Genomic DNA, 144179 nt, shown 5'->3' with positions numbered 1-144179 from the left:
ATTCATAACTTTGCTAGACACTAAAAATCGTGGTCTTAATAAAGACACTGGATTGATGGCTTATTACAACAATCTGTAAACCATTAACCCCCTTTTTTTGTCCTGTGACTGCAGAGGTGTTAACGGGCCACTTCACCTCGAATGGTCCCTTAGAAAATGTGATAATTAGTTATGCTAAATAAACTGGCACACCTTGTATTTAGCCAGGACATTCCGAGTACCTTTCTCAGACCTGAAGAAGAGCTCTGTGTAGCTTGAAAGCTTGTCTCTTTCACCAACAGAAGTTGGTCCAATAAAAGATATTACTACACCTGCCTTCTCTCTCTAATAGCCTTGGACTAACACAAGTACAACACAGCAAACATATATTTCTTTATGTAATTCAGCAGTGGAAGAAGCTAGTAGTATGTATGTATGCATGCATGAAATATGTAGAGGATTCTCTGTTTACAGAAGTCAGGATATATGTAACCTCATACTTCGAGTGTCTATAGGCATATATAAATGGGATTCTTTCAAGGAGGATGTTAAAGTAGTTCAGGTATTTACAATATCACAAACCAAAAGACAGAGGCATGTATACAAGAACAGGCCAAAAGCCCAATTAGTCTGGGATTCTGTGATTATGGACTACATTGAATGATTTAAAGGGATACTGTAAATTCAGATGAACTATTTTAAATAATGTGTGATTAGAATCTGTCCCTTGAGCAGTCTGTCGATATATTGGTCTGGATTCTCTAGTCTGCCTAATTCATTTTGCACCACTCATCTGGCACAAAGTCAATTTAAAGAGGCTGGAGGTTACCCCTGGAAAATTCAAACTGCGTAGGTGGAATCTTTACTGGCATAAAGCTGGCAGAGGCAGTTCCATCACTTCCTACAACAGAACCCCATTTCCTGGCATAAGGGGAAGCAGGGGACATGCCAGGGGAAGGGAGGGAGCATGCCAGAACAAGACTATACTACACCCAATTCTGCAATGGGGTTAGGACTTGGAGAGACCTGACAGAAGCATCAGTATAAATTAAGAGGCCCTACTGCAGTTTAAATTTATGCTGAGGCTGGACAGCTGAGAGTTAGGGAGCAGTGACATACTCTGTGACATCATCTCTGCTCAGACACAGTGGATCATCAAGCCCACTATTTGAATTTTGCTTTTATATATCAAAATTAAAAAAAAAAAAAGAGAGAGAGCGCTCTCCAGGCCTGGGCTGCTGTCACACGCAGGGATTTCCTCAGTACAACAAGAGGAAATGCTTATGGTGGGAAAAGAAGACCTTCTACCTTCAAGCAACCTACCCCCTTGCATGGTATGTTCTCAGCACAGCTCAGTCATGCTTCTACTCGGCTATTTATACTCATGATTAGGGCTCCATGTCTGTCATGGAAGTCACGGATTCGGTGACCTCCATGACTTGTGGCTGACCCCAGGACCGCCCAAACAGCTGAGCAGCTGGCCCCGGAATCAAGTGGCCCTGGGGACAGCCACAACGGCTGCTGCTGAAGTGGCTCTGCAGCCAGCCACTCGGGCGGCCCTGCAGCCAGCCGCACCAACCACTGCTGGAGTGGCAATGGGGCCAGCCGCACTGGCTGCTGCTTGGGAGGTGCAGCTGGCCCCAGGGACCGCCCAAGCAGCAGTCCCTGGGGCAGCCAGAGCCCTAATCATGAGTATAAATAGCCGAGTAGAGGCATGATTGAGCTGTGCTGAGAACATACCCATCGGTTTCCGGCAGGTTTGTACTCAGCACAATTCAGCCGTGCCTCCACTGCCACTACCCACGCTACTGCAGCTATACTGCTATTTATACTCATGCTACCATCTGTATACAAACAGGGGAATCACAGCCCCAGCTCACAGTGTGGACATAGCCTAAGTGACTTGCCCAAGGTCATGCATAAAGTCTGGTGTAGAACAGAGAATTGAACCCAGACCTCTGGAGTCCCAAACTAATGCCCTAACCACTGGGCTATCCTTTCTATCAATTGTTTTTTGCACAGTCTTTGTCTTTAGGCTTTGCTTACGCTAGAAAGAAGCCATACACATGTAACAGAATTACTGTACTGGTGGAATGAGTGGGTGTTTCTTGGCGCGCACACACAGACAGCCCCTATAGGGTATGGTTACTCCAGTGTCTCAGGAAGTAACTCCCATGTTTCAGAGGGGTCTATTCATCCTACCTGTAGTAGGAAGGGAAAAGTTTTGATAACAGCAGGAGGGGACCTGCCTCTGTGTCCTTTTCCAGTAATAAAAAGAAATGTTTATTTGATTTACTCATCTTGTACCAGTGTCATTATTCCAGGGCTTACACACGCAAGGTCACTTAACACCATTGCAGAACACATGCCTTGTTTTTTTAACTGAAACTAGTGAAATGAATTTGATGGCTTCGGCCAAGCACCTGCTGGGTTTATCACATCACAGGACTACTGAACAGTTTGCCAAAGATTGCCGGCCTTTGTTCAGAAAATCCAAGATTAGAACAGCAGGGTAGAAATGAGATTCCCATTGGATCGCCAACAAAGTATTGCGCAATGTTAGACCACACAATACTTACACTTAGCTACTGCTACCAGTCTTTCATTGTCATGAGCATTAAGATTCAAACACTTACAATACATGTATGGCATACCACCTACAAGAAAACACAAAGAAGTGCACCTTCAAACAGTTCTGACTCAGCACTGTGGAGAACAGGAGGAGATTTTTAAAACAGGTCAGAGATATGCATGCCTTTTAAAAAAAATTCCAAAATTATGTCAGTCACAAAACATTCATTTTACCTTCTTTCAAAGAAGATGAAATATTTTTCAGGGAAGGCTTATCTTTAGATACTGTGACATTGGTAACAACAACATGAACATCCAGATGACTTCTAAAGTAGAAAAGATAAACATTTATATTAAATATATGGACAAGGCCTCGGACTGTGGCAGAGTACATCTATTTAAAAAAAAAAAAAAAGAGACAGACAGGATGTAAACTATGAATCCATCTCCTTTAGAGTTTGAGGGAAAATATAAAGAGCATGTGACACTGCTGAGACCATAATGCATGACAGTAGGCACGGGACTGCCAGTTGTGGGGAGAGGGAGGACAACATTTTCTCAGGCCCTAGAAAGTAGGAGGTCCATGAATAAACAAAGAGAGGGAGATGGAAATTTCCAGTCCTTCTGGAGGAAAAAAAACAAACAGTCTCTCTCACCTCTCCCATGCAAAACAATGGCAAGGGGCAGATGTTACGCAAATTGTGTGCGTTATGCATCCTCTGTTGTCTAGATGGGTCCTAGCAGATGAACCAGTGGACACTGGGTATAGTAAAACTTTGCTCAGGTTTCTTTGCATTACAGAGCAGTTGTGCAAAAGAAGGGTTAGCACCAGGCCCACCAACACTAGTCCATGTGATCTATGGCCAGTGACTTGGAGCTAAGTGTCATAGAGACACAGAACATAAAGCATAAGGAACCACCAGATCATCTAAATGGTTTCTCAGGAGAGTAGGGCACAGGCAGGAGAAAGGAACAGTGTGTGCAAAAAGAAAGGAGGCAGAGATCTGCTTCTTGGCCATCAGGGCATGACTCAGTGGTGCTTCAGCTGGGGTTTCTGCAAATGAAAGTGTAACCTGCTCTCCAAGGTAAACAGGCCTTGTGTATATTTTGTAAATAAATTACATTGGAACTTATCCTAGGTCCGTCTCATCAATATTTCTTTCCCAGATGGAAAATGACCCGCTGCAAAGCCTTTTCTTTTGTAATCTGACTCTCCAGGAGTGAGGGGCTCCGTACTTTATTCAAAGTAGTGCAAAGCCTATCATGCTGACTAATGGCTCATTGTTTCCTTGTACTCCCTATCAGCCTGTTTATATCCAGCTGTTGTTTCTAGTCTTAAACTTAGACTGTAAACTCCTTGGGGTAGCTACTGCCTTTTTGTGGGGTCTCAATCCATGACTTGGGTACCATAGCATCCGAAGAAGTGGGTTGTAGCCCACGAAAGGTTATGCTCAAATAAATTTGTTAGTCTCTAAGGAGCCACAAGTACTCCTGTTCTTTTTACCATAGGAAACACACCTAATAAGGGAATGATCAGTGACCACAGTGCTCCAGCTATTCTATGCTGACAGAGAACTCTTGCAGTAAAGTATAAATTACAGAAGCCCCAGGGCCTACTATAAATTACACTGGAGGCTGTTTTCATCCCCAGAATACGGAGATATAAAAATGATGTAAAGTCTCTTTATGTTTCCTATTCCCCCATTCTTGATCTAAGGTCCTGTCCTTCACCACTTCGGCCTAAAATGAAAGTGTCCCAGATTCTCTGCTGTCTCAAGAAATTCCTATCTCTCTCTCTAGCGGGACTGCACTTGGTGTTCTCTCTTCAGACCACATCTAAAATAAGCACATTGCATCAATTTTGACATTTTTTATATTGAAAGTCAAAATAAATATGAGTGCATTTCAGAAAACACTTTAAGGAACTATGGCTCTTCAATTATTTATGAAAATATTATATATCCAGATTTGCTTTAATATAAATAGTATCAAGCAGGAACAGATGAGAATAAAATATTCAAACTTACTTTTAATAATCCTACCCCTCCCCAAACTCCACATGTCCTGTGGCAAATTGCCGGCACTATTATGAGGGGTCCCGCACTTTCTCCTCTTGTGGGGGTTCAGAGTGCCGTTTCTCACCCGTGAACTGGGGTATCAACTGTCCCACTAGTGTCCCAGAAAAGGGGAGTGGAGAGGGAGGGACCCGGGCCCACCCTCTACTCCGGGTCCCAGCCCAGGGGCCCTAAGGATAGCAGCGAACCACTTGGACTAGTGATTCCTTCCCCTGGGCTACTTCCCTCTCCGGCCCTTCAGCTTGTGGGGCTTCCTGCCCTCTCTCCGCTTGGGCCAATCCCTTGTGCCTGTAGAGTCCCTCTGCTCTGCACAAGCCGGGTTTCCCTTTACCTAGGGTCTTGGTCTTCTGGCCTACCACAGCACATCTCCAAACTGCTCTCTGCTCCAACACCAAACCACTCTGCTTCAACTCCTCCAACTGTCTGATTGAAGCAGGGGGGTTTTATCAGGTGACTGGCTTCAGGTGCTCTAATTGGCTTAATTGGTTTCAGGTGCTCTAATTAATCTGTAGCAGCCTGTCTTCCCTCTACAGGGAATAAGGCTCTCCTCATCCTGGGGCTTACATATCTCCCATCTATCACTCTCCTGCTGCCCTCTGGCCATGCTATAATCACACTCCCCCTTAAAGATGTATTCATTCCATTCATGGAATACTTCAATCTACAGTGATAGATCCTAGAAAAAACCCTACCTTGCATAGATTCAAGTTGGCAAAGCCAATTTAGAAAAATTATCTGGAGTAAAACATCCACTAGTTGTCTCATTTAATTGAACCTCTTATTCAGAACCTTTTCTTATATTATCTGTTTAATTTAGCTAGGAACAAGGAGCTCTGTCACAGGGTGGCACTGGGCCTTTAAGAGACAGTAGGGCCAGTATATCTGTGTCTGGTCACAACCAATTGGCTATAAGAAAAGGCCCCCTGGGCTCTAGAGGGGAGAAGCCTGGGTGAACCACATCTGAGAGTTAGGTTTCAGAGTAGCAGCCGTGTTAGTCTGTATCCGCAAAAAGAACAGGAGTACTTGTGGCACCTTAGAGACTAACAAATTTATTAGAGCATAAGCTTTCGTGGGCTACAACCCACTTCTTCGGATGCATATAGAGTGAAACATTGAGGAGATATATCTGAGAGTTAGTTGGGAAAGAGGCAGAGAAAGCAGACTTGGGGTTCTCAGTGTTGGCTTCCTGGGAATAGGGAAACAGGCCAAAAGCAGGAAATTCCCTGAGAGTGACTGCCAGAGTCCTCTGGGAGGGGAGACAGTGGGAACCAGCTGGAGGAAAAAAGGACCCCCAGGGAGAAAAGCCCTGTTGGCAGTGCTCAGTGAACAGAGCATGGAAGGACTGAAAGATAAAGATGAAAAAACCCTGGAAGCTGAAACCCAGGATGGGCAGAAAAACTGTTTTGTTGTGTATGCCTATGTTTGGAGAAATAAAACTGCCTGGAAAGAGATTCTGGGTGTGGCAGTGAGTCCTCTGTGAGCTGGGGAGAAGGCCAGCTTGTTACAGGCTCCACACATTATTCAAATGATCAATTATCCCACTGAGAACTGGAGTTAATTGCAGCAGGTCACTGACAGGATCTTAGGGCACCAAGAGTGCAACCAAGTTACTCTTTCAGTCTCACCTCTGGTGCTAATGATGCACTTCCACGGTACCCAAAACTCCCATTGAATTGTGAATAATTCAGGATGCATGGTATTGTATGGTCAGACATTTAAGCGACTGGTGGTTTTGGTCTTTAATAAGTGACTGGTGAACACCAGAGTCTGATTAACATACGAAAAGCTGTACCTGCCTGTCTGTATTACAAACAGAAGAAGTCAAAGGAAAAACAAAGACTTCATTCCATTTTCAATGCACTTAAACCTCCCTCCCACTTAGGGTAGTATGTATTTGGATAAATGATATAAAATAAGACCATACAATTTTGGAAAGAACTTACTGAGATGTCTGTTTATTTTTAAATGAGGTCTGGTGACACACATATGTAAGAGTCTCTAGATAAAGCCCATTTAGTTTGAAGTTTATGAGAAAACATATGATTTCTCTACAGACACATTTCTCAGATGTCCTGCTTCTTTTGATCCAGTCCTACCTCCATGGAGATAAATAACAAAACTCCCATTAACTTCAATTGGAGTAGGATTGGGTTCTTTATTTAGTGTAGTTTGGATTTTTCAGCACCAGGAAAGAAGCAGTAGATTTATGTTAGATAACTTAGAAGATTTTCAGAGGCACAAAAAGGAGTTCGTGCCTACCTCCCCTTTGTGCCTTACAAAATCTCTCCCTTACTTAAAAATATAGTAGATTATTGTTAACAATATCGTACAAATGATTTTAGGTAATGAGCAATTTCCCAAATACAGTCATGACACCTAATAATGGCTGTGAAATATACACAAGATCCAATCCTGAAAAAGCATGCATGTGTGATTTTACTTACATGAGTAATCCCACTGAAGTCCATGGGAGTACTCATAAGAGTAAAGTTACACACATGCTTCCGTGCTTGTGGAATTGGGCCCATTCTTTGTAAATCTTTGTAAAATATATTTGAATTGGCCAGCATTCATGGAGGGATGGGGGCCTTCTCCTGCAGCTGTACTCTTTGTGAATTTCCAATTAAAGTTACTAGGATTTCTACACGCAGAGCGTCTATGAGATCAGATCCTTTGTGCTGATACAAGAAAAACAACGGTAAACAAATGATATATGTATTTTGATGAATAACTGACAAGAAAAATATAGCTCTCCCAGTTCAGCTCATTGTTCGTCCCTCCTTCCCTACCACATAGCAAAATATCCAACCGAAAGAGGCATTAAAATACTCCATCCTCCCCGAGCCTACCAACCCTCACCCATATCCCTTTTCTTCCCAAGAAGCTTGATAAAATATAGGCTTTGCAGGATGTCTACAAGGTCAACAACTTCAGGCTGTTTCAGACTGGGCAGGATTGAGTTTCAGGGCTCTCACAGGATACCCTGAGAGAGCCTCCTTTTCATTTAAGCAGCAAGTCAAGCATCTCTGCTGATTGCAATTGCAGCAATATCATGTATGTAAAATAATTAGTGGAGAAAATACAATACCCATGGCCAATCCACTCCAAGAGCCCTCGGAGTCCTGCATGGGTCAATCCTATAAGCTTTCCTCTTCAGCATCTAAATGAGGCCTTTGAGGGTATGTCCGCACTGCAGTCAGGAGGTGTGCTTGCAGTACATAGAGAGACCCCTGAGCTTGCTTGCTTGAGCTAGTTCACTAAAATTCGCAGTGACACTGAAGCCACAGCAACACAGATAGCAGAGGCTACCTGCCAAGAGTACAAGTCCATCTGAGAACCTGGGTACATACTTAGGTACCTAGCCTGTGCTGCTGCTGCTGAGGTTTTACTGCTGTTTTTAGTGCACTAGCTTGATCAAAGCTAGTTCGGATATGCCTAATGTGCTGTAATCATCTCCCAACAGTAGAGTAGACATACCCTAAGGCACATTGTGTGGTGCAACTACTGTCCTGGGTGCTAATAGCACATGGACAACGTTCACCTTTGCATCACCTTCTTAATCAGTGTGGACAATGTGATTCCTCTAATGACAGAACATCTGAGTATAGTAGGGTCTGGATGAAATGCCATCTGGCTCAACCCATTATCTTTTGTGAACAACAGAAGAGTACAGTTTGTGAATGAAAGGGGGAAACAAAAGGTATCATACACTTGACACATCAGAATAACTTTGTAGCTTTCATATTAGACAAAAGTGACACTGGCTGGGAGACAAACAGCACTGAAGAATGAGATGAAAATTTGACTTCACCATTCATAGAAGATTTCTCCTCCCACCAGTGGTGAGAGTTTTTACAGTGCTCCTGGATAATTAGGGAGATGTGTTGACCTACTAGAAATGATTTCTATTGCTTCTCAACCCAGCAACACCAATTCATATACTTTTCACCTCCAGACTAGACTACTACAATTCACTATCCTTGGGACTGACACATGGGCCAGAGCTGCTTATTCTGTATTGGCTACCATTCAAATTCTGGATCCATTTCAAAATCTTAAGCCATGTCTTCAAAGCCTCAGAAGGACTAAGGACTAATTATCTCCATGACATTCTCTTCTCCCTACCAGTGCACTCAGTAGGGACAGAAACAAGGTTTCATTATAACCAAAGTCAGAGTACACACCTATGGAACAAATCCTCCAGGATATCAGACTGAACTCATCTCTTCACCAATAGAAGGAACTGCAGAAACAAATACTCCTTTCTAGACTGCATTGATGACATTATCCATCAACACCCTTCCAAGGTCAGAGACCACTTTCAAAAGAAGACAGAAGAGTTGTATCAAGAGGTAAATGAAGTACTTTTAATACTGAGCATCACAAACACTAAGGTAATGAGCCCCACAGAAATGTCAATTAACTCGGACAGCTATGTAGTGTCGAGATTTTTTTTATTTTAAGAAAATTAAAGTTGGTGCCAGTGGATACAGTCTTTAAAAGAATAAATTTGAAGTTACTTCTGGTACAATTTCCTTTATCTCCGCTCTTACCTATATTTCCATTATCTCTTGTGAACAAAAGAAGAGTACACTTTGTGAATGAAAGGGGGGAACAAAAGGTATCATATACCAGACATCAGAATAACCTTGTAGCTTTCATATTATGCAACAACATGGAACAAAATACAGAAAGAACCCTTATCTTTTCCTCACAGATAAAGAAAAGAAAATACCTTTTTAATTAGTCAAATTGGTTTTACAATTTTCTTTGAAAAATATAAAATCAAATGGGAAATGTTTCTCAAAGAAGTTATTTTATGCATCAAAATGCTTTCCTGATGATAGTCAGGATTTACAAGTTCTCCACTAAATTAATGAGTTTTTCATTCACAGGTAGCCTTCAAAAGCTTGTTTTCATAGTTTCAGAGAACTTAAGAAAGTGGCTGTATTAAAAAAGTGGAAAATAAAGTTCTTCTCTTTCTAAATTAAGAGAGATCAGGAAAGCATTTTCCAGAAAGCACATTCTTGTGCCCAGGGTCCTCTCTGCTTACATTTCAGCCTGTGATGTTTTTGTTCCCTGTGGTTTCTTTTCTGGGGTTCTGGATCCAAGATGTCTCCCATACTCCTCTGTTTCACATCCCCCCAACTACCTGTTTTTTCTGTTGACTTTCACATGTAAATGTTTGGCAAAACCAGCTTGCCAAACCTGCCTGGGACACAGTTCCTAAACACATTTCCAGAACAAACACACAACTTCTTAAATATCACCTGTACATCTATCATGCAATAATTAGGAGGATTGGTATGACTTAAACTTTCTCACACGACCCTTTAGGGTAAATATTATGAAAGCAGTGTGTTTGTGCAATTATGACTTTGTCAGGCCTGATAGGAGTTGCTGTTGCAGAACAGTGACCTTTTGCCAGTTGGCATTTAGCGGTTCTTAGGGTCACAGTCACCCATCCTGTTCATCATATGCATGGGCTCTTAGGGGAGTTACTGACAAGGTGCAGGTCAGAGCATCTTCATTATGCTAGTGATCTAAAACTTCATATTTCCATCTTTTTAACTCTGCTAGTCTGGTGAAAAAAAAGTTGTCCAATGCCTTTTGAGTTCTCTCTTATTGTTAGTATTTGAATTACAGTACTGCTATTGGGGCCCTATTGGGGGAGACACTGTACAAACATTAAGAGACAGTCTATGCCCCAAAGAGACTGCTATCTAAATGGACCACAGAGAAAGGGGTGGGAAGAGAAATGAGACAGAGCAGAGCAATATTTGCCCAAAGTCATAAAGCAAGGCCCAGAACTAGAACCCAGATCGCTCTTATCTCATCAGTAAAAAAAAAAAACATCAATCACTTACAGTTTACATGAGTTCAGTTGCAAACCTCATAGGACATCTCCAAGGAACTAAAGTCTTCCTCCAGATTGAACTACTGCCTGAGTTTCTCAATAGCATTGTTGACAGAAGACACTAATTTTCCTGATCTAGGAGAGGCTATAGAGTACACAATGTTGAGGTAAATCAATGAAGCAACTAAGGGATACATGATTCCATTGGCTCTGCACACAAATTTTACATATAACTGCACTGGAATTGAGATTAAATTTCTCTTATTGAACTACATGGTCAAATTACATCAATGAGAGTATGGTGGTTTTAGTCCAGTGGTAGGCAACCTATGGCATGTGTGCCGAAGGTGGCACGCAAGCTGATTTTCAGTGGCACTCACACTGCCCGGGTCCTGGCCACTGGCCGGGGGGGCTCTGCATTTTAATTTAATTTTAAATGAAGCTTCTTAAACATTTTAAAAACCTTATTTACTTTACATAAAACAATAGTTTAGTTATATATTATAGACTTATAGAAAGAGACCTTCTAAAAAGGTTAAAATGTATTACTGGCACGCGAAACCTTAAATTAGAGTGATTAAATGAAGACTCGGCACACCACTTCTGAAAGGTTGCCGACCCCAGTTTTAGTCCTTCCCTTACTTTGAATTTTGAGAGGGGAGGGGGGGGGGGAAATCAGCACTTATATTTGACAATTTTATAATTTTAAATGAAAGTTCCCACATCTAGCATTAAAAAACCTGCATGACAGATTAAGACTTTGCATGCCAAGTCTGTGCCCAGAATAGTGTAAGAGAGCCAAGTCTGAACATGCATAAACCAGAGTTGATCATGGAAATATTAGCACAGCTTTAGCTATAGCACCATGGACAGCACACTGTGATATTTAAAATGTGGACGTTCACAAGTGTTACCTTTTATTCCTCTTCATGAGCTATCCATATCATGGATCACAATGCTGTAGAAAAAGCAGTATCGTGTGCTGTCTACTCCTGGCCTCCCAAGCAGTTGAGCAAGAAGTGGATAAAGCCTTGACTGCACTGCATATGTAGGTGAGCAGGTTGGAGGCGGAAATCTGTGCCAGATGTGGTTTATTCTAGCCCCTGTCTCAGCCCCTTCCTAATCCCAGAACAAATGGGGGAGCAGAGACCATACTGTTGTCTGAGTCATGGTCTAGTTCCTAACCTGTTCATGGGAAAGCACAGCAACATGCTGCCCCCACTCAGGGCTTGTGACAAAGTCACAGCCTAGCCCTAAATTAGCATCTTTGGGTCAATAAAGCAGAAGAGTACTTTTTCATAACGATTCACTAAAACACAGTTGAAAACCTAGACTGTTTTATTTTTAGAAATACCAAAGTACCTGGCCAATTTGCAGTAATCACAGACTGGCAGACCCATTGCCAAGTACTGAATTTGTGACTCAGTGCCTAGCTCTGTCATCCTCACTCAGGTTGATTACTCTGAAAGGAATGCACCACACTTCATATAATGGGGGCAGACTGCACACCTCACTGGCTAAGCAGGATACATCATAAGTGTACTTTGCTCAACTTAGTTTAGTTTGAATAATAGTTTACCAGTAAATGTAATGTAGTATATTTTGTTACAATAATGGGATTTTAGTAACACAGGACCTCATTAGAGCATGTTCTATTAAATCTTTGAGAAGTGGGGATAGGCCACTAGCCCTTCTGTGCATGCTATGAAGTGTTCAGATGTAGCAAAGTGGAAATTAGTGAGATTATACTGTAATTCCTGTTAATACATTGTATTTTCTGTATCTCTTCACCCAATTTTGTATGAATATGGACACTCATGAAACTAAATCTTAGTTTCAGAAGAGTTGATTTGACTGACACTTAGCTGAAGTCATTATCCTCTGCTTATAACTACACTGTTAATTGTTGTTATTATGAGGTAATTATTAGGTTGCATACAGATGAAGAGTATGACTTCAGGTGAGGAGTGAAAAGATGAATTCCTAAAAAACAAAGATAGTTTGTATAAAAGTATCCCTACGAAGGACAGATTGAGCTCCCCCCACTCATGTTGAGTAATAATTTACTCCATATGTAGCCCTATTGAAAAAAATATGACTTTTCGATCAATGTATTACTCAAAATAAATAAGGCATCCAGAATTTGACCCTTAATCAGCAGCAATGCCCCTTCTCTTCACCACAAGAAAATATATGGAAAGAGGGTCCTAAATAAAGTGTTTTACAAAGTTATTTCAACTGGCATAGTCCATTTTTTTCAAGCATTTCATCTGTTCATGAAGAAATTGATCTAAAAGAGGAGCTAAGCAGATCAAGGTAGTCTGATCAAGCAAAAAGGAGGCAATAAACACATTTCAACTTCTAATTAATCTATCAAAGCGCCATATGCCTTTTGAGATAAAAGAAAAAATGAGCTTTTTTTCAAATGAGAGTTAAATGACTGTTGTCCTTTTCCCTCTAACATTGATTTTTCACCTTTTCTTAAGATATAGATTTTGTTTAACCTTTATCTAAGGAACATTTATTAAACTCCCTTTTCTCAGTGTAAGGTTAGCACATGTAAACGGGTAATTCACAGACTATTCAAGCCACACTGAAAAATGATAGAAAATGGTATTGAACCACAGAACAAATGAACAGATCTGAAAACATATTGCATTTGACAACCAAAAATTGATGGATAGGGGATAAACTGCTTAGCCAATAACTTTCCTTTCAGTTTCTTTCATACTGTAAGTGCCCTTTTTTCCTTCTAATGCAATAGAACATACACTGCAGTACATTTCCCTTTGGAGAAATTATACAAGGTATGAATTTTAAAAAATTAAACCAAAGACATTCTAGTTCTGGTGTTGGCTTCCTTAGAAGGATAAAAGTATTTCCATTCAAAGCAAAATATGTTTCTCCCACAAACTGCATCAGAAGCCCAGGTTGTCACTTTCATAGTTTGTACAATACCTGCATTGCATAGCCTTCCAATTGTGAAAGGTTTTAAAGGCCAATTGGAAAGTCTGCTAATCTCCTCACAGAAATTGACAAGCATTTTAAAATATAATTTGTGGAATTGATTGGTCCCTGAGGAAAGAATAGAACATTTTTTATTGTCAACAACCACCACCCTTTAAAAAAAATGATATTTTTAACAAGACAATTCTTTCTATATATTTAAATCAATCCCTGCATACTCAATATCTCAAATAAGATAGATTCCATCCACAAAAACTAGCATGAACATACCTTTGAGTGTGCATGTGTGGACACACCTACACAAGTGGCCACACTGACTTCTTCTACTCCTGCTTTAGGTCATAATTCAGCAAGGTATTGGCCCAATTTTAGTCATATGATTAGTCCCATTGTTGTCAGTTGGAGTTACAAACTTAAAAATGTGCACTGAAGTACTTTGCTGCAGAAGAACCTGAATGAGATAGATGATCTAGGTGCTCCAGCATTAAGGATCAGACCACACGGCCACTCTCCTTCTGGTTCTGTTGCCTGAATATGGTTGTGGTGAAAACATCTTCAGTACAAAGGAATATTATCACTATTATCACCATAAGTTGAATACTTCTAGATTCTCTCAAATACAGACTGCTGAACAAAAGAAAAGGGCAGGGTGAGTGTTGGTACTGGGTTCCCCAACATTTTTTCCACTGAAAATGCTTAAATTATCAAGGCTGGGAAGGAAAGGGAACAAATATGAGAAAAAGAATCATCTTGTGGCTAAAGCACTGCATTACGACTCAGGAGATCTAGATTCAATCATCAGCTCTGCTGCAGAACTCCTATGAGACATTGGGCAAGTTACTTAGGGCTTGTGTACACTGCCCCATAGGTCAGACTATAGGGGTGTGAATAGCAGTGTACCCTAAAGTGTTGTGCTGTAACTTCCCTGTGTAGGCATGAACTAAAAGGTTCCTACTGTGCATCCATGTAATCCCCTTCAAATAGGACCATGTTAATGTGAACTAGTCTAAGACCCTTTTAGTTCACATCTGTAGTGTCCTCAAGGGGGTTACAGTGCAGCCCTTTGGTGCACACTATTCGCACACCTGTAGTGCGAACAGTGGGGCAGGATAGACATAGCCTAAGTCTCTGTGTCTCAGTTCCTCAAATATAAAAACAGATATACTTCCTTTGTCTGTCTTGTCTATTTGTAAAAGAACAAGAACTGTCTGTTACTGTGCATATGCATGGCACCTATCACTGTTGCCTTAGAACTACTGCAGTACAATTACATAACACTGAGACATTGGGAGTATGTTGCTCTATCTGTAGCAGCCAGTCAGCTGTATCAAGTGCTGTTCACAAATGAGAAGGAAGGAGCTTCCAAAGCAGTGCCTCAGTGTCCTGATGTCACAGTGCTGGGGTACGTGACCCAGGCAGTATCAGGATGCCAGCTGAACTACCCCTCTATTTTCAGAAATTAGGAACAACAAAAATGATCATAAAATTGCATAAATGGAACAAACCTGAAACCTGTTCCCAACTCAGATTTAACTCTGTTAACAGGCAAGCCAAGATTTTTTTTTTTTAAAGGTAAGTAATTATTTAGAGCTTAATCCTGCAGCTCCCAAAATTCTCAGCCTCTCATAGAACATGGCCTGTTTTTAAATCAGGATTGGATGTTTTCCTGAAAGCTATGCTCTAGAAATTATTTTGGGCAAGTTCTATGGCCTTTGTTATATGGGAAGTCAAACTAGATGATCACAGTGGTCCCTTCTGGCCTTGGGATTTATGAAAATGATCTTTGTTGCAGCACGTTGAATGGATATAAATAGTATAAAAATGAACTATTTGCCAAGATCAAAGAGGAGGAGGTTGCAGTAATTGAGATACAAGATGAGTAGACACGGACAAAAGATTTAGCTGTGTAGATGGGGAAGAAAGGCAAGTCTTAGAAATGTTACACAGAAAATAGCAGCAAGATATAGACATAGCCTGGATGTGAGAATCTAGAGAGAAAACTGAGTCAAGAGAGATATCCAGGTTGTGAGCCTACTGAAAGCGAGGATGGTGGTGTTGTCAACAGTGACTGACAAAGTAGGGAGTGTGGAAATATTAAGATTCTGTTCTGGCCATGTCTAGCTTACCTGACGGCTGGACATCCATGAGGAGATGTTGAGAAGGCAAGCTGATATTTTAGTTTGAGCAGAAGGAGACGTGTCCAGAGGTAAATCTCAAGGGAGATAAATCTGCAAGTCATTAGCATGAAGATGATAGTTCAAGTTCTATTTATGAATGAGGTCTCCCAGAGACAGGGCGTAGAGCCAGAAGGGAGGAGGGTGTTGAAGATGCAGTTCTTTAGATGCTTTCCTGAATTGGGACCTCAATCTACTACATTTCTAAAACACTCATTGACATGTTATGGAGTGTGAATTCTACTTTAACAAAATTATGTAACACCATTAAAAAAAAGAAATTACCACACTGTGTGTGTAAGCCCTTGAGCAGATTTCTAAAAAACCCATTTCCAAAGACTATGAACAACTGATAAAGAATTTTTACAAATTGCAAACTACATCTGTGCTAACGAAATGCTGGTATAAACAGCTTTGTTCCATTGTTCTCTAAATGTATTCACTATTTTTGATAATCTTCCACATTTTGTTGCAAAGGGAATTTCACATTCATTAGCAAGCTCTCGCAATGTAGAAAGGCATGTGATGATTTAGTTAATATCTTGCTTATTAATGTGGAAGCACAGAACAGAAGGCAGCACTTCATGATTGCATTTTAATAAACAACTATGAATAGTTTATTTTTAGTAAGTAGCTGGCAAGAACGAAGAGACCAATTTTTCTTTGTGGAATGATTCAGTTGATGGAATCCACAACTTCCTTTGTTATTGCAGAAAGAATGAAATGATAAAGGCCTTTTTTGTCCTCTTCCTGGCAAGGTAAATCTGCCAGCTTTGTCAGTACAAGAATCTTGCATAGAAGAGGCAGTGTGGCTCTGGTAGACTGGACACAAAGACTGAGATCCAAGCTGTCATGAATATAGGGGGAAGGGTAGCAACTTTTATGTATGCTTTGCAGCTGTACTGGATTGCCATACCTATAAAGGATTAAGCAGTTCAAATAACCCAGTTGGCACCTGCCCAGAAGGACCAATGAGGAAAGAAGATACTTTTCAAATCTGTTATGGGAGGATTTGTTTGGTTGTTCTGTGGGTTGTTCCCTCTGTGGATGGAGGGAGAAGCCAAGCAGGTACAATATTTCCTGAAACATATACCATCTAAAACCACAGAAACTGTGAGTAGGGCAAGGAAATGCATTAGGTTATCTTTTGTTTTGGCTGTCAATTTTCCCTATGCTACAGAGGTAGTTTCATTCCTGTTTTGTAATTGGAAAGCTGAGCCCAGAGGGGAATCCTCTGTGTTTTAAATCTTTTTATTACCCTGTAAAAGTTACCTTCCATCCTGATTTTGCAGGTGTGATGCTTTTAATTTTTTCTTTATAAATAAAGTTCTTCTTTTAAGAACCTGATTGTCTTCAGGACACTGAAATCAAAGGGTCTGGTCTGTGCTTACATTGCTAAGGCAACTGGTTGGTATATTATTCTCAATCCTCCCCAGGAAAGGGGGTGAAGGGGCTTAGGAGAATATTTGGGGGGGATAGGGATTCCAAGTGACCCTTCCCTGAATTTTTGTGTAAATCACTTGGTGGTGGCAGCAATATACCGTCCAAGGACAAGGAAAGGAATTTGTGCCTTGGAGAAGTTTTAACCTAAATTGGTAGAATATAAGCTTAGGGGGTCTTTCATGAGGGTCCCCACATCTGTACCCCAGAGTTCAGAGTGGGGGAGGGAACCCTGACACAAGCACTCCCAAAAAATAACGCCTGCCTCTGCTACTGGCTCATTCTCTACCTTGGACAAAACATCTAGTCCTCACAACATCCCTCTACAGGTGTGGAAAGTTAGATTCATTCATATTTGTATGGCATTTTGAAGATGTAATACCTGACATAAGTGTAATCCTTCTGCAAGGGGATGCTGGCAACAACAGGAGCCAGGTCTTGCTTTAAAATTAAAACAAATGGTTTAAGACCCACCCAGAGCCTCTGAGATGGCCAAATATTTCCCCTAAATTTGACATACCATGGTACAATCCAGACTAGTGGGGGGGCTGTGTCATCGCTGCCCTGCAACCTTGGATGCCTTACGAAGTAGCTCCCACCTGGGCCACTCACAAACAGACTTCCAGCATGCAAGCCGCACTCTGAGTGTCTGTGTATAACTGCAGCCTGCCAGTCACATCCTAGCTCTCACCAGAGTTGATTATACTGCAGGGAGACCCCAACACAACTCCAGTCCCAGATTTTCCTCCAAAAAGATATGTCCTGTACTGACGAGCCCTCTCCAGGACAGTGCAAATATATTAAGTCCATTATTTCTTTAAGGGAATAATATGCCAGATTATTTTAAATGGAGTTACCTAGACAGTTCAACTTGAACACACTGGATTAGATAAAACAATAAAACAAGTTTATTAACTACAAAGAGATAGATGTTAATTGAGTATAAGTAATGAGACACAAAAGTCAGAAATGGTTACAACAAAAATAAAGGTGAAACACTTACTAGTGCCTATCACATTTTTCCAGTAAAGCTACTGACCAAACATCTTCAGGTCAGAACCTTTCCACAAAAAATGGTTGTTTTCCTTTGTCTTCTTAGGTGCAAAGCCAGAGACAGACTGGGGGGCAGAGGGTTTCCTGGGATGTTTCCCTTTCTTTTCATCGTTTCAGCCCCCCTCTTTAAAAAACATTTCCAGCTGGGAACTAGGAGACAAAGAGTCTATGTGGAAGGATATTCCCTTCCGACCTGTTTGAGATTCCATTGTTTTCCTTTCCTGCTTGATGACTCTGTTAAATGCAAATTAAGGCAAACATACACTCCTTTGTTCAAGACAAGCCTGTTTGATCAGTTTGATGCTACGCGAGTTTTGAACATGCAATCAACATCATACAACATCTTATAACTTGATTTACAGTGGTACCACACATTTTATCAGGACAATACTGACTAGCAAATTATGAGTTTTCAAATGATACCTTACAAGGCATATCTTGTACAAAGATTATTACAATAGTGTGTAGGGTGTGAATACAGGAGTATATTCCATCACACTCTGAAATAATGCTTGCAAGTGGTGAAATATTGTCTGTGTATGAATTTTTAAGTGCTTTCAATTTTTGAAGTACTTATATACAAATGTAAGAAGTCTAAATAATAAGATAGGTGAACTTGAGTGCCTTGTAATAAATAAGGATATTGATATAATAGGCATCACAGAAACTTGGTGGAATGAGGATAATAAAATGGGACACAGTAATACCAGGGTACAATATATATCAGAAGGACAGAACAGGTCGTGTTGGTGCGGGAGTGGTACTATATGTGAAAAAAAGCATAGAGAGAAATGAAGTAAAAAATCTTAAATGAACCAAACTGTACCATGGATAGAAATTCCATGCTTGAATAATAAGTATATAGCAGTAGGGATATACTACCAACCACCTGACCAGAATCGTGATAGTGACTGTGAAATGCTTAGGGAGATTAAAGAGGCTATAAAAATAAAAAACTCTAACAATGAGGGATTTCAACTATCCCCATATTGACTGGGTACATGTCACCTCATGACAGGATACAGAGAAAGTTTCTTGACACCTTAAATGACTGCTTCTTGGAGCAGCTAGTCCTAGAACCCACAAGAGGAGATGCAATTCTTGATTTAGTCCTAAATGGAGCACAGGAACACTTGGTAATAGTGACCATAACATAATAAAATATAGTATCCTGTTGGGACAGGGGGACACCACAGCAGCCCACAGTAGCATTTAATTTCAGGAAGGGGACCCTACACAAAAACAGAAATTAAAAGGTACAGTGCCAAAAGTGAAATTCCTGCAAACTGCATGGAAACTTTTTAAAGACACCATAATAGAGGCTCAACTTAAATGTATATCCCAAATTTAAAAAAAATAGTAAGAGAACCAAAAATGTGCCATTGTGGCTAAACAACAGAGTAAAAGAAGCAGTGAGAGGCAAAAAGGCATCCATTAAAAAGTGGAAGTTAAATCCTATTGAGGAAAATAGAAGGGAGCATAAACTCTGGCAGGTGGTGCCACACACCCAAACTAAGCTACCTGAGTGCTGCCTAAACCACTCAAAGACAGACAGCCAATTTCCCAGTTCTTGAGGCTCGCATCCCCCACTGGAGTATAAACCCAAAATTATACCATCTTACAGTGCACAGGATCTGACAAGGTAAGCTCATTAATAAAGTTCACCTTCCCCTTGATGTGGGAAGGATATGCAGCAAGCCTGTGTTAACCAAGCTGAGATTTTGCCCCACACACTTCATTCAAAGGCAAAGTGGTTTAGATAAAGCAAAACAACAAGTTTATTAACTATAGAAAGATAGATTTTAAGTGATTATAATTGATAGCAAACAAATTAGAGCAGATTACCTACTAAACAAAAATGTAAACTAAGCCTAACATATTAGATAGATTGGATATGAATTAGCAATTTCTCACCCTGGCTGATGGTACAAGCAGTTCACCAGGTTTCCATACACAGGCTATCAATCCTTTTAGCCTGGAACCAGCACTTCCCCAGTTCAGTCTTTGTTCCTCAGGTGTTTCCAGGAATGTCCTTGTGTGGGGAGTGAGGCCACTAGATGATGTCACCCCACCTTATGTAGCTTTACCATATGGCGGGAACCCTTTGTTCCAAACTCAGTTCCCAGACTAGTTTTTGGAAAAACGCAGGTATCCAAATGGAGTTCGATATCATGTTGTGTGGTCACATGCCCTGCTGAGTCATAGCAGCCATTACTTACAGGCTGGCTGGAGCGTTCTCAGGAAGGCTAAACTCTTCCATGGTCCATTGTCTTTGCTGATGGGCCATCAGCAGCGTCTAGCTTCTTCATTGTTGTACCTGAAAGGCTAGCTGAGAGTTTTCCAGAGTAAGCACATTTGAAATACAGATACACAGTCAATATTCATACCTTCAGATACAAAAATGATACATGCATACAAATAGGATTAACATATTCTGGGAAAGTTATGACTTGCTATGACACCTTACATCACCCATTTTGTACAAAATGCATCATAATTATGCCATAATCATATCATAATATCATTATGACAAATATGGGGTGTAGTGTCACAAGTACATCAGAAGCAGAAAACCTGCTAAACAACCAGCAGCTAAAGGAGCACTCAAGGAGAATAAGGCCATTGCAGAGAAACTAAATGAATTCTTTGCATCAGTCTTCACAACTGAGGATGAGGGAGATTCCCAAACCTGAGCCATTAGGTGACAAATCTGAGGAACTGTCCCAGATTAAGGTGTCATTAGAGGAGGTTTTGGAACAAATTGATAAACTAAACAGTAATAAGTCATTCACCCAAGAGTTCTGAAGGAACTCAAATGTGAAATTGTGGAACTACTAACTACTAAATCAGCTTCCATACCAGATGACTGGAGGATAGCTAATGTGACCCCAATTTTTTAAAAAGGCTCCAGAGGCAAGCCCAGCAATTACAGGCCTAACTTCAATACCAGAAAAATTGGTTGAAACTATAGTAAAGACCAGAATTATCAAACACATAGATGAAAACGATTTGTTGGAGAAGAGTCAGCATGGTTTTTGTAAAAGGAAATCATGCCTCACCAAACTACTAGATTTCTCTGAAAGGGTCAACAAGAATGTGGACACAGATGATCCAGTGAATACAGTGTACTTAGATTTTCAGGAAGCCTTTGACAAGGTCCCTCAACAAAGGCTCTTAAGCAAAGTGAGCTGTTATGGGATAAGAGGGAAGGTCCTCTCATGGATCAGTAACTGGTTAAAAGATAGGAAACAAAGGGTAGGAATAAATGGTCAGTTCTCAGAATGGAGAGCAGTAAACAGTGGTGTCACCCATGGATCTGTACTGGGACCAGTACTGTTCAACATATTCATAAATTATCTGGAAAAGGGGGTAACAGTGAGGTGGCAAAATTTGCAGATAATACAAAACTACTCAAGATAGTTACGTCCAAAGCAGACTGAGAGGCGTTACAAAGAGATCTCACAAAACTGGATGACAAAATGACAGATGAAATTCAATGTTGATAACTACAAAATAATGCACATTAGAAAACAATCCCAACTATACATATAAAATGATGGGGTCTAAATTAGGTGTTACCACTGAAGAAAGAGATCTTGGAGTCATGGATAGTTGTACAGCAGCAGTCAAAAAAGGAATCATTAGGAAAGGGATAGATAATACAACAGAGAATATCATCTTGCCTCTCTATACATCCCTGGTACACCCACATCTTGAATACTGTGTGTAGAGCTGGTTGCTCCATCTCAAAAAAGATGTATTGGAATTGGAGAAGGTACTGAAAAGGGCAACAAAAATTATTAGGGGTATGGAACAGCTTCTGTATGAGGAGAGATTAATAAGATTGAGACTTCTCAGCTTGGAAAAGAGACGACTAAGGGGGGATATGATAGAGGTCTATAAAATCATGACTGGTGTGGAGAAAGTAAATAAGGACGTGTTATTTATTCCTTCCCATCACATAAGAACTAGGGATCACCAAACGAAATTAATAAGCAGCAGGTTTAAAACAAACAAAAGGAAGTATTTCTTCACACAACACAGTCAACCTGTGGAACTCTTTGCCAGAGGATATTGTGAAGGCCAAGACTATAACAGGGTTAAAAAAAGAACTAGATAAATTCATGGAGGTTAGGTCCATCAATGGCTATTAGCCAGGGTGGGCAGGGGATGGTGTCCCTAGCTTCTGTTTGCCAGAAGCTGGGAATGGGCGACAGGGGATGGATCATTTGATGATTACTCATTCCATTCATTCCCTCTGGGGTACCTGGCATTGGCCGCTGTCAGAAGACAGGATACTGGGCTAGATGGACCTTTGGTCTGACCCAGTATGGCTGTTCTTATGAACATTTTATTACAGGGAAATTGAACACAGCAACAATATATGTATTTAAATGACAAATAAATCATTTCCCACAGTGACTTTGGCAGTAGTCCATTAACTCTGTTTCCAATGTCCAATACACAACTGTCCCTCTCCCACTTCTCTTCTTCCTTTGCCATGCACTAAACCCAACTCACGTCAGTGGGTAGTGTATTCCTAGAGTCCTGAGGTGCACTTGGGGAGGTCTGGTTCCAGTCCTTTGGGGAGTGCTGCCTGGTCCTGTCCTCAATCTGCACCACCTTGGCCAGCCATGGTGATTTCAGCTTTATTTAGCAGCTGGATAGAAGGACCCTCACCAGAGAGTTTGCTCAGCTCTGCTGCTGTCCTCTATGGCTTCAGCAAAAAGCCCTGCCAGTGGTGCAGGTTCTTCAGTGGAGGGGAACTAATAGCCTATAGGATCCTGAACAGAGTCCTTGCCAATGGGGATGCACTCTTTGCTATCAGATGGGAGCCCTTTTTCTTCTTTCAGTTCAGGTTCTACTACCCAACCAATTCTGAGATTGTATTTAATTATCATGTCTCCCAAAGTGTCACTGGAGGAATTCGAGAAGAAAGCTTACACAAATGAAGCTCTCTTTGTAGGCGTAGTTCCCCTTGCAGAGCATAGTGATTGTCTAGTTTCGTCCACATCATTGTTATTGGGGCATCTGGTGCAATGGATGAGGTACATCACATGTTGCGACAGGCATGTGTAAGATCCTTGGAAAGGTGTGTTGGATGGGATATTGATCATTGTAGCAGTGGAAATATGTCTACAGGTTTGGCATCTGTTATTTTGGCAGGATCTGGTGCCACTTTGCGTTCGTGTGTCCTGGTCTGTGGGGAGCTTGCTTCTGAGGATGAGCTTGGTGAGACTGGGGGGAGAGTGGGTTGTCTGAAGGCCAGAAGAACAAACAAACACTCTTGAATGAACTCACACAGAACAATGATATTAAAAAACTACTTTTCATGGGATGATCACTCTATATCTGACCTATCAGTCCTTGTTCTCAAAGAAAACCTGCACAACACCTTCAAAAGACAAGGCTGGGAGCTTACATTCATAACTCTGCTGGACAGTAACATCTATGAACTTAACAGAGACACTGGTTTTATGGCCAATTCCAACAACCTGTAACAGACCCTGCTGCCTACTAATCCTCCATTGTCCCACCACTATAGGGCTGTTTATTGCCCACTTCAACATGTGTGAACTCCTTCTGCTTAACAATCTGTCCCACCCTGTATTTAGCTTTCCGGTTTCCTTCTCCAGACCTATAGTGCTTCAGCGTACACACTTACTCCAGCAACAAGAAGGGCTCTCCTGTCACTGTAGGTATCCACCTCCCGGAGAGACTGTAGCTAGAAGAATTCTTCTATCAATTTAGTGCTAGCTACACCTGGGATTAGGTCAGCTTAACTACATCACTCATGGATATGGATTTTTCACGCTCCTGAAAAATATAACTATGCCAGGCTAACTTTTCAGTGTAGACCAGCTCTTAAGCTTTCACCACTTAGATTTTAGAATTCTGTCTCTTTTCCTTGCATCTCAACAGGATGATAGACACAATTGCTCACTTTTGGTTCTTCCCTTCTCCAGGAGGGAAAAGCTTCTTAGATAGCTAAAGGTGTTTAGAAAGGAATTGAAGAGAGGCACCAGACAGACCAGGACAGAAAACTGGATGTAGGGAGATTATGTTTTCTATGCTCAACCAAATAAAAATAACCAAAAATCTCCATGAAATGCCTTATTCAAAGCCCATTGAAGTCAAGGGAAAGACAATTGACTATTGATTTTTAACTTTGGATAAGGGCCTAAAAATTCAGAGTAAATCCAAATGTCTTCTGAAATCTGAAACCCCACATTAATTTAGACCCACATTTAAATTTCGTTTTAAAATATTTATAAAGTTTATCAAGAGATGTTTTTATTGCATTCCTTAATTTTATTTTCAAGATGCCAGCAATGTTAAGATTTAATTATTCCCTCCACAGCATGTGCTGCCCAAACACTGCAGGACTGTGCTAATGCTTGAGAACAAGAAAGTAAAAGCAATTGAGCAGTTTTCATTGTCCAAACTAAGCAAAATGGTAAACAAACAGTATATGTAAATAATAAAATATGAAATAACTTTTAGTATCATATTGACTGTTTTTACAACATCATTGGGAAAATAACAGGTATGTCTTTAAATATGATTCAACCTCAGAGAGAATTCGACATGTCCTACTTGCAGTCAGGAATGAAAGCAGAGTACAAAAAAACCCATAAGAAATCTAATCACAGTAATCTAAACACATGTAACACCAAGAGATAGATGGACCAAAGAGATGCAGATAAGCCTGACAAGCCTTTAGAGAACCAGCTGACAAAATTTCAACTGGGCCAAGAAAGTTCCTTGGCAGTACTAACCCTGTCTACAGATAAAAATCAATTGTTAGGATAGTTGTAGCAGTCAGAAGGTACTCTATTCATATCATAATGCATGTAAGGGACCTTTAGCCAATTAGATTACATCCAAAAATGTGCTCGCTCTCTCTCTCACCCACCCATATACAGACAGAATTGTGTGCCAAGGACCTTTCCAAAGAATGGACTACAATATCAAAATTAGTCAGGGGGGGTTCACCTACTACTTCTTCCTGGGCCATCAGTTTCCCCAAACAAAACACCTTGCCATATCTACTTTGGCAGGGCCAGTCTAGTCACCACATGGCTGACAGTTCTGCTATTCCCAGATCAACTACAGCGGGTGCTTGCAGTGATGGGGAACAGTCTGTTCTACCCTCCATAATTCTGGTTGCTCTCGGCCTGTGTGGCCGTTTGAAACACTGACATTGCCTTCTCAAGGTTGTGATTATTAAGCCCTCTCTCCAGAGGATGGGTCAGAAATTAAATCAGTATATTAGAGCAGAATCAGCAGAAGGAAGCTACAAGCTAGCTCCCCAAAAGACCGATGATTCATACACTTCATAACACTGTATCTTTCCCTATGTGTTTTCTATCATTTTCAAATAGCATTATTGTTGTAAGCATTGTTGTGTGTAAGTGCAGCATTTATCTAAACTGAGGCTTTTACATTTCTGAACATCCCCAGGTCTAACCTCTGTCATGATGGAGTTACAGTAGCAATGCATTTTACAGCCAATGCAACTTTTTTTTTTTTTTTAATCTTAAGAAGGCCAAAGAAAGGAACGCATTTAAAGAGGGAATTTTCATTGTCATTTGAAGCTATACCTGTGTAGCAGATGGCTGAATTCTTCCACTCCTTGACTCTGGTTGCAATAGTCCCACAGAAATCCAGAAGTACGGACCAAGATTTTCAAAAAGCAACAGTGATTTTGAGTGCCTCCATTTTTGGTTGCCCAAACTGAGACACTACCCACTCTGATTTTCAGGTGCCCAGCTTTTCTCTCTCTCTTTCTTAACAGCTCCCTTTAGGGTTTTTGATTTCGGCACTGCAAAAAATGGGGGCACCCAAAATCTTTGTTTTTGTCTTTGTTTTGTCTCAGTCACTTTTGAAAATATTGGTCTTAGTAAACTAATTGGAAAGGGGGGAATCATTTTCATTAACTAAAAGATTATATTTGACTTAGATCATGGGAAGTACCGGGTTTCAAAGGAAAAATCCTGTGCCATCCCAGCTGAAGGTAAAGAGGATACTCTTCTTAGCTGTTCCACACATGGCGAATGGACTATAAAGAATCAAGAAACAATACTGGTAACCCCGAAAGCTTAAAATAAAAGCTAAAGCACTGACCTTTTTTTGTATATGGCAAAGCCTGGGAAATCTCTTTTCTAAGCTAATTGTTCCATGGCACTAAATCTTCAATAGCTTCCCAGACACAGAATGTACTTTCCCTTGCTCTGTATGTTTTTCTGTGGTTTTCATTATCCGTTCATTAATGTGACAAGCCATTTATCTTGGTTGATGTCTTCATGATGTGTATAGCTCTCCTCTTGACCCATTGGGAATTTCACAGATAAATCACTGACTACATTAGGAATATAGCAGGATGCTAAACAAAATGGAATACATCTTCATGGCTTCTCTAAAATTCAACTTCCCAATACTTTTTTCCATTTGTTCACAAAAGCTTTGAGACGAATTATTAGCCTGTCAGGTCAGTACACATGCAAAAGGGGCATTGTTAGACTTTTTAGGCCTTAAGGTTTACTTCGCTGCACTCGGGGGCTTAAAATGGAAAATATTGACATTATATTCAAACTCTCAAATGTCATGTGTTTGATCCAAACAGAAAGTCTGTTAGGACCAGCACAATTAATATCGAAGAAAAACCATGTCATTATTAACCAGCACTATGCCATGTGTGCCAGCTGCCCCCAAAACCTATATAAAATTACACAAAAGTAATAAAACAGGTCTCTGTACTGAAGACAGCAGAAAAGGGTAAAAATAGGCACAACCCATTTTCATTTTCTCAGTCCGTTTTTCTAAAACTGTTATTTTACAGTCACTTTCAAACTCTGCTGACCTGAACTTTCTAAAAAAGTTCTACAGAAGCATAGGAATTACCAATCAATCAGACCCGTAGCCCATTATCTTTTAGAGTCAGGTCCCTGCCTTCCTATGTCTTTGTGTACCACAATGGGATCCTAAACCTAACAGGAATCTACCAGGCGCTATCATAAAACTCAAGTCATAATAGTAATTGTCACAAACCTACCTTTTATTTTTAATGTCTCAAGTTGTAATTTACATGAGCCATGTTCCATCATTCTAGATAGGAGAAGCTATTGATGTAATTTGCTATCCACACTGCTTGGCCTTCCAGAAACAATTCAAATTTGCTATTCCTTTGTTCCCATCAAACAAACAAAGACAATCATTCTCCTCCTGCCCTTTAAATCTGGATAGCTTGTGATTGAAATTCCTGAACACCTCTCAAGGTGGGAGAAAATGATAGGTTGTGACACAAAAGTTCCTTAGCAAAGGGTCTGCTGTTCTTTGCAAACAACTCTTATCTCAGACCTGACAAACTCACTACACCAAACTCATCTTAGAGGATATTTATCCATAAAGAGTAACATGTAAGTGTAACCCTTCTGCCAGGTGGAGCCAGCAGCAACAAGGGCTGGGTTCAGTATCTAGGGCTTCCTTTTCAACAATACAACACAAAACCAGTTTGAACTCCCACCCAGTGACCTGGGACAATTACACACCATCCCCATGGCACCTCTGAGAGGCAATACTTCCCCTCTCGCAAGCACAGAGTCTGAGTGTAGCAAAAACTTTTAATAAAAGGAGGGAAGTAACTCAGCATTAATTTGGGAAAACACTGCAACTAGGGTTCATAAACACAAACATGAGCAAAAGACCCACACCCAAGTAAGTTGGGCAGTGTCCTTTTCCCCTCAGGGTCTTAAAAGTCTAGCAACCCAAAAGTCCCTATAATGTGCCCATCCCTTGTCTGTACCCCACTCACAGTTGCTGTCCTTGGCCAGTGCAGCCCCAGAGTTCAGAGGTTCATCCGCAGAATTCACCTTCCACCATGTGTGGAAGGTGGGGAGGGTAAGGAGGCACCTTACACACTGCACTGCTCAGGCACTCAATCATTGCCCCAACAGCCAATTACCACACCTCTGCAGGGCTCTGCTCTGGCCCTTTCCACCAGCTTCTCTGCTAGCCGCTTGCCACACCTCTCCACTTGCTGACCACTTGCTGCACCTCTCCACAAGCCATCCTGCTAGCCTCTTGCCATGCCTCTCCACCAGCTGTCTACTCACCAAAATGTCTTCAGGGCCTCCACACACACTTAACACAGCTCTCAGTGATTTCAGCTGTTAGTGGGAGAGTCTTACTGCTAGTGCACATTCTCTTACAGTAGAGACACTATCCCAAAGTAGGTCTAATACTTAGACCAAAGTATCAGTGATTGCAGCTCCATAGCATGTAACAAGACTCTTAACTGAGTCTAAATTAACTTTTTTTTTTTTTCTTTTTTTTTTTTTAAGACCATGAAGATAGGAAGAGTCAAATAATGCCTAGCACAAATACCTATCCCCATCCTCTCTCCACTCATTGGGATTTGGAACCCATGTCCCCTGCCTAGTGAGTGCCGTTCAGTTGAGGGCGAATACCTCTATTGGAGTATGACAGGTACAGTTCTGCTGGCCTCGGTTCACACAACAAGGATAACAATCCTTTATTACTCCTGCCCCAATAACAAGGAGACTGGGGATCCAACCCCAGCCACAAATGATCATTTGGGCAAGCAATCCCATCATGCTGAGCACCTAGGCAGGGTGGGTGTGTCCATGCAAACAAGATCAGCCTCTGAAGTCTTTTTCCACAGCTCACCATTAGATGTCAGGGGAGAACTCATTCAGACTCTGCTTACATCAGGTATCTATGGGAAGCTCACAACTTGTCAAGATGCATAATCATTGTAAGATGCATGTATGGGTAGCATTTAAGGAATAATGTGTTTATATTGAAAGTATGTTTTATGGATGTGGAGTAAAGATTAGTCACCAGGGGATAATGTGTCTCGGTAATAGCTCATTGAGGCAGGAACAAGTTGTCATCTCACCCTGTTTAGCAACTGATACAATGCAGGGCTCAATTGTTTAGCCTTGCACAATACTAAGATTTCCAGTGAAAAACCATCAGAGGCAACTGCAAACAAATGAATCCACTTCAAGGGAAGAAAGAAACATAGACAGGTTTCTTCTCTATATAAATAGGCACAAAAGACTGTTTCAGTATAACACAGAGAAGGGGTCCTCTGAATCCATTCACTGAGGAATCCCTTGTGGAGCAGAGATCTTTTCATAAAGATTTGGATACTGTTTTTTGTGAAACCAGCCAACCTTGCAACAGACTGAACTGGGGGGGGGAACCTACTTTATTAGATAGGAAAGGCAATTATTCATAAGCAGAGACCCAGGTTTGTGTTTTGTAATTTTGGTTTGTATTGTAACTCTTTATTTCCACCAGTTTATCTCATTTCTAGTTATACCTTTAACTTTTCTTAAATGAATCTATTTTTGTTTTATTATAAGTGCTCACAGGTGCTGTGTGATTTACAGGTGTGGTGATTTAACGTAAAACTGGTAAACTGGGTCACACTGCTTCTTTGGGAGCAGAGGATCTGGGATTTCTGAGAAGCCAGTGTCAGGGGCTGGGCTGGCATAGCCCAGAGGAGAGTACTTGAGTGGCTGAAAGGCTGGTGGTGTTAGGGAGTTGACACCCTCCAGGCACAGGCAAGACTACCTCATATTGGAGGCAGGTGGTAACAAGGTGTCTCACGGTTCTGGGAACCCTGAGAGCCATCACCTAGGCCTGTAAGGCTGCCACTACACTGACATACTCCGGGAAATCTCCCACCATTGCATTACCACTTATACAGCTCCACTAGCAGCAGCAAGAGCAGGCGCATTAGTGTGGACAGGAGTCAGATGATATTACTGTATTGTCTAACCCTAATCAAAGCCAGACTCATAGATCCAGTGGCAAGAATGCCCAAACCCTATCTACACTAGTGTTCCCAACATTCTAATCACCAGGGTAGCTGCACTGATATAGGGCAACAATGGGAGATTTCACCAAAATGGTCAATGTATACACAGCCCAAGACTTGGAGTCAGATCACAAAGGAAATAAAAATGTGGTGATAAAGCTTGTTCCTGGTTGTTGTTTTTTTAATAAAGGCAGGCAAGAGAGCTTCAAACCACTTTGTAGGTCACACACACAAATACAAAAGGATGAAACAAAACACAACATTTAAAACTAAAATCTGAAGCTCTCAACTTGCCATGAATTTAATTGCAAAACACAGGCCTTGGAAATGTATGACCAAGCAAAGGAAACAGGCAGAAGGATCAGAGAAGGATCTTGCTGTGATGTTGAGATCATTTCTTTCTAGCTTATCTTTCATGATGTGGCATTTTCTGAGGTGCAAATATTACATAAATAAAAATGGAATGACAACAGGATGCAACAATACATAGAATATTATTGTGATGTTTCACTCCATATGCTTTATGAAAATATGCTTATGAATGTGAATATGATGTAACTGGAATATGCTTTATGCAAAAGGTCTCTTGTAAGGTATCATTACAAAGCTTATAATCTACTGAGTGTGTTCATCCTATTGGTTTGCATGTATTATTTCTATGTCTGGTGTTAGGAGAATAAGATATAAACTTGTATCTCTGATGTAAACATATTAAGTGGAGGCTATTAAGGGTGCTCCAGAAACAATCAGTTGTAAATGGCCTTAGTTACTTGAAAGCCTTCCTGTGTACATGTGGGCCAGCCCATGGGGAATGGAGACTGGGGGTCTTACAGTGACATGTGACCATGTCACCTGATAATGAAATCCATCTTAAATCTGGTACTTTTCCATTTAGAAGGAGGGGTGGAGACCCAGAGAGACAAAAGATTCCCGCCTTGTGCCAAAGCTATAAAAGGGGGGGGAAGCAGGACCAAAGGGGCTGCCAGTCATGAGAAAACCCCTGCTTACCAGCTGAGATGTCTGCTGAGACTAACAAGGACTGTACCAGAAGAAAGGATTGGGCCCAGACTAGGAAGGAGTCTAGTCTGTGAAAGCTTATTGGAACATCTCTGAGGGTGAGATATTACCTGTAATCAGTTTCTTAATGTATTAGGCTTATTTCTACTGCAAGTTTTGTTTTATTTTGCTTGGTGACTTACTTTGTTCTGTCTGTTATTACTTGAAACCACTTAAATCCTACTTTTTATACTTAATAAAATCACTTGTTTATTAATAAACCCAGAGTAAGTGATTAATACCTGGGGGAGCAAACAACTGTGCATATCTCTCTATCAGTGTTATAGAGGGCAAGCAATTTCTGAATTTACCCTATATAAGTTTTATACAGAGTAAAATGAATTTATTAGGGATTCTGGCTTCCAGAAAGGCTGAACGCTGAGCGCTGGGAAAGTCCCTGTTAACTGAGAAGCCCCTGGGCTGAGTGAATTTCAGTTTCAGTGAACTGCAGAGAGGTGTGGCCCAACCTCTGGGTCTATGCTGGAGCTGACTGGAGTGTCTAACTCAGCAAGACAGGAGTGGAGGGGCACCTGTTCTGGCAGGAGGGGTGTTCTCAGTGGTATCCCAGCTCATTGAGTGACAGCATTGAGGGGAGTCTCTGTGACCAAACCCATCACAATTATATTATGCAAATGTGGGTCTAAAATAAAACCTTTTTCTTGCAGTAAAGATGTCTGAGAGCACGTAGATAAACTCTCACAAATACAACTCCCCTTTCTTGTAGCTAAACTAAACTCTGACCCTGAATAACTTCCTTTTGCAAAACCATGCATGTACAAAATGATTTCCCAGGGACGCAAGTGTGTAAGCCAAGTTCTGCAAACAAGACAAGTTCTTTTCACTTCTTAGGAGTCACCATAGCATCTGGGGAAAGCACTTAACATGTGGTATTAAACACTTTAGAATTATGTGGAAGTGAAAAGCAAAGCTACTGCCCGCAGGACTTAAAAAAACAGAGGTAAAGTGGGCATTAAATATCTGGTTGCTCACTCTCTGTTTTGAGTGGCAGTTCTTATTCATTATGGCACTTTACAGAACAATTCTGTCAATTCCCATCTTTCAAATCAATTTCTTCCTGTCTTATGTATCTTGTTCTTATAAATGAGTATTTATGGATTTAAATTTAGCAGCACATCTTTGAGTATGACTGCATTGTTTGGGATTATCTTTTTGTTCAGCGTTTGCAGATACTGGAAGCTGGAAATCGGTGCCTACAGTTCCATCAAAAGAGAAAATGTTTACTGTGCCTCCATGGTATGGAAGTTTGTTAAAAACTTGTTGGTTTTGTGCCAAAGATACCACTTTGGCACCATCCCATTTTCCCACACATTTTAATGGCAAACCATTCTACTACAAGAAAGAGACAATGTCAACCCACTGTGTTCTTCTGGCCAACCTTTTAAATCTCTCTGTAATAGATCATCTCACAGTCTCAGATGAGCTGGTGGCATCTACAGATCATTAGGCTGTTCATCTTTAAATATACTAAGTCATAGAACTAAAATTCCCAGTTAAACACATACAGGATCAAAAAGGGGCATGTGTTTAGATTAAAAGTGAGGTACCCAATAAGGCTATTTTCCCTACATGAGTCTAATGGTTATGATCTTAATGTGCAACTATATTCAGCACAATTGCAGTAGCATTAAAGGAGACACTAATGCCTTAGGAGCTGAGTCCTCTCTCATGAAAATGTATATAGAGGCTGGATCTTTAATCGCTCTCTGACCTTATGACAAAACACATGGGACAAGATTAGTTTATGCAGCAATACAATTGTATTTACATTTGTTTTAGTCACCTCTGTGGTGCCCTGAATATAGTATCCAAGTGAAGTTTATTGTTTGAATTGTTACTGTCCTATTACCATCCAGTCAAATCTTGACACATGCAATACCATCCGAACATCAAAACTCCCAAACATACTAACACACTTTACAGCTCCAAAACAAACACACTGTCACTTCTGAAGTAGAACAGTTTCCAAATATGTGCATTTCTTTTTTATCACACTAAGACACATTTCCTTATGGCTGAGAACCTGAAGTACCAAAATATTGGACATCACCCTCGTATACATATTTTCAGCCCAACTAAAGCAAGGAAGTATTTGAAAGAAACCTGATCATGTGAGATTTCCAGACCAAAGAGACATATACATTTGGATAAGTAGCCAAATCTTTGGATGCTGAAACAGACAGAACCTCCAAGCCTTCTGAGGTTCGCCCCTCACTCCCAAAAGCCAGTAAGAATGTGACATAGGAAGGTATAAAACTGGTCTTCACTGCAAAGTTAACAAGTTATAATTCAAGTGTTGCCACTAAGTCAACTCCCATCCAAACACAAAATCCCTTAACTCAAGTGCACTAGTGCTTTTAGCTAAAGTTGACTAGCCCGTCAGGGGGCATAGGCTAAAACTTTAACGAGCACAACTTGTTGCTCGTTAGCTGCTAAACTAGCTGCTAACGTGACCATTCTGTAGTATGGATGCAGGCTAGCACCATTAAAGTGCTGCTAGTACTTTCATCCCTTCCCACAACTTCCTCCACCCCTGCCCAATAGAAGTTCTTCCACAATACACAGCAAGAGAATTCGTAGAGTAGCTCAGTTTCTGCAGAATATGCCTCCAGAAGTCTTAGCAATGCACAAACGACTGAAAACAGAGCCAGAGTGGACACACCAACAAGTGTTGTTTCACAGTGTGGCTGTGGCTGCTCTGTGCTCTCACTCATGCTAGGCTAACTCAAGAAGAGTAACCTGAGTGTAGATAACTAGAGTTAAGTCTACAGTAAAGACATATCCATATGCTGGATCTTTCAAGGAGAGAGAAAAACAAATATATGGCATCTTGATGACTTTAAGGAAGATGAAGAGTCAATGTGCTATCAGTATAGCAAAAGAAGAAGAAGAAGAAAGGCCAATAACCACCATAGAATAGAAACCAATGGTGATTAACAAATCTTATTGTGTTTGTTACTAAAGCAAAGAGACGAAGCTGGGTGTCTTGACAGGACATCTGTGACTGTGTTTAGTCCAAGAGAATGATGCTAACAGTGCTGTTGTGTAACTTTCATCTTGCTGGGGCTAAAAGGATGAAGATGAGATACGACAGACTACATTGACTTGTATTTTTTATGGCACGCTATTGGTGTTTCATTTCTGAGCATAGATTCTTGTTAGTAGTTTTTGTGAGATAATTCAAAAGTGAAAGAATTTTTCTGAAATGGAAGGGGGCTTGTACTTGGGAAATCGTGACTGTAAGGCCTTGCCTACACTACATAGTTTTGTCAACAAAAGTCAGGTTTCATCGACAAACCAGTGGAAGTGTACACACAACAATGCTCCTCCTGCCATTTTAACACTCCTGCTCAGCCAACATAATAAAACTACCTTGATGAACAGCATAGAGCTTTTTGCGACGAAGTTAGAGCAACGCAGTGTCAGCGTAAACAGTGTGATTGCTTTATGTAATCCTAAGTGGCCTCCAGAATGTGCCCCATAATGCCCATTTTGACCGCTCTGGTCAGCAGTTTCTACTCGGCTGCCCTGCAGCCAGGTACACAGATATGAGCCCCTCCCACTTTAAAGCCCCAGAATTTTTGAAATTCCACTTCCTGTTTGCTTGGCATGGACAGTTCACATCGCATCTTCCCAGGTGACCATGCTGGCTTTCCACAGCAAACCTGTCTCGCCTGGAGTACACTGGAGTTGATGGATCTGTGGGTCTGTGGGGAGAGGAGGCAGATTGCATGTGTCATCAATCAGAAGGGGCACAAAAGGGATACACAGCAGTGCTGTGCTAAGCTCAAGGAGCTGAGGCAGGCAGCCATACCAGAAGGCAAGGGAGGCCAACTGTTACTCTGGTGCGGTGCTGAAAACATGCTGCTTCCACAAGGAGCTGCATGCCATCCTTGGTGGCAACTCCACCTCCACTGTCAAGAGCCCCATGAGTCAACCCAGAGGATGAAGTAGTGGACACAGAGGTAGAGTTGGAGGAGGATATGGGACAGGCGAGAGGCTTGTCCAGTGGCACGGTGAGCCAGGGCCTCTTTTGGACCCCAGAGTGGTTTAGCAAGTCCCAGCATTGTGGCTATGGTGTGCCTAAAGCAGAAGCAGGGGGCTCTGATAAGTACTTATTTTGCTTTGATACTGAACTGCTATGTGAGGTAGAGGTGTCCTTTATTTGGTTACATGGTGCACATGGGAGAAGGGACTGAAACATTAGGTAATGTTTGCATCGGTTTCTCATTCCCCTGTGCAGCTATGCAGTGAAGGCCTAGGAAACTTTCCTGGAGATACTCTGCAATTCTTTGCTGAAGGTTCCCTGGCAAAGCTACTTTGTTTCTTCCCCCAATGTAGGAAACTTTGCTTCGTCAATTGGCAATTACTTCTGCATGTCTCAAACAAGCACACAGGCCAGCAGCATATGGACCCAGTCTGAAGCCACACGCATACAGGAGATGCACCCTTGCATCCTCGGTTACCCTCAGTAGTGAGATATCAGCTTAGATCACCCCCTCCTGTGGAAAACCATGCCAGGATTCAGAATAGTGCCCCTAAGCGCTTGTACTGATGCTCTTCTGAAACCACCCAGACCCTTTGTCCCATCTTGCACCTCTCTCCCACAACCCTCGGGCCAAACTCACCATGTTTAGTGCTCCGGATGTGCTCCATGCTTGCCAAGGGAAAGTGAGAAAGAGATGTATGTAACTTATGATTCAAGACTGTGAATGCACACACAATACTGACTCTATTATTTCTTTTGCCTCTCTAGATGAGCCCTTGAGGACCAGCTCCTACACACCAGCAGAGCACCTCTGGCAGAGAAGGAGGCGAATGAGGAGGAGCAAGGAGGACATGTTTCGAGACGTGCAGCAATCGTCTAATCATCACTTCAGCGGGGAGAGAGACAATAAATGAAAAACTAGAAATGGATAGCCAGGGGAGGAGACAGGGGCAGGAGTGAATAATAGAGGGTCAGAAGCGGATGATAAAGCTCATGGAGGACCAATCAGAGATGCTCAGGTCGGAACACATCTGTGCTCAACTCCTCCTGCATTCCATGCCCTCGCCAAACTCCCCACGGACATTCCCCGAACGTTCCCAGCCCATCACAGTACCCCAGAGACATTTTCCATAACGACAGTTGGATTTACACAGCTGTGAGATCCTCATTTCAGAGAGTGCTGCTCAAAGTCATAGCCCTTGTAAGAAATGTTACTCTATGTATTGCTGTTTAATAAAAATTTAGTCTTACAAAGATAATGATTCTTTATTTGTGACCTATATACAGTGGTTGCAGCAGAAATTCACACACAATGGCAATCAGCACATTTGCATACTACAATTAACATTCAGGCAGGAATCATTACAAGTGTCATTCAAAGTGGCAACATACTTGCCTGAATGCATTACAGAAAGACATTACAGTGGCTCATTGTCAACATGCTGTTTCAAAGCCTCCCTGATTCAAATAGCCCCCTAATAGCCCTGGTATCTGCCTGCTCAAAATCAGCTGCAAGGCGAGCCACCTCAATGCTCCACCCCTGGGGAAACTTTTCCCGCTTGGCTTCACAAATGTTATGCATAGCACAGCAGGCTGCTGCAACCATGGGAATCTTTTCCTCATTGAGGTCTAACCTGTCAAAAAGGCAGCACCACCAATCCTTTAATCTGTCAAATGCATATTCTATGGTCATTCTGCACCTGCTGAGCCTGTGGTTGAAGTGCTCCTTGCTGCTGTCAAGGTTTCTGGTACAAGGCTTCATGAGCCATGGGAGTAAGCGGTAGGCTGGGTCTCCCAGGATCACTACGGGCATTTACACATCCCCTATTGGAATTTTCTGGTCTGGAAAGAAAGTCCCTGCAGGCTGCTTTCTATACAGGCCAGTGTTCCTAAAGATGTGTGCCTCATGCACCTTCCCTGACACCCCGCATTGATGTCAGTGAAATGATCCCAGTGATCCACCAGCTCCTGCAGAGAAGTAGTTAGGGAATCCCATTGCCGCAAAGCCATCCACTATTTCCTGCACTTTGCCCAGAGTCACAGTTCTTCATAGCAGGAAGCGATTAATGCACACTTGCATCACTGCAACCCCCACAATGGACTTCCCAACTCCAAACTGATTCGCAATTGACCGGTAGCAGTCTGGAGTTGCCAGCATTCACACAGCGATGACCACTTGCTTTTCCACTATGAGGGTAGCTCTCATGTTGGTGTCCTTGCACCGCAGAACAGGGGTGAGTTCCACACACAGTTCAAGGAAGGTGGCTTCGTGCATACGAAAGTTCTGTAGCTATTGCTCATCATCCCATACCTGCATCACAATCCAGTCCCATCACTCAGTGCTTGTTTTCTGAGCCCAATAGCAACGGTCCACCATGTGCAGCTGCTCTGTGAATGCCAACATCAATCTTGAATTGTTTCTTTCCATGGTGCACAGCAGCAGCATCCACGTTGTGTTCATAACACTTATCACAAGGCTGGTGAGCAGTGCAGGATCCATGCTTTCAGATAGAGATGGTGTGCACAAAGTTTACAGGAGCAGTTGAAAAATGACACTAAATGTAGTTGGAAGCCCTTGGAATTATAGGACAGAGAAAACTGCATCCTGGGGTTGTGATCCCACCCCCATGATACACTGCAATCCATTCCCAGAACTCCTAGCAGGAGAAGGTGGCAATTTGCACAGTGGGATAGCTACCCACAGTGCATTGGTCTCTCTGTCAGTGCTAGAGCACCAACTGTGGATGCGCTCTGCGACACAAGGAGCAGGAGCAGCGCCAGGGTTTTTGGCGCCCTAGGCGGGGGTCCTTCCGTGCTCCCGGTCGTCAGCGGCAATTCTGCGGCGGGGGGGGGTGTCCTTCTGCGCTCCCGGTCTTTGGGGCACTTCGGCGGCGGGTCCCGGAGCGAGTGAAGGACCTGCCGCAGAATTGCCGCCGAAGACCCGGCGCGTGGAAGGACCCCCCGCCGCCGAATTGCCGCCCCCACCCAAATCCTGGCGCCCTAGGCGACTGCCTAGGTTGCCTAAATGGAAGCGCTGGCCCTGACAAGGAGCGTTGTGTAGACATGCATAAGCAATGTAATTACAGCAGTTTATGATCGTCAACATAACTTACATCAACTTAACTCTGTAGTGTAGACATGGCTTATGTCTAAATTATACATAGTTTTTGGTTACAAGTGGTTTAATGCAGCAATGTAATTAGAAACTAAAACACCAATGCAGTCTATGTGAAGAATCGAAGGCCCACTTTCACAATCTGGATCAAGAGTTATGGCAGGATGGGAGGGCTTGGAATGGAAGGATGTGGTTGTCTGAAGATTAAGCCACAATTTATAATTTAAAAAAATGTAACGTAGTTCTTTTGAAGAATACAGATCATATTAACTAAAATATATTAAGCATTCATCTGGTCATCATCCCATTTTAACTGCTATTTTAGATGAAAATCCAATAACTTAGCAAAATGATTTACAAAATGTGAAGTACATTTCACAGTGCTGATAAAGTAATTAGACACTTATAGTTTCCTTATTCACACAATACAGTTAAACTTTTAAGTCAGCCATTTAAAACGTGTCTTAAATGTGAAAAGCCTGTCATTTCAGCTTAAAGAAATCTGATTTTTCACAGCAAGTGTATGAATTAAGCTTCTTTGTTGTATTGTAAGACTCCTATAGGTTAGGAAACCATGTTGCCCTGCCAAACCCAGACACTTAATTAAATTTAAAGCAGACTTAGATTTGATACGATCAGTACAGAGAAGCAAAATATGAAAAATGAAACTGCAATAAAAATGGCTCAAGGCTGAATTATTTATCAAACTGGTGATCTTGAAGTCCATTAACAGCTGCAGGCCTTAAAAGCACGTGAAATTACTCAAACTGACAGTCCCAGCAGCAATCTTTTATAACTAGAGGGGAAACTGCAATTCAAGCAAGACACCAGAAGTTGTGTTAAAAGACCCTTATTGACTGCAGTTAGTCAGCATCAAAGCTTTTCTATAACATTAATAAGCTATCTTAAACATAGTTCACTCAACCCTAAATATTAACAAACAAACAAACAAAAAACCCACCACCAAACAAACCAGCTTTGTTCTGAGAGGTTTGTGAAAACAATATACATGGTCCTGTTACACATACTTTTAAGAAATATATAGACGGGGTGCAAAATGTTAATATATTTTGTGGCAGGCGAAAAATACAGTGATTACTTTGGATTCCTTTTTTAAACAGTCTGTAAAACAATACACACCACATAGAACCAGTGGTGTAGCGAGGAATGAAAACTTGGGTGGGCCCTAACATATGGTGGATGGTAAATGACAGACTCGCACTAACCCTGCTCAAACTAGCACACAAAAAATAGTGGTGTGGATGCGGCGGCACAGACTAGCCACCTGATCCAAGGCCACCCAACTCCCTGGGTCTAAGCTAGGGAAGAAGCAAGAGAAACTTATCTGACTGGAGGAGATGCCTGCCCCTGGTACATACAGCTATGGCCTTTGGGAGTGCGAAATAAAGCGTGGGCCCCATGAGGCGGAGGAGCTGCCCCAACACCCACACAGGAAGGAGGGGGGTCTGTGTTGGCTCTATATGAGGGTGGTTCTGTAGCTGGGTCGGGGGAGTGACCGGGATTCCAGCTCTGTGGGGAAGGGCTCTCTGGGTGCACAGGGTGGATAGGCACCTCCCCCCTCCCCTGTGTGCATGAGGACAAGCCCACTCTCTGAGGGGGAGATGTGAGGCCATTGTGGAAGGAAGGTCCTGGGGGGAGGGGAATTGGACAGCAAGCCCCAGGCATTCACCCCATAGCAGTACTCCTGTCCCTGGGGGCTGGGCCTAGCTCCCTGCTCCAGCCCATTGGCTCTCACCACTCACCAAGCTGGAGGAGCCCACCACAGCAGCAGGTGACTCGTGTGTCTGCACAGAGGTAGGGCCCCACCCATGACACCACACCCTGCCCTCTCTCTGGCTCTGGTGTGCTGGATGTGGGGCTTCACTTGCCAGACGGGGCACATGCACAGGGTGGCTCAAAATGACACGGCAGAGCTGCTGGAGCATAGCTTTCTGATGTGCCAAAATGTCAGTGCATCCTGGATTTCAGGTGCCTGAGTAATGCTCAGGAGTACCTGGCATTACTACAGCAGCAGCATATTCACGTGGCTACAATGTAGCCGTGGTGGCATGTAGAATTGACTATCAGTTTGAACGATCCCTTGAAAGTTTTCTTCCTTCAGCAAGAGTCAGTATGGGAGGATTTAGGCTTCTTAAATCCCTCAAAATTGCATCTTCCAACCTCATTTGAGGTTGGCTCGTACTCTACTTCCGTAAATTTCAGCTCTATACACCTTCTGTCAAAGCGTACCTTCTTCTGCACATTGGACATGACCCCATCATCGCAGTCATCTTATTCTCAGCTGATGCAAGACTGCAACTTGCTGGAAGAGCTTCTTAGACACTTCATTTGTGAGGAAATCAAACCAATGGATGTTAAAAAATACACCGTAACTTTGGACAGTGAAAACTGTTTAGTTCTTTCTCCTCAGCTATTTTTAACAGCTACGTTTCTGCTCCATGTAACAGAGCTGTCATTACTACCATGTTGAATACTTACATCTTAGTTGTCACACAGATATCCCACCAGCTAAACAGAGGCCTTTGAAGATGCTGAAATGCCACTGATGCAAGACCAATCTGACATGATTACTTCAGTTGCAGAACCTCCTGCTGTCAACTGACTACCCAGATAGATACAACTATTCACCCATTCAATGTCATTACCATCCATATGCAGGTCATTGATTTCTGTTTTATGGAAGACGGGTTTTATCACCATTGATTTTAAGACCCATAGATTCTGCAATTTTTCACTGCTCTTTCAGCATTAGCTGTAGTTGGTCAGTAGCCTCTCAGAATCAGGTAATATCATCCACATACTTGAGATCCTCTGAGACAAATCTCAAAATTTCACACCTCCTACTTTGGCCTCAATCAGCCTTGCCATCAGATAGTCTATTAGAATATTAAATAAGGTAGGTGAGAGAAACATCCCTGGCACACTCCTGTTTATACTGAAAACCAGCCTAATTCATCCATTGGCCTGCCTACAGCTAAATGCACTGTGGTACCTTTCCTGCACTAGGCACACTAAGTGCTCAGACACCCCATACTGGTGTAGAAGTATCCATGGTACTGTTTGACGCACTGAGTCAAAAGTAGCTGCAAAGTCTATAAACAAAGTCTATTAACTCCCTTTTGTTGCTATACTTGTGTTTCAGTAACATTTCACACAGCATAAGATCAACTTGTGCAGAAACCACACTGGTTGTCTCTAATTTTTGGATTGAGACAATATTTCAGTTGGCTCAATGGTATGATCATAAACACCTTCCCTGGGATTGTCATCAAAAAAGGGAAGACGCAGCCCCCCCCTTTCCCAATCTTCTAAAATGTGACCAGTTTCTCAAACTTTTAAGACAACTCTATGAAGCCATTGAACTAAGTCCAGATCTACAATCTTAAGCAGTTCAGATGAAATATTGTCAAGACCGGGTGGGTTATCATTTCAGAAAATGTTTTAGAGGAAGTGATGCTGTGGACAGTGACACCAAACGGCTTTCTGCGGGGTTCATTTTGGATGAAGTTGTAGTTTACATTCTGGTGGGTATCCATTCATTACTTTACAAAAATGCTCACACCAATGCCTAAGTTGTGCATCAATATCCTGGCAGTGTTCTCCATTTTTGTCCTTAACTGGCAGAAGCCATGAGAATGGATGTCCAATTAAGGCCTTCAAAGTCTCATTTCTGGACATGTCTTTCAGAGATTTCCTCAATGCACTGTGCCATATTATTTCACCATTGATTATGATCATTTTAACAAGCCTTCTTGACTGCTTTTTCAAGAAGCTTCTTTTCCTCTACTACCCATTTCCTCCTCCCCTCACTGACTTGCCTCTGACCTTCCCATCAGCACTGCACCTTTTTTTTCTCCCCCATAATATGAAGTTATCATCTGTAATTCAGCATTGGTTTTTTATTCTCTTTAGTCCCAGTTGTTCTCCAGGAATCTCTGTGATAGAATCCCAAAATAAAGTCCACTCTTTCTCTATGGTAGACAGCTGGTCATCCACTTTGTTGAAAATCACTCCTGCTTAACTATTAGCAATAGCTTCAGGACTACACCTAGCAGTACTACACCCTGCTCAGATTTAGGTAGTCGTGAGTGCTCACAGCCAACCCAGGTCCACCCATGGCTATGCTCCTGCATAGAACAAAGAGAACAATTACAACCGCACACGCCAATGTAACATTTTCCATCTAACATTTTTCTTTAATTTTTACAGGCTATTGATTAAAGAGTATTCTACCATTATATTGTGGGTTGTGCATTCAATCATAAACAAAACTACATATAAGTTTATTGGCAGACATTGTCAAAAATGGGAAGGGGAGGGAGCTAAATTTGGCATCTAACTCTGCATTTAGAAACCTTAAATAAAGAGCCTGATTTTCAGAAGTTTTGCATACCCAGCAAACTGCTCCTTCCCCAGGGATCCTGACTGTACAAGTCACTTCCCCACCCCAGGTGCAGCATGGCTCATTTGCATGCCACATTCACCAAGAGATGTGAAACAAGCCAATAGTCTTAAACAGAAAACAGCTCAATCATTTTGAAAATGTACAGGGACTTCTAAAGTGATGTAGCTTTCTTCTAATCCTAATGATTTGAAAGCCATGGGAAAAACATGTAAAAAATGGCCATAACATACGAACAGGAAGTGGAAAAGAAAATATTGTGCTAATGAGAGACAGACTAAAATCTCCCCAAAACAGTGCTTTGCATAAAAATAAAGAGAGATCATGTTTTAATAGTTTGGGTTGAAGGTGTTTAAGGAGAACCTTTTGAATTTGTGTCCATGCCACATTATGTAAAAGCACCCCGACCCACATAATGCAACTGCTGTGTCAGCTAGAGCAGCCGTGTGTGCACTCACCTTTTTCCGCCTCCAGAAACAGAAGTGTGTGTTGCAGGAACAATTTTTATTTCGTATTATTACACCCTCTATTTTTTTAAAGAAAGATACTGCAAGCTCCCTTGTCTCATCCATCCCACCCCTGCACTGAAAGGGATCGCTTTTAGGGAGTAACTCATTCTGTGCCAATTCAGTTCTTGGCCTCCATGCTTGGACTGTCAAGTAGGGTTGGGGGGTGCTTTTTCTTTTTTGTCTTAATGCCTTGCCACACTTTTGTACATGCACTTCAGTTCTTTCACTGCTTGCCTCCCATTTCATTTGGAAAAGTATCTAAATATCTATTGTACCCATGTCTCCCAACACACACACACACACACACACACACACATCATAGTGACCAAGCACTTCAGAATCTTTAGAAATACCTCTGTGAGGTAGGGAAGTGTAGTTATCTGCATTGTACAGATGGACTGAGGCACAGAAAGATTAAGTGACTTGCCCAAGGGCACAAATAATGGTCAGTGGTTTCCCCGTCAGCTTGTTTCTTGTAAAGTGACAATATTTCATGGATCACAATAATCTCAAAAGCTTTGGATGGCTTTGTTTAGCAGCTTGGTCTACTCTTTGTGCACAATCTATTGTACATTCCTAAGCCCCTAACATCTGCCACATACATCAATGTGGAGGATTTCTTCTTCTCATATTTATCTGCAATATCACTTGTTTTCAGAAATTTTGGAAGCACAGCAACCTTCTCCTCCGGTTTTGTGCAAAGCCCTTTTCCACAATAAGGGATTCAGGTTGTTCCATCTTTTTGCCGGACTTGCATCAAGTTGGATGAAGTTTTCAATGGGAAGGTTTGAGGTACAGGGTGAACTCCTTGGTCACTTCCAGGGAGAGACAGAGGAACGCCAAGACACAAATTGAAAACCTGACCTGACCATATGAAAATGGACATTTCAACACAATTCTGTTTTGTGAAAACGTTGAAAAGATTTGTCTTTCACTCCAATGTAGCATGGAAACAAATTACAAAAGTTGTTGCTTACTTTAATTGTTGTCCTCCAGCAAGCTCTATTTCTGAGCAAAAGAGCGTGACACACAAGATTGCTGTTAAAGCCTGAGCTGAATTGCCTGGCCTATTACATGACATGAGGCAGAGTTATAGAAAACTTATTCTTGTCAGCTGGCAAAAGCGGTAATCTATCGACTCCAGCGGCTACTAACATTAGTGTTACCTTAGCTTACAAAATTGCCTTGCATTTCTCAAAAATCATCTCCATGTTTCTCATTTCTCTAAATTGGATTAACACATTCCGTAGTTTGTCTCTAACAAGCACTTTCTTTGAAATCACTTGTTATATGGTAGCATCTGTGAATCTGATTAATGTACAGGTTTTTACTTCTGTTATTATGCCAGATCACTTAAGAAATTTAACAATACTAGTTCCAATATGCTGCTCCTGCTGAGCCCCACTTTGATATTTTACCATTTATAATTGTTCTCTATTTATTGTTGTTCAGCCAATTTTGTATTAACACCAAAATTATTATGTTTATTCAAACAATATCATTTCAACTTAATTAGACTCCCATGTGGTAACCCATTGAACCTTTACAGAAATCTAGCTAGGTTATATCCTTTATCTATTGAAATTGTAATTGAATCAAAGAAAGCAATTAAGTTTGGCACATGCTGTTTATGAACTCATGTTGCCTACAACTCATCAACTTACGTGCCTCCAAGTACCTATACCATGACTACCTTACTACTTATTTAAGCATTTTACATCATAATGAGAGTCTCATTGGTTGAAAATATTTTTGAGCTCCTAAATTAGTCTTCTAAATAAATGTTTTAATTATAAACAATGACACAGAACTCAAGTACAGCATGACAACATGTGTTAATTATTGACTCACTATAATGACAACTGCATGCTTTTACATATTTAAACAGATATGCACACAGATCAATTTTACTAACAGGAGAAATCTTGTACTTCATTTCTCATCTTATCTGTTTCCAAATTAGGAAGGAGAGAGAAATGTCAACACCTGCGTGTTCATGATATATTATAAAAGCTTGAAACAGAAGTAGTAACTTATCAACAGCTCTTAAGAGTAAGTAATAAAAAATAAATTCACTTCAGCTCAAAGCTTCTGGCCACACATCCGCCCTCAGTTATTCTAAACATAAAAAGTATTCCTATCATAGCATTGAAAGACATCAAGATATCAACATTAAGCTATACACCATAGGTTGACCAGATATATCTTTTTTCCATTTGAATATTATTATACCAAAATAGAACTTTGGTCTCTGTCGAGATGCAGGGATGCTGTATAATTATTAATGCATGACTGCACAAATCAATTAGACAATATCTTACAATACAACTAGTCTATTGGTGTCCCGTTTGCATCATCATTATGCTGTTATTTCTTAGTAATCACACAGTATGTCAAGTGTCAGGGGGGTAGCCGTGTTAGTCTGGATCTGTAAAAGCAGCCAAGAGTCCTGTGGCACCTTATACACTAACAGACGTATTGGAGCATGAGCTTTCGTGGGTGAATACCCACTTCGTCGGATGAACAGCAGGACTCTTTGCTGCTCACACAGTATGTAAATCTCTGTACTGTAACTGGATAACCATAACAGCCAGAATACTGGGATTTGCACATTTTGCAAGTCTTTCTATTCTGATTGGCTGCTGCATTTTCTCTTGTCCAAATTACTCCTGTACTCATAACTGTCAAGCTACTTGCCAGCAACAAAAACACTGCCAGCTGTAGTGCTTCAGTACAGACTCTCCCTACAGCGCAGGGAGAGGTTCTCCCATCACTGTCATTAAAGTACCTCCCTAGCAGGTGGTAGCTAGGCTGACAGAATTTTTCTGTCGACGTACACCAGGGGTTAGATCAGCTTAACTATGTCAGTCAGCGGTGTGGATATAGCACAGCCCTCAGCGACACAGCTAAACCAACCTATGTTTTTAATGTGGGCTTGGCATAATCAACTTCATATTATCATAGAAGATCAGGGTTGGAAGAGACCTCAGGAGGTCATCTAGTCCAATCCCCTGCTCAAAGCAGGACCAACACCAACTAAATCAGCCCAGCCAGGGCTTTGTCAAACCAGGCCTTAAAAATCTCTAAGGGTGGAGATTCCACCACCTCCCTAGGTAACCCATTCCAGTGCTTCACCACCCTCCTAGTGAAATAGTGTTTCCTAATATCCAAGCTAGACCTCCCCCACTGCAACTTGAGACCATTACTTCTTGTTCTGTCATCTGCCACCACTGAGAACAGCCTAGATCCATCCTCTTTGGAACCCCCCTTCAGGTAGTTGAAGGCTGCTATAAAAAAAACCCTCACTCTTCTCTTCTGCAGACTAAATAACCCCAGTTCCCTCAGCCTCTCCTCGTAAGTCATGTGCCCCAGCCCCCTGATCATTTTTGTTGCCCTCTGCTGGACTCTCTCCAATTTGTTCACATCCTTTCTGTAGTGGGTGGCCCAAAACTGGATGCAATACTCCAGATGTGGCCTCACCAGTGTCGAATAGAGGGGAATAATCACTTCCCTTGATCTGCGGGCAAGGCTCCTACTAATGCAGCCCAATATGCCATTAGTCTTCTTGGCAACAAGGGCACACTGTTGACTCATATCCAGCTTCTCGTCCACTGTAATCCCCAGGTCCTTTTCTACAGAACTGCTGCTTAGGCAGACGGTCCCCAGCCTGTAGCGATGCATGAGATTCTTCCGTCCTAAATGCAGGACTCTGCACTTATCCTTGTTGAACCTCATCAGATTTCTTTTGGCTCAATCCTCCAATTTGTCTAACTCACTCTGGACCCTATCCCTACCATTCAGCGTATCTACCTCTCCCCCCAGCTTAGAGTCATCTGCAAATTTGCTGAGGATGCAATCCATCCCAACATCTAGATCATTAATAAAGATGTTGACCAAAACCGGCCCCAGGACCAACCCTTGGGGTACTCCACTTGATACCAGCTGCCAACTAGACATCGAGCCATTGATCACTACACCCTTACATTCTTCAACTAAAGCAGAAAAAAAACACTCCATGTTATGTGACTTGGAAAAAAAAAACTCCTAAAATTCATGAAAATGGGGTTCTCACACTGATGAGAGGGAAATTGTTTTATAACCTTGACCAGATTTCCAGCCTCTCTCTTATGCTTTCCACTCTAGAAATTATCAAGGCTTGTGGCGTTGCAATACATATGGAGAATCTGAGCTGCCTCCCACTTCTGCCATAAAACAAGGACAAGGAAATAAGAGAGGTCCAAAAGTTGTTTCGGTTTTCATATCTTCTTACCAAACAGTGGGTCGGGACCACAAAGTGGGTCGCAACCCCATTTTAATGGGGTCGCCAGGGCCAGCATTAGACTTGCTGGGACCCGGGGCTGAAGCTGAAGCCTGAGCTCCACCCCCACCTGGGGCTCGGGCTCCAGCCCCCTTTCCCCCAACCCGGGGTCCTGTGGTAATTTTGTCACAAGGGGGTTGCGATGCCATGAAGTTTGAGAACCCCGACGTTAAACTATTATTGTTTAAAAAACTAGGTTAAACCATTTCCTTTTCAACACTTGAACAGCCCCTTTGGAAACAAGCTTCCTCCATTTACAGTTTGAATCCTTCATCTCCATTTTCACAGTAATAAAAACATCCATCAGTTTGATGGGACTTGGAATTCACTTTCCTTTACTGAACCTCAAACTGATTATTACCTATGAAAGAGGAAGCACTCTTTAATTATTGACACAAGCACACATTGCACACCCATCGCACACCATTTGGTGTTCAATTTAACCCTCTTCTGAGGAGCCCAAATCTCAGGTGGAAACTCTAATCTCCCTTTGCACTTTGGTTAGAACAACAGCAGTTTTCCCATCCCAGAAAAATATCTTGTTCTAATGGGTGATTCTTACATTTTTCAGAAGCAGCAGGGATGCCTCCAGCATCTCCACCTGGAAATCATCTTTTACGTGTGGGGTTTGCAGATGCGGTCACTGCATTTCTGAACAGTGAGGGGCCCCTTTCCCAGCATTTTTGCAGACATAGTTAGTGAAGTCTTCATCAATCTTTCTTCCCCCCTCACATGTAGATATAATTTACACTTCCTTTTGACTCCTTTGTTCAGTTTCCTCATCTTGGCTGCCATCATTTCCTCATCTTCTCCAGCTGACACACAAGCCCTGAATGAAACTGGCCTCTAAGGGCATGTCTATACTGCATCCACAAGGAAGCCCCCCCAGCCCAGATTTGTGCTAGCACTCTAAAAATAGCTGTGTAAATGGTGCTTCAATGTTGCAGCTCGAGCCAGAGTTTGGGCTCCCAAGCCCACCTCTTCCACAGGCTTCAGAGCCCAAGCCATAATGTCCACATTGCTATTTTTAAGCATGCCAGCTTGAATCCTGCTCGCGCAAGTCAACCTTCCTGGGCTGGGAGGCTTCTCCCAGCTGCAGTGTAGACATACCCTGAGAAAGCTGTACTGGAGTTTTGACATTTGCTCGCACTGACTACTTCTTACTGTTACTTGTAACAGTTTCAAACCCAATTTAAAAACAGCTTTAAACAGTTAGAAAGCATTATTTAGCCGGCAACCAGGGACCATCTTAAAAAAAGGGGGAGTCAGGATCTTTGGTACAAGTGTGAATTTCAGCACAATGTGTATGTGGTGATGAGTCCCTTTTCACCTTCATAAAGACTGGAACTACATTTGCCCTTCCCCAAATCACTGATGTTATCTATGGTTAATAATAAAAATGAACATTAGTTGTACAGCAGTCTTCAATAGTTTTTGAATCATATGAACCCTTGGCTTTATCTTCTATCCCAGATGATAATAAAATAGTAGTCTTGGTATTTTTCTTTCACTAGCATCTTAACCCTTTCTACTACTCACTGATTAGCATTTAATACATTATTTATTTGTCTGAAGTTGGGTGCTGTTGGCCATATGGGGTCCAAGAGTTGGCTTTCATCCCTTTTGTGCTAAAATTAGGGCCACTCTGTTATTGATGCATACGGGCATGTGAGTAAAAAGAGACAGCAGAGTAGCCCCTTTGCCTTCTACACAAAAACATTGGAGGATGGGAATGTGGCTGTGTGAGCTCCCTAAGCACAAGGGGATACTACTGCCACTGTTTAGCAGTGCCACAGAAAGTGGATCTTGATAGGCTGGAGATATAGACTCTCCCGCATTGGCAAGAACAATGAAACTGGTTCTGGGGACAGAACCACCATCTACATCTTTCCTAATGGTTTGGAAGGAGCTGCCATACAGCATGCTCCTCAACCCAGCATCTTTGAAGACATTTATACTCCAGTCACCATCATCTGCATCTTACACCTCATTGTCAGGAATTGCAGTTGAATCTGTAGGACTGATCTTATTTCCCCCCGCCCCCGCCCCAGCCCCAAGTTTTCCTTTACAGTCCTTCTAAATATTTATGTACATTTACAATAAATTACCTAGAGACAAGGTGGGCAAGGTAATCTTTAATTGGACCAACTTCTGTTGGTGAAAAAGACAAACTTTCAAGCCACACAGAGCTGCTTCTTCCTGCGAACAATAAATTACCCAGTTATTTGCATAGACAAAATTGGCAAATAATATGCTTCTTCCATGTTCTCGGCATTTTTTTTTTTTTTCGTTTTAGCCTTTGTTCTCCATGTAGAGACACGGTCTTTTTAGTTCTTGTTTAATAATATGGTGATGCAAATGGACATCTGTAATAACAAGTTTGGTGCAAGGCCAGAGGAGGGATTTATGAGTAATGGGGCTCTGTAACTAACAGGATCCGAATACCATTAGCCACAAGCAACTACAGGGCCTCAAGTCAGCCTGAACTGTTGATATACATAGTGTGTGCTTGGTCAGTGATAGAAAGAACAAGTTAGTTCCTGTCTCTTCTGGGTTCAGTAATAAGAGGAGTAAGATAATACCACTAGGTAACTTATTTCCCCCTTATTCTTATGATAAGCAAAAGAAATTGAAATATTCAGGAGGGGGTCAGGAGCAATATGAACAACAATATCACCACTATATCAGTGATTCAAGAGTGTCACAATGTCATCTTGTTTCCTTCTTTCTAAAGTGTAATAATTTTGTGCTGATACAGTATTTACCTATACATTTTCCTCTAGACATTCACTGCAAGCAACTTTAAATCATAAAAATGTATTATTTGCTCCATAAACTACAGATATATCCTTTTGGCATAGGTAGACCAGTTTATACAGTACAATTTTGTTTAAGCAACTACTTCTTACCTGAAAAACACTCCTATTGGAAGCTGAGTTATGTCTCACATCTGTTTGCATCAGAAAAACTGCGAAGTGTGTGTGTTGAATTTAATGGCATCCTGCAACAATGCAGTGTTGACAACTCACAATTTTATTGCCAATCTTGTGATACTTTCCTAAAGTCCCAGCTCTTGGAGGCCTGTGATTAGCTGAAAATCTCAGCTTATTTAAAAAACAAAAAAGGTTCTAACACTCATAGTTGCAGAGAAAAGCATGAAAACTTGACCCATGTGTGCCTCAGAGACTACAAAAGCCAGAAGGTAAACATCATGATTTGTAAGCCAATCTCACACCTTTTTGGGGAATAACTCATGATTTCAGAATGATTGGGGTTGGCAATACTGCGTATATATTGTGTGTGTCATATCATCCATCTGTCACTGAGTAAAATCCTTATGAAATATCCAATTAGTTGCTGTTTATATCAATTGTACATTTCAAAAATTATTTTTATTAAAAACAGCAGATATCTAATTACTCTGGCATTAAATAACTGTGCACTAGTCACTTACCCACAGTAAAAAGTATAAAATCCATATTAAACTTTGATTAAAAAACAATTAGTAAAACTACCTCCTACTCAGCCACACATGTGAGATCTAAACATAACCAAAGTGTTTCTGTTGGGAGGATTTTCTTTTTAAAAACAAGCAGCCTACAAAACATATCATAAGTAACCAAAATGCTCACTAACCTTCACCTATAGCAGCTTCTTCAGTACCACTATAATTAAACCATAGGTATAAAAAGATAGCCTGCAAGTCTCTCTGCCCCATTTGAGGAATCTGCTAAAGTGGCAAATAGTCCTCATAAATGGACAAGTCATATATTGCTCCAGATGAAGAAATTTTGTAGGAAGATTTGCAGGTTGCCTTTAGTGTTATACTCAACACAAATCAATGAATACTTCGACCAGGCTCACACATGTTGCAGCAGATTTATAGGATGCAAGAGTCTGTTTTTTATACCTAATGGTGTAGAGGTAGAAAGACGGGGGCAAATTGGTTACTCATGAAAATGAGTTCATACAACTGGTTTGAACCAGGCACAATGCATGCAGGTACTACCTAAACTGCTTCTCAAATCACTGAGCAAACTGAATACAGACATTAATAAATAATTATGGCATGCACAAAAGGTCACTGTTACAGTTAAAACATAACCATGCAATAAGGTTTAAATTCTACTCTCAACCTGCCCTCTTATTCTTAGGCATTGATAGGGGAAAAAGATTTGACCTATCATATGCACTGCAACACTCTGCCACAATGGAGAGGATTAAGGATGGCGTTTCAGCGATATTCTAAGCTTAATATCTTGTTAGACATTCATTAATATTTGAATAGTATTTTTTACCTGCTGTATCAAGTTTATGTCAGGAGTGTCCCATATTAAAGAGGATCGTGAACTACTCAGCTTGTACTGTAGATTCAGAATCTCTACAGTTTTGGAATGGAGACTATAGCCCGGGAAACTTGGTACTACAGGAATACAATTTAAAAAATAGCACCACTAAATGAATCTTTAGAAATAAGGGTCTCCAAATCTCATTTTGGTATGGATCCAAAATGAGTGTAGCTACCCTGACGTTAAGACTCTGTAGAAGCTTTTCCTTTTGCAGAGTCTCATTCACTAAAACCAAGGTCATCTCTACCTTTTCAGTTCAAGGCTCGAACATGCCGTTCCACTCTTGACAAGTGACATTAACTGGTAATGCAGTGCTGTTGTAGCTGTGTTCGTCCCAGGATATTAGAGACACGAGGTGGGGGAGGTAATATCTTTCTCACCCCAACAGAAGTTGGGCCAATTAAAGAAGTTTTCAAGCTTACACCGAGCTCTTTCTTCAGATCTGGGTTACTTCTTACAGAATATATTTGTGATTTACATGGAAAGAGATGGTTTTACTAACTCCAAGACCTGCAAGCTCTAGTGGGTTCTTTTTGGCTCCAGAATCACAGGCAATCGTTCTAGAATTGGGGTGCTTCAAGGGAATAAGGACTGACCAGTGATTGGGGCACTAGCCCAGGACTTGGGAGACCTAGGTTCAATTTTCTGCTCAGGTTTCTTGTGTTTTTGGGCAAGTCACTTTCCTCTCTGTGCTTCAGATTCCCCATCTGCAAAATGGGGATAACAGCACTTCTCTACCTCACAGGGGTGTTGTATGGATAAATACATTAATGATTACGAGGCACTCACAGTAATGGAAGTACCCAAGATAAACAGTTAATTCTGCCAAGTATGTATTGTCAGAGGGATGAGGGATAACAGAATCCAGCTCATTCTCACACAGCTGCAAGAGTTTTGCAGTGCTAAAGAGAGTAAAATTTGCCAGTGTAAATCTAAGAGATGTGCCTCTGCTTTCGGACAGAAATTGTACAATAAAAAGGTGCCATTTTTACAGTCACTACTCCCACCCCCCATTCTCTACATAGTAATAATTAGTGAAAATATACAATGAAAGTCCAAACAAAACCCCATTTTTGAGATCATCCACCCAAATATCACACCTTCAATTACCAACCAGTTTCTTTATTAAGAAAAAAGTTTGCCAAAGTAATTGCTGTCACTTTATTCACTCTATGCTTACTCTGTGAGAACCTGTTAGAACATCCTGTTCTTTAATGCCTTTAGGAATCATTCACAGACATGGATAAGATGAATCACTGGTGAGGTCTGCACTTGTAACTGTGGCAACCTACTATGGGAAAGACAGATGCCTTTTAAAAAGAAAAACCAAGCAACATTTTTCATTTAAGCCACAGAAAACTACTTCCTTGAGTCAGAGACCATGACAATAAAATTGCTATGCAATTCTTCCTCTACATGCAGCACTCTTTCCTGCCATGACCGTTTCACAAAATGAAGTGTGTGTTCTGTGTGTGAAACGAAATCCACAGGATGCCAGTTATGCATTCTCCTTACACGAGAGTGAAGCCAGTTTAACTTTTCATGCTGAAAACAGTTCATGTTAAAATGAAAGACAGCATGAGGTATTTGTTTTCATGAAAGCGTCCCACTGCTAATGCACCTGCTTCCCCCCCCACACACACTTCTTAATAAGAACTATATGCAGTCCTATGCATTAGAAGTCAGTGCAGGGCTTCTTCTAGAAGTGCAGCTTACATGCAACACTTGGAGAAATTCAGAATGCAATCTTTGCATGGCTCTAAAACAAGAAGTGGTCCATCTCTGCTAACGAATCCAGTAGTCATAGACGCGACTCCCTTTTTCCTATCTGAAAAAGGCCATACAAATTCCATTTCATCTTCATCTCGTAGCTATGTGGCAAAGCAGCAACAACCATGGGCTATGTACAGCAGGATTTATTGTTCACTAAAAGCTTCAGTAGATTGCCCGAGGATTCTTGGTGCTATAGTAAGCCTCACATGCAGCTACATAAGCAGACTCTGGGAAGAAGTCATCATGGTATTCTGCTAGAAACCTGAGAAGAAAGCACATGATTAAAATCAAAGAACAAACAGACTTAGGTTTAAAGATGCAGTAAAATAGGATGTGCAATTCTCAAAGCGTTTTTTAAGATTAGCAAAGCATATGCTGATGTACATAGTCCTTCATGCACAAGTTTCGAAGTTTAAAAGGTGCTAAAGTCTTACACACACAGTGAAGAACATAGCCTTTCCTTTCAAATCTAAAGGAGATGGAAGGAGTTTGCTTAAGCATCACCAAAGAAAAAGCTGGGATAGAGGCTATGTATGGAAAATTTTAGTGCAAAACAAAAGTTTCAGGAAATAAGCATATGAAAACAAGGGGATACTGTAGAAATGTTTTCGCAACTTTACCTGTAGCAGACACTACCCATGCCAACTATGTACTTTCACCCACATTTATTTTAAATGGAATCTGTAGCAATACACAGATAGCTTTTATTGGATATCCAATAAAAGCTAACTGTCAGCTTATACCCTTGAAAGTAAGTATAATCCCATTTTCTGTCCTCCTGAGAGCATTCAGTGTCCTCCTTCTTTCATGGATTCTTAATTCACACACACACTGCCCCACCACTCCCACACAGGAATGGATTTAGGGCCAGGAAAGCCAGGCAATCGCCTGGGGTGCTGGGCTCAGGGTGCTCTTTTTGCTGTTAGCGACAAAAGGGAAAAGAGAATGTTTGAAGTAAAATGTTTCAGGTATTCCATATGTGGATTCATTTTTCACTAATCTTCTACAATGTTCTGGACCTTTGTAGAATCTCATGGAACCTTCCAGACTTTCTGAGAACTACATTTTCCTTAAACCTCCTACAATGTCATCAGCCGTGCCCTTGTGAGTATATAAGGGGTGGGGATTCGCCAGTCAGTCAGCCAGCGAGATATAAAGAACGAACTGAAGTGAAGTGAGAGCCCAACTGCAATATTGTGAACCTTGTTTTGTTGCGTAATTGTGAAAGTATACTTGTGTTTTAAGACTTGAAGAGTGTAAGTAGCGATTAATAAAGGACATATTTAATGAGATGCCAGAGATATCTACCAAACCCTATCTATGCAACAATATAACAGAAATACTGTTACTTCTTTTGCCATGCTTAACACAATGTTTGATGACTCTCTAAGACTGCGGAACATAGACTTTTGCTCTCCCTAACATTGTCTCTTTTCCCTTGTAAGAAATAAAAGATGCCCCCGATGAAGCCTTGAGGAGCTCAGTATAGGAAGTGAAAAGCTCAACTGCAATCCAGTTTACAGCAAGGGGCAAATTTGATGGGAAAACATCTGAAGCAGAACATAGACCAGGCTTTAGGCAATACCAATTGTCCCAGTGCAGAAGAAATTGAGGAGCAAAGTGTGGAAGTCCTATTACTAAGGAATTAACAGATTTACCTGAAGATAAGGAATGAAATGTGAGGAAAGTGATGGAGAATCATCCAGTTTTCCTAGCATTGTAAAGAAGAGTGATGACAAAGAAGAATCTGGTTTACATGAAAAGGAGAGAAACAATAAAGAATTAGCCTCGTATGATGACAAACAGCAGTGAGAAAAACCTGCACACCACAAATCAATACATTAGATTCTGCTTTATGGCCAGTGATCCTAAACTCTGCTGATAATAATACAATTTTGAACGGGCCAAGAAAAAAAATCGAGAATGTAACATTTCCAGCAAATGAGTAGAAGCGACACTTCTCTAAGTCGCACTGCAAGAGAGTGCTTGAGAATGGTGAGAAACTGAATTGGTGTTAGCTACTCAATATCAATGGACAAAACGTTCAGGTTTTGTTATAAAATAATTGACAAGAATGCCAAGTCACTGCTTGCACTTTCCGGTTACAATCACTGGCATAATTTAGCTGGTTCTCTGAAGCAACATGAAAAGTCACCCGACCATTTTACAGCTTACTCCAAATGGATGTTGGTTGAGTCCAGACTCAAGCTGAATAAATGCACAGATGCTGAAAACCAGCACAACATTAATGCAGAAACCCAGCATTGGAGGAATGTGCTCGAGCGTCTGATCTCAATTATTCTCTTCCTGGCAAAGAATAATTTGGCTTTCCAGGGCTCGCCAGATAAGTTGTTCACAGAGCATAATGGTAATTTCCTCAGTTTGGTAGAGCTCCTGGGGAAATACGATGATGTCATGCGTGAGCACCTACGTAGAGTAGTTTGTAAAGAAGCTGTGGACCATTACTGCAGCAAAATTATTCAAAACAAATTGATTGACCTTATGGGAAGGAAGGTGTTTGATAACATATTGATGCAGCTCAGCAAAATGAAATACTACGCCGAAATAATGGACTGCATTCCTGATATTAGACACAGTGAAAAGATGTTTACAGTAAGATTTGTTGATGATGAGGAAGGCTGTAGCCAAGTAAACGAATGCTTTATCTGTTTCCGGTCTGTGGATGACTACTGGAAAAGACCTAGCAGAACTGTTTATGAATGTTTTGAATGAGAATAAAATAAAGCTTCAGGACTGCTGTGGCCAAGGCTACAACAATGGCATGAACATGAAGGGAAGAAACAGTGGCGTCCAGGCAAAGGTCCTTGTGCTGAATCCAAGAGCTTTCGTGCCTTGTGGCTGCCATTCTCTCAACTTGGTTGTGTCAGATGCAGCGTTGTCATCTTTAGATTCAGTATCTCTCTTCAGAGTACTGCAAAGGATAAACATCCTGTTTTCAGCATCAACTATCAGGTGGAAGATCCTCACAGACAATGTTACAAATCTGACCATGAAGCTGATAAATGGCTCTTGCTGGGAAAGCCACATTGACAGCGTAAGACCAATGAGGTACCAAGTGACTGAGGTTTACAATGCCTGGAGGGAACTGGTGCAGTCGAGTAAAGCTGAGGCCAGAATTCAACAAGGCACAAAGCTAGCCAAACCAGATCACTGACTTCAAATTTCTGGTCTCAATTGTGGTTTGGATGATATCCTGTTCCAAGTAAACATTCTAAGCAAGGCATTACAAACTCAGTCAATGGACATGACAACCGCTACTATTTTGGTGAGAAGTTGCCTTGATTTTGTTGTGGCCTACAGAGACAATGGATTTGAAGATGCCATCACTGCTGCCAAAGAAATGGTGGAAAACTTAGGAGTTCAGCCAGTCTTCAAGAAAACTCATATTCATTGGAAGAAGAGACTGTTTGGTTATGAGGGAAAAGATGAGGTAATGGGAAACTCAGAAGAAAAATTCAAGAGGGAGTTTTTTTGCTTGCTCATTGACACTGCTCAAGTGTCCACTGAAGAAAGGTTCAGATAAATGAAGCACCACAAAAAGACCTGGGAGGTTTTGTATGACCTTAGTAAGCTCCAGGAGACTGTAAAACACTCTTGAACAATTGTATGGACCTTCACCAGACGCTGACACAACATGGGGAATATTCGGATGTCAATGATAAAGACCTCTATGTCAAACTGGACATCATCTGTCACATTTTGCCACACAGGAAGCACTCTCCACTCCAAGTTCTCCAATTCATTCAAGATGCAGAGCTGAAGAAAACTATTCCTAATGTGTGAATAGCTTTGAGGATTCTGCTCATGCTGCCAGTCAGAGTCGCAAGTGGTGAGCGCAGCTTTTCAAAACTCATGCTCATTAAAACATATCTTTGATCGATGATTGCCGACGAGAGACTGACATCGCTTGCTATTTTACCGCTTGAAAATGCTGTTGGCAAATCTTTGGATCTCTCTGATGCTGTGATTCAGTTTGTGAGGGCAAAGGCGAGAAAACGACCTTCTGAACTAAAGGACTAGGGTTAACATTCTAAGGCCCACTGTAACATTATTTAATATTGGGGTCCATCCAAAGTTGGTGCACTGTTCAATTTCTTGATGTTAGTACATTTCAGTTATTCTTAAAATTAAAAAGTTTCTATAAGCTTAGAGGAAATTAAATTTTTTTATTTGCTTGTACATTGCATGATAAATACAGATTTACAGATCCTAGCATGCAAATTTATCATCTTATATGATAGGGATAAATCATGCATGCAAATAGTGCATCAAAGTCACGAAATGGACTACAACTGCAATAACAAATAAGGTACTCAAAAGTTTAATGGGGGGGAAGGCGGGCACCGAAGATGTTCCTTGCCTGGGGTGCCATTTGGTCTAGGGCAGGCCCTGATTCCACACACACTTGAACTGCAGTGTCTACAAAGGAACCACAGCCACATAATTTGGCATTTTTCCAAGATGCCACAAAATGCATCATTTTGTTGCAGCAGGGTGACATTTTGTTGTCTCCTTGTTCTGCTGCGACCTGCCTCTTGTTCTCCAGCTTTCCCCATAAGGGGAAGTTAACTGGCTTAACAGTGCACATTCCCTTCACTCTTCCATGAAGCCATGCAAAAAAGGGGGTTGGAAGCCACATCTAGACCCCAGCTTTGATACAGAAACATGAGGGAAGCCCAAGCAGTGTAGCCTGAAGAGCTGAGCCCAAGAAGCAATGGTGCAGCCACCAATGCTTGGGGAGAGGGCTACTAAAACTGACAAGCTTTCCCTTCTCTGGGACACATGCACATGAAACCAGGGTTTGGGAATGGAGAAGTTTAGTAAAAAACAAAACAAAAACCCTCCTCAAAAATAATCCCTGTAGAAAATAAACAAGTTTTATATCACTTAGTATTTCCAACTATTAGCCATACTTTGCACATTTGTACATGGGTAGGGAAGCAATGGAAATCTGGTCCCATTGTGCTTGGCTGTTGGACAGGAGTTATCGGTTAGAAGCCAGAACTCCAGTCAGTAAATTTAGTATAATAAATACTTGGGTATATACAATCTAGATGCAAGTGGTACCAATGATGTTCAGCGTATAATGTATAAAAAAAAACCCTGTACATTTCTCCAACCTTATTCCTCACTAAGCTCCCCTTAAATAACTAATTTATTTTGATTTTGTATATTGAGAAATCTGAAGCAGCAAAGAATACCGAAAAAGAAGATTCTACACATAAGGCAAATCAAAATTTAAACAGAAATACATTAATCACTAAAAGCTCAGAAGCTTATCTTTCATTTTAAATAGAAACAGACTACAGCAACCATGGAAAGGTGTTCTCTACAACACTTGCCTTTACTTAAAACTTTATTCAGAACAGGGTATCAAACATGTTATTTCTCTGGTTTTGCTTAAGCAAGACCACTACTTCAATATTTATACAAAATAAATAACATAACATAATGTAAGCAATAAAAGACAGACATTTTATCTAGTGAACATCTCTCTGATTCATCATAATTGTTTAGAGTGGGCTCTGCCATCCTATGAAATTTCATTCATTCTCACGGGTGTTAATTACAGAAAGTCAACAGTGTAGGCTGGCACAGCTCTATATTGGGCATAAAAGGTCCCAATTTTAAATCTTGTTGATGGGCCAAGACAGGGGGCAGGGGGAGACAATATGTTTCCATGTGATAGAATTGTGCCTTTTGGGCAGGTAGAGGGGGGAATGGAGTTGCTTAGGAAGCTACATACAGAAAACTACATTAGAAGAACTCTAAAACTGCCAAGTTACCTTAATTCTGGCATTATGTATTTGAGCAAGAGGGTTGCAGGGGGTGGAGGGAGGATGTTCCTTTGTGTTTAAAGCAAGGATTCCAGAGGCTCTTTTACAGACTGATGCTGGGCAAAACTATCATAATGCATGTGTATAAGGGCCAAATTGAAGGGCAATCTTCATTCTGGCATTTCTTAACTTATGAATACTTTACTGTGCAAGCTATGTTTTTAACTTAGTTTTCTATATGCAATATAATATGCACAGTCTACTGGTTTCACACTGGTTCCTGCAAAAGCTATCAGGAGTTTTTGCTCAGTACTTAACAGGCTAGCATGGGGTTCTCAAACTGGGGGTTGGGACCCCTCAGGGGGTAGCGAGGTTATTACATGGGAGGTCGTGAGCTGTCTGCCTCCACCCCAAATCCCGTTTTGCCTCCAGCATTTATAATGGTGTTAAATATATAAAAAAGTGGAGGATTGCTATGTGAAAGGGGTCACCAGTACAAAAGTTTAAGAACCACTGGGCTAGCACAAAGCAGAAAGGGGGAGGGGTAGTTCAGTGGTATGAGCATTGGCCTGCTAAACCCAGGGTTGTGAGTTCAATCCTTGAGGGTGCCACTTAGGGATCTGGGACAAAAATCAGTACTTGGTCCTGCTAGTGAAGGCAGGGGGCTGGACTCGGTGACCTTTCAGGGTTCCTTCCAGTTCTATGAGATAGGTATATCTCCATAAATTATGATTAGGGGGCAGATAGACAGAATTAAAGACTTCTATGAAAATTACCCTCAACTGAGGTTAAGAAATTATATCAAGTGGTTCAGCAGAGTTACAGATGTATTATTACAGCTTTCTGTTCACAGAAATGACGACGGTTCCTTATGTATCTGGTCCTTAAACAATAAAAGGCTGCTCTTCACAATCAACGAAACTGAAGATACTTTATAGTGAATATAAATGGGTTTTATAGGACAGTATTTTGGCAGTTGCCAAGATGAATAAAAAGAGTGGGAACACTTATTGATGAATAAAAACTAATATAGAACCAGAACTCAATGCAGTAATCAAGATTTGAGTAATCTATGTCTCCACCACACCACCTTAGTTGATCACTAGACAATTAGGTGCCACTCTGCTAAGTTTACCAGGCTGCACAACCAGTCAAAGACTTTATGCAACACTTAACACATGACATATGATGGCACTCCTTAAAAAAAAAAAAAATCTATTTGAAGAGTCAATGAAAAACTCTCCCTGCTCCCACAGAAACGGTTTGTCATATGTACTATGCACCTGTTTTACTGTAGGAAAACACCACAAAAAGCCTACCATAAATATAGTAGTTTTCTTAAAACAAGGAATGCTGAATGATAAAATACTACTGGACTTGACTAAGCTTTGTCTCTGTCCCTGGGATAGGTGGGTTGAATAAAGAGTTGGAATGAAGTACTTAAGCAGAACTGAGCTAATAAAGAGTCCCTCATTAACTCTAATTCTAAACTGATGAAAGAGCAATTAAGTTTGCAGTCCACAAACAAAACAGGTGAACAAATTTCTAATGTAAGTGACATTCTCTTTGATCCCAGCACCAACAGGTGGATCCTAGGGTGAAGTAATTTTAAATTACATTAATAAAATGGGAGCATCTGTGAGGGGTATCAGCTTGGTTGAAATATTCCAGAGGGTAAACTTAGGCTATGTCTACACTACCGCGGTAAGTCGACCTACGCTACGCAACTCCAGCTACGTGTTGAAGTTGGAGTCGACGTACCTTAGGTCAAGTTACCACGGGGGGGTCAACGGGAGAAACTCTTCCGTTGACTTATCTTACTCTTCTCGTCAGGGGTAGAGTACAGGGGTCGATTGGAAAACGATCGGCTGTCGATTTGGCGTGTCTTCACTAGACATTCTAAATCAACCTCCAGTGGATCGATCTCAGAGTGTCGATCCCGGCTGTAGTGTAGACCTGCCCTTAGAGACTTTACTACATGGTCTATCCCCTCCTACCAATACCGTGACTTCTGCTTAATTAGAATTCTAATCTTCATTTAAATTCTGATTCTGCCACATTTAGGCCCTGATTCAGGAAAGCTCTTAAGCAGGTGATTAATTACTGTCCTAAATAGGTATACTTTCCTGAATCAGAGTGTTTACACTGAAATTAGAGAGATTATTCACAAGAATAAAGCACTACTCAACATGAGAAACAGCAACAGAACCAGGCTCCTGACAGAGTTCACATTTGTTAGATAACCACTTTTAACCAGCTCCTATCTCAGAATATTTCAACGCACCTCATCTTCCCAGCTCAGTAGCAAACATCTTTTCTTAAAATATATAAAATATTCCATTAAACATTTATCAAATAAATATCTGAAATCTGTAACCTTATCACACTCGCACGAAGCTTCTAGTAGCATAACTGCTTAACATTAATTGCACATTAGCACAGACTAGTGGACACAACTGACTACTACAATGAGTAACAAAATTACTTATTACTCCCAGAAATAGTATGGCTGCAGAATCCAGTGGACATTTTTTCGTAAAGTCACATCTTCTGCAACAACTTTGATTTTCAACAGAAAATAATCACACAAGACTTTTCTCATTGGTCTCATAAGATTAAACTCCTGTATACTTTTGTCAAATATTGATCTGACTCCCTACTTGGAAAATATTCAAAGTATGAAAAGAAATAAAATTCTTTACTGACATAATGCAAAAGGTTTGAGACCGGCAGTACAGGAGGTAAGCTGCTTTAAAATATTTTTAAAAGAAAGCTTTAAGGGATGCAACGAAACAGCCGCCTACAGGATTTACTGAGTTTTAATAAGATTATTAGCTTCTAACAGAAAAAGCTATTGACTACTAGGAAAGAACTTTCCTATAATCTGAAAAGCCACATGTTGGACTCGCAAAGATAAATTTATTGGAACTTTTTAGAAGTGTCATTTTAGGAACTAACATACTTTTCTCTAAATCCTAATGAATAAATAGAAGAAAAGTAGTGAATAAGAGAAATGGTGAATAGCTGTAGTCTTCTGGAAGCTGTTCAAGGACCTACATGAAACAAATAGATATGACTGAAAGACCATTTCCAGTAGAGACGGGTCCACAACACGGAAGACTAATTACAACTGGTACCCTTGGCTGACAGATACCAAGGATATAGGAGGAAAGAACGTGAACTTAACCTTTTCATCGAGAGGTGGCTGCTCTAGATCAGAATTATGGCAAATGGGTGCGGCAGCTCACACTAATACTATCTTTTAGTATTTAAACAGCATATCAAGGTATGCTAGGTGCCTCACATGACAGACAGAAATCTGCGACATCTACTCCAAATAGTTTACAGCCCAATAGCACATTTTATTAAAAATAGACTGAAATTACATAGTTGGGAGAAAACAAATTCTTACACTATACCCATGGTATCTGGCAGGAAGGTTTGAGGTAGCTGTCATAGGTGGTGCGTGCTACTGTACATTGTGAGTAAAAGGAGTTCTTGCACCAGCATCCACTATCTTAACTTCACTAGGTCAGAAAAGCTTTGAGCTAGGGGGGGTTACACCCAGTGCCATTCCAGAACTATGAAGTCCCAAGATTGAGAATTCCTGGACACATGGATCTTCTAGAGAAATTAAAATATCCCCTCATTAATTGTGCTTATGTGGCAACAGCCTTCATATGTCAGAACAATGTTAAGCAAAATAATCCCATAATATCTGCCTTTCATAGGTTATGCTATTCATCAGATGGTTATGGAAAAATAAAGTCTTATATTAAATCTCATCTCTCTCAAGTCACCTCTTCTCCTGGTTCTGTGTAGGACATGACCAATCTTACATACCTAATTTCTGTGTCACCAAATATGCACATGCCTCTATGAACCTAGTGATAAAATCATACAAGTATAGGACTCAATGGGACCTCAACAGGTCATCTAGTCCAGTCCTCTGCACTTAAGGCAGAACTAAGTAATAACTAGACCATTCCTTACAGGTGTTTGTCTAACCTGTTCTTAAAAACCTCCAATGATGGAAATTCCACAGCCTCCCTAGACAATTTGTTCCAATGCTTAACTACCCTGACAGTTAGAAAGTTTTTCCTAATATACAATCTCAGCCTCAACTGCTGCAATTTAAGCCTATTGTTTCTTGTCCTGTCTCCAGAGGTTAACGAGATCAAATTTTCACCCTCCTCCTTGTAACAACCTTTAATGTACTTGAAAACTTGCCCCTCCCCCTCAGTCTTCTCTTCTCAAGACTAAACAAACCCATCTTTTTCAGTCTTTCCTCACAGGTCATGTTTTCTAGACCTTTAATCATTTTTGTTGCTCTCTGGATTTTCGCCAATTTGTCTACATTTTTCCTGAAATGTGGTGCCGAGAACCGGACATGATACTCCAACTGAGGCCTTATCAGCACAGAATACAGTGGAAGAATTATTTCTTGCGTCTTGCTTACAACACTCCTGCAGATACATCCCAGAATGATGTTTGTAACACTGTTGTGCAAAAAAAAAAAAAAAAAATGGCAATGTTGACTCATATTTAGTTTGTGATCCACTATGACCTCCAGATACCTTTCTGCAGTACTCCATCCCAGGCAGTCATTTCCCATTATGTGTGTGTACAACTGACTGCTCCTAAGTGGAATACTTTGCATTTGTCCTTATTGAATTTCATCCTATTTACTCCAGACCATTTCTCCAGTTTGTCAGATCATTTTGAATTACAATCCTATCCTTCACAGCACTTGCAACCCCTCCCAGCTTGGTATCGTTCTCAAACTTTATAACTGTACTCTCTATGCCATTATCTAAATCCTTTATGAAAATATTGAACAGAACCGGACCTAGGACAGATCTCTGCAGGACCCCACTCTATACGCCCGTCTACCTTAACTGATAACCATTGATAACTACTCTCTGGGAATGATTTTCCAACCAGTCATGCATCCACCTTATAGTAGCTGTAGCTAAGCTACATTTCCCTAGTTTGTTCATGAGGTCACGTGAGACAGTATCAGAAGACTTAGTAAAGTCAAAATATAACACATCTACCACTTCCCCCCTATCCACAAGGCTTCTTACCCTGTCAAAGAAAGCTATTAGGCTGGTTTGACACAGTTTGTTCTTGACAAATCCAGACTTACTTATCACCTTATCTTCTAGGTGTCTGGAAACTGATTGCTTAATTATTTGCTCCATTATCTTTCCAGGTACTGAAGTTAAGCTGACTGATCTGTAATTCCCTGGGTTTTCCTTATTCCCCTTTTTATAGATTGGCACTATATTTGCCCTCTTCCAATCCTCTGGAATCTCCCCCATCCACCATGATTTTTCTAAGATAACCGTTAATGGGTCAGATATCTCCTCAATGAGCTCCTTGAGTATTCTAGGATGTAATTCATCAGGCCCGGGTGACTTCAAAACATCTAACTTGTCTAAGTAATTTTTAACTTGTTTTTGCCTATTTTAACCTCAGATCCTACTTAATTTACACTGGCATTCACTGTTAGATATCCAATTGCTACTAACAACAAAAAGGTACTTAGCACTTCCACCATTTCCAAATTTTCTGTTATTGTCTTTCCCCCCTCATTGAGTAATGGGCCTACCCTGCCTTTGGTCTTCCTCTTGCTTCTAATGTATATGTAGAATGTTTTAGAATAGAATATCGGGGTTGGAAGGGACCTCAGGAGGTCATCTAGTCCAACCCCCTGCTCAAAGCAGGACTAATTTCCAACTAAATCATCCCAGCGAGGTCTTGTCAAGCCTGACCTTAAAACCCTCTAAGGAAGGAGATTCCACCACCTCCCTAGGTAACCCATTCCAGTGCTTCACCACCCTCCTATTGAAAAAGTTTTTCCTAATATCCAACCTAAACCTCCCCCACTGCAACTTGAGACCATTACTCCTTGTTCTGTCATCTGCTACCACTGAGAACAGTCTAGATCCATCCTCTTTGGAACCCCCTTTCAGGTAGTTGAAAGCAGCTATCAAATCCCCTCTCATTCTTCTCTTCTGCAGACTAAACAATCCCAGTTCCCTCAGCCTCTCCTCATAACTCATGTGCTCCAGCTCCCTAATCATTTTTGTTGCCCTCCACTGGACTCTTTCCAATTTTTCCACATCCTTCTTGTAGTGTGGGGCCCAAAACTGGACACAGTACACCAGATGAGGCCTCTTCCACCTTGATCTCCCCTAAATGTTGCCACCAGTGCCGTCAATTTATATATAATGACTTCAATTTATAAGGCCTTTTGGGTTCAGACTTCAGTCTGCAAAAACTTAAGTATGAGCCTAACGTTACGCATGTGAGTTCAGTGGGACTAATTATGTGCTTAAAGTTAAGCATGCATATAAGTCTTTTGAAGGATCTGGACTTAAGCTGATAGGCAAACTATTCACGGAGGAGCTCTTAACAACCAAAATGTGAAACATGGCTTTCTTGAATAGAAGGCAGAACCAGTTTAAGGGATTAGGGTAGAAATGGGGGGAAAAAAACCTCGCTTATCAAGAAATATTCATAAGGAATTTATAGAGGCCAAATACAACTCTTGGTACCTATGATGAAATCTAGCTAGGTCAAACACCACCATCTCTACTCAGACAAACTTCCCGGAAACTTCTATTGGCCACAACACATCAGCTCCTTGCAGCTCCAGCAGCACAATGCCCCCCAGAGTGACACATACTGAATTACTGGACCACTTTCTTGTTAGCCTTTATGTCTCTAGCTAGTATAATCTCATTTTTGGCCTAATTTTGTCCCTACATGCTTGCGTTGTTTTTTTCATATTCATTCTTCGTAATTTGACCTAGTTTACACTTTTTGAAGGACTCGTTTTTGAGTTTCAGATGATTGAAGATCTCCTTGTTAAGCCAGGAGGGTCTCTAACCATACTTCCTATCTTTCCTATGCAGTGGGATAGTTTGCTCGTCTCTTTGAAAAACTGCCAACTCTCTCAAACTGTTTTTCCCCTTAGACTTGCTTCCCATGGGATCTGACCTACCAAATCCCTGAGTTTGCTGAAGTCTGCTTTCTTGAAATCTATTATCTTTGTTGTGCTCTACCATTTCATGATCACTTTAACCCAAGCTGCCTAGAATCACCGAAGTGTAGGACTGGAAGGGATTACTGATAGATTACTCTATTATCACAACCAAGAAATGGCAAGTTAGGCACTAGCCTCAAGTGCAACCCAGTTTTACCTTCTTAAAGCAAGTGTTTTGAACTGTTTAGGACTCAGGGTCAGTGTTCTCTCAAGTGCCAGTTTTAATTTGAACATTTTCAAAAAAAGTACTGTACTTAAAACTCATTTTTCAACAGTACATGAAGAAATGCTCACTACAGTCTGTAAGACTACTCTGCTGAGCAGAATGGGTACACTGATCATTTAATGAAAAAACAGTGTATGTTTTCTATATTTCTTATTTCTTACTACAATATATTTATTCTGGAAAACTGAAATCAATCACGTCCAGAAGCAATCTGACGTTTGACTGAGAAGTATTACAGAGCAGTATCTCATTTATAACATCCACCAGGCTGTGAGTAAATGTAGTGTAAAATAAGCTTCCAGACAAAAGTGGTATATCAAAGAAAGTTTCTCAATTCAGGACAGACTGCAATAGCCCAAAGACTTAAGTGAAACTATAAATTTAAACACTAAATTCATCTCTCTAAAATTCAGAGATTAAATCCCTGTCTACACTAGAGATCAAAATGTTTAAATTTTATTTAAGAAAAAAATCAGTTAAACATGGTTCATGACAACAGTATAATAGTAAACTACTTATACCTGATCTATACTGGTTAGTTAAAAAGGGGTTTAGGAACACTGTTATACTATATAGACAGTGTAGATCTCCTCCCTTCGATCAGCCACAATTTAAAGAAAAAAGGAGACAACTTCAACCTGCCATTCTGAACTGTGCAACTTCTCACCAAGATGTTCACTGAACTGTCCTCAGATGAGTAGGCTACTTGTCTCTAACAAACTCAGCTCCTATTTATTAAAGGGGAAATAAATCTCACTCAAAGTGCAGGGGAGAGGGAAAAGAAACTCCTTACTGTACAGTCACAAGTCATTTAGAGGACTGCGGAGAAAGCCAACCTAAAGAGTTAAGTTCTCTTCACTCAATTTCTCCTTTGTTAAGGACTAATTTGACAATTTTAAAAATAGTTATTTTTACCTTTAAAATTAAGGTTCTGAAGTTCTGAGTTTTTGCAAATTATATTCTCTAGGGCAGTGGTCTCCAAACTTTTTACACCCAAGATCACTTTTTGACTTTAAGAGCAATCCAGGATCTACCCCGCCCCTTCCCCGAGGCCCTGCCCCTTCCCCAAAGCCCCACCCCGCTTACTCCATCCCCCCCCCTCTGCCGCTCACTCTCTCCCACCCTCACTCACTTTCACTGGGCTGGGGTAAGGGGTTGGGATGGGGTGCTGGCTCTGGGCTGGGGCTGAGGGGTTCGCAGTGTGGGAAGGAGCTCTGGGCTGAGCCTGGGGCAGGGAGTTGGGATGCAGGAGAGGGTGAAGGGTGCAAGCTCTGGGAGAGAGCTTGGGTGCAGGAGGGGGCTCCTGGCTGGAGCAGTGTTGGGGTGCAGGAGGGGGTACAGGGTGCTGGCTCTGTGAGGGGAGTCAGGGCTGAGGCTTGGAGACCAGGAGGGGGTTCAGGGTGCAGGAGGGGATATGGGATAATGGCTCTGGGAGGCGGATGAGGGTTGGGGTGCAGCCTCCCACTGGGCAGCACTTACCTCCGGTGGCTCCTGGTCGGCAGCGCAGTGTGGCTGCTGCTAAAGCAGGCTCCCTGCCTACCCTGGCCCCACGCCACTCCCACAAGGGGCCAACATGCCCCGGGACCCCTGGGGGAGGGGGCACGTGGCTCCGCACGCTTCTCCTCTCTGCAAGCACTGCCCCCGCAGCTCCCACTGGCCACAGTTCCCCGTACCTGGCCAATGGAAGCTGCAGGCAGGAGCAGAACATGGAGGGAGACCCCTTAGCAGCAGCCCCACTGCACCACCGGAGATTGCAATCGACTGGGAGATCCTAGAGGATCCTCTAGGATCGACTGATCGATCACGATCGACTGGTTGGTGACCACTGCTCTAGGGAGAAAAATCCATTGAACTACTTTGGAGTATAAATATCCTTGCTGAATAGATGCTAGCATACATGCTAAGAAAAGCAGTTTAGTGTCTAGCTAATAAAGATAACGATCCTTCCTGCTGGGACAGTTACAGCACAAATTCAGAATCTATTTTACAGAAATGGTCAGAAATTCACATAAAATAGGAGTAAGACCTTCCTATAGCAAGAGCTACATTTAAGAAACTCTCCTTTAGAGGGGAGCACAAATTAAAAACCAATACTTCCAAGAGGGTACAACGGGGGGGGGGGTGGGGGGGCAGGAGGGGTTCGGGCTCCAGGGTGGCAGCGGCGCGCACCGGGGCCAGGGCAGGCTCCCTGCATGCCTGCCCTGTCCCCGGGCCTGTGCCACTCCAAGAAGTGCTGGATCCGTAGTTTGCCCACCCCGGTCTACAGATGATAAAAATAGTAATTCAGTATAAGAGAGGGATAGAATTAAAAAAGCATCAGTCTCCTTGGTTTGGAAAGCACGTCACAAAAATTATTTAGGAAGCACCATGAAACAATTAGTTTTCTTTAAAAACTTGTAACACAGTGTACTGCCTATAATAATAAGAGTTTCATAATCAAGAAAGATAGTTGGAGGCCTTTTTCTAAGATTTTGAGTTACAATTTGAATGTGCCAGCAGCTTGCTGATTCTAACCTCAACAGATAGGCTAAGATACATTGTGATAAAAGCTCCATCACATATGAAGGCCATAATCATTTAATGCCTTAAAATGTAATAAAACAAGTTAAAATGGATTGAAAACCAAATGAAAGGATTTTCAGGAGCAATGTATTTAGTCCATTGAATAGCTTTAAAAATATAGGCTACTGCACTCTCAATATAAAATTGGGAGTGCCTTTAAAAGCAGAATGACAGTATGTAAGCCATGAAAAATGAAAGCACTTTTCAGGGATGCCACATTTGTTAAGCAAAGGTTTCAGACTACCAGTAGTCTAGGGATGGCAGAAAGAAGCTCTCACTACAAGACACAAATACACGTTTGATATCAATATAGTACCCAAACTTTTCAAATAAGGGTATAGGACATTAAGGTCAAGGACATTAATTTTATCTTTAAAAACAGTCAGGAGGTGCTTAGACACTTCGATGACTGAGCCCATATACGGAAGACTGAGTGGGACAGAGCAACAGAAACTATGCAATTATATATATATATAAATAAGAGAGAGAGAGAGAGAGATCAAAGAAACACTAAGCAAGAAGTTCTGCTCAACCATCACTACGAACCAACAAGAAGAGTTTATTTTTATAAGTTAAAACTTGAAATAATTCAGCAACATCTATAATTAGGTATCACGTAAGTGATTAAGAGTAGAAATTTCAGCATGATAATTTGATGGAAGTCTAAGATAGATATGGACTAAAGGGTTCTGGCAAAAATTCTAGTTAGCCACTTGTGAAAAGCAATTTTTTCCCCTCTCCATAACTTGTGTGTAAAATACCTTTAAATTTTTTGCCCAATGGCAAGGATATGCGAAGAGATATTGTGCCTTGCCTGATAAGTGTATGTGATAATCTTTCAAGGCTACTATCTAACAAAATGCAGATATGTACATATTATGGAAATGAGGAGTTGTCATCCAGACACAGGTCGCTGAGGTACAGCAAGGCGATAAACTAACATAAACTAACACCTTGCGTCTGTTAAGCATCAAATAATATTCAATCCAAACAAAAACAATATCCAACTGCTGAATAATGGTGATCTTGTTACAAGCATATTATGGTACGTAAATGTTGATTACTGTTGGAAGGTCTTATCAAATAAAAATAAGTGATCAAAAACCTGACTCACCAGAACTGTAGTTATACGCTTTAAAGTTATTCTGTGGTAAACTATAACATTTAGGATTTGTTTTATTTTCAATAAACAATCAACACAGCAAAAGTAATTTCATATGTTCATAAACTATATAGACATGATAATCTTACACACCTTCTGATACATTAGTTCCATATAACCACTTTTCAACGTGTGACTACTTTGAAGACACACACAATGTGACATTAAAAGAGGTTTATTCATGTTCTTTCAATGCCTTCCTGACCAAGTACATTCAGTTTACAAGATTTTTATAGCTTCAACCTTGGCAAACTTGTGTTGGGACCTAAAATACAAGTTGGTTCTTTCCTTTTAATAAGTTAACATCTTTAACAAAGGTTCTGGGGACCAAATTTCTTCCCTCAGTTGTATCTGTGTAACTTCACTATCTTCAGGTTATGACCTCAGTGCAAGCTGTGCAGATGTAAGTTAATGTTCATTTATTTCCAGGCCAAGACAGATGCGATATTATATGTCTGGTGGTCAACAATAAAAGTTTTATGTGCTATAATTCTGAACCACTGTATGCCCATCACAGACTACAGATGAAAGTTCTGCTTCCCCCTCGAGTCTATCAATTACGGAAGCACCTTAACAAAAGTTATGACAAAGTTTAAGGACGATAATTTGCTCTGGCAGTTGCACCAGATGGAGTCAATGACCTAAATTGTCAAGAATGACTAGTGATTTTCGCATTCCCAATCGCATGCCTTAAAGGAGTCTGGTTTTCAATGGCACTCAGAGCTTCTTGGAAGAAAGAAAAAAAAAATAAAAAAAAAAAAAAAAAATCAGGCCTTTTAGGATATTGCATCAGGCACCCAAAAATCAAGGCATCCAAAATCACTAGTTACCCTTGAAAGCTTAGGCCAATATTACCTCATCATTTTTGCATGTAATATAGGATGTCAAATTACCTCAAGAACAGTTCAAAATGCTTTACCAAAGCTTTTAGATTTTTGTCAGGAAAGCACATCTTCCCCAGTATCTCTGGAAGTTTAACTGTAAATAAACAGAGAAATAAACAAAAATACTTAAGTCTACATTTTAAACAGTTTAACTGCTTTTACCCAATATTTGACTTAATACTCATAGAAGAGGAATATAAAAATCTTTCCCCTAGCAGCTTCTCTTCTCTTTCAAAAGTATTTATAATCACCATCACAAAACACTTACTGTACATTAGAAATATCATTAGGAAGTTAATACTATTACTTCTGTTTCTTGACATACACTGGAGATACACTGAAGATTATATATATATATAAAAAATCTTCAGTGTAACTGCTACAGAGCCAGCAAAGTGAGCTCAGAACTCTGTGGCTTCAGCACCCAACAGGCAGATTTTAAATGCTCATACAAAGAACAATTTTTTTTTTAATGTATTTAAAATCTAATGCACATTTTTCAAAATATTTTACTGCAACTAGACAACTGCATTAAACATAAAAATTTCCATTTTGCAATGCTGTGATACCAGTGTGAGATATACCAAGTTTTTTTAAATGGCTGTTCTGTAAGTGCACATGGGACCTAATAGTTTTAAATTATGAGCCAAATTTACCTGAGGCCACTATTGGAAAAAAATTAAAACAGGAATGTAAAACCATCAATTTAGATGTACAGCATACAAATTGTGTTTCATAAAACAAGGGTTATGTTTTACCAAACATCCGTAGCAAATGCTGAGATCCATAGATGTAAGAGGGAGGAGGTGGCTGATCGCTTTGGGGATAGTTCTCTGGCATCAGTTTCCAAGACAACACCTAAATACAACATTCTGGTTAGAAAAATATATCAAGGTGTGATCAAGAATAGTATAGCCTATAGCCTGACTTAATTCACACAGAAATCTGGATTAAAGGACAATCAGATTTTTTTAAAATATTTTCTTACATTCCTCCTTTTATTTAACTTTCTTGTTTGATGTTAAAAAGGCTGTTTAACACCATTCGAAGCTTTGCTGTACACACTACAATACTGTAGAGTCCATGCCTCCTAAACACAAATGCACTCCTGACTGTCTTGTAAATTAGCTTATCCAACCAATCCAGCACAGTTCTAGGAATAAGCATTTTGTTATGTAACTAGTGCTATAGAGTTAACAGCGGAAACGCAGAATGCTGTTTTTTCATCAGCACCTAGGAAAAAAAAGTACAGTAGCTCAATTTTTCCCAGTCACACTAACTTCTCAAAGTAGTAATTTTAAACGAAGTATTTTGCTTAAAGGTTTTATTGTGTTTATACACACACATTTCAAAGTGACTTCATTTTTAAAGTAAATGTTGGACAGACAAAAAGCCAACTTGGCCACAGAATGGAAAAGTCGTCTTCAGGGTGATGGGTGGACTGGAAACCAAGTATATAAACCAATAAGTAATGAAACTACTACTTTACTCTGAACTATAGAGATGCTACTGCCCTGCTAAAAAAAAAATGTTGCATTTTACAGGGTCCTAAGTTTTTTCACATAAATCTAACATCAGTTTGGGGCACCAATTGTGGAGATGATTCTTCAACATAGCTGTTACCTCACTGAATTCGTTATTTCTTCTACCTTCAAAGCCAGCAAATACTGCACTCCCTTCTTTGCTAGGAGTCAGAGTGATAGGTGATGACGACCCACTATGGACCGGCGTTTCTTCAAAAAGTAAACAGAAAAATACTTTACACAAAGATCCATTAAATATGGCGTTTATTTCATTCAGCTAGAAAGGTCAGTTTCTTATGCAGCTATTAAACAGAGTCAAAGCCTGCTGCTAAAACCTTTAAAATTTTAAACATAGGAATAAACTGAATATCCAAAGCACCTGTCACGAGTTTATCAAGTCTGCCCACAAAAAAACAAAAACAAAAGACCATTGCCCCTTCAGTTCTGACCTGCACCAATCAGTAAAGTCGGCAGCTTTTGTGTAAAGTTATCAAGGGGGAGGGCAAGTGGGGCAGATGGGTTTAAGCGAGAAGAGTTCCAGGGCTTGGTCCAATCCCCCAGCCCACCCATTGGCTTTTCAGCCTTCAGCCCTGAAACACTCTTGCAATACTTTAGAAGAGGGTCAATGCTAGAAAAACAAATTACTTTGTAAAACTGATATTGCAGAGTTGTGAAAGCGTTGTGTCCAAATAAATTTCCAGATCAAATTTGTTCAGGTTTACAAATGTTTTCTAACAGAAAGCACTGCAAACTCAATGGAGATGTTAAAGTCCAGCTGTTTTCTTTCTGGTTCATACATTATCACTGCTAAAAGACTAAAAAGCTGTCTTTAGTTGCCTTTACTGGAGAGGCAGTGGTCTAACAGGAGAAATAATTAGCAGACAACGAGTTTTGCACAGATCATCCTACCACTGGAACTATTAATAATTCTGGTTATATAACAACCAGAAAAGTATCCATTTCACTCCCGCAGCTGTGTTGATTCACCAGGGATAAAAATAAAGTATGCCTATATGTAGGGCCCTACCAAATTCAGGGTCCATTTTGGTCAATTTCACAGTCATAGGATTTTTAAAAATAGTAAATTTCATGATTTCACCTATATAAATCTGAAATTTTACAGTGTAATCGTAGGGGTCCTGACCCAAAAAGAAGTTGGGGGGGGTCGTAAGGTCATTGTGTGTAGTGGGGGGTTGCGGTTCTGCTACCCGTACTTCTGCACTGCTACAGGTGGCGGCGCTGCCTTCAGAGCTGGGTGGCCAGAGAGCAGCGACTGCTGGACAGGAGCCCTGCTCTGAAGGCAGTCTGCTGCCAGCAGCAGCGCAGAAGTAAGGACGGCATGGTATGGTATCGCCACCCTTACTTCTGCGCTGCTGCCTGCAGAGTCGGGCCCTCAGTCAGCAGCCGCCACTCTCTGAAGACAGCTGTGCAGAAGTAAGGAGGCATGGTATGGCTTTGCCACTCTTACTTCTGCGCAGCTGCTGGCAGGGCACTGCCCTCAGAGCAGAGCGCCCAGCCGATAGCCGCCACTTTCCAGCCACCCAGCTCTGAAGGCAGTGCAGAAATAAGGGTGGCAATACCATGATCCCCCACAACAAAAATAACCTTGTGACCCACCTGCAACTCCCTTTTGGGTCAGGACGCCCAGTTTAAGAAACTCTGGTCTCCCCCATGAAATTGGTATAATATAGGGTAAAAGAACACAAAAGGCCAATTTTCATTGGGGGGGGGGGAGAGACGACACCAGATTTCATGGTCTGTAACGTGTTTTTCATGGCTGTGAATATGGTACGGCCCTACTTATATGACTGAATAGATATAAGAACTCTGCAGATCTGCTCCTTTTATTTTTTTTTTAAAACGACATTATTTTTATTCTGAAAAACTATGACTTTATGACCTTGTTCCCTGATTTTGCTTTGGGACAGACAACAACATGGAATCCATTTTTAGAGTAATTTTTCCAGATGGTCAAATCTCACTTAAATGTCTGAATTAAATGAATTACAAGGTCAGAAAAGTCACACATGCTTGTGGACAATGTGAATGAGACAATTTGTGCAGACTTGAACTAAAAAGAGCTGTTCCTGTGAATGCCACTCAACCATCAGAAAGCTCAATTGAAAACCTTTGGCCTGATTTTCAAAGCTGCTGAACATCATGTAAAAGCCAGGCAACCAGTTTTTAATCCAACCACTTCAGACAAATCCTTGTAAACCTATTCATCCAGAGTGTCTTATAGAACAATCCTAGTGGCCTCCCATCTGGTGGGCACAGAGCCATTTGTGGCTGCCTATTACAGACCTTCAGAGCACCTCACCCTACAGCCAGCCAGCAGAAACCCCAGAACACTGGGAAAGCATTGGTCTGCAACTTTCCCCGCCCCCAGCCCCACCAAATCCCCAGACTAGTCAAAATCTGCCAAGAATACTGAGTCCCAGTGGACACCTCCCCCCCCCGGCCCACATCAGTGGGATGAGCAATCACCTGGGACAGCCTACAAGAACAGTAATACATCTATCAAGTGTAATGAGCTATGAGATGCCCTCTACTAGTGCAAGTGTGAATAAGTAAAAAGTTTCATTTGTTGCCCACAAAGTGGCATAAAATGAAGTGTACCTACTATTAGTTTAGAAGCCATAGAGAATATAGAAGGTTTTAGCTAAAAAGGACAAAAATAATTAGTGAACAGGACAGAGAAAGGGGAATAAAAAGTTTTTCTTCCAACTCAATTTACAGTTCCTATTTCTGACACCAAAGCATCATGGATATTATTTTTTTATTTTTAAAGGGGAGGCTGGGAGGGACAAGAGTAAGGTAGGATCCTTCATACTGGGCAATGGATTCTTTATAATGTGTTGGAAATGTAAGAAGCTTCAGAACAGAAACTATTCTGTACATAAAACAGTTATACTGGAAAGAGTACGTATAATTCAGCACACTGGAAACAGCTGGCGAACAAAAACATTCCAGTACTTCAGAAGTGCTTTGCCCCTTAAATGGAACATCCTGACCAGCTCTTCTCCCTTAACTCCCTAAAAAGTTACCTCTTCACAACCCCAGCATGCAGCTCCATCTCCTCTTCTCTGCCATGTGTCACAGCTGCAGCTTCTGTCTGACAGTAGGCCAGTCACCACTCAGGGTCCTCTCACTTAGCTGGCTCTCCCTTTACTACAATCTCACCTCTCCACTACTGGTCCTACCTACTTCCAAGTCTTTACCATGATTCTCACAGAAGCCATCCTCTGCCCACTTTCCATTACTTGCTTAAAACTCTCCCACAGTCGCTACAGATTTCCCATTTGTGCATAAAAAATTAGAGGCAAAAGGTTAATATAACAATAAGGAACTACTCAAGACAAACGTATTTGTTCTGCAGCCCACAAAGGTGTTGTGATCTACAGTAATATCATAAAACTGCAACCTACTCTTTTCCAGATGCAAAAACAGTTTTGGCATTGAAGCAGGCGTATCGAGATGCCGTCGTTTAGGTTGTGGAGATGCACTACTTTCTGACAACCTGTCACAGTTCGATGTATGACGTGTAGAACGCCTCAGAGACTGTAGTATTTCAGGCTCAGCTTTTCGCCTCTTGGGTGTTGCTGGCTCGCCTGTTGTAGGCTGACTGTCTGTGGATTGAGGAGTTGGTGGATTCAGCAGAGGTGGACTCGGGGATAGCTCCTCCTGATTTCTAGGAAATGAGGAGAAAGCCTCTCATATAATTATAAAAGAGAACTGCTTTCCAGATTTAAAAATAAAAAATCCTGTCTTCTCGGATCTAGCTAAACAATTGTCCAAATTAGGGTTAAAGTCTCCTTTCGAAAATTGGGAAACAATGTGGCTTATTATTTAAAAAGTTGCATTCCCCAAATATAAGTATTTATTTTTCAAATGCTGAAGCCCTTTACACCAATTAAACAGAAATGTAAACCTTAATCTATTCCCAAAATTTCAGTTTCCTTCTATACCACTTAGTTCTACCTTAATTTCTTTCCAAGGTTAGGTTAATCTTGTGGTTGCAACAAAAATTCCAAACCAGGACAAAAAAACCCCACAAAAACAATTGTTGGAAGAAAAGAGTTCAAGATTTTATAAAAGCAATTCTGAAATACAAAAGCAACATGTTATGATTAATCACCCTATCTATTTCAAAATGTATTTCAGTGCTCAACAAAATAACGTGTTTGCTGCCTCATGACACAATTCAGAGTCTATCCAACTTACCTGTTAGTGTTTGCTGCATTTTCTTTGATTGGAAGAAAGAATTTGGATGAAGTCACCTTCTTAAACTGTGCTTGCTCATAGGGATAGAGCAAGATCAATGGAAGAATGAAGTCAAAGGTTATCCTCAGTCCATCCACCATTTCTTTACATAACTCAACACTAGAGAAAAGGTTGAAAAGGAGGAAGAGGAGAATTCAGTTCTAGGTTAGGGAACCGCGGCCAATGGGAGCTTCGGGGGAGGTACCCGCAGGCGAGGGCGGCGCGTGGAGCCCTCTGACCCCCCTTCCCCCAAGGGCCACAGGGACGTGGTGCTGGCCACTTCCGGTAGTGGCACGGCACGGGGCCAGGGCAGGCAGGGAGCCTGTCTTAGCCCTGCTGCGGGCTGCCGCCACCCTGGAGCCGCTCCAGGTAAGGGGCGCTGGGCCAGAGCCCGCACCCCGAACCCCTCTTGCACCCTGCACCTCAACTCCCTGCCACACCCCTCCTGCACCCTGCCGAGCCCCCTGCCACACCCCTCCTGCCCCTCAGCCCCCTGCCACACCCCGCACCTCCTCCTGCACCCCAACCCCCTGCCCTGAGCACCTTCCTGCACACCGCATCCCCTCCCACACCCTGCACTCCCTTCCGCACCCCAACCCCCTGCCCCAGCCCTAGATTCATGGCCCTGCATGCAATTTCCCCACCCAGATGTGGCCCTCGGGCCAAAAAGTTTGCTCACCCCGGATCTACAAAATAGGGCAACTCTTATCTCACATGGGTGTTGTTAATATGGGTGAAAAACTGGGACACTCCCATTAATAAAGACACCACAGGAAATACCTGTAAATTCACATAAACAGACCACAGAATGGTGTGCAAAAGTATGGGAGAGAAAGGACAAAGGACTACAGCTTTTGGGAAAGCATTGTTTTTCAAAGAGTGCATACCATTTCATTATTTAGTTGACTCTTTGTGAACAGTAAGGAGGACGAAGTTTCTCTAATTTAGGTGGCAGATAATCCCTTGACTTTAATTTGCTTGTAAGTGACAAAGAGTCCTGAATTGTTGCTTTGAAGTTACTAGTTACAGCAGTGGTGGGTAACCAGCGGGCCACGGGCCGCATGCGGCCCATCAGGATAATCTGATTGCGAACTAAGACACATTTTGCTGACATTGACCGTCAGCAGGCACGGCTCCCCGCAGCTCCCAGTGGCTGCGGTTCGCCGTTCCCGGCCAATGGGAGCTGCAGGAAGCAGCGGGCAACAGAGACGTGCTGACCCGCCGCTTCCCACAGTTCCCATTAGCTGTAATTTGTTTTATTTTAATCAACATTTAAAAATCTAATCGGTTTTTAGCTTTTTTATAGTATCAATTAGTACACATACACTAGTTTAAATTAATACAAAATTACATTTAGTTCTCTATTCCTATTTCTGATGTCTCATGATAAGCACTGGTTTGGTCTGGGATATTGTACTGCAAAAAGAACCTAAGTATCATTATCCTATCAAAATAGTGAATGATACATGATAGTACAAACTGAAGCACTGCAAGGAATAAGACAATTCTGAATTGCTAAAACAGAATATGACAAAAAAAATTAAAGGTTTTTTTTTTTTTTTAAAAGGATTCAAGACTACACCCCAATGTTAACCTGAAATAGGACAGCCCATCCATTCGGACTGTTACTTTAAGAGGCGTTAACCTCTGAGCAGGAGGGATCATATGCTTCAAAAAAATCACAAACATGCCATGTATGGATGGTTTTATCTCTACACACATTTATCTTCACTGCATAGTGATGCTTGAGGTCAAGAGCATTCGGCAGCCTAATCACACAAGAAAAGTGACTTGCCTGTAACTGGTATCCTCTGAAGGCATTTTGTGATACACCTGCACTTTTGGAGTTTGTGCTTCTATAACTTGACCAGGTGTCAACTCATAAAGCTCAAAGTTTAACTTTACTTCAGCAGGGGGTGTCTCACACCAGCCCCTACAGTGGAAGATAGGTACCTCTTAGTGCTCAAAATTAGATTCCTGTCATGCAGAGGTGAAAACGCCCCATATATACAGAAATTCTTAACAAAATGGCTAAAATAGAAGCCTCGACTTATGTGACAGAAGGGGAGAGTGATGCTTTATTGTAATGTAAGTGTAGAATAAATACACTTAAAGAATTAGTTAGCTTAAATTCAGTTAAGGAAATATATGTGCTGTAATGAAAGGCCCTAACTAGCAAGTAGAAAGGAGGTCTTGAAAGTAATAATCTAAGGCCAGAAGAAATTAACTAGGGAGGATGTTGGTTCAAAGAATAACTAATAAGGTAAGGTGAAGTCTCTAAAAAGAGGGCCTCTGACCAAAAGGGGTGACTGCAGATAGTTTTAAATAAGAGAGAATCTGTCCAAGAAGGAGCCAGGATGGAGCTTCCCATCCCACAGACCAGTATTATTTTAAAAAGTAAAGCCCCATGTGAACCAGGTGCAACAAAAAAAGCTATTGGTCAGCAAGAAGGAGGAGAGGCCTTGGGGAGAAAGGAGGTTGTAAATCTTGTCTGGATTAAGACTGGAAATAGGGGTGAACTGTCTCAAATTGTTTGGTAGCTAAAGTAGTAATAGCTATGACATTATTTGTTTGTTGAAGGGTATAAAAAGTTATGAATTTGAGGGTTCTTTGTCAGACCCTACCTGATCATGCTGAAGAACGCCAGGATGAGAATGCCAAATGTAGGGGAAACTATTTGTAAGTATACTGATCACATGCTTATGAATGCTTTGTTGCTGTATTGGGTGTACAGACTGCTCATCCTTTGGGCTATTAGGCATGTTTAGAGCAATTGTATAAAATACCATTTGGCCTTTGGACTTAATAAAGGAATTTATGGTTAAATTAGTATTGTGGTAATATCCTTGTATTATTATTAGCAATTCCAACATCAACTCTTTGGATAATAGTAATTTTCTCATCTCTAAACATAAAGTTTTCCTGATATTGTTGTGCTGTCTTACACACTGGGGTATGAATCCACTGTATATGGATGGGCACAAAAGCACACATCATCTAAAACCTGGGCTTGAAATTCAAATCCGCTCTTCCTCTACACCCAAACAAATGGTAGACATTACTTACTTCTTTTCTGGTGGGACATAATGAAGGTTCATGTTGACATGTGAAGTCATTTGATGGTGCCGAGATCTTTCATTAGCTGAAAACGCTGCATTAATGGCAAAATTCTTCACATACGACTCCAAGATAGTTATTATATTTCTCTGACAAGGCAGTTTCACTAGCTGAAGAGACAATTTGATGACTGTCAAATAATACAATTATGGATTTAAGCAATGAGCCACAACATTAACTTGTGACCCACTGCCTAGCCTAATTAACTAGCCTATTCAGCAAAACTTTATACATATATTTCAAATTTGCTCCTTAAATTATACTTTTGCTCAATCCCTTGTGTGTCCAGTTTTGGGGAACATATAAATATGATAGCAGAACAGGATTAGCTCAATGTTCTATTCCAAATTTCCTAAAACAAAACCAAATAAAGATGTGAACCCCAATTTTACAGATTAATATATTGGTAATTCAGTACTCTAGGCATTTAGAAGCCTTATCCCCTGAAATCTTAGAAGTTTTGCTGTAAAAGCAAGTTAGCTAAAATAATGGAAATCACTACATGCAAGTGCATCTTTTGACTGCCTTCAGGTATTTTTTCATATACTCTCCCTCATTTAACCAATCATACCCGTTTTCTCCTGTTAATATAATAACAGTCTTCTTCAAGCTTTTTTTTCAAAACTTCAGGAATTTCTATGCTTATTGCTCTTTCTTCCATATCCCTTTTAGTGTGAATCTCTTGTTCTTCTTTCTGCAACAGCACAAATCAGTGTAAGAAAAAATGATTAGTGTTACTAGTTAATTACTGTAGTATTTTAGGCAAAACTAGATCAAATATTAAAATTTCTGCAAAATAGAAACTGAATCTAATTACTTGTATGGTAAAATACATGTAAGAGTACAAAATGTAGTTTCTTACAGTAACACCTTCAATTTATTTCAAAGTCCTGTTTTAAAAATTCTATTCATTTTTTCACTGTTTTCCTGTTTGCTTTTTGCTCTTTCACGTTACATTTAATTTAATAATAATTTAATTATCAATTGGGTCACTTTCTATTTGTTTATAACCAATTTCGCTCTCAAATTATCTCTCCTGCAGTGTTTAGATTACAAACAGCTTTCGCACACCTGTTTCCACTGACGTTTTTGTACAGTGGAAATATTTCTACTGGTCTTAGATTCTTACAAATAGGTCTAAATTTTAGCCTAATGTGAGTTGGCAGACCCTCTTTAAAGAAACCGTGTACATCAGCCATTAAAATCCTGATGGCATTAGAATCTGCTTCACCTGAAGAGACTAGTAACATTTTACACTAACTATAAATCCGGGTAGTGCTGTTTGCTGGCAGACCTTAAGAGTGGAAATAGAATAAGAGGAACAAGTCTAAGTTAATACATTTTGTATTGAGATCAATGCCATCTAAGGGAGTAAAACGTCATCTATGAGTTTGAATAGCTCTACTACAATAAGACCTCTGTTAAGAGTCAATAATCATGAGTTCTAGTCCTGGCCCTATGACTACATGCTGCATGGCCTTGAGCAATTAATTCACTTAACCTGTCTCAATTTTCCCAGTTTTCAATCATGTAAAGTACTAAGTATTATTAAAATTAAGGGAGCTCATAGAAATATACCATGTCTGTCCTCTCTTCAATGTCACTTTCTTCACTTTTTATTTCTTCATCGGTTCCTTCATCACTGTCATCAGAAGAACTACTTATAGCTGTTTAAGAGAGAAATTAGTTATCTTTGATATTTAGCAAATTTATTCTGCATATTACATTGGACATAGATTCATACCCAACAATTTTTCACTTTGTAACGTTTAATTCAAGACTGTTTGGTTTGGTTTTTGTAATGAGGTATAAACTAGAAATGCTGAAGGAATATTTTAAGTATTTTAGCGTGCAATAGTTAGGAAGCTCAAACAAACAGAATGTTCATATATCAACTTTAAATGATGAACATTCCCCAATATATGCAAATTCACAACATTTTTCTACAACCAGTAGCTCTTTTTAATTTTCACTGGACTCTAGTTGTAAGCAAAAGGTTTTAAATAAATATCACTTCATATGCCCAAATGCAAGTTGTGAGCAAGTTATACCAAATGCTGAAATGAAAAAGTTGTAAATAATAATGGTGTAAAGATGTCTGAATCAGAGGAATGACAATGGCCAGCATACTAATGAAGTGTTCACATTGCAAAACAATACAAACAGACCTTAAAGTTACTAGAAAAATGCCCTGGGCTAGATGGCTGATAGAAGAAAGAGGCCAGGAACAACAACCAGCATGCTGGGGGCAAGAAACACACCTCTTGACCATGCAGGTAGGGAAAAATCCTGTTGCCCAGAAGATCAGGACAAGCCAAAATGGTAACTGCACAAGCATCAGAGTCCTTGCCCACCAGGCAAGGACAACAGGAGAGGCTGGGGCCAGACAGAGCAACACTACTCTCAGATCAAAGGGTAGAGGCCAGATCTGTAAAGATATTTAGGTGTTGCTGTTCTCAGCATCGCAACAACTACATGCCTAAATCCCTTTCTGAATATGAGATTTAAGCTCCTAAATCAGTTAGGTGTTGACATGCTGAGAGCAACAACCCATAAATAGCTTTAAAAATCTGGGCCAGAGTGCCCAGAAGAGCTGAATGAAGCAAAGAGTACTGTCTGCCTCAAGGGTAGGGAGAGGAGAAGGATATCTTGGTGTAACATCTGCTCATTTTTTATAAAAACCTTTTAATATATTTCATATGGTTATATTAACATTCTAGCCAGTGCTATTACATGCAGATAATACCAAACCCAGTAGCAAATCAGATAGTTCAATTTTCACAATTACAGTAAAACTTGTTTTATGCATGAATTGAGGATCGAGTTCATAAAACTGAATATCTCAATTTACAGTAGATACAGGATATGTTGCAGTATGGTGCCCTGCATTGTTTTCTTGTCCTTCAAATCACTGCAAAGTGATTACCAACACAATGAAGGCACCAGAATGTGAAGGGATGTCAACTTGTTCGTCATCAACATCGCTTTCGTTATGTGTCCCCCCCCATCTACTCGGGAAAAATTGTTCATATAACTGGTTGTTCAGAAGTTTGTAAAATTGAGATGCTACAGTAGTTTAATAAGTTAACAATTTTGTAAATAGCATTATGCAAGTGTAGTCATCAAATCAAAGAGAAGACAACTCACAATTTTCACTGCTCTCATCGTTTTCCTCAGCAGGAAGGCTTTTTAACACAGAGTCAACACCAGGCAGCCGACAACGTCTCTTCTTCCTTCCCTTTCTTCTCCTAAAGAAGAATTTGAGTGAATTGTTCAATCTGTCATTACTCCACTTGTTTACTACTGCTGCCAAAGCATAAGAAGCAATGCTATATGCAAAAGCAAGAATAAAATATGCACAGGCAATAAATGTTTGTGATTGTATTTATTATTTCAAAAATAATTTACTTGAGGGACAATATTCGGTGGTGGACACATCAATGTTTTTACATTTTACTATACTCCTGCCACCCTGTTCTTCTCTGCGGCCATAAAAGGCTAGCAAGTATTACAGACAGATATTTGTTTTTGGGGAAAGAGCCCTGCTTCAAGTCTCCCCAAGGTACTTGTCAGTAATGTTTCTTCCGAAGGATGTGGATCCAGTACACAGGAATTTTATAGCAAGTCTTCTCTTTAAGAACTGGTATATAGTTATTTTGAATGAAAGCCATTTGAAGTCAAGAGATAAACATATTCCTTACATGCGAGCTACAGCTTTTCTTGCCAATTTACGTTGTAATCTGCGGTTTTCGTCTGTATCACGAAGAACATGATCTTCAGCTGCCCATCTATCCCAGCTAAATATGGGGCAAAAGAAAAAAATTTTAATAAATAGAAACTGACTTTACCAATAAATACTGAATGACAAATGTAGATTTACAGTCATCTACAAAGTAATATTTTAGTGCTCTTTAGAAGCAAAATCTGGAATTAAGGGGTACTATGATATAGACTTGCATCTTTTTGCACCATCCTTTGGCTTTATTTTGCCAGACAGACAGACAGAAAGATACTTTCTCCTTAACTTTACAAGTTGAAGTACTTGAAGCAACAAGATCATGTTAAGGAATATTCTGTCAACATCAGAATGTTTCCAGACTTCACCATCAAGCAACTCAGATTATGACAGAGACAGAGTTTGAGTTTCCAACCACACAGGGGCCACAAACCAATATGTCAACATAAATCAATTAGTCCCATAGAAAGCATTTATTAAAGGTATTCACAAAATAAAGATGACTGAAGTCCTCCTTTTTCATTATAGTATTATTTCTTCCTACGAAGGTATAGTAATCTTTATATTGAAATGTTCCCAATTAATATAAATACTACAATTATAATTACACTCAAATTATCAATGGGTAATCAGTGCAACAACAGAGAGAAATACAGCTTTATAATCCTGGAACCTAACAGTACCCTTTTTATGTTAATTGGAGATCTCCTGAAATTTAGAAAGGCTACTCCTTTTATACTCAATTATAATACTAAGTAACTTTAAACTGCCCTTTTCCATAATTATATTCCCACCACCTTCTTACTGGCTCTTTATATTACACTTCATTTAAATTAACATCTGCGTCAACGTCTTTCCTATACTATCAATATAGATAGCATTTTAATAAAACATTCACAACTTTTAAAAGTACTCGTTAAAAACCTTGCTCAAACCAGTTATAACCAAAACATAATGGTATTATAACCCTGAGCCATATCCTTCCTAACTCTTACTTTCCGATAACTAGGGTCCTACCAAAATCAAGGTTCTCTTTGGTCAATTTCATGCCCGCAGGGTCTTAAAATTGGTCAATTTCACAATTTCAGATGTTTGCATCTGAAAATTTCACTGTGTTGTAACTGTGGGGGTCCTGATCCAAAAGGGGATCGTGAGGAGGCCCAAAGCTGTTGTAGGGGGGTTGCAGGATTGCCATACTCACTTCTGTGTTGCCTTCAGAGACCATCTTTGAAGGCAGCAGCTGCGGAGTTTCCCGCAGCTGGAGGAGGCTCTTGGAGGTGGAAGTAGGTGCGATCCCCCCAGTGCTGCTGGGAGTGCTCCAAGCAGGGGCTCCTAGCTACTAGTCAGGGCCAGTGGTGGATTAAGGCATGGGCTCATGGGGCCCATGCCTAGACGCCCCAGACAATTTCAAAAATGGGTGCCCTGGCCCTGGCAGAAGCCCCAAGCCCCAGCAAGCGCTGTGGGGGCTGAAGCCCCGAACTCGGGCGCCCTGAGCCCCGGCAGAAGCCGCAGGGGCTGAAGCCCCAAGCCCGGGCAGGAGCCAGGAAGGGAGGGGCAGAATCCCTGAGCCTGGGTGGCCAGAAGCCCACGAAGGAGCCTTGGGGGGCAGCAGCTCTGAGCCAGGGCAGGAGCCGGGGAGGGAAGGGGGGACGGAAGCCAGGAGCTGTGGGGGGTGAAAGCCCCGAGTCCCGACTGGAGCTGCAGGGGGAGCAGCCCCCGACCTAGGTCCCTGAGCCTGGGCAGGAGCCACGGCGGGGGACGGGGGGGGGCAGCCCTGAGTCTGACAGGAGCTGCGAGGGATGGAGCTGTGGGCTCCCAGGCCAGGAACTACTAGGAGTGAAAGCCACGAGGCCCGGCTGGAGCCGTGGAGGGGGGTGGATGGGATGAGGAGGTAGAGCAAGCTGGGCAGGAGCTGGAGCTGCAGGGTGTGGCAGCCCCCAGCCTAGGTCTCTGAGCTCCGGATGAAGCCTGGGCAGCCCCCAGCCCCAGCAGGAGCTGCCGGGGGGAGGGTGGGGAGCAGCAGCCCAGAGCCATGGCAGGAGTTGCGGGCAGCGATAGCAGCCCCCAACCCAGGTGCCCCGAGCACTGGCAAGAGCCGCGGGAGGCAGACGCCTGGAGCCCAGCACTGGGGCTGCTGCAGCGCAGAAGTGTGGAGGTGGGTCTGATCTCCCTCTGATAACAGCTGTGCAGGGGAAAGACATGTCCTGTCCCTCCCCAGCCCAGCTGATTTTGGGGAGATCAGATTTCACGGGGAAGGGCTTATTTCTCCGTCTGTGATGTGTTTTTCACAGCCGTGAAACTGGTAGGCTCCTGCCCATAACACTATTTCCAACTTTCTTACACTAGCAACTTCCATTTCCCATACTCCTCTATCCTTACGCTAATTTAGGCCCAAAACCTAACGTCTACTTATTTCTTACCCTACACCATCCTGTAGGCTATGGCATGCCACTGAAAAGATTTTGTAAATACAAAAACTTTTTAAATAAAATGGTGCTCTGTATATTCTCACCTTCTGTTCCAACCATTAAAATGGATCAGATATTCTGGAATCTTTCTGCCCTTCTCATCTTTTCCAACAACAATATCAACAATCTGAAAAAGAAAACAAAGAATGTGGCATAATACAAAGATTACAATGCACTTTCTATAGAAATGAGTGTTTAGGGAATGGGTTTGTGGGCGCAAAAAAGGAATGGATACTTATGAGTAAACAGAAACCTAATGAATTGCCTTTGAACATCCACACTGTAGGAAATCATGCACCTTCTCCTGAGCCCATGGAACTACTAAGAGCAGCAAAGATGATAGACAATGTTTGTGTACTGACTTGAGATCTAAACATTGAAGAGACTACCAATAGGCCGTGCCCTGTCCTCATTTCCTATCCATCTCAAAGCATCCCAAAAAGTGCTCCGAAGAAGAGGGATGGAACAGTGTGGATTCGCACATTTGGACAAGTAGCCTTCTTATCTCCTTCCTGAGTTGCTTCTGCAGACCCTCAATACAGGAGACTAACCAGTAACATCATGGTACAGAAGGAAGATCAAATGCTTAGTTAAAACTATTGAATGCTCTTCTCGTGAACAGCATGTAGGGCCAAACTGCAGAATTAAGAGAACAATGCTTTGCGAATTTCTGAACTGAACTCCAAGTGAGATAATACGATAGATTTTGAGAATGGAGATATTCTTGATACTAAAAGCTAATACAGCCATAGCCCCTCACAGAGTGTGCTTTTATTCCATCTAGTACCGCAATTCTACCTACTCTCATAAACAGACTTGAATTCAAAGTACTTTCACTTTGATATCTCCCAAAAAACTAAACAATCTAGAAGATTGAAGGATTGCCTTAAATCTTGCCAAATAACTTAAAATCTAGTCTGGACAATTGTGCCTCACATAAGATTTAAATACACACTCAACATACACACCACACATATCAGGAGTGTTATATAGTGCTTCTTAGGAAAATCCCTTTAGAAACCTCATCTCTTCCACAATGTTCACATTAATCAAGTCAATCATATTAACTAGAGATGGCCTGGAATTTTCTGTTTGGGTTTTTTTGGGGCACAAAATGCAGCTTCCACAATTTCAGTGTTGCTGAATTTTTTCTATTTTCCACTGGAAAATCAAAACTAAATATTCAGTTTAATTGAAATATTTTGGTTTGCGGAACTGAACCAAAAAATTTTGTTTCAGGTCAACATTAATTTGTATCCACCTGTGCTGTTGCAGTGCCTCGTGTAGTTCAGGTGCTTCATGCCCACATTCTCGTCTATGGGCCTGGCTCCCTCACTAGACCTGTAACACATCTACTGTGATGCACTGCAGTCTTCTCACCAGTTGAATCAACGCAGTCCATCATAGGAGTTGTGATCCAGCTAAGGAGCCAGGGTCACAGAAGAGAATTGGTCTTTTTGTTTTTCTATATCTTTTGCAAATACATTTGGGAGCATTAACAAAATAATACACAACTCCGCCACACCCACTGTAAGGAGCTCCTACGGCAACTATCCCAATGGAACTCTAAAGGGAGCAGGTCAGACATACAAGCCTGGATGTTCTTATAGCAACTAAAAGGGCAGTCTTCAAAGAGAGAAGCTGATAAGTCCTCTATCACAGAAATTAAAACTGGACTTAAAGGTTTCAGACTATCCTTTGGGTGTGATGGGGAAAAAAAAATCAAAGTTGCTGAAGTCCCTGAAACTGGAAAGACAACAATCTGCACCATTACACAGCCTGAGTTAGTTGTTAATTTAAAGGGTGTTTCAATGTTATTTAGTTAACACCTCAAACCAATATTACATTTCTTTTTTACACCTTTTGTTTTACGTCAGAATGCCTAGAAATCAACCACTTAGCCAACACTATGGGCTGGTCTACACTGGGGGGGGGGGGGGAAAGCGATCTAAGATACGCAACTTCAGCTACGCGAATAGCGTAGCTGAAGTCGAAGTATCTAAGGGCTGGTCTATACTTACCGGGTAGTTCGACGGCTGGGGATCGAAGTTCCGGGTTCGATTTATCGCGTCTGGTCTGGACGCGATAAATCGAACCAGGAAGCGCTCGCTGTCGACTGCGGTACTCCAGCTCAACGAGAGGAGTACCGCGGAGTCGACGGGGAGCCTGCCTGCCGCGTGTGGACCGCGTCTGAACCGCGGTAAGTTCGAAGTAAGGTATGTCGAATTCAGCTACGTTATTCACGTAGCTGAATTTGCATACCTTACTTCGACTTGGGGGGTAAGTGTAGACCAAGCCTAAGATCGAATTACCTGGGGTCCACACGGCTCGGGATCGACGGCCGCAGCTCCCCCGTCAACTGCGCTACCGCCGCTCGCTCTGGTGGAGTTCCGGAGTCGACGGTGAGCGCGTTCGGAGATCGATATATCACGTCTTAACGAGACGCGATATATTGATCCCAGATAAATCGATTGCTACCCGCCAATACAGCGGGTAGTGAAGACGTACCCTATGTAATTCATCACACTGCCACTTTACCCACTCTGCTTCTGCTTAATAAAACAGTACCTTTGACTTGAAGTGCCAAATTAAGATGCTTTTACCAAGGAGGGCTCCCTAACAGTACTGTACCTATTAAAGGCTCATAGGACTTAACTCTAGCGTGGAGACTATGTTGCAGAATTGAGGGGTGGGCAGGTGTCTGGCCCAGGCCCGTTCACACCAGTCCTGTTTCTAGGATATGAAGAGTCCTGCTCTGAGGGGAGGTCTCCTCGCTCACAGCTTTTATTACCACGAGCGAGCCCGTGACTGGCAGCCCCCGCACAGCTGCCACCGTCTCCCACGCCGAGCACATCCGCCCGGGAAAGGATGTTAACCAAGCCAGGGACGCAGCTCGGAGCGGACGAAGCGCTTCGCTGGCGGCCTCAGGCCCGGATGCTCCAAGGTACCGAAGTGCCTGAGCCCGACTGATGCCCCAGGAACTGGGCGCCCGGACCGGGGCCGCTGACTCCCGCGCGGGTCCCAGGCGCTAAGCGCGGCGGGGAAAGGGGCCAGTAGGACGCGGGGCTCAGCGCGGCGGCCGGGAGGCAGCGGGGGCTGCTGCCCCCTGGCGGGGTCGGGCAGCGGCAGCAGCCAGGCCCCGGTGTGACGCTGCACCGCGCCGGGGGCGGGGCGGAGGCGGCGGACTTGAAAGTGGAGCCTGCCCGGCCCGAGGCTCTGGTGGGAGAGACCGGGGCGCCCGGCTGGAGACAGCGGACAATGGGGGGAGGGACCAGGAGCCCCTTGGGCCAGACCCCAGCGGGCGGGGCGGGGCCTGTCTCGCTGTGTCACACACACACACACACACACCCCGCGGCCGGGCGGAGCAACCGCTTCCGCCGACTGCGGGCCCGGCGCGAAGGGGGGGTGGGCGCGAGGAGGCCGGGGCGGGGCTGGGGAGCGGCGCGCGCGCGGCCGGTGGGTCACCTTGGCATCATAGAGCACTTGGGCCTTGGTGGGGTCGGGCTCGAAGCAGAGAACGCGCTCGCCTCGCTGGAACTTCAATCTCATTCCCCGCGCGGTCATTTGTTCGTCATGGCGAAGCGTGGAGAAGCCCCGCCCCCTCCGGGGATGGGGCCTGAGCTAGCCCCGCCCCCCGGCCGGGGACCCTGATGCGGGGCGGGGACCCGAGCCGCGGAGACGCCCCGGAGGCGGAGCCCCGCCGTGGGCACAGAGACGGGTCGGGGGGGCAAGGAGCGGCTGTAGCTCCCCTGGGCTGCAGGATCGACGTGTGGTGCAAAGGGAGCGTTTCTGCATGTGATGTGCCAGTCACCATCACTTGGAGGTTATGGCCCAGTTGCGCTCCTCTTCAGCCCCCGCTTCCCTCTTCGGTCCCAGTCCCGCCTGGGCTGCCTTTCAGGCCCTGGCTCCTTCCCTGAGTCCCCCCTCATAGTCTCCAGCAGACCCACCAGCTAACTCACTCTGCCTTTACAGTGGTAGCCGTGTTAGTCTGTGTCAGCAAAAACAACGAGGAGTCCTTGTGGCACCTCAGAGACTAACAAATTTATCTGGGCATAAGCTTTCATGGGCTAGAACCCACTTCATCAGATGCATGGACTGGAAAATACAGGAGCAGGTATTTCATGTATTGATGAAGCGGGTTCTACCCCATGAAAGCTTATGCCCAAATAAATTTGTTAGCCTCTAAGGTGCCAGAAGGACTGCTCATTGTTTTCACTCTGCCTTTGTGGGTCTTCCCTCAAACTGTGTTCTCAGCCCTTTGTACAGAAATCACCCAGTTCATCAGGAGATGGGGAAAGGGGCCCCTAATCCCACAGGGATGTGGCTAACCTACCTACCCTTAAAAGGCCCGCCAACATGTAACACTAGTGCTAACTTCACTATTGTATCTGCAGTTCTTAGGTAATTTAGTTATTTTCATCTGTAGTGTCAAAAATAAAAAAAAAATCAGCATCTGTTCTTGAGGACAATCTAATTATCCAGATTACACCTATAATGTGAAGATAATCATAGAGGAATCCACAACACTAAACAAAAATGAAAACAATTATTTTAAAATTATAAATTAAAATAAATTTTAATGAAATATATAATAATGGTATATATGACCAAAGACAATAGTCTTACAAATAACTCTATAAAGAAAACCTGAACAAACTTAATACTATATAAACACAAAAACATCCAAAACCACAAAATTAAATTTCCAGAATTTAACGTCCATTAACTAGAGAGACAGTGCATATAGTTACATTAAATTATACATTTAACACTAACCAACAATTGAAAATTCTACTCATGTGAAACGTAACCAAATTAATGTTATTGAAATCTTCACATTAGCATTTTATTACATGTATGTGTTCCAGTTTGCAATTTTGGAGCTTCTGCAGCACAGTCTCCCCATAACTTTCATAGTTGCACATCATATTTTTTTACCTCAATTGATCTGATAGTAACACATTGTGCTGTAAGTAGTAAGCACTTCATAAAAACCTCAATCATACATTTGCTCATTCCTCACTATGAAGCACTGTTCCCCTGTAGCATACATTTTGTTGTTAACCTCGTTCTGAAAATGGCTTTTTTCCCGAACTAGGAAAGTGCTCATATTGCAGTCAGTGATTCGTGATCTGTGTCTCAATCGTTTGGAAAAATGTTTTCCCCCTGCTGAGATCCCCATGGTTAGAAAGGTCAAAATCATTTGAGATACATGAAAACAAAGGTATATGTTTGTGTGTGCACAGTGTGGATTGCTGAGTGTATCAGTATATAATCCCTTCATGAACCTAACAAGAAACATGGACGACAATCCTGGCAAAGCTTCCCTCTCACTATGCGGCTAGTTTCACTCTGCACAACATAAGCCTGAGATGGATGATTGTCCCTCTAGATATTGCACTAAAATACCCCACAAAGAGAAAACAAATGTGTGAGGCAGTGACTTAAAGAACATATTTATAAATGAACTAGGGCTGTCGATTAATCGCAGTTAACTCACGTGATTAACTCAAAAAAATTAATTGCGATTAAAAAAATTAATTAAAACAATAGAATGCCAACTGAAATGTATTAAATATTTTGGATGTTTTTCTACATTTTCAAATATATTGTAGTCTGTGTTGTAATTGAAATCAAAGTGTATATTATTTTTATTACAAATATTTGCACTGTAAAAATGATTTAAAAAATAGTATTTTTCAATTGACCTCATTCAAGTACTGTAGTGCAATCTCTGTCGTGAAAGTGCAATTTACAAATGTAGATTTTTTTGTTACATAACTGCACTCAAAAACAAAACAATTTAAAACTTTAGAGCCTACAAGTCCATTCAGTCCTACTTCTTGTTCAGTCAGTCACTCAAACAAACAAGTTTGTTTACATTTATAGGAGATAATGCTGCCCACTTCTTATTTACACCAGAAAGTGAGAACAGGCATTTGCATGGCCCTTTTGTAGCTGGCATTGCAAGGTATTTACGTGCCAGATATGCTAAACATTCGTATGCCCCGTCATGCTTCAGCCACCATTCCAGAGGACATGCTTCCATGCTGATGATGCTCATTAAAAAAATAATGTGTTAATTAAATTTGTGACTGAACTCCTTGGGGGAGAATTGTATGTCCCCTGCTCTGTTTTACCCGCATTCTGCCATATATTTCATGTTATAGCAGTCTTGGATGATGACCCAGCACGTTGTTCATCTTAAGAACACTTTCACTGCAGATTTGACAAAACGCAAATAAGGTATGAATGTGAGATTTCTACGGATAGATTCGGCACTCGATCCACAGTTTAAGAATCTGAAGTGCCTTCCAAAATCTGAGAGGGACATGGTGTGGAGCATGTTTTCAGAAGTCTTAAAAGGGCAACACTCTGATGCGGAAACTACAGAACCCGAACCACCAAAAAAGAAAATTAACCTTCTACTGGTGGCATCTGACTCAGATAATGAAAATGAACATGCATCGGTTCTCACTGCTTTGGATTGTTATCGAGCAGAACTCGTCATCAGCATGGACACATGCCCCCTAGAATGGTGGTTGAAGCAAGAAGGGACATATGAATCTTTAGCACATCTGGCACGTAAATGTCCTGCAACGCCGGCTACAACAGTGCCATGAGAACACCTGTTCTGACTTTCAGGTGACATTGTAAACAAGAAGTGGGCAGCATTACATCCTGCAAATACAAACAAGTTTGTTTACCTGAGCGATTGACTGAACAAGAAGTAGGACTGAGTGGACTTGCAGGCTCTAAAGTTTTACATTGTTTTATTTTTGATTGCAGTTTTTTGTACATAATTCTACATTTGTAAGTTCAACTTCCATGATAAAGAGATTGCACTACAGTACTTGTATTAGGTAAACTGAATAATACTATTTCTTTTGTTTTTTACAGTGCAAATACTTGTCATCAAAAATAAATATAATGTGAACATTGTACACTTTGTAGTCTTTGTTGCAATTGAAATCAATATATTTGAAAATGTAGAAAACATCCACAAATATTTAAATAAATGGTATTCTATTATTAATAGCGCAATTAATCCTGATTAATGTTTTTAATCACGTGATTAATCAAGATTAATTTTTTTAATCGCTTGACAGCCCTAAAATGAACTTAAGCTTTAGAAATATAGTGCAATATCCTGGCCCCACTTACCTCAATAGGGCCAGAATTTCACCCATGATGCCTAAGTTACTTGTAAATCATGTTTATTTTTCATTTAAAACTGTTCTAAACAGATGATTTGAAGCCACTTTTGAAAATAATCTCCATCTCTCCTTCCATAGTTTGTTCTTCAATTTTTCTCCTGGGTTTTTCAAATGCAACTTTAATTATCCTTACCCCAATCGTTTGAAGCTCCCTCTTATCTGAAACAGTGTCTTGTCCCATGTCTTCTGTGAGTTCAATTCCCTAATTTATCTGAAACCTAGGTTATCAAATGATATTTAAATAACTGAGGTTGTTCTTTAGGCTTCTGTTGATGAGATTATTTACTTTTATTTTACTTTACTTAGCATTTAACAAACATGGATTTGGAAGATTCCCAGTTGAAGGGATTTCACAAATAAAATAGGACTACAAATGGAGGATTATTGAAGATGTGAGGGAGAAGGAATTGTTCAGAGAACAGGGTTTTAAAGAGGAATTTAACAGAGGAAAGGGAGGCTGCTCAATGAGACCAGCGACACTATTTCAGGCACAGGGTCACAGTACTAGGTGTGATAGTAACAATAGAATTAATAAAGCCAATAATGGGAAAAGGTAAGCTTTCGAGCCACAGTGAGCTCTTCTTCAGGCCAGAGAAAGGAAAAAGAAAAGCTCCGTGTGGCTCAAAAGCTTGTCTCTCTCCCCAATAGAAGCTGGGTCAATAAAATATATCACCTCACCCTCTCTAATATCCTGGGACCAACATGGCTACATCAACACTGCATACACAATGGGAAGAGACAGAGAGTAAAAGGTTTGGGAAGAATGTAAGTGGGGAAAACCATGCTGCCATTGATGGGATTCTGGGAGAAACATGGAGAGAGAGGCCCAATTGTGACGGGTTCACCCCTGGGTGCCGTCTGGAACTGGGTTACCTCTGAGCCCTCTGACTCACAAGCCTGGACTCCCTCTCAGCACTGTGCTGCTATGACAGGCTATAGACCACTCCCACCAGCATTCACACAGGCAGGGACACACCCAGCTACAGTTGCATGCAGACTTTGGCCAGCCACTGCATGAACCAACTATAGAGAGGCTGAAGCCAAAATAACCCCCAGTCCCGCAGCCTAGGACCCCAGAGCTGTACCATCCTGCCCTGATTAAAACCCTGACCAGTATTAATTTATTACCCAGTTCACCTCTCCCTCAATGTGGAGAGGAATATGCACAATACGCTTGTTTTAAACCAAGCTGAGATTTTCCCCAGACACTTCCATCAAAGGCACTCTGGTTTAGATTAAAACATAAAACAAGTTAATTAACTACAAAAAGATAGATTTTAAGTGATTATAAGTGATAGCAAACAGATCAAAGCAGATTACCTAGCAAATAAACAAAACCACAAACCAAACCTAAAATACTAGATAGATTGGATATGAATTAGCAATTTCTCACCCTGGCTGATGGTACAAGCAGTTCACCAGGTTTCCATACACAGGTTAGAAATCCTTTTAGCCTGGGACCAGCACTTCCCCCAGTCCTCCAATCTTCGTTCCTCAGGTGTTTTCAGGAGTTCTCTTGTGTGGGGAGTGAGGCCCCTGATGATGTCACACCCCACCTTGTATAGCTTTAACATATGGCGGGAATTCTTTGTTCCAAAAACAGTTCCCTGCCCAGTTTGTGGAAAAATACAGGTACCCAAAATGGAGATCGGTGTCATGTGGTCTGGTCACATGCCCTGCTGAGTAATAGCAGCTATTACTTACAGGCTGTCTGGAGCATTCTCAGGAAGGCTCACCAGGTGTGGGATAAGCTTTTTTTTTTTTTTAATAGAGTCATAGACTTTAAGGTCAGAAGGGACCATTATGATCATCTAGTCTGACCTCCTGCACAACGCAGGCCACAGAATCTCACCCACCCACTCCTGTAATAAACCCCTAACCTATGTCTGAGCTACTGAAGTCCTCAAATCATGGGTTGAGCATTGGCCTGCTAAACCCAGGGTTGTGAGCTCAATCCTTGAGGGGGCCATTTAGGGATTTGGGGATTTAGTTGGGGCTTGGTCCTGCTTTGAGCAGGGGATTGGACTAGATGACCTCCTGAGGTCCCTTCCAACCCTGATATTCTGTGCTTTAAAGACTTCAGGGTGCAGCGAATCCTCCAGCAAGTGACCCATGCCCCATGCTGCAGAGGAAGGCAAAAAAAAACAAAAAACAGGGCATCTTCCAATCTGCCCTCGAGGAAAATTCCTTCCCGACCCCAAATATGGCAATCAGCTAAACCCTGAGCATGTGGGCAAGACTCACCAGCCAGACACCCAGGAAAGAATTCACTGTAGTAACTCAGATCCTATCCCATCACAGGCCATCTCCTAAAGCCTATTGTTTTTCCTAATGGCCCATTACCCTGAATAGGCCCTTCACAACCAGCTGTCTAGGCTGGATTGCATCTTGCTTACAGATGATGTCATTCAGGGGTAACTACATTTGAAATACAGATACATAGTCAATGTTCATACCTTTAGATCCAAAATTATACATGCACACAAATAAGATAATCATATTCAACAAATTATAACTTTTCCAATGACACCTTCCATGACTCATCTTGTACAAATTGCATCGTAATTATGTCATAATCATATCATTATCTACAACCATGAAAAATATGGGGTGAAGTGTCACACCCACATCTAGCCAGAAATCAGTGGGGTTTGGGTCAGGTTTTTCTGTAGATACCAGGTTGTGTGGCCAGGCTCATCCCTTGGCCTTTCTGCATCTTCACTGGCCCCACATAGAAAAGACACAATGTGATGAAGAAACAGCTCTCCAAAACCTGTGGAACTTTGGATAAATATTCTGAATGCTTTTACTTCAGAGCCTGTACTACTACCTGTAAATCATATTTTGTAGCTTTCATAGATTTTAAGGCTAGAGGGAACCATTGTAATCGTTTAGTCTGACCTCCTGTATAAGACAGGCCAAACGACTTTCCTGAATTAACTTCTGTTTGAACTAGATCAGTGGTTTTCAACCCATGGGCCGCGGACCCTGGGCCCCTGGGAGTCTACAGACTATGTCTAAGATTTCCAAAGAGGTCCATACCGCCATTCAAAATTTTTTAGGGGTCCACAAAGGAAAAAATGTTGAAAACCACTGAACTAGATCATATCTTTTAGAAAAACCTCCAATCTTGATTTTAAAGTTTCCTGTGATGAAGAATCCATGATCCACCAAAAACTTTAGTAAGTTGTTCCAAAGATTAATTATACTCACTGTTAAAAATGTGCACCTTATTTCTAGACTGAATTTGTCTAGCTTCAACTTTCAACCACTGAATCTTGTTATACCTTTGTCTGCTAGATTGAAGAGCCCTGTATTACAAAATTTCTGTGGCCGTGTCGACTGTGATCAAATCGCCCCTTACCTGCTCTTTGATAAGCTAAATAAGCAAAATATTCTTAGCTCCTTGAATCTCTCACAAGCAGATGTGTTTCCCGATCCATCTCGTGTCTCTTCTCTGAATCCTGGCCAATTTTTCACCTCTTTCTTGAATTGTACACATGAGTACTGCACAGTAGCAATCACACCAGTACCAAATAACAGAGGTAATATAATCACAGTCAACCTGTGGAACTCGTTGCCAGGGAATGTTGTGAGGGCTAAAACTATAACAGGGTTCAAAAAAGAACTAGATAAGTTCATAGAGGTAAGGTCCATCAATGGCTACTAGCCAAGATGGTCAGGGATACAACCCAGTACTCTGGCTGTCCCTAGCCTCTGATTGCCAGAAGCTTGAAGTGGATGACAGGGGATGGATCACTTGATGATTGCCTGTTCTGTTCATTTTCTCTGAAGTATTGGCATTGGCCACTGTCGGAGGATAGGATACTGGGCTACATGGACCATTGATTTGACCCAGTATGGACGTTCTTATGCTCTTATGCTTTCTCTTCTCCTATTCAATATTCCCTGTTTATGCATCCAAGAATCACCTTAGCCCTTTTAGCCAGAGCATTGCACTGGGAGCTCAGGTTCAGCTGATTATCCACATGATAGCCAAGTCTTTTTTAGTCACTGTTTCCTAGGATAGCGTCTCCCATCATATAAGTATGGCCTACTTTCTTTGTTCCTAGATACATACATTTGCATTTATCCTTATTGAAACACATATTGTTTGCTTATACCAAGCTTACAAAGCGATCCCGAGCACGCTGTATTAGTGACCTGTCCTCTTCATTATTTATCACTCCCCAAATCTAGGTTTCATCTATATTTATCAGCATGCTTTTATGTTTTTGTGCAGGTCATTGCTAAAAATATTAAATGGTTCATATAGGGCCATGAACCAATCCCTGGAGTACCCCACTAGAAACACACCCACTTAATGATTCCCCATTTACAATTACATTTTGAGATCTATCAGTAAGCCAGTTTTTAATCGATTTAACGTAGGTTGTGATAGGTTGGGTTTACCACCATAATGCCCCCTTGTGTCAGTGCATGAGGTTGCCATTATCCTCGGCTCCCGTGCCTATTGCAAGCCGACTGCCTCTCACTGTGTCTTTTGTGGCTCAGCCCTCCAGCCAAGTCACATAAAATCCATGCCCTTTTCAGGGCAACAAATGAAAGGTCCAAATGAAAGTTCAATAAATAAATTTCCAAACTAATAACTTCTTATGCTTTGCCTCTTGTCATCTGCTTCTGGGCTTCTTTTCCTGGCCCCTGCAAAGCTTCTCTTACATCTGCTTCTTCCCCAGCAGGATTCATCCACTGCCTCCTTTTGCCGGAGACAGAGCAAGAAAAATTGATCACAGAACTAAAATTAGTGGTTGCTTGGGGGAAAATGACCATTGCATGATTATATCTGTTATGTGCAAACGTAATAAAGTGCCAACCAGTAATATAATAATAATTTAAAGGGGCCAATTCACAAAGCTGAAACAATTATGAGCCAAATCCACTGAGAAATAGAATGTAAACAGAAAAAAGTGAGGATAATTGGAAATGGTTTAAGAACAATTTACTAGATGCCCAAGAAGCCGCAATCCTATAATCAAGAAAGAAGACTACAATGGTTAAAAAAACTAAACCCAAACAAACAAACAAAAACAGTCTGGCTTAGTAGGGAAGTGAAAGCAGCTGTAAAAAATAAATGCAATGTATAACAGATGGGAAAAAAGTGGGAGGTTGATAGCAATGAATATAAATTAGAAGCTAGGAATTGTAGAAAATTGATAAGGGAAGTCAAAGTAGAAAAGGAGCCCTCCATGCCCCGCCGAATTAAAGACAATAAAGAGTTCTTTAAGTACATCAGAAGCAAAAGGAACTCTAATAATGGTGTTGATCCACTATAGATGGGAATGGCAGACTTGTCCATGATAATTCCAGGGACAGTGTAGTACTGGAAGACCTCTGGCATATTACTCAGATTGAAGTCCCCCAATATTACAGAGTTTTTTCCCTACACCTTAATGATAAGTGCTTACGGATCTGCTCATCCTGTTCTCTGGTGTGATTTAATGGTTTGTAGCAGACATCATCTACTACCTCATCTTGTGCTTTACCTGTTAGAGATTTGATCCATAAGAAATCAAGATCATTTGCTTCCATCGGTGACTCAGAAACAGGTATACCATTTTTGACAGAGTCCCATTCCCCCTCTCCTTTCGCCCCCTTAATCCTTCATAAATAGGTTATAACCAGTGATTTTAACATTTCAATCATGCAAATCTTCCCACCAGTATAATAGCCCATGCTTTCAATACTTATGTCCCCTCTCAGTTAGGTCACTGGAAGGAACTGGACAGAGGCATCAGGCTGTCAGAGCAGCAGACTCCATAGTGAGAATCAAAGCACAACTCATAAAAAACTTCCCTTCGACAATAATCCATTGTACAGCTTTTCAGAAATATTACATGACTGGTACTATTTAATATCGTGCTGATTTGCAATATCATATATGATGAAAATTATATCCCTATGTATAAGCAAGTAAAGGGCTAATCTTGCTCCCACTGAAGCCAATAAGAATTTTGCCATTGACTTGAATGGGAGGAGAGAATCAACTTCTAAATTCTTTGAGACAATCATTAGCAACGCTCAGACAGTAAACATTTAATAGGGGAAACTCTTTTTTGCTTCTGCAATCTCCCTTGACTACATAAAAACTAATTCATTTTATTAAGGGGAAATTTGCTCCTTTCAAATCTCCTTCAGGTTCAGCCCTGGTAATTACACTAATTTCATCTGTTTACAATGGCTCCATAAACCTTTAACCGAGAAGGTGAGGCAGTTATTCTTTTCAGGATACAGCTCTACAGAGAGATCCTGACATTACTTATACAAAGGGTACTTCTTGCTTTTCCATAATTTAATTAAGAGATATGAAAAGGGCAATCACTATTCTACCATACATAAAGTCATGGGAAACTCTGCAAGTCAGGGCTCTAGTTCCATTTATTATAGTGGGGTGCGGTAACAGGAGTGTATGTGGTATCTCTGCCTGTTATTAAGTTTCCTGACATTTCCCATTTTAGTTACATATAATTTTGCCAAACTTGAACAGTTTGGTCTGAAATTTTACTAGCTGGGTGTCTGCCTCAGGCTGAATTGTTTTGGAAAAATTTAGACAAAATGGTTCAGCTGCTTCTGAGAACAAGACTAGGACTAGGGTGACATTTTCTTTGAACAGCTGCTCTAGTGCACCCATGCTTTAGAGCAGGGACTTGAAATTTGGCAGCAAGGGGGTGACTGTTGTGTCGGGGATGTGCCTTTTGCCATCCCTGTGAAAACATCTGCCCACATTTTGCCAGGTTATAAGCATTTTAAAAATTGTAGTGTGCACATATTCAGTAGAGACGTCTTCATTTTAGCAGCTAAAATGTCTGAAGATTCCATCTTCAGTGTGCATGGTCGAGCTCTTACAGCTACTGGTGCTGACTGGAATACTCATGCACAATCCACTGAGTGACTGAGCATGCTCCAGCCCAGGGCTAATAGGACTTTCCCTGTAATTGCTGTTTCCCAGGGTGAGGCAGGACACTGGAACTAAGAACGAGGACCCTGTGTCTCCTCTGTTCTCAATAACCCCCCTGCTGGGATCCAGGCTGCATGGAGGAGGAAGCTGCCTGACTTGAATGCAGAAGAGACAAAACCAAGACCAGAGGGAGATGGAAAGGAGTAGGTTGGGACAAGCAGTCTGGTAGACTGGGACACTGGGGGAGAAAAACTGTGACTCGGAATTGGGGGAAGACTGGGACTGAGTGGACAAGGAGACTGAGACCCAGAGGAGACTGGAAGCTAGTGAGCAAAGTGGGGTCTGAGGAAAGACTGGTAGCCAATTGACTGGGGGTGAGGACAGGACACTGAGATTGGGTGAAGACCTGAGGGGAGGATGGAAATTGGTACAGGCTGGACAAGAAGACTGCGACTGGGAAGAAGGAGGGTGGGGAGGGAGATGTATCTGACAAGGGGCTGAGGTGCAGAGAAAGAACTGGGACTGGCTGGGAAAAGAAACTGGGACAAAGGTCCAGGGTTGGGGTATAGGGGGAGGATGAGATTGGATGAGGAGCCTGGGATGGAGACTGGGACTGGGAGCCAGTGGGGGGAGACACCGGTCATATGAGGAGTCAGGAGGGGAGAACTAGAACTAGCTGGGCAAAAAGAGTGAGACTGGGAAGAGTGAGGAGAGGGGGAAACTGGGAATGGGGAGGGGGGAAGATTGGAACTCAGACAGAAAAACTTGAAGAGGGAGAGTAGGATTGGCTGGGCAAGGAGACTGGGCCTAGGATGAGAAACCTGAGGAGTGGAGACAGGGACTGGGTAGGCAAGGAAAAAGGGACTGGAACAAGGAGAAGAGACAGGACTGGGACAGGTTGGAAGGGTCCGGCTGAAGGGGTGAAGCCTGAGTGGAAAGGGCAGAAGAGTCTGTGCCCAGTAGAGCACACCAGAGCCAATAGAATCCAAGATTCCTGAGTCTCACCATTCCTCTGTCATCAGCAAATATCTGTGAAACTCACTGGCAAAGTGTCCTTTCCCCTTCTAGTGCTAGTCCACAAAGAGAAGCTAACTGATAAGCAGTAATAAGTTGTTATCAAGTGGAAGAGGTCTTTGTGGTGGCTCTGAAGGTTCTAACCTTACTAATGACCCATGTGATGCCCCATGATGGAATTTCTGTTTTTTCATTTTGCTTTTCTAAAAACCTTGGAAATTGAACACAAAAACCCTAAAAGAACTTTTTTAAGGTTGCAAAGTCAAGCACTCAAAAGTTAGGAAATGCCAGAATTAAGGTTGCCTGTGCAATCTTAATTTAACCCCCATATATATATGTATTATGCTGCAGTCTGTAACTACAAACTATTTTTTCCCCACGGGATCTTTGCTTCACTCAGTGCACAAGATGGATGGTGCTGCATTAATGAGCAATTATTCAATATTTTGTTTTCTCCTCATGGTTGAATGTATGGCCCGAGGCCTTATTAACTGCACATTATTCAAACCCTGCTCTGAAGACAGAATTATTAAGGCTTTTCTATGGCACTCATCACTGAGGGAGGTAGTGTGGCTAAAAGAACTAAGCACTAGATTGGGATTTAGGAGGCCTGAGTTCTGTTCCCAACTCTGTTGGGAACAGAACTTGTGTGACCCTAAGAAGCCCTCAGTACTAACTGAGGCCGCTGTTGGATGAGCTTGTGTGACTCTAAGAAGCCCTCAGTGCTAACTGTCAAGGGGGCTACAAGAATATCATGGTTGTGGTTTGCCAAAGAAAATCATGTGAGGTCCTAAATGAAAGCCGGGGTCATGCTGGTTATTGATATAATTGTGAAATGTATATACTGATACTATGTAAGGAGTTATGTATGTATACTGAAAATATGTTCTTAGATTTTGTATCACAACAGAGGTGGAGAAACAGGTTTCTTGTCAGACAAGGGATGTTTATTCACCCATCTCTTTGTTGGATATAAATTAAGAACTATAAGCTAACATAATGGTTGCACATTTACATACTAAATTATCAAAGAAATGTGAAGTCAATGGAGCAGCACATAGGAAAGCAAGCCACAGGGATTCTACTGTCTTTGAGTACAGACAATGAATTTTGGGGGTTATAAGTGGAAGGCAAGGAAGATACCCCCTCATCCTGGGCGTAAGAAGTAAATGAGCAGTACATTTACATTCATGAAAATGGGATCCCAACTAGGCTTGGTTGAAAATGCAGCAGAAGACATCTGGGGTGAGATAAGCTGCTAACAGGAGGTTAGCTTGTTCAGTTAAATTTAGTCTCTAGAAGGCATGTTATGATTTTGTTTTATATGTAACCCCTTGTTTTCATTATCCTTACTCACTATCTCTTGAATCTTTGATAATAAACTTATTCTTGTTTTCACTATAATTATATCTTAGTGTTGCAGTATTAAACAAAGTGCTGATCTTGAGTCTCACTCACACTGGTGGCAGGGGAGCTAACAAGATGACTTACAATCCTGGGCACCCTCAGAACTTCAAAAAGGCACTTCACCTTTTTGTGTGACGGGTTCGGTCACAGAGACCCCCTTGGGGCTGTCACCTGATGTGCTGAAGCTACCTCTCAGCCCATTTTCTTTGATCGCTTGGGACTCCAGAACCCTGTCTTGTTGAGCCAGACACGCTAGCCTGCTGCAACACAGACCCAGGGTCTGAACCACGCCCCCAAAGCTGCAGACTTAACTGAAAAGAGCTCAGCAAGTACTCCTGTCTCCAGCATCCAGACACTCAGCTCCCAATGGGATCCAAACCCCAAATAAATCCATTTTACTGTGTATAAAGCTTATACAGGGTAAACTCATAAATTGTCCGCACTCTATACCACTGATAGAGAGATATGCACAGCTGTTTGCTCCTGCATGTATTAAGCACTTGCTCTGAGTTAATTAATAAACAAAAGTGATTTTATTAAGTATAAAAAGTAGGATTTAAGTGATTTCAAGTAATAACAGATAGAACAAAGTAAGTTACCAAGCAAAGTAAAACAGAACACGCATGTCTAAGCCTAATACATTTAAGTAACTGAATACAGGTAAATCTCACCCTCAGAGATGTTCCAATAAGCTTCTTTCACAGACTAGACTCCTTCTTAGTCTGGGCCCAATCCTTTCCCTTGGTACCATCCTTGTTAGTTGCAAGTCAGGTGGTAAGCAGGGGTTTTCTCATGACTGCAGCCCCCTTTGTTCTGTTCCACCCCCTTTTATAGCTTTGGCACAAGGCGGGAATCTTTTGTCTCCCTGGCTCCCCACCCCTCCTTCTAAATGGAAAAGGACCAGATTTAAGATGGATTCCAGTTCAGGTGACATGATCACATGTCACTGTAAGACCGCCTTCTTCATTATCTAATAGCTGGAAGACGCATAGATAGGTAGGAAGGCTTCCAGGTAAACAAACCCATTCACAGTTCATTGATTCTGAAGCACCCTTAATGGCTTCCACTTAACATGTTTACATCAATAACACAAGTTTATATCTTTTTCTCCTAACTCCAGACATAGAAATAATACATGCAAACAAATAGGATGAACACACTCAGTAGATTATAAGCTTTGTAATGATACCTGACAAGAGACCTTTTGCATAAAGCATATTCCAGTTACATTATATTCACTCGTTAGCATATTTCCATAAAACATATGTAGTGCAATGTCACACCTTGTGTCTCAGTTCTCTGTAAAATGGGGCAATACTTAACTCCCTTTGCAAAGAGCTTTGAGATCTACCTATGAAACGTGCTATATAAGAGCTAGGTACTACTATTATTATTATTGTAGTGTCTGAGGGCTGGATTCACAATGGAGACATAGGCATCTAACTGCCCCTTTAGGCATTCAAGTTCCACATACTGGTGCCACTGATATTCACAAAACCCCTGCTCAGCTGCTGCCTAACTCTGTAGGCACCTGAAGTCCCTAGGCACCCAAGTGTCCACTGGTAAAGTCGCCTACATTTCTGCTGGGAGGCATGTGATCAAATAATCACTGGGCAGTTTTAACTTAGACATTGAGCCTGGGACTTCCTTGTTGTCTTATTCCTACTGAGACCGTGGGCTGCATACCACATAGCCAACTGCTTAATCCAGAGTATAAAAGACCATCCAAAGATCGTTTTAAAATAACAATATATTGTATATTTACTTTTACACTGTGGGGTCACTCAATCAGTGCATTCCATTCTTCTTTTGGCTTCAATACATGTAGACTGAACAAATCAGACAAAATGAGGCTCCAAAAAAATCATGATATACAGTACCACTGAAATATGTTTTAGAATTTTAAAAAGAAAGTTTGGATGTCTCCAATACAGGTGGTCCTTGACTTATGCAATTTCTGGGAAGACTATGTGAGAGGGCTCTCAAAGCAACCCTTCGCGAAAAATCCCTTACAATGCCAGTTGTAATGAAGATATCTTTTCAAGCAGTACTCTTGACAATCTTTCTCTCACATGACGTGAGTAACTCTGAATCACTTCTACACAAATTGAATGGGCAAAAGCCCACACTGAGGAGACTGTTCTTTAACTTCATCTATTTTTATTACAGCTTTGGAGAAGCAATATTATAGTTAAGGTTGAGATGGCACTCGCATTCTAAATCCCCATTTTCAGTGGCTTATAATTTTCTCCTAAAGGGTTTGACATTTTGCATGCTTGATTTAGCTCAGGGATCGGCAACGTTTGGCACACGGCTCGCCAGGGTAAGCACCCTAGCGGGCCGGGCCAGTTTATTTACCTGCTGACGTGGCAGGTTCGGACGATCGCAGCCCCCACTGGCCGCGGTTCGCCGTCCCGGGCCAATGGGGGCGGCGGGAAGCCGCGGCCAGCACATCCCTCGGCCCGCTCCACTTCCTGCCGCCCCCATTGGCCCGGGACGGTGAACCCCGGCGAGTGGGGGCCGCGATCAGCCAAACCTGCCGCGTCAGCAGGTAAATAAACTGGCCCGGCCTGCTAGGGTGCTTACCCTGGCGAGCCGCGTGCCGAACGTTGCTGACCCCTGATTTAGCTCATACATGATTAAGTGATTTGTTTTTTCCTTTTGGAAAGTTTCACAAATGCCTGTTAGGCCTCTTCTGAGTTATCTAAACATTAAAAAAATCTCTTTTGTTTGTTTGTTTTCAGATTCACTTCCCCTCCCCCCCCCTCCCGCCCTTTCTGTCTTGGCTAGCCCCAAACTAATTTTGGTTTTAAACACTGAAACTTGGCATGTACTTAGTTGTGAATGGGAAAATGTTTCTTTAATTGGTCAATAAAAAATTGGTTTTGAAATAACAAAGGCCGTCGTCCTGTGGTCCCCATCAAATAAGTGCAGAAGGGATCCTGTGTCCATGGATCCAAGCTTGAAATGGAAGTGCCACCCACTAGTATAGAGTATTAAGTGAATGATTCTACTGTTATATGCCATAGAGTTAATTGAAATTGTTATTGTAGTGTTGCGTTTTTATTTGCTGCGCCGCTTCATTCCCTTTTTAACCAGTTTAACTGTAACCTTATTATATCTCTACTCTTTCACTGTAACCACTCACTTTTAAATAAATATTACTTTTGTTTTCGAAGATTTACTGCTTGACTGTCTATTCTTGATCGGCGGGCTGTCTCCGTATCCTTTCAAGGGAAAGTTAGCTAGCCACGGCTTCCCCTAGAACCTCCTTTAGGGCAGGCCACAACCTTAATTACCGGAATAGATAAATTAAAAATAAAGGTCTTAAATTAAGAGCAGCATTTGTAGGCAACATCATAGGCTTAATACAATTGGTTTCAAATCTTCCGATAACACCACTTTCTCTTCAACCCCATCCAAATCTGTGGGAGAAGTTGGGGCAAGTTACTGCAGACAAAGAGTCATTAATATTTTAAGACTTACTTCATCCTCCTAGACCATATAACCCCACAATGTGAAGGTGATTCTGGGGCAAACATGAGTCAGGGCCCTGGCACTATGGTTCCTGCAGGGGCCATGCAATCCAAGGGAGGCAAGGAGCTGATGTGGTGAATAGCAGACCTCCATGCGGAAGATACTCTGTGTTCACGGAGAGCAAGAAGCTACAAGTTTGCAAAGTGAAGCCCCACCCTCTTTGTCCTTCTGACAGGGAATTAGAAGGGGACTGGAAAGACCAATTTGTGGTTCCACCATTCACTTTCAACTCAATTGCTATTGCAGAAAAAATGCCAAAAATATTGCACTTTCCAGCATTGCTTATACCATAAAAAGTGGGTAAAATAAATGTTTCAGGTCCTCACTTTGTGCCTGAAAGGGGAGCTTGGCACTTGGCAGGGGAAGGGAAAGTTTCAAAATGTGAAATTCTCTCCTCAAACTGCTCCTTTTCTTCTCCCAGCTGCCTTTCTTCATTCTCCCATACAACCCCTCGCAACCCCTATTAACAAAAGGGAAAGAAACAAAAGGCAGAAGCAACAGTGGCCTAAAAGTGAGATTTTTTTTTAATTTTATTTTAGAGAGTGATACTGAATGAAATGTTGTTGGGAAAAAAAAGTTTTGTTACTGCATAAAGACTATATTGTCCCCTTAATCTCAGAGCAAATTTATTGATATGAGTGGGAGATTTACTGTGGAGTGAGGGAACTATGAAGTCCAGAAATTACATCTCACTCCCTGGATCACATTTAAATATGGACTCTCGGCCTCTCCTCCAATGAGTTTGACATCCCTGCTCTAAAGTCTTGTATACACTCAATTTGTGTACCAATTTAACTAAACAGGTGTAGAAACAGATTTAGTTAAATCTCTGCAACCCGTCTAGTGTAGGGTCTTAATCCTATAGTAAGAGTACTACTGTTACTCCTTAGCCTAAGAAAAGAAAACACCATGCAAAGCATTTGTTTTACCATTTGCAACTACAAATAAGAAGGATAATGTACTCTGTAAATAGAAAGTGATAAGACTTCTTTTAAAGACAGAGTGTAGCGGGGTGGTCACCCGCTCCTGCCCTGAAGGGCTTGAAATCAGCCCTTAGAGAGGGCTGCAGCTCTGAATGCTGGGCTGATTGGGGAAGCAGCCGCAGCTGGGCCACGCCCCAATCAGGGCCCAGCTGGCCTTATAAAGGCTGGGAACCAGGAGCAAGGACTCAGTCTCTCTCTGCATTCAGAGAGAGAAGGGCCTGGCTGTAGGGAGCTAGAGACAGAGTACCTGAGTGGAGCAGGGCTGGGGAAAGGCAGAGGAGCTGGGGAAGCCCCAGGCTGTGGCCTAGCAGAAGGCTAAGGGGTACTGGGGGTTGCAGAGGGCAGCCCAGGGGTAGGCCAAGGCAGCAGGTCCAAACCCAACCTTGCCAGTGATAAGTAGGCTGATACTGCAGTCTGCCCCAGGGCGTGGGGCTAGATGATGACTGGCAGTAGCCTTATACTGAGGCGAGGTGGGGGTTCCCTGAGAAGGGGAGACCCTAAGACTGAGGAGTTACTGCTAGGGGGCAGCACCCCAGGTACAAGGGCACCAGGGTCCAGGGAGGAACACGGGGGCCAGAGGACAGGCAGATTACACTGGTCTACAATTTTTGAGAAGTCGTCTGCTTCAGAGATAAAATGTGCTATTTATTATGTATTTTGATGTGCTGAATTCAAATATGACAATTAAAACAACTGATTGGCTACTGTTTCTAAGATATTTAAGTTTTTACATTTTATGTCTATGTATATTGTGTAGATAGTAGAGTTTTAATCATAAATTGTAAACCTAGGTCTTTTCATGTGTTTATGGTTGCTTTACATGATAATATTTCACCTGTCCTGTTTATGTAACACTTTAAAAATCAGCAAAAGGGTTATATAAATAAAATTGATTATGAAACAAAAGGCAAAAAACTATTATGTACATAGTTTAGTCCTATTCAGTGTCTACTCGGCGCTTCTTGGCTTGTCTCTTGTATTCATTAAATGGAGCATCTCTTGTCACTGTCCAGCAATAGTCTGCAAGCATCGATGGGCTCCATTTGCCCTGATAGTGTTTCTCCATTGTTGCAATGTCCTGATGAAATCGCTCGCCGTGCTCGTCGCTCACTGCTCCGCAGTTCGGTGGAAAAAAATCTAGATGAGAGTGCAAAAAATATATCTTTAGTGACATGTTGCAACCAAGGCTTTTGTATGCCTTGAGGAGGTTTTCCACCAACAACCTGTAGTTGTCTGCCTTGTTGTTTCCGAGAAAATTTATTGCCACTAACTGGAAGGCTTTCCATGCCGTCCTTTCCTTGCCATGCAGTGCATGGTCAAATGCATCATCTCGAAGAAGTTCACGAATCTGAGGAGCAACACTTAACCTCTTAGCTTCACTTAACCTTGGAAATTTTCCACAGAGGTACTTGAAAGCTGCTTGTGTTTTGTCAATGGCCTTGACAAAGTTCTTCATCAGACCCAGCTTGATGTGTAAGGGTGGTAACAAAATCTTCCTTGATTCAACAAGTGGTGGATGCTGAATACTTTTCCTCCCAGGCTCCAATGACTGTCGGAGTGGTCAATCTTTCTTGATGTAGTGGGAATCTCTTGCATGACTATCCCATTCACAGAGAAAACAGCAGTACTTTGTGTATCCAGTCTGCAGACCAAGCAAGAGAGCAACAACCTTCAAATGGCCACAAAGCTGCCACTGATGTTGGTCATAGTTTATGCACCTCAAAAGTTGTTTCATGTTGTCATAGGTTTCCTTCATATGGACTGCATGACCAACTGGAATAGATGGCAAAACATGGCCATTATGCAGTAAAACAGCTTTAAGACTCGTCTTCGATGAATCAATGAACAGTCTCCACTCATCTGGATCGTGAACGATGTTGAGGGCTGCCATCACACCATCGATGTTGTTGCAGGCTACAAGATCACCTTCCATGAAGAAGAATGGGACAAGATCCTTTTGACGGTCACGGAACATGGAAACCCTAACATCACCTGCCAGGAGATTCCACTGCTGTAGTCTGGAGCCCAACAGCTCTGCCTTACTCTTGGGTAGTTCCAAATCCCTGACAAGGTCAATCAGTTCACCTTGTGTTATGAGGTGTGGTTCAGAGGAGGAGGATGGGAGAAAATGTGGGTCCTGTGACATTGATGGTTCAGGACCAGAAGTTTCATCCTCTTCCTCTTCCTCGTCTGACTCAAGTGAGAATGATTCTGGTGCATCAGGAACCGGGAGTCCTTCTCCGTGGGGTACTGGGCGTATAGCTGATGGAATGTTTGGATAATGCACAGTCCACTTTTTCTTCTTTGACACACCTTTCCCAACTGGAGGCACCATGCAGAAGTAACAATTGCTGGTATGATCTGTTGGCTCTCTCCAAATCATTGGCACTGCAAAAGGCATAGATTTCCTTTTCCTGTTCAACCACTGGCGAAGATTTGTTGCACAAGTGTTGCAGCATATGTGTGGGGCCCACCTCTTGTCCTGATCTCCAATTTTGCAGCCAAAATAAAGGTGATAGGCTTTCTTAACCATAGTGGTTATACTGCACTTTTGTGATGCAAAAGTCACTTCACCACAAACATAGCAGAAGTTATCTGCACTGTTCACACAAGTACGAGGCATCTCTGTTCACTTTGGCTAAACAGAAATGTGTCCCTTTGCAAAATCAAACACTGACAAATAAGAGAGCACGACACTGTATGATTTCTAGAGCTGATATAGGGCAATTTGTTCAGCAGAGTGATATAAGCTTTGTTATGATTGCATCATCCATGACTTCTAGGAATAACATGATGCAATTCATATCATGTATGACGCAATACCAGCTTCAGATTGCATCATTCATTGTTTTGCCTAAAAAGCAAGTACTGTCCAAACCCAGTCATAGATTTATTCATAGATCCAGTCAAAGATGTATTTTAGTCATTTCTGGTTTAAATTGAGATCCCTTCCCTTTATAACTCACTTATCCTCCGCCATTCCCAAGTCAAGGGTCATATATACTGACCCAATAGCATATCTTGAAAACTAGAGCCAATCAACAATTTTAAGCATCATTTTCGTTCTCAGTGACCCAGAATTAGTAAAGTTTGATTACATTTATTTCAGAAGCGTTTTGGCTGTAGAGCAGTGTTACCGGCCTGCAGAGGGCGCTCTGGAGCTGGAATGAGCTAATTCCTGGAAGTCACCAGCAGGAGGCACCGCAGGGGTGAGTCCGCTCCTCTACACAGAGTCAGACTTCCGAGAGTTGCTTTGCTGGAAGACAATAAGGCCTCAAGAATTCAGCAAAGTACATAATTTAAACCATGCTTAACTTTTTTTTAAAGTTAAACATGTTCTTAACTCCATCCCTATTCAGCAAACTACTTAAGCACATCCTGAAAGTTTAGCATCTGCTTAAGTGCTTTGCTTAATCAGGGCCTAAAACCTTAAGATTAGTTAGATTGGCTCTTTCTATTTAATTTGCATATTTTCCCTAATCTCGTTGGCTTTAAATGCATATGTATATTTTGGAGGAATTTACAGATGAATTGGGTAGCGGGAAGTGCATACAACATGACTGATCTAGATTTTCAGGAAGGCTTTGATATGGTTCCATTTAATGGACCAGTTAAACTAAAGGCAGCAGGGATCCTGCTTGGAGCATGGGAAAGAATAAAAAATTGGCAACAGAACAAAACAGAGAAAATGGAGTTTTGCCAACATAGTGGAGAGAGAAGCACTGAATAGTGTCCCTGTGGAGCTCAGTCCTTTTACCTGTGCTTTAATTTTGCTTATATTAATGGCTATGAACTAGAAAGAGAAAGTTGAACTATAACCATTAAGCTTGCACTGATTTACAAGCCCTGCAATCCCATTCAAATCAGTGGGTTAGCATAAATCAGCATAAAATCTGGCCAGGAGGTTTAAAGGGATCACTTCCGCTTTAAATCATATTTCTATCTGTAAATATTTTATCTGTGCAGACCTCTAAAAATGTGCAAGAATTTAAATACCTGATCCATCAAAATACTCCAAAGTAATCAACCTTTAAAACATAAGTATGAGGTGACTGGTGAAACTAAAAACAAGAAAAATTGCTTGAAAAATGACTGTCTGGGATTGCAACCAAGTGTTCTCATTACCATTTGGCACAACTTTTATGTTACATCTGGGGAAAAAACAAAGAAACTTGAGAAGGAGGGAGATAAGAGCAGTGAAAAGAATTTTCACTCAAAGGTTTCTTAACTGAGCTGTGAACTTTCTTTCCCCCCATTCCTCCCACTCCCTCTCAGTAACCTCTTCTCCTAATTCACCCCAAATCAAACAACTAGCTTGTGGTGTGTTCTGCAGATGGCTTACCAGCAACTCAAACTCATCTCTGTATATCTGGCATACAGATGCTTGATTCAGAATATGCCAGATTTGGGTGGGGGTGGGGGAAAGGAGCGTGTGCGTACACGTATGAGCAGGAGAAAGTTATTCTACAGAAATAAAATAGTCCAGCACTGTTTATTGTCCTGGGTGCCTCCCTGTTCATTCTCATCATCTGAGGTGTATTAGAAAGGCAAATGCATACCCTGGGAAATTTTCCAGATTCATTTCCAAGCAGTTAAGCACTGCGCACTGGCTACACTATATGGACTCCTGTAACTATGCAACCAGCTGCACTGAAGATATACTCCAAATACACAATAATGGTTGATAATAGAACAGACTGAATACTGCAAATATAGTGTTTTATTCACTAGTTACAAACATTCATGCAAGTATGATTTTTTTCATAATATTTGGGCTCTCCAGCCCTATACTGGTGCCCTACAGACTAGTAACTAGGCAAGATAGCCAGTTCTAAGGGCAATTGTCAATGTCTCCTTCCTCAGTCAATAGTTATGCAGATACTAATGTTCATCCTGGGTCTCAAAACATTTGGTCTAGCGGTTTCTGGTTGTGACCCTGACCCAAAAGCAGCACTCCACCTAGTGAACATCATTTAAAAATGCCCATATGCAGTTATGCCCGAGATTGAGGTTGACATGATTGTTGCAGCAATAATTCTGTGCTGGTCTTGGTCTCTGCTTTTTGCAGGTACCGCTGGAGTAAACCCCACTACCTCATTGGAGCCACAAAGATACCTTGTGACTACCATTCAAAAGCTACAGCCTTTCTTGCTGAACAAAGAATGCTGAGGCATTCATCCTAGCTTCCATGTTGAGAAAAAGACTTGGAAAAGGTGCTGGTTTCTGGGGAATTATGGGAGTTTCCCAGACAATTATGGGAATTAGACTTCTTCTTCCACATTGCCTTTCGGTTCCCAGGCCTTCTGAAATCTCCCACAAGAGATATGTGCTGGGAACCATAGGATAAGCGCACAAAGAGCAGTGCAACTGCAGTGATGTAGTACATGATGTGGACATGGGAGAAAACTGCATCTGAAACCCTGTCTCTAGTGTGGGACAGACTTTCTCTGGTTCTCTCTCAAACGCTGTTCAAACTGGTCTCTGTTTGAAAGACAGCCTTCTTCCATCAGATTGCCATGGCTGCTTACCAATAAAATATGAAGCCCTCCTTGGTAGTCCACAGACAGAAATAGCTTGAAAACCAAGAAGTGAGGGATTGGAGGTTGGGAGAGGAGAGGTGGGCCTGAGAGAGGATCTTTCTCTTTTAAAGTTGTCAAATAAATGAAGTTAGAGAATTACTAGTTGTTAAAGCACAGTGTGACACTCTGAACCCCAAAGCAACACCCTGGCACCCCCATATTCACCACTGTCATATAATTGTGATATGTATTGTACAAAGTATGCCTTGTGAGGTATTATTTTTGCTCTGTTAAACATTAATATCCTGTTGAATTGTATGTGCTATCCTTGTATGTGGAGTTCTGAAGTTTTGTTGTGTGTATGTTACTGAAATATGTTGTGAAGCTGAAAACACCCACAACCAGCCTTTCAGGTCCAACAATGGGGCAACCAGACACTGATGATCGCCCATTAAGGGGAATACACACTCACGAGGATTACCCCAAGAACTGTATACAATGGAGACCTCTCAGAGAGAGCATGTAGACAATGGAGACTGCTTGTCTCGTGTCATCATAAATGATCTTTCCAGCAAGCAGAGGAACCTATAAAGGAGGGGAAGTGACATTTGGCCTCACTCCCCCCACAACTCAACACCTGAAAACAAATTTGAAGGACAAAGTCTTTGAACGGGGAGGTGGTCCCAGGATGGAAAGGAGAATCCCAGCCTGTGTGTTAAGGAACAATACCATCAGGGTGAGACACTGCTTGATTCAAACACTGTTTAGTTTATAAAACTAAGACTGAATTTGTTTTATTTCTTATGTAACCAACTTTGATCTGTACACTTATTACTTATAATCACTTAAAATCTATCTTTCTGTAGTTAATAAATCTGTTTTCTATTTTACCTAAAACAGTGTGTTTTGCTTGAAGTGATTGGTGAGTCTGCTCAGTGTACAAAAGCTGGTGCATCTGCTTGCACCTGACTTGCATCTGAAGAAGTGAGGTTCTTACCCACGAAAGCTTATGCTCCCAATACTTCTGTTAGTCTTAAAGGTGCCACAGGACCCTCTGTTACTTTTTACAGATTCAGACTAACACGGCTACCCCTCTGATACTAAAAGCTGGTGCACATCCACTTTCCTTTGTAGAAGTGGTGGACTGGGTAATAAATTTATACTGGTCAGGCTTCTGGCCAGGGCAAGACAGTACAGCTCTGTGGGTCCTAGGCTGGGGAGCTGGGGTAATTGGCTGGAGCCTCTCTATTGTTAGTTCATGAGTGGCTAGGAGAAGCATTCATGTAACTCAGCTGGGTGTGTCCCTGTCTGTGGATGGCTGTGTAAGTGCAGGACCTAGAGAGGTTTGCAGCTTATCACTGTGTGAGAGGGAACCCAAGTTGGTAAGACAGAGGGCTCAATGGTACCCCAGTTCCAGGTTGCACCCCCGGGAACCCATCAGACACAGAACTTAGCATCAAGAAATATGGGGTGAAATCCCAATGCCAATGAAGAGCAAAACTTCTGTTAATATCAGTAAGATCAGGATTTCACTTCTATTTACTAGTCTGGTTTCTGCATCAAACTTGAGCAAACCAACCTACATTTCCGTCTCCATTTCCCCATCTGTAAAATATTGATAATACCTAAATACCTCACACAGCTATTCTGAGATTTAATTGCTTAATGTCTGTAAAGCACATTGAAATCCATAATTAGCAGTTGCTAGAAAAGTGCATATTCCTTGTTTACTATTATGCTTTCACTAGGAAAAGTTGTCTTTCTGTTATATGGGATCAGATCTGAAAAATCAACAAGGATTTTCTAGAAAAAAATGTAGATCATTTTCTACACTCCCAGAAAATATTTTGCTAACCTATATACTGGGAAGGTGTGCTAAGTGGTTAGTTCCTCATGCCATATTAAAACTATAGCTGGTATCCAAATGATGGCCTTCGCATTTACATTTTACTAATTTTTATGTTCAAAAAACCATTTAACCATAACTTTTTTTATATATTGTCAGTTTTATTTATTGAAGTCAGTTGTTAATGTCAGACAAATAGCCTAAAGGTTTGTCTGGATCATATAGACCACGCTGTTCTTCAGTAGACTAGTCTTGGCTATTGAGTACAAGGACTGGATTTATCTATTGTACATATCCAGAAATAACAAAGAATAAAAACAAGGGGTCTGAAGAAGAGATTAAAATACTCATTGTGACAAGGCATCTCTTTGGCCTTGTCACTCTCAGAGTGTGAGACTGGCAGTGGGGGCTGGAGTAAATCAATTCTTCACTTTGTTTTTGTTTTGTTTTTTCCCCCCAAATATTTACAAGGCAGGCCTCCGGGTAGGCCCAAGTAGTTCTCTTTAGCAAAAAAGCCAAACTCACAACACATAAGAAATACATTTTCTTGCTCCCTCCCTGGGTCCTTGACTTATTATGCCGACTTCTGACTTCCAGCTCTTCCCCAAACAGAAGTAAAGTTGGTTGTTTCCTTATAGGGAGAAGAACAGCTCTCCACCTAAGAGGACCCTCTTCTTACTGCTACAGCTTGTTTCTTATCCCCTCTTCCTCTCAGGAGAAGAGGGGTGGGGGGTTAAAGGTCATTGGCAGCCCTTAATTAGACTCAGGTGTCTCCAATTAACCTGAAGTAACCTCTTTTCAGTTCATAGGGGGAAAGGACTTTCTAGGACTGATATATCTGGCTTCCATCACTCTCTTATAGCTGTCAGATCTGACTTCGTCACACTTTTGAGAAGGATATTTACAAAACCTGGCACTGCTTCACTCACATTAGCAAGGCAGGAACATGCTTGAAAAGAAGACTGAAGTTTGCCAGTAGCTAGAGTCTAGGAAAACCAAATGAGAGGCAAATATATGATTTTTGTGATGATTTAAAAGTTGGAAACTGAACAGAAATACCACCTGTCTCTGAACACTTATCAATGAATTACCAAAGCCAATCAACACCTCACAGCCACATAATTTAATGTGTGATTTCAAACACTGAGAATGGCCTGAAGCCGGCCAAACACTTTGATCATTTCATACCCTCATCTCTAACATGTTTATTGATAAATCTGCTTAGTGTGATTTAAAAAAAACTTTAAACTTTGTTTTTAACATAGGAAATAACAGGGGCTATTTTGATTTATTAGGGTTTCTTTTATTAACTGCTTTGTGGATTTGAAGGTTTGGTCTTTAGACATTGAAGCCTGCTCATCTATAAATGGGTAAAGTGAGGGGAGCTTCCTTCTACTGCCCTCTGTTACCATAGCTACAACCAAACCATTGTTAGGTCATGCTGTAATTTCCTCCTCAATATGGTCTTATTCCTTACTTCTTCACAAAGAAGGCTGCCAACTAGCCTGAATTATAACAGGATGCAGAATGTGGATTTTGTCTGGAAGTGTTCTCCAAGATGGCACTAACCTGAAGTAGAGAAAGTAACAGTTGATTAGGCTACAGTGTGCTAACATTCTCTGCTGATAAAAAAAAATAAAACTCATGATAAATTAACCTGAATTTTGGTAGAATAAAGGAACAGTAACACACAGCTAAATGATTTAAAAAAAATTATATAATACATAGGTTGGGAAAAGACTGTCTGTCTGTACATCTGGGTATAGTGCTTAGATTATCCACAAATATAAAGTTAGTTTTTAAAAGTCATATAATAGAGTACATAATCAGCAATAACCCAAATTTAGGTGAATAGATTTAACAATACAGTTTAGATATTAGAATCGGACTACTCAGATACATACTACATTCAATCTCCCCTTCACAAAGTACAGTCAGTAAAAGCTGTTATTGCCTTCATTTTCCTCAAGGTGGCCTGGCTACTTAATCCATTCAGCAGTAACACAACACTGTCCTCAATTATTTACTTCATACACTGCAAGTTAGGCATACTAAACAGACAACTTGGGAAATAAAATTTATGAGGTCTTTAAACCACGATTTGAGGACTTCAATAACTCAGGCATAGGTTAGGGGTTTGTTACAGGAGTGGGTGGGTGAGATTCTGTGGCCTGCATTGTGCAGGAGGTCAGACTAGATGATCATAATGGTCCCTTCTGACCTTAAAGTCTATGAGTCTATGAGAATTAACTACTTTTTCCTCTTTTTAAAGGCTGTTCTCTGCAGCTATGTTTTGTTGTCCTGGGATATTCTTTTGCTCACATAAAAGCTCCCCCCCCCAACAGTTACCTCAACCGGAGCTAACACATGTGAAAACTACAAACTGCCTTGTCTTCACTAGGATTTTACCTCATGTTAACTACCACGTGTGTTAGCTAATATGAGGCAAGAACATACCTTTTTTTCCCTCTAATATAGATGCACCCAAAGAGTGAAGTTAGAAGCACAGCACTGACCTCACAACCCAGGGATGAGGGACAAAACTACAACAGCATTAAGCCAGCTTTGCACACTCCCAATTCTGGGCTGCTCTGCGGCACGCAGCATACCATGGACAACCCTATGGGCCTACTGAAGTCACAGAAACCTGTACCTGGCGGGCTATGGGCAGTAGGACTGCCAAGAATCTACACAGCATTACTTGATGTGGCCTCACACCTGACATCCACCATCTACCACCAGCCCTGCCCCTATTCCAAGGCTTGAAAGGGGATTCTCAGAAGGCAGCCTTATGTGTCTTGCTCAGTTTCTGTGCCAGAGGAATCCTCTCCTGGCCAGATCCAAGGCTTTAAGAGCCCCTTTCACTGCTCTGGCATTTCTACCTGGTGCAGAGGGGTCAGAGCAGTGGTGAGGTTCTCACCCAGAATTATTACATGAGAGGTAGCTTCTCCAAGATCAGGAAAGAAGGCTGTGGCAGAAACAAGCACTGGACCCAGATTGCCTGACTACCAATGGATACTTTCCTCTCCTGCTTCAATGTGAGTATAAACTGATTGCAGAACATTTGTTCTAAAGCCTTTCCAGGGTCTGACAGTCAAATATTCTACCCCTGTTATGAAAATGAGTCTCTCCTCTCATCTTCAGGATTCCTTGATTTTTTTCAGAGAGTTTAAATATCTGATTTACAGCATGAGTTGTTGTGGCTGATTCATTGCCCTGTGTTTCCTTTGAAGCTGTTTCAAATGAGTGTAGAAGGATAATCAAACTACCTATAAGACACTAATTAGCCCACTTACTTAGCAGGGGTGAGCACATCATCTGCCACCATTATCATTTGCCAGTATATATATTCACCCTCATACAATGCACTGGGTTGCTTTCAGGGTGCCATGTAAACATGCAATAAGTTCCCAGAAACTGAGACTGTCTCTGTATAACTGATGTTACTGTAACTAAGATAGCATTTGTTTTGCCAGTCTTTGATTTCTTGTGAAAATAATTTGCAAAGAGACCTTTATTTTGTAGAGGCATATGCCAACCAACATTATTCCTGACGTTTGGCTTCTTACATTAAAAGACCTGCTAGTAGAGAAATTGACGGTGGCTCTTTTTTTCACAACAAAGAATGTTCTTCTACATGGTGGCCTCTGTATATTTCCAAGTATGCCTCTGATGCTACTGAGCTGCAGGAACCTTTTTGGAAGTGGTGCCCATTGGAGCTGTACAAGTATGATCCCATGACACAGAGGCCTGGTCTACACTACAAAGTTAGTCTCATGTAAGTTGCATTGTGTCAACCTATTTGTGCACCTGTCTACACTCAGATTTGTCTCCCACTGATGTAAGTGCCTATTTATGGCAGTGCAGTAACACCACTTCTCCAAATGGCGTTAAGCCATGGTTGATATACTGTTGATGCAGTGCAGGGGGTGGGGGAGGTCTAGCTATGCTGTGAGCCAGGATCTTTTCTAGACTTCACTGCAGTCTAGCCAGTCCCACTAGCTGAGTATGGATGAGCCCGATGCAGGGGAAGGAACTTCAAGTAAGTGTGTGCATGCATTCTCCCTTACAGTGTTTAAATGTGAAGATGGCACCCGGCTCAACCCCAGGTTAGCAGGACACAGGTATCAACTGTTTATTGTTTTACTAGTATGAGAAGAGGCAACGGTACAACAAACAGAAGTAGAGTTGATATCTGCTTTTCATACCCCTGTAGGGTTAGGCACAGGGAGTCATGTAGAGCAGTTTGTATAAGTACACAGGGGTGTCCCTTGTGTCCACCTGAGAGATCCTCTGCAATCCTCTCCCTAAGATTTCTAGCTGTCTTATTTCTTCTGACCCTTTCCCACTCCACTCTGCAATGACTTCAGTAGGCACCATTGCCTTGAACAGGCTAGTAACATAGGGGCCCAGGTGGCTTCAGGGTGCCAGCAGCAGTTGTGTACTCTGTGCCTTTGTGACCCTCAGGAATGAGAGATCAGCTAAAATCACCATCACCTATGGAAAATAGTGCCCGTGCTCAGTGCCATTGCCCTATTCATGTCCATGGAAACAGGGGCCAAAATGTTATTGATTTACACAGCTGAACAATTCCCCCCTCATTACCACTTCCACCTTGTCAATGGCAGGCCATACTCACCATTGGGGGGGCTGGAGAGTGGTGTTTTGCTGAAGTATCATAAACATGTCTTATTCAAAACTCATGGGGATAAAAGAAGGGCTGCTGCCATTGAGACCTTGAGGGTTACCCTCTCCACACCTGCAGATGCCTGATCCTGATGAGGAGGATAAAGAAGTGGACTAAGGAGGACATGTTCATTAAGATCCTGCAAGCAAGGGCTGCACTGGACCGTGAACAGAGGGTCTGGAGGGTGAATACAGCAGACAGCCTGGAGAAGGAAAGAGCGGGCAGAAGAAAGTCCCAGCAGCAAAAGAAGAGGGAGATGCAACAGGATGTAATGGGGATTTTCAGGCTGCAAACACAAATGCAGCAGACTCTTCTTGATCTACAGGTTCAACGGTAATGGGCTCGCCTCACTTTGCAGTCCATGGAGAACATCATTTCAGCAGTTCCCTCCACCCTCCAGTGCAACATTTCATGTGGCATCATGGGCCACACCTCTACCCCGACCATTTGGGGACAGTCAGGACAACCCCAGCTTCACATACACTGACCTGTGAGAGCCGTAACTGGTGTGTGTTAGGCAGAAATGGACAGGAACATTTTCTACCTTACTATTTTAAAGTTCTGTTCTGGTAATTGATTTTGAGTTTGCACTGTGTTTTTTTTAACTGCACCATTTTGCACTTTTTGGTGCACAATACATTTTTATTTTTTTGGAAATAAATTTACCTTTATTACTTCATAACAGACTGCAGGATGCCTAGCATTCCTCACAATACACTTTACTTGTAGTAGAACAGGACCTCAGAGCTCATGAGTCAGTGAAAAACACAATGTATTAATTATACATGTCAAGTATCAGAGGGGTAGCCGTGTTAGTCTGGATCTGTAAAAAGCGACAGAGTCCTGTGGCACCTTATAGACTGACGATGTGGGTATTCACCCACAAAAGCTTATGCTCCAGTACGTCTGTTAGTCTATAAGGTGCCACAGGACTCTTTGTCGCTTTTTAATTATACATGTACAGCAAGCACCACATAATTCCTGGGTTCATTAAAAGACCGTGTGATATTCATACATGTACACCGAGCCCTACACAATTCCTAACCGCCCCCAAAACTTCAGGGCTAGATCGAGCACAGTCCAGCACAGCACATTGCTCTGGCTGACCATTACAGTGCTATTTCAAGGCCTCCCTCAGTCACATAGTTCCACACTGAGATCTTCTAATGGCCCTTGTGTCTAGCTGTTCAAACTCAGCAGAGAGCCACTCCACCTCTGCTCTCCATCCCAGTGGCAACTTCTGCCTCACAGATATTATAGCTGCCTGTTGAGTGCTGCATAACAACTGGGATATTTTTCTCACTGGGATCCAATCTAGTCAGGAAACACCAATAACATTCATTCAGTCTGCTGAAAGCATATTTAACTGTCATTCTTCACCTGCTGACATGGTAATTGAATCTTTCCTTAGTGCTGTCAAGGTGGCCGGTGAACAGCTTCCTAAAACAGGAGAGCAAGGGGTAGGCTGGGTCCCCCAGGATCACTATTGGCATTTCAACATTGCCAATTGTCATCTGACAACCAGAAAAAAATGTTCTGGCTTGCAGCTTTCTGAACAGTCCTGTGTTCTTAAAGATGTGAGTATCATGCATGCATGGATGGCAGTATGGGATGGAGATCTTGACCTCTTGCTCCCTGCCCCCTCTGCTGGACTTGTGTGAGCCCTGCAACACATTGCAAAAATTCCCCACAAGGCATTGAGCTGAAGGGTGGCTTGTGACACATTGGGATACCTACTCATGGTGCACTGCACTTTGCATGAACACAAGCACTCCTAGTGAGTAGGCGAAGCACATGCAAGCAGTCAAGCATGCTTGTACACAAGCAACACACTAACTGTGACAGCTTTACGCTGACATAACTTGTGTGGACCAAAGTTTGTAGTGTAGACATGCCTGAATATTTGGAGTCCTGGTTATAAAAGGGACTTGTGGCCTCATCCATGTCAGCTGTTTCCATAGCTAGTTAAAGGTGTAAGGACCTTCTTTCGATGCCTCAGGTGATTTCAGAGATTATATGTAACTGCCCATCACCCTAGTTTTTATAGTTAGACTGTATTATATTCATAGACGACAACTCCCATGGGTGGTCCGGGATGGAGCACCCACAGGGAAAAATTAGTGGGTGCTCTGCACCCACTGGCAGCCAAGTTCCCCTCACTCTCCACCCCACCTCTTTCTCCTCCCCTGAGCGCGCTGCATACCCGCTCCTCCCCCTACCTCCCAGTGCTTCCCGCCTGGCTGCTGCCACACAGCTGTTGGAGGGAAGGGGAGGAGCGGGAATGTGGCGTGCTCAGGGGAGGAGGCTGGGAAGAGGCAGGGCCAGGGCGGAGATTTGGGGAAGGAGTTGGAATAGGGGCAGGGAGGGGGTGGAGTTGGGGTGGGGACTTTGGGGAAGGGGTTGCAATGGGGGCAGGGCCAGGGGCAGAGGGGGGGATTGAGCACCCAGGGAAAAGAGGGGAAGTCAGTACCTATGATTATATTGGTAATTAATTACACACCTCTTCTGCAAACACTTAAGTAACTTCTTAACCTTAAGCACACAAGCAGTTCCTATGACTTCAAGTAGACTACTCACATGTTTAAGGATAAGCATTTATCTAAGTGTTTGCAGGAGCAACAATGCCTTAGTTAGTAAGCTTTGGGTAGTTTGAGCTATTCGACACTTAATTTTTATCTGGACCAAGTTCTCTAACCTTTTTGGTCAGGGCCAATCAAGCTACCAAAGATAAGATAAGAAGGACACACTTAAGTGGTGTGAACCATGCCCATTCATGTTAGTGAAGATTGACATGCTTCCCATTTATGTGAGAGTAACTACTTCTGACATTCAAGCGCTGCAGAAGTACAGAAGTTTATGCTGCAGTATAGAAAGCCATCTATGCTGCAATGTTACTGTCACAGGGTGACTGGCCCTTTAAAGTAGTTGGGTCTAACCTGGCATTACCACAAACCATCAGCCTTCCATCTGATACTGTGAGGCAAGGGATCAGGTGATAGCTTGCATATCATCTGGTCCTCATAAAAGCCAGCAAGTAGCTCATTTGAACTGGAGGGAGTAGGAAGGTTTTTACTGGAGTCCATAGATCAGAAGAAAGAATTCAGTTCATATGCACCGCCCAGGTGGATAGCCTGGTGGGCGTAATCCTGCAAGGACCATGCTAGAAAGAAGAAGAGAGAAGAGAGGCTTCCCTTAGCTCCTAGCTTAAATCTAGATGGCTTTGGAGCAGCTTAGGAAGGAGTGCAAGAGCTGCAGGGAGTAAATAAGCTCCTGTAGAAGACCCTGGGTCAGGGGGGAAAGGACATGACTGAGATTTTGAATTTGTGCTAAATACTTTTACTTTGAAGAACTAAAACTGAAGCCCTGAAAACAAAGGAGACTGACATTATGATTCTATTGCTGGAGCATGTTCTTTGGCGGATGGGCTGATATGCTAGCTCATTGGCTTATGGTTACCTTCAGAAATAGTTATCTGCTGACCATACATTTTCTATCTGTCTCCAATCTTGTTCCCTTATCATCTGTTTTGGACTAATTATTTGGACTCATTATTATTATATCTCAGTCTCTCCTCTTATTCTTTCAAGGTGCATCTGGCTGCCCTTTCAGTGTTTGCTAGTGGATAGTTTTATTATTTTCAGTTATCCTACCAACCAAAGGTTCCTGAAAGGTCTGGTTAACATCTTCCCAAGGATCAAATAACCCTTTTAATCATGTGATCTTAATCTGGTACTGACAAGGTTGATGAACTCACTCTTTGGGCCCTTGGAAAAGTGCTGTTAATTGCATTAGTTACTAAAGACAACAGGCCAGATACTCAGTCAATGGCGCTATGCCAGTATATACCAAGGACCTGATCCAATGCACACTGAAGTCAATGGAAAAACTCCCATTAACTTCACTGGGCTTTGGATCATACTTCAGCTGAGGAGCTGCCCATTTTATTTTAAAAACAGTTGTAGTTTAAAACTATTCCACAATAGATTTGGTAATTTAAGTAGCTTTTAAAATACAAATAATAAAGTGCTTCAGCATTTATTAAGAGAACTATATTAACTTTATTTTCACAAGTACAATGTTGTACAACTAACTGATCCTGCAGTGGAACATCATAAATCAGACAGTAGGACTGGGCTTTTAAAAGTGTCAGATTTTAAATGAACCTTAAAATGAGATTTCTTTAATAATGCTTTCTTTATAAAGAGCAATTCAACAGGAATATGTTTGTGTTCCTGTATTAGTTCTTGAAAGAATACAGAAGGAAGATGTGATGTGATACCTTTAATCGGACCACCTAGCCCCTAAAGAGAGCCCGGTGTAAAGCAAATGTCTAATACACTATTAGTAGAGGTGATTCCTAGATTATGGATATCAGATCCCTCAAAATACAGGAGGTGTTTGGAGCTGGGTTTTGGTTTGTCTCCCATCTCATTACTGTGACATGTTGGACCCACCATCATAGACCTTTTTTGTCTAGTTTCAGATCTGAATATTGTCTTAGTTTACATCTCAGTGATGTACTTAGATGTACTCTGATGACGTTCATTTAAAAAAAAATACTCTTCACAAAGTTGCTGTATGCTTCTTTTGTTCTTCTTGTTGTTCTTGGTGTGAGTTTCTCTAGACTGCCTTCTGAAATGTCAGAGCTTGCTAGACCAAGTGGGGCCCTGCTTATCAAGGTGTTCCATATGAGAGAGTTCAGATGAGATTGCATTACCTCATCACTCCACATAGGCACCAGTGCCCACACACATGCTCCTGGCAATAAACTCATAGGAAGTATTCCTCTGAGACATGGTTAAGTTACTACAAATTTATTAGAAATTTATTGTGGAAGAAATTGATGTTGATAAAATATCAGGCAAATGTTTGCAAGCGCTATTTGTACAAGTAAGTGGGTTCCAGCAAGTGTTGGCCCTCTGTGGTAAAATGCAGACACAAGATCCCATAGGCTGTCTAAGATTAGATTGTAAACTCTTTGAGGCAGGGGCTGACTTTTTGTTCTATGTTTGTACAGTGCCTAGCACTGTGGGGTCCTGGGCCATGTCTGAAGCTCTTTGGCAATAGTAGCTAAGCAGTGACCAATGCACTATGGATCGGTAATGGGAGGACTGTTTGTGTAAGTGGGATTATTGTGACAATAATTCATTCCCCCGTACACAGCCACTGCACTGGCAGAGATTAGCCTGGTGAAGGATCACATGGGGGCTAGCTTTGCTCAAAGCAAATTGAATCCAAAGAGGTGTGATCCTGACACTGTGCACCACTGAAAGCACTTTTGCATGTGGCTCTGTGGTGTTACTAGCAGGCTAAGGGACCAAACAGCAATATCACATGCCAAATTTCTTTAGGGTAGACAAGACCATTGTGTCAACCTTCAGCACTGTAGAAGAAAGAGCCCTGCTTTTGAAAGAAGATGTGCCTCATATTACTCAACAGCAGCCATAGTAATGGAGCACAATTGGTTTGCTCAAAAAGGGAATCCTGTCTATTTTTCCTTGGCCACAAGGCCTAGGTAGCCTTCAAGCCAAGGTCGGTAAAGCATAAGAGTGTGTGTAGGTTGGCAAAATTGGGATGGTTCTCAGCAATTGTAGCATGCAGTCAGAGCTTGGCAAGGAGCTTATTTAATGATTTGTTAGTCCTGGCTGAGGAAACAAAGACTGGCTACAATATTAAATACCCTTAGTGTCACCTGATCATCTTCACTCCTGTTATTCACCTTACCTTTGAGGTTTCTGTGAAGCCTATGTCCAAGAGCTAAATTATGGCTGCCCCTCTTGTGCAGGGAGCAGCTACAATATGTTGGACTGGTTGAAAATGTCCAAAATCTGGAATTTTGGCCAAAAAAGGTCAATTTTTTTGCTAAAATGTTGTCCAGTTTTTCATCTAGCTCTAATACTTGGCTGAGTGAAGTGAGGTCCTACATTCAACTCTCAGGTCCGCATTGCTCTCTCTGGTCTGTCTGTCTGTTCGTAATATGATTACTTTTGAATGCCCCATTTGATCAATTCCAAAATTTCAGGGAATGTTCAAGTTATCAGTGGGCAGAACCCTATTGATTTTGGTGAAAAGGGGGAGAAGGAGGGTACTAAGAGCCCTTGGCATGAAGGAGGAAGTTGGTGGGATTGCACTGAGTCCCTGAAATAGAGGGGGACATAAGGCGCAACAAAGGGAGCTAATGAGGTGGCATGGAGGGATGGAAGGAGCCCCTGGCATGTGGAATAAGCTTCACCTACAGAAGTAAAAAAGTGTGTTGCCCCGTGCTCTATAATACCTGCACTCTCTGGGTGTGGAGTGGGGGTGAGGGAGTTCCAGTGACAGCAGTGCTATCCCAGAAAGGGCTTGCTTTGATAGTGTAGGTATGTGGCAATGTCTCCACCCACCTCATGTGGCAGTTTGCAGCTAGAGGGCTGTGCTTGGGAAATGCATGCCATGCTTTTTCCAAAGGTGTACAAGGGCTGCTGCTGAGTATGTCAGGAGTAGTCACTGCACCTCCTTTTGGCCACCAAAAGTGTAAGGTCTCCAGGCACCACCATTGTAGCATATCTTCCCTCCTCCGCCACTGTGTGGCTCTAAGAGGCAAAAGTCTACAGAAAGCTACAGGTGTACTTTAGCTGAGCTCAGCACACTTGGGAAAGAGTGACATGCCAAATTTCTGCCCCAACCCTGGTCCTCAGGGCTGTTCTAAATTGTGCTTGCTTGAAACTGGGCCTTTATGCCAAAAGTGATCATTAGATTATGCTCTAGCCATGTTATCTTCACTCTAGTAAATCGCTCATGCTGGAGAGGAACTGTGAGAGCTGTGTAGAACCAGCTGCAATTACTCACACCAACCAAGATGTCTCCCACACTAAGCTCTGGTCTACACTGCAGACTTATGTTGGTATACATATTCTGCTCAGGGGAGTGGAAAATCCACCCCCGAGCGATGCAGTTATACCAACCTAACTCCCAGTGTAGACCGCGCTGTGTCAACAGGAGGGCTGCTCTCCTCAAAGTAGCTACCACCTCTCAGGGAGGTGGAGTATCTACGTCGATGGCAGAAGCTCTCCCATTGGTGTAGGCAGCGTCTTCACTAAGCGCTACAGTGGCGCAGCTGCACCAGTGCAGTGCTGTAAGTATAGACAAGCCCCAAATTAAGCCTCATCCAACCTCTGAACAGCACAAAGAAGACTTTTCATGGACCAGGATCTGGTCCTAAATATCTAACTCTTCTTCGCTTACACTCAGAATCGCTTACGCCTTTTTTTTCACAAATATCAGAAACTGTCCATGTATTGATTAACTATAACACTGAGTGTATTAAATTAGAGAATAAATCAAACAGTAAAATTACCAAATTCGTATATTTTCTACTAGACAACAAAATAACTAGCTAGTCAGCATACAAGGTGTCATTTAAGGCGGGGTATGGAAAGGATCAAAATTAGCAATCCATCAAATTTAACCACCTAAATATATCACTACAGTTTATCTCCCATTAGTTATACAGTACAAAATATATCTTCTAATTAAAGTATTTGTGCTATCTGAAAATACAAATGTTAATTGTTTTAGTTAGATAATGGCATAAAGGTAGTTGATGGAAAGAATGGACAGATTGTGTGTATGCTCTCTCTAGATTTGAAATGTATGTCTACTACATGCACGCATTCTACTTTCCATTTTGGGTTGCTGATAACTCATTATTTCCATTCCAATTCTCTTATTTATTTCATTTATCCTTTCCTGTCTTTTTCCCAGGGGAGATGGCTATTCTCAGATAGAATTCTCACAATTCAAAACTGCAGCAAGTTCCAACTGATTTTTTTGCCTAGAACTACAATCTATTTAACATGCTGATATGTTTTCCTAACACAAAAATTATCTATTAAAATTCTGCACAATAAAAGCACTCAATATTTATTTTCAGCTACAGTGTATTATGAGATCTAACAGTGGCAAAGAGAAGTTACATTATTGTCTCAGCAGGAAATGATGACTTTTGCTACCCAGGTAAGAAAGGTTTATATTTAGTATGTAGAAAACTAATTGATACCAACGTGAACACATACAGTTAGAAAGATGTATCCTGTTTTCAAATGTAATAAACATTTTTCTGGCAGTGGAAGGTCTTTCTGGGATATTAGGATGATGTGCAGCAAGAGGGTATTCAAACAATTCCTGCTCTTAGAAACTGTCTACCATCTATTTTGTCATCCACTTTCAAATTATCTAGTTTAGCATGATAACAAATCCCGGAAGCTTAATCAATTTACGGCACACGTATCTACAGTAGTGATGGTAAATCTATGACACACAATGCAGTTCAGTTGGCGCTTGCCCAAAATGTAATTTAAGACTGTGAAGACCTGTCACTAGTGATGCAACCAGTACACGCAACATCCTGGTCCACTAAGAGTCTGATATCAAGGGAGGCTGCCTTTTGGATAGAACTTCTAAATGGCATTTAGCTCTGATATTAGGGTGGAAATAAAGTAAGAGGAAGCATGAGGAAATGCCACTGGGACATTTCTGAATTACATACACAGGAAAAACAGTTGTTTGGATATTAAGAAAACTATTCAGACCTTTTTTTTGCTCAGATAATTAAAAAAAAGTTTATTTATTTAAACTTAATGTATAGTTCTATATATTTGTGAGAAGGAAAGGAACATACCAAAGTGGGATGTTCTCAACTGCTCACAACTACAGAAGTAGTTTGTGTGATCGTTCTCATAGCCACCAGTGATTTCAGTCATCATCACAGTTAGGGAAAGGGTGAATTAAACCCACTGATCTTTCATACCAAGACAGCTTCCTGGATATCAGACAATAAGATCATACTCCTGCAATTTACAATGCATGGGTGGACTCCTGTGCCTATGGAAAGCCCCAATAGGGATGTGCACGGGTACAGTAGTATGCCTGCATGTTGTAAAATGCAAGACTCGGGTCTAAAATGCAACATCATCTTATTCAGAATGAGCCACACCCTTTTCCTGCAACAAAAATTTTCCTTAACATTTCAGTCTGTTTGGTTACCGTAGTGCCTAGGAGCCCAAGTCTGGACCAGGACTCCACTGTGCTAAGTGCTGTAAAAACATTGCACAAAAAGCCTGTTCCTACCCCAAAGAGCTTACCCTGTAAGTAATTTACAACCACACCCCCTCACCCTGGGAGGGAACGGGAGGAATTGTGACTCAGAGCCGTGTCTCTCTGAGGCTATGTCTACACTGGCAATTGAACGACAAAACTTTTGTCTTTCAGGGATGTTAACAGTCACCCCCACCTCCCTAAAGACAAAAGTTTTGCCGCAACAGGTGCCAGAAGACAGGATACTGGGCTATATGGACCATTGGTTTGACCCAATATGGCCATTCTTACATTCTTATGTTTCTGCTCTTACAAGTAGGCTTGCACTGTATTATCCATTCCATGAAGTCCTCTCCTCCTCAAGGGTAACTATAGGCAAGAGATAGTGCAGTCCAATGTAGCCATACTGCCATGGAGCTAGAGGGGGTAGTACCATGGCCTAGGCCCAGTGCAAAGACAGTAGGCCTCCACACAGATCCATGGAGCCCTCCACATTTGGGGCAGGCCCTATGGCCTTTTCTACAGAGAGCTCCCTAAGGGATGAATTCCCCAAGCAGGTCCTTGGAAGTTAACCCCCAAAATTTCACCACTAGCTGAACTTTTGATTAAAATACAAAATTAGCCATGTTTTGTTCATGAGCAGCTGGGTGCATCTCACAGCATGAAATAGCTGATGGTTAGAACTTATAATATTGTCTTAGGGTGACCAGTCCCTTTAAGGAGAGAAGGGACCAGGGACGCCTGTCCTATAATTAATTAGCTACTACTTCCCAGCCTGAGAGGTAGGGCTAAGGGGGTCAGGTGATAGTTTAATGGAGACCTACGCCTTAAAAAAGGAGAGAGCACTCAGTCAGGGGTTAGAAGCAGAGGCAATGGGTAGGCTCTTGTGGGAGATACTGAGCTATGGTCTGCAGGAAGATACTCCAGGGAATCAGCTTGGGGCCCAGTGCCCTTTACTAGAGCAAGGAAGGTGACAAGGAACAGAGTGCACTAGGGAAACCAGCCTGGGGGCTGAATTCTCTAGCCCAGAGTAAGAGACACTCTTGGGGTGCCTCACAATACTTTGCTGCTGTAGCTTCCACCTGGCTTCCTCACAAACAGCATGCAGGTCTTAATGGTAGCCTAGAAAGGGGATAAGAACTGGGCCCAGAGGGCGGGCTGAAGAGATGCCCCAAAGGTCAGAAGAATCTTTTGCTTGTTTGGATTTTTGCTACTGTAGAAGGAGTTAAGTTTTGTTTGTGACTTGGCCCTCGGGCTCAGGTACATCTCCAACACACAGGTGGGTGGAGAGCAGAGGAAACCTACTTTGGGGAACGAAACTGAAGCAGGGAATGCCTGCAGTACCACACTCAGGCAGCAGAGGATGATATGGGGGCAAGTATGCCCCACAACAAACATCAGTACCACAACTTTTAGTTGTATTTATTACCACACAGGTCATTCTTGCATGTTGAATCTCTAGAATTTTGGTACCTCATTTGTTAAATGGCAAAGGACATTTTCCACATCCTGAATGAATTATCCACCACTACTAGTTTAAAGTAATTCACCTAAACAAGGTAGAAGTCTTATTTTTAAATACACGATTTCATTCCAGAGCCTTTAAATGGAATTAAAATTGAGAATCAAATTAAACAGTGGAGTGGAAGGCATTCTATGGCTACAACTGTTTGCAATTGGAAAAAAAAAGAAAACATTCTGTTTGGATGTAAACATTCCCCTTCTATGCTAGAAACCCTAACACGGCAATATTGTGCTGGGGCATGAGACACGGAAAGTATTCATTAAACAAAGATCAAATATAGAAAACAGCCCAATTTAAAAATATTCAGTTTTAATTATTAAAGAAGTCCCATTTTTAAAAATCTCATCTGTCCCTTTGCAAAATGCCCTCTAACGTGCAGGACAGTAAGATGCTATTAGTTCTGTGATCAACAGTATTTTCCAGGAAGAAAAAAAGGAAAACCAAATGGAAATGTGTTATGCCCCAAAAGGAGATTAGTCTGATGCCACTGCGTACACTAAAGATGGATGTTTTATCTGGCTTGACGAATGCTTTGTGATGCTTTGCTTTACTAAGGTCCAAACCTATAAACACTTACTCATGCGAGGAGGAATAGAATCTAGCCCTATACATACTTTTCTACCCTGACTGGCAAATCATATAATGCAAGGTCTAGATCCCTTACAGGAAAGAAGAGCACCATAAAACATCACTCACAGTTGAGCTATCTCAAAGTACTACTTGCGCAAAAGCAGGGATAGCGAAGCTTAGACTTGGCTCCTTTTTGGCTGACACCTGACCTGCTGGCCCGGACACAAAACAAGCCAAATGCTCCAGTGTGAAAGAAAAAAAGAGCACTTTAGAATAGCAGTTGAAGCCACATCTGAATCATATATGGTCCTCCCCCCTCCCGCATAATAGAGCTCAAAGGTTATCACTTTGCTAGAGTCAAGTGTTTGGCGAGCAGAGGTTTCTCCAGATACAGCTCATTCAGCTAAAGAGAGGATGATAAGACAAGTCACCTTATCAGTCAGGTCAGAATAATGTCAATATTATTTCATTTTTCAAATGCTCAAAATTAATTTCAAATACTTTGGGTAGAAGTTACTAGAGGTGTTTTTACAGTGAAGAAACTCCATTAAATTGATGCTGCCTTTACTGTAACCTCACTCTTTTAGCCAGTTGACACTATCAGCTAGCTCAAAGAAAAATCCCTTTGGCTATCTTAATTCTCCTCTGTTGTATGCTGCAGAAGAGACACAAGAGGCTTGGTGTTGTCAGAGACATGTTGCATCTGGCACTTTTTCTATTTTCAGTGTTTTTAATTTGCCCTTTGCAACAACAATCAATGTCAAACCAGGACACTGAAAAGCACATCTGTGAAAACACGTTCTCTATCTTGCTAGAAATCAGAAAAACCATTTGAAGTTATCTCAAGCAGTACATACACTTGGGCCTGCTCGACTACTTCAGAATCCCATAACGCTGTAATGGTGCTGACTCTCCTAATCACGTCAGTTAATGCAAACTCAGGTCCCGAGCATTTTAGAGTATTTCCAACTAGAGATTCCATTATATTTGGTGAAACTTGGCAAAGAAAAAAATGTTGTGCACACAACTGGGATGATTACTAACCAAAGGCATGGCAACTTCAGCGTTCATAAGGGAAAAGGCCAGTCATTCCCATGGACAGAATGGGAGTTACTAGAAGTGCCTCTCATTACCTGCCTGTCCACCAGAGAATAGCTGACCAGGCTCATCAAGGTGAACAATATAAGTAACTAACTGTTGAGGACAGTAGGAGGCTGTAAGGGCTGAGTTAAGCAAGTTCAGGGGAAAACAAATACTGGAGACAGTTAAGTTCAGAGGCAGTAGTAAGGCTATGTGTTTTCCATAACCCCTGAAGGAACACCTGTGCGGCTCTTACACAGTGCTTCTCCAGCAGAAGAAAAGTGTCACTGATGATAGCTGTGACATTCTGAATCTTAGGGGAGCACCCTGTAGTCCCCATATGCCTCATTCAGGGCCAGCTCTGACCAAAAAAGGCTCCTGCCGCCCCCCGGCCCCCAGCAAGGAGCGCGGCAGGGGAGGGCGCCGAGCCCGGCCGCAGCCCCGCTCTCCCCGGCTGGCCGGGAGGAGGGCGGAGAGCCCGGCCGGGGCCCCGCTCTCCCCGGCCGGCCGGAGCGCCGTGGGAGGGCGGCCCCGCCCTTCCCGGCTGGCCAGAGCACCGGGGGGAAGGGCAGCGAGCCCACTGCAGCTCCGCTCTCCCCAGCGGCTGGAGTGCTGGGGGGAGGGCAGCGAGCCCGGCCGCGGCCCCGCTCTCCCCGGCCGGCCCCGCTCTTCCCGGCCGGCCGGAGCGCCGGGGGGAGGGCGGCAAGCCCGCCGCAGCTCCGCTCTCCCCTGCGGCCCGAGCGCTGGGGGGAGGGCGGCGAGGCCGGCCACGGCCCGGCTCTCCCCGGGTGAACGCCGCCCCCCTCCAGGTGCCACCCCAAGCACATGCTTGGAGGGCTGGTGCCTGGAGCCGGCCCTGGCCTCATTTATATACGATTGTGATCTTGCATATAAAGCATGCCTTGTAAGGTATCAGAGGAAAGGTTATGATCTGCTGAAAATCATTTGTCCATCCATATCATTAACACATACGAAGTTATGAGAATTATGTTGTATGGTTGTCACTAAAACATGCTGTAAATCGGGGGAATCAGCCAGATATTAGCTCCCCAGAGGCAACAGCAAGGAAAGTAACCAATGCCCGGGCGGGGTGTGAAACAACCCATCAACAGCCATTGTCCAGCAAGGGACCTACAATTCAATGGCTCACCCACATGAAGCCACACTAGGGGAATTGCTCAACTTTGCCTGGAGACTCAGCAATACCCACCCAGATACGCCTGGACTTGTGTTTTCCAAGCACATGGACTGAGGGTATAAACCAGACACAGTGGCCACATGCTTGGCTTTTTCTCCTGCCCCCACCCATGACACAAGCAACAAGGACACTGAGAAGACTGAAGACTCCAACAGAGGAGACTGACCCAGCTTTAAGGGACAAATCTGTATATTAAGGACTGCAATATCCAGTGGGGTGAGAAAAACTGCTTAATCTAGTTGCTGCCCAGTCTAACAGGGTTGAGAATTTAGACTGCATGCTTATATTTTATTTCTTTTGGTAACTAACTCTGACTTTTTGCCTATCACTTCAAATCTATCTTTTATAGTCAAAGTTGTTTAACTGTTTATCTCTACCAGTTAGTTTGTATGAAGTCCATGGCAAATCTGCTCAGATTTTGCAAAGGCTGGTGTCTATCCACTTTCCATTGATAAAGTGGTGAGCCAATTAATAAATTTGCCCTACTCATGTTGAGCAGTGCAAGACAGTATATTCCTGGGGTACAGTGCTGGGAGGGGGTGATCTGGCTCTGATGCCTCTGTGTGTGTGATTCATGAGTGGCTCTGGGAGCATCCATGCAATATAGCTGGCTGTGGGGCTCCACATGCTGTTGTGCTGAGCAATCACAGCGCCGGCAGGGGTTTGCTGCTGGTCACGACCAAGGCATTGTGAGAGACAGCCCAGGTGGGAGAGTTAAGGGGACACAGTCCCACAATCCCAGGCTGTACCCCAGAGATCCGGTCACAATAGCATCAATGTTAACAACCATTTCCCCAGTCAGCACCTGCAGCACTAGCAATGGGTGGGAGACAACATGATTGCTGAGTAGAGGAATTTTACAACATGCAGGAAGAAAAGGAGGGTAAAGAACAGGAAAATATGGAATTCAAATATGGCAATCCTGAGCACCTGGACAATGCATTTAATTAAAACAAGCCTTTTCAGTCTCAGAGCTATAAAATTAACAATTGCATTTTACAATACTAGGTGGTCCACTGACTACCGGAGTACTCGTGGAGGCCCTGTTTTGGGACTTTCAAAGTGTTACTGTCTCAAGTACAGCATGAATTATCCAAGCACAACTATAAGCCATACCAACTTCTGGACAACAGGAGGTAGATATAAACAGCTCCGCAAAAGTCATTGGAATTAGGTGTATTTACACCAGCTGAGAATCTGTCCCCAGAACAGTTACTGCGCTCAGGAAACCCTTGTAAAACACACAGCCAAGTTCCAAGGAAACAAATAGCTCCATGTCCAAAGTATTTTCTGTAGATGATCCTAGTAAAATTTCCTTCCATGCACAAAAAGGTTCTGCTGCACCATCACAATGAAAAACCAAAAACAGAAAGGGTCAGAAGGCAATTAAAGGGAACATGGCAGCACAAAGGAGAACAAAAAAATGAGTCTAAGGCTAAAAGTTAAGCACGACATTTTTATAAAAAAAATTTATTTAGATGAGGTCTCAAACATTTTTAATATGAATTTACAAACATTTCAAGTTAGTGCATAATATTGTGACAACCAAGAATGGGAAAAACAGAACAGATAATGGTTGATTTTCTGATACCTAATACGATCATCTTGATCATATGCCCTAGTATGTGAGGTGAGGGGGACAGAAAAACTGAACACTGGAAAAAAAAAAAACCAAAATAATTAAGCCATAATCCATCTAATCTAACTTTCATTGGCACCAGACAATAACCATTCATAACTTGATATTTACAATGCTAGATATACTATTGGGATGCATGGAAGAATAATTTGTCATCTCTATGTGTGATGAAGAAGCGAGGTGTGTATGACTGCCCTATGGCTTTTTTGAATGTGCCAATGGAAGTTAATACTTCTTTCCCCCAGAGGAAAAAGAGAGGAAATGTTGTGTGAATCTTATAAAACAACTGTCAACAGTTGCTGATCTACTGAATGTAGGGTATTATTTCAACTCAGTACATGTTGTTGCAGATATTCTTCATGAAATGGCAAAGTTAATAAGACAAATATTTGAATTTTTTTTTTAAATAAGTGTAATACATAGATTTTGAAATATTCAAGTGTGTTCTTTTAAGGACCCAGAACAGCACAAAATAGTTTGCTTGAATGAGAAGGGACAATCTGGTAATTACAATATTCACTTTGACTTATACTTTCTATATAGTATTTTAGAGTAGGATTCCCCTTCTGGAAGTTGTTTCAGACTTCATTCAAAGGCGGTTCAACTCATTCACCCTCCTGAATCTTTGCCCTCTTTAGATAGTCTGTGTCAAATGCTGCACTGCAAGTATTCCTACTGTCCAACAAACTGGCTTGATTGTAGTCCATTGCTACAACTGCTGGTTGGGTAAAATGAATCTCCTATGTCTTCTTTAGCAGAGCATGCAATGCAGCAAAAGCAGAGGTAAATGGGTGCAACAGAATACCTGAGCTCCACTTAGACAACAATGGAGTCAGGCTGTTGGTACCTATAAAAAATTCTGTATTTAACAAATGCACACACATTTAAATTTTAGAGTTAGTCAGTTATAGTATGTAACTCACCAATTTAGTTGGACTGCCCTTCCAACTAGCTTTCTCCTTGAATGTGGTATAAAAAAAAATTGAGAATTACCTAAAATTAATCTAGACATAAAAGTTTCAAGAATTTGTCTCAGATGATTCACTGATGCCAACTATCAAGTCCAAAACAAAAACATCGTTTCTCACTCCAGCCCTTAAAAATTGTTTCTTGATTGCTTCCTTATGAAGTAAAGAGTGCCTCAAGTGTTTTTTGATTTTTTTAAAGTTCTTCTAATTTTTACATTAGAAATATCAAGTCTTGATTTTGTTCTAGCCGTGATCAACCTTCTGTAGAACAGGAGAACTGGGGGGGGATAAAAACATTACAAGAGACTGAAATCTAAGATGTAGTTTTCACAGCCTTTAATTGTAAAAGGAAAGAATGTTTAGTCACACTGCTTCAAACTGAATTTTTTTATTGTTTTGTTTTTATGAAACAAAAAAAATGAAAAGAAATATTCAAACAAACAGCTGGGAGAAAAGCTCCCTATGTGAAGACAGCATCCCCTTCTCTCATTCAAGAAATGAAAAAGATTTAAGTTTAATGTGATGTTACTATTCCATTTAGTTCTATAGTCTTCCAGCACAGACAACACAACTTTTATTTCTTGGAGACCATCTTTATACATCATAAAGGAGCAATAAATAGCTCAGAAAAAGAAATGTTTTCCTTTGCAGGTCACCCATAAGGAAAGCAACTCCACCACACTTTTGTGCCTCCATCAGTGCCCTGCCATGGAAGCCTCACACTTTAACTTAGGTCTGGTCTATAACAGATATCCTGGCATAGCTATTTCAGTTAGGAATGCTAATTTTTTTTTTTTTAAAACTCAAATAGTTATACCTGTATGTGCTCCAGTGTGGATGCAGTTATAGCGGTATGAGAGATTATTTCCTTATGGGAAGCTACACTGATATAAGCTCTTTTATACCAATACAACTGCATTCATGCTAGGGGCAGCTATACTGCTTTAAATACACTGATAGAGTTAACTACCATTATAGTTAAGGTGGACACAATTTTTCATTTTAGACAAGCCCTTACCGTAAAATACAAACTGTTTATCTGAACCCATTTAAAAGAACCCTCCCACACACATTTAACACTTTTGTATATGCTAGTAAGTTCTGACAGCTTCCTCAAATTCTTAGGAAAACACTGCAGATTTGAGCCCAATCCTATTCCTGGTGAAATCAGAGGGAGTTTTGCCACTGACTTCAATAGGAAGAGGATCAAGCCCTCTGGTGCTTAATACAACAGCTGTTCCATACCCAGTACTAATAATTAGAATAACCTTTAACAGAATTAAGAGTCTGATTAAGATTACAAACTGCAAATCCAATCTCTAACAGGATGAAAAAATATGTCTAACATGTTATATTTAGAGTACTCACATGGTAAGATCTGCAGTGAAGTAAAAACTGATCTGCTACATTTCAGAAATGAGAAGTCTAAAGAGAGATGTCAGAACAAATTGCATAAGCATAGAGTATTATCATTACAAAAATGTACTAATGTCACAATAGCTGCACTGGGAGCTATTATAGTACTTGTGATTTGGTACACATGCTATGGTACCCATTTCCACTGTTTTTGCAGTTGGCTCAGACAAACCAGTTTTGATATGGTACAAAACACAGGACTTAGTGACTGATTAAATACTTGCAATTCTAGAAAAGTTATCTATCTCCAGATCACGCTACTACAGTCCCACCCTTTAACAGCTCTGTGTCAGTCACTATAAAATATAATATAGAATAGCAAGAATCCAAAAGGATGCATCAAAAATTCATTTGCCTCCTAGGGTCCTCAAAACAATTAAAAAAAGAATAGTGAATGCATTAACAAAGCCTTTCAACTAGCATACATTTGACCCGAGACTCAATATTCAGTCTTTGACCTTGTATATAGTGGGGATTTGCTTTCATTTCAGTCATTATTATAACTGGACAGGTGCAACCCCTCATGTACACAGACAGAGCTGCTATATGTACTGGTGGAAGAGCTCCTCCCTGCTTCAAATGGAATAAGCTACACCAGGTGTACCTTAGGGGTTGCACCAGTCCAGTTACACCGATGACTGTAATAATGGCAAATCCTCAATGTAGACAAGGCCTTCTTCTTGTGCTTTTGCACAAGGCAGGCTAAAATTCTTGTGGGTTTAATCTGTTGAATCCTGAGTTTGACTTGAATCCTCTATTCGTTACCAGTGGTGCAAACTGTGCCCACCAAAACTCTGGTTTATCTCACTTGCATTGACGTGCATCCTTGACCAGCTTTTATCTTTCACCCCACCTGCAGATGCCAAACCCCCCCCCAAATGACAACAGCAAAATCTCATGCACATTCTGTTTTGTATATGAATAACTCTATCATTAGGAACATATTTAAAACAATCATAGGTCAATTCTCCTGGTTTTCTTTCCCGCCCACCCACGATTTCTTGGGAAGCAACATATTCTTTACAAAGAGGAAAAACAGATCGTTGGGGAGCCTTAACATTACAACAGTATCAATAACTAATTTCTGTTGGGTAGTAGCATGTCCAAAAAATTAATACAAGTAGGGAACACATTTTGTAATAAGTGTTCTGTTCTAACTTGCTGGAGCTTTGTTTATACCCTAAACAATGCTGCATCAGTCAACTAAGAATCCATAGTTGACTTTTTTAGCCAAATAATCTGTATCTGTTTGAAAAAAATCTCTAAACTATTAGCAGTGAGGCCCTGTCTCAACTCGAGTGACATTCTGAGCATTGCTGCTCTTCTGCTTTCCGTGGTTTTTCAATGTGCCCTCCTTCCTCTTCCCCTTTGGATGCACAGCATGCATGGGCAGCACCCTGATGCCCCTGGCACCTTGTACATTTCTGCTTTAGTGCGCAGACAGTGTGGGAGCACGTGCCACTGTTGCAAGCCCGGCACACCTGACTTTTATCATCCGTCCTGGAATTTTGAGGCCGCAGTGGAGCCTGCTGGTCACCCGCAGCCTGCGGCTGCCTGGTTGTTGATGGCTTCAACGGGGCCATCCACTTCATCCAGAGATTCAAGTCAACATCCCCCCAGGCCATGGTGGGGTCCTTGGCCGCCAGCCGCCTGAAGTCCTCGTCATAGTGCAGCCAGGAAGTGCCGCCGTAAGTGGCGTGGAATTTGCGGATGACATCCAGGTATTTGAACATGGCCCCACACCTGTTGGGGTGCTTCTCGCAGAGCACACTGGCGTACACCAGGAAGGCGGAGACCCACTGGTCCAGCGTGTCCCCCAGCCCCTGGCCAGGCTCGTGCTCCGGGGCCAGCTCTGTGTGGAGCAAGGAGAACAGGTCAATGAACTCCCCCCTCCAGATCCGCTCCTTGGTGGCCTTGGCCAGCTGGTAGCCCAGGGGTCTCCGCAGCCCCACGTAGGGACTCGCTGCCTCCGGGCAGGGCTCCCCCTGGGTGGCGGGCGGAGGCCCCAGCGAGCTGCTCGCAGCCTCCGGGCCCTGCGGCCCGACTAGGCCTTCCGGGGCCGCCGCCAAGGCCGCCTGCCGCTCCAGCCACCTGGGGTTCACGTACACGGTTCTCAGCCGCGGCGCCGCCCCCGCCCTGCTGCCCCCGGGCCCCGGCTCCCGCGCCAGCCCGGCCAGCTCCCGGAAGATGCCCAGCGCGGCGGGCAGGCCGCTGCCCTGCGCTCGGGGGGCCGGCGGGGCCAGGAGCGGGGCGAGAAGCGGGACGGGGGCGGCCCACGGGTGGGAGAGCCCGGCAGGCCCCGCCGCGCTACCGGGCGGGGCCGGGCCCAGCCCCGCTAGGCCCAGCTCTCCCTGGGCGCCGCCGAGCACCTCCTCCCGCGGGGCCCAGCGGGGCAGGCCGGGCCCCGCCCGCTCCCGGGAGCCTCCCGCCTCTCGGCGCCCCGCCAGCGGCGCCCCCTGCGCCTGGGGGGGCCCCGGGGCTCCAGGCCGGCGCCGGCGGCGGCTCCTCCGCCTCCCACGTGGCATCGGCGCGGCTGGGGCTGACGCGCCGTGGGAGGCGGCGGCGGCTCCAGCCCCAGTAGTGGGGCGGGGCAGCAGGAGCCGGGCCGCCGGGGTGGGGCGGATCGGTGCTTCCAGGGCCCTACAGCCGCCCAGGCCAACGAGTCCCGTCTCTGCTCCCCGGAACTAGGGACCCGCAGGGCCGGCCCCGCCCCCGTGACAGGGACTCACCGCCGCCCTCCGGCCCGAGCTGCTCCTCCCTCCCCAGTTTTACACCCCCCCCGACAACCTTCTCCCTCGGGCAGGGAGTGCCCTCCCCGTGGGACTCACATCTGTGTTCCGGGGTCCAATCGCAATGCAGTTGCCGTGTGTGCGGTCCCCCGCTTCATGCCCACAGCTTTCTGTAACCCACAACGGAGAGAGCTGCGGCGCTGCACTGGTTGTAAGCGGGTCCCCAAGGCTGTTGTTGCAGTCAGGGACTGTTTCTAAGACCCCACTTAGGGAAGCACGTGCTAGCTGAACTCAGTTTAAACACAATATAGCTATGGGCAGACTGTCCAACTCAAATCATGTCACAAGCTAAGGTCGCAGCAGGTACACAAAGCAGCTGTGTGGTAACATAGTTTATGATTGTGGCTAATCTGGGCAAAAGCATGGTTTGGTTAGTCAGGATGGACATGGCCAGTGTGAGCTACGTCAATACCTGGGCTAATACATCTTTTTAAAACCTGGCTATAACACAGTTTGGCTCCTCCTGCCACACTATCCAGCAAATTCTGTTTTAACTAAATACAGTTGTTAAACGTGGTTGCTTGCTCTGTATAGGTGAGGGTCTAATTTATCTAAAAACTAGGACCAGGTTTAGATGGGGCCTTAGTGCAGGCAGCTCCGTTCTACTGAGACAATGTTGTCAGTTTAAGGGGAGGGACTGTGGAAACAGATCCTGAGAGGGGACCATTCACCCCATGACATGGTGGCTTATAGCCAAACAGTTTCATGTGTGTGATAAACAAGTGTATGTGCCACTGTTGCCAACTTTCACGCAGTAAATAAGCACCCCGACTTTCACAATAAACCAAAAATCAAGCTAATCCCATTTCAAAACAAGGCCAAATCAAGCGAATCCCTAAGAACCCCAACACTCTATGTGACTAGATCCCCCTGGCGTGCAGTGTGGTGGGCCCGCTGTGCACCCCTGACTCTCTCCCCCACTTGCCCCTGCTTGCCAGGAGCCAATCAAAAAAAAAAAGAAGCAACAAGCTACAAGCCAAACAAGCAACAAACTACAAACAAAAAACTAGCCAAGAAGCAGCTCACAAGCCAATTAAGCCAAAAACAAGCCCAATTTCTGTTTTCCCCCCCACAGGTTTGGCATGTGCTGCCGGTGATTCAGGGAACACAACACAGTAAATGGCATTTGAGAGAAACATTGTTTTGAGTTTGTATTTGCAGATTCATTTAGCTCTTTTCTTTGGTTAGTAAGACTTAATTTCCTGTTGGAGTTATGTGTTCATCTGAACCTCTTGGCTGAATAATGTAATATGTTGGGAGTGTTTGATTTGGAGTGTAAAGCTGATTACTGAAAGGCTCTATCTAATCTATAATAAAAAATATTATGTGAGGGCCCAGCATCATTCCAGCTCCTTATTTATCTCATTTAAATATTAATTTGTATCTCTATTTATAAATAATTTATGTTTTTAAATATAATGTCCTTATGGATCAGGCTCTAGCAGATAAGGAGCTGCTGGTCTGAGTGAAGTCTGCTGACCTTAGGAGGTGCCATAGCTACTTACCTGTGGAGTTCTGAGCCAGGTCAGGAGTGAGTAAATGCAAGGACTATGGAGGGAGCCAGGGTCCTGCAATCAGCTTCAGTTCCAGTCACGTCCAAACCTTTTGGTATTAGGATGGTCCAGTCCTGTTCCCATTGAAGTCATTAACAAAACTGAAAGGTATTTGAGCCTAGATGCTCAAAGGTATTTAGACATATAACTCCCATTGATTTCAATGGGAGTGAGGAGCCTAAACACCTTTGAGGATCTGGGACATGGTTACTATCCTTCATGGACATTATGTTCACCCACTTGCCAACGGAAACAGAATTCTGAAGTCTTGCTTTCAGAGCACACCCGTCGAGTGGCAACTCTGAACAGGGTTAGACAATATGGTGGTAAAAACACCTCTATGCTGGTGGTGTATGCTACCACTTACACCGTGATGTAGATAAGGCCTCTGTTACAGACTTAACAACCCTTCCTTCTTCAGCTGAGGACTAGTAAAGCTACATCTTAGGTATCAGCCTATTGTGACATCACTGTTTTATTTAAAATCTCCAGTCCTCCAATTGGTCCTCTGACAAAACACATTAATTCAAGACTTGGAGTTTATAATGTAAGAAAGAAGCAGGAAAAAATAAGATAACTACATATTTTTAATTATACTTGAGCCCATTTTGATACATTGTACAGCAGTAATGAAAGGATGCAAACCCTTTTTCTTTTTCTTTCCAATTCACTTTTAACTTAAGTTTAACAAGGTTTTAGTCACAGTAGCAGGAGGATCTGTGTTCAGTTTGTGAAATGAAGAAGTTCATATTTTGTAGCGACTTTTCATTCATTTTCTGTAGTGACTATGAGCAAAAATTACTGCTGGCATAAGTAGGTGCATTTCTAGTGATGAGTTTTTAAACGTATTGTTTTTAAATTCCTCTCAAGTAACTTAAAAAAAAACAACCCCCAAAACTCAACCACTTACTAACTCTGAATTCATCAAACTGGGGCATTAGTTTTATCAGAATTTGTTGAAAGTTTTGTACAGCACAATAATTCCTCTAAAACTTGCCTGAGCAGCCTGCTAGCACAATAGTGAGTGTAGTAGGATCTATACAGTATTTATACTGACTCTTTAAAGGTTTCTGGAGATTAAGGTTTTCTTAGCTTTAGACTAGATTTTTTCTCATTCATATTTGGTTAACTCCTTTTGAAAATGTCATTCATGTGCCAATACACAGTAAAGATTTTTCAGTTCTGACAGCTTTAAGTAATAAATTTTTAAAGTAATACATTATATGTTAGGTTTGGCTGGCTCTGGGTTATATGAGTTTAAAAAAATAGTAATTAACTGGTTTAAGATATCATTTTGTGTTGATAGAACTCAAATATGGCTTTGACTTAAAACAATAACAATTGGCAAATTCTGGGATCCAGTGGCACATGCAGGCTGGAATTATGGTAGCCAAAGGTCCTTGAGAAAATATATCTTTAGTTAAGCAGGAGGACAGTGGTTTCTTAGGTCTGTCTGCAGCATGGCCCAGGGCAAAACTCCATTTGTGGGGACTGAAGCTGATTCAGAATAAAACTGAAGAGTGGAAAGGAAGAAGTCATAACAATTAACTTAATTCATTCCTCAGAATTTCTCTCTCCGCGATCCCATTGCTTTAGTAATCCATATTAATTCTACTACTATTTTTTTTTAATATACTTTTTAAAACTTGAAGGAAGTATCTTCAAACTCAGAGTGGCTGGTCAATTATTGAACAAGATAGCAACAGGATGAGTTCAGACATTAAGATTAAGATAGGGCAAATAGTAAACATTCCTTCTGGAGCAGGGGACCCAAGTAATAATTCTTGCAGAATTTAAGCTTTCATTTTACAAATGTTAAGATAACCTTCCAAATGTGAATTGGAGCTCCATTGCCTGTGCTGCTGTTAATAATTTACTAAAGATTCTAGACTAGGCCTACTCTACATTTATAGTGACATAGCTATGTTGGTCAGAGGTTGAAATACCACACCCCCTAGCATCATAGTTATGCCAATAAAACCCCCAGTGTAGACACACAAGAGATCTTCTGCTGGCATAGCTAATGTTGTTCAGGGAGTTGGTGTTCCTACACCACCAGCAGAACTCCTCCCGCTGTTGACATATGTTGTGTCTACAATAGGGCTATGCACTCATAGACTTTGTAGTGTAGACATAGTCCTAGGCGGCCACTGAAAACCCTGTGGGCAGCAACATAACCAGCAATCGTGCCATAGTATCAGCATAACCAGCAATCAGTGTCATATTACTGTTTCTTGAGAAAGCTATAAGCAGCAGCAAAGACAGATATTAAAAGTGTTCGCTTTGGTCTTTTATTGTGTTGCCTCCAGACCCTCTGTTCTGACAATACCAGCCTTATCTGCTTGTTTATCAGCTTCTCACACAAACCTCCACACATCTTTTTACACGCTGCCCTTTACGCATCGAACTCCTTTTCTAAAGGAATCTGTAAATCCCTGCTGTCTCCTACTTCAAATCCCTCCTCAAAATCCACATCTGTCATGAAACCTATCAGACATCAGATACCTAACAATGGTTAGGTTGTGGGAGGAGGGGAGGGAATGCGGACACTTGGCATCTACTTCATTTATAGCCTTTTAAAAAAATAACACAGACCATATCATTGTATTTATTTGAGTGTCTCTCTTTCCACATGCCTCATATGTCCATTGTCTAAGGCCCTGATTCTGCAACTGCCTCTGTGGGGGTGGACACCAGTGTTGAAGTCAAGATAGCTCCTCATGCATGCAGGGCTTTGCCCCTATGGAAGCAGTGTCAGGGTCTGGGCCTAAAAATATAAGCTCTTCTGAGCAAGACATGCATCCTTGTGTTAGCACAACAGGGCGCTGATCCTGATTGGGGCTCTTTGCACTAGGGCAACATAAATAATAATAATATAATTAATAATAGTGGTGCAGAAGGATAAATATACTGGAAGTGAGAGAAAGGGTA

General features: G+C 42.1%; 2 protein-coding genes across 2 annotated transcripts; both read right to left on the bottom strand.

Annotated features, from left to right (window-relative positions):
• Positions 1 to 53216: 53216 nt before the first annotated feature.
• LOC113406224 (male-specific lethal 3 homolog) lies at positions 53217 to 89900 on the bottom strand. The gene is made up of 13 exons (XM_026649597.1): positions 89775 to 89900; positions 86354 to 86436; positions 83807 to 83902; positions 83253 to 83353; positions 81684 to 81772; positions 80677 to 80799; positions 80055 to 80215; positions 76950 to 77108; positions 76154 to 76416; positions 72826 to 72935; positions 71961 to 72060; positions 71212 to 71296; positions 53217 to 53778 (listed from the first exon to the last, which is right to left on the bottom strand). The coding sequence occupies exons 1-13, from the start codon at positions 89871 to 89873 to the stop codon at positions 53679 to 53681; spliced, it is 1569 nt and encodes a 522-aa protein (XP_026505382.1). The 5' UTR covers positions 89874 to 89900; the 3' UTR covers positions 53217 to 53678.
• A 45962-nt stretch (positions 89901 to 135862) lies between these two features.
• Positions 135863 to 139431, bottom strand: LOC113406222 (collagen alpha-1(I) chain-like). Its single transcript, XM_029910938.1, has 2 exons — positions 138388 to 139431; positions 135863 to 136915 (listed from the first exon to the last, which is right to left on the bottom strand). Exons 1-2 carry the CDS (start codon positions 139429 to 139431, stop codon positions 136901 to 136903), a joined length of 1059 nt encoding a protein of 352 aa, XP_029766798.1. The 3' UTR covers positions 135863 to 136900.
• Between the last annotated feature and the right edge of the window lie 4748 nt (positions 139432 to 144179).

The sequence above is a fragment of the Terrapene carolina genome, unplaced genomic scaffold (assembly GCF_002925995.2).
Source record: "Terrapene carolina triunguis isolate 2854851 unplaced genomic scaffold, T_m_triunguis-2.0 Scaffold23, whole genome shotgun sequence".
Classification (NCBI taxonomy): Eukaryota; Metazoa; Chordata; order Testudines; family Emydidae; genus Terrapene; species Terrapene triunguis.
This window is presented reverse-complemented; position numbering and strand designations above follow the sequence as displayed.

Excerpts from the sequence above, each read along its gene's own strand:
- LOC113406222 (XM_029910938.1), bottom strand. The coding sequence starts at position 139,431 with ATGCCACGTGGGAGGCGGAGGAGCCGCCGCCGGCGCCGGCCTGGAGCC.
- LOC113406224 (XM_026649597.1), bottom strand. The coding sequence starts at position 89,873 with ATGACCGCGCGGGGAATGAGATTGAAGTTCCAGCGAGGCGAGCGCGTT. Across the intron at positions 80,800-81,683 it reads TTGAAGAGAGGACAGACATG|AAAGAAGAACAAGAGATTCA; the intron begins GTATATTTCTAT and ends GTGCTGTTGCAG. Across the intron at positions 53,779-71,211 it reads CATTTTGAACTGTTCTTGAG|GTTTCTAGCAGAATACCATG; the intron begins GTAATTTGACAT and ends CTTTCTTCTCAG.